Consider the following 129,513-nt stretch of genomic DNA (forward strand, 5'->3'; position numbering starts at 1 on the left):
CGTCTGTAACATAGCCTGCGAGAGGGCACCGGCCCCCTTTGTCAGCGCCACAATAGGGAGGCAAGCGGAACCCGGCAGTTACAGAGAGGAGCGGCGAGCCCAACAGGGGGAGGGCGGTAGGAGGAGGGGGGAGAAGACGGAGAGTTTGCATTGTGCAGGACCACTTGGCTGAGTTTGGACCATAACTTGTGGGACATTTTAAACTTGAGTTAACTCAGTTTGTTAAGGTAAACTTGGGTTTAGCTTACATTAACTTATTTTAAGTCATATGCTCAGTATTGTTTATGGTGTAGTGGAGTAGTCCTGTGAGAAACTATTTGCACGTACTGTTGGGTAGTAGACTACTATGAGGTAGTCACTAAAACAGACAGGGCGAGGGAGGTTTAGATACCACAAGATGAATCTTCTGTGTGTGATGGCTGAGAGAGAGAGAGAGAGAGAGAGAGAGAGAGAGAGAGAGAGAGAGAGAGAGAGAGAGAGAGAGAGAGAGAGAGAGAGAGAGAGAGAGAGAGAGGTTATGAGGTGAGCTGTAAGAACAGTGGTTAAAGAGAAAATAAACATTTCCTTGTCGTGATTAACCTTGTTTATTGGCGGGAGAGGGGACAATGTCTGTCTCCTTCAGATGTGACACGTGCTGTGTAGATGTCACATTCTCTCTGTATACTAATGTACCAGACTGTTCAAAAGGGAATAGTCAAGGGGTCAAACCATTTGATTCTTGTGATGGAGAAAAGCAAAGGCACTAAACCTCCCAGAGTTAGGTGGAGAGCATGGAGTCAAGGCCAACTCACAGAGCGAGAGAGAGGAGAGAGAGGAGAGAGGGGTCATTTTTTGAGGTGAAAGAGGTTTGTTTTACAGTGTTTTTGATGTTCTTGTCATGTCGCCTACCAATCCATTAAATTGTGTGACATTGCAGTCTGTCCCAAAGAAAAATAACAAATTCATTGTCAAGCAATGAAGGAAAAGAAGAGGTGATACTGACGTACAGTATATACAGGCCTTTACAAAACATAACTGTACAAACCTAAAATGAGAGTTGTCAAATTGTCCTTGGTTTGGGGGGAATTAGTCTGTGAGGTGAACATTTTATTTCATGGCAATGCTATTTTTCCATCAATTTTTTTTTGCCTTGATCACATTGATGCCTGCACAGGAAGAAGAACAATATGTAATCTTAACTTTTAGTCCTTGCTTCAATCCCTTTTATACTGGGATTCTATCATTTGGAAGGCAGGTAGCCTAGTGGTTAGAGCGTTGGACAAGTAACCAAAAGGTTGCTGGATCAAATCCCTGAGCTGACAAGGTAGAACTCTGTTGTTCTTCCCCTGAACAAGATGAATAAGGCAGTGTTCCCTGGTAGGCTTTCATTGTATATAAGAAATTGTTCTTAACTGACTTGCCAAGTTAAATAAAGGTTAAGTTAAAATACTAACTGACACTCATTTTGAGATTGAAAATAGTGGGAGAGGAAGAGGGGAGTTACTGTGGACACTGGTACAGTAGGTGACCTGTACGCTTCCATGATTTCTCTGTACGCTTTTGATTAATAAGCAAAGAAGAAGTCACGAAAGTGTTGGAGTGACACAACATCTACGCTGGACTTATCGGAATAATTACAGAGAAACAACAACACCACAAAGTGTGGCCCAACACCATGAACATGTTGTAATGTATATACTGTATAAGGACTCTAGGAGAGACGGAGACCCGAAAACTGTCGATAAAGCGGACAAATCCACCACTGAGGCTTGAATTCAAAAATAGACTGGATTTATTGGGGCATCATGATGCCCAAAAAGTGCATTGTGCAGAAAAGTGAATAAATCAAAAGGTGGAAATAAACAAAAGACAATGTTTATACAGAAACGTAACACATTAATGACACAATTAGCTTCCATATATACATTGTGAGTCTACATATCATTCATTATGTATCATATGTTATATATACCATGATACCTCTGGATGGGATGCCCCGACACAGTTCTAAATAAGATGTCCAACAGATTGTGCGTTGGATTAGGGTCAGATGAAACACATCAAATAAACATCACCGAGCGAAGAGGCACGAGCCTGTACAACATGTGAGTCAGCTCAGTGGACAGGGTTAGTCAATGAGCAGACCTGTACAACATGTGAGTCAGCTCAGTGGACTGGGTTAGCCAATGAGCAGACCTGTACAACATGTGAGTCAGCTCAGTGGACTGGGTTAGTCAATGAGCAGACCTGTACAACATGTGAGTCAGCTCAGTGGACTGGGTTAGTCAATGAGCAGACCTGTACAACATGTGAGTCAGCTCAGTGGACTGGGTTAGTCAATGAGCAGACCTGTACAACATGTGAGTCAGCTCAGTGGACTGGGTTAGTCAATGAGCAGACCTGTACAACATGTGAGTCAGCTCAGTGGACTGGGTTAGTCAATGAGCAGACCTGTACAACATGTGAGTCAGCTCAGTGGACTGGGTTAGTCAATGAGCAGACCTGTACAACATGTGAGTCAGCTCAGTGGACTGGGTTAGTCAATGAGCAGACCTGTACAACATGTGAGTCAGATCAGTGGACTGGGTTAGCCAATGAGCAGACCTGCACAACATGTGAGTCAGCTCAGTGGACTGGGTTAGCCAATGAGCAGACCTGTACAACATGTGAGTCAGCTCAGTGGACAGGGTTAGCCAATGAGCAGACCTGCATGACATGTGAGTCAGCTCAGTGGACTGGGTTAGTCAATGAGCAGACCTGCACGACATGTGAGTCAGCTCAGTGGACTGGGTTAGTCAATGAGCAGACCTGTACAACATGTGAGTCAGCTCAGTGGACTGGGTTAGTCAATGAGCAGACCTGCACGACATGTGAGTCAGCTCAGTGGACTGGGTTAGTCAATGAGCAGACCTGCACGACATGTGAGTCAGCTCAGTGGACTGGGTTAGTCAATGAGCAGACCTGCACAACATGTGAGTCAGCTCAGTGGACTGGGTTAGCCAATGAGCAGACCTGCACAACATGTGAGTCAGCTCAGTGGACTGGGTTAGCCAATGAGCAGACCTGCACGACATGTGAGTCAGCTCAGTGGACTGGGTTAGCCAATGAGCAGACCTGTACAACATGTGAGTCAGCTCAGTGGACTGGGTTAGTCAATGAGCAGACCTGTACAACATGTGAGTCAGCTCAGTGGACTGGGTTAGTCAATGAGCAGACCTGTACAACATGTGAGTCAGCTCAGTGGACTGGGTTAGCCAATGAGCAGACCTGCACAACAAAAGTTTTTCAAACGTGAAAATGCAATTCCACCTGTGAGAGTTCGAATTAGATTGTATTCTCCTCACATGTGTAAAGGTGGTGTTAACATGTCAACTCTATATGGAATACATGTGGAAAAACTGACATCACGTCTCTTTTGTTTTCACGTGTGAACAATTCAGCTCAACATGTGAAAACAGTTATTTCACATGATTATTTTTGTTGGAATGGAAGTAATGAAATGAAATGGGGTTTTAAGGTAAGTGGTACAATGTTCAGCTAAAATAGTGTCAAAGTTGAACATAAACATTTGACATTGTCACTGACTTTTCAACATATCTGGGAATAGAACTCACAGCCTCAGGATTTGAGATACCTGAGCTTTCTGCTGCGCCACAAATGCTATAGCTTTCTCATACACATTCAATACCTATAATACATCTCTGCATGTAGCAAAATAATGCCATCTACACTGCTATTTTAGTTATCAGTTAATCTCACTATTCTGTCATCATTGATTTCATTTACTGGATTCAGCTATTTTAGTGCTTTCTGTATAGTTGTCTAATGTTGTTGGGGCATATTATTCTGTTTTAATGTTACTCCTGAATAACTATGATAAATATAATAGGTTTTAATGTTACTCCTGAATAACTATGATAAATATAATAGGTTTTAATGTTACTCCTGAATAACTATGATAAATATAATAGGTTTTAATGTTACTCCTGAATATAATATTTTTTCTTGAGCGTATGCAAAGTTTACTTTGAAGTCAAAAGTGTAGGAATACAGATGAAATCAGTTACTGACACAGACATGGTGGCATTGCAGGAAGTTTGGTATGCTGTGAACTAAGAGGTTGTGAGTTCAAATCCCAGGAGAGGATGTGTTGAATAATGACTGTGTAAATCCTGTGTCAAATATATATTAGTTGAAAACATTGCGGGTACTTCGTAATGTTCTGGGGACATCCTAACAACTCATTTTTGTTTGCAGGACATTAATGTGTAACTTCATGTGAAATATAATCTCATATGAAGTGTTCCATTTCATATGAGTAAGGTTCTGATCATGTGAAAATCCACGTGACGATATTTCACATGAAGTATTCCAAAACCACATTGTTTCACATGATTTCACATGGGAAATAAAATGTGCAAAATGTGACAATTTTACTTGAAATCATGTGTTTTTTCCCAATAAGTACGCTTTCAACAATCTGATTTATAATATGAAACACATTGACATAAATAAATGCTATGCAACCATGGACACGGTCAGTGTTGTATCTCAAAACATGTTTAGTTATTCTTTCTTCTAAATGTTTCCATAACAACTGAAATTGAATGCAACTGTTCTGAATGACATACTAAAGCCCATTGACCACTTCGCCCCATCAAACCATTATCAAGCACGATGCTGTCGTCTTTTCTCGCCCTTTGACCATGTCCCTCTATTGCTTCCCTATGCACTTCCTTGTTTACGCATCATCAAAAGGCGCCGAAGAAAGACAAGGGGCAAAGACTGTGCACTGCACACCAATGGGGACTAAAAACTAAACCTACACGCCTTTCACACTTTTCCTTCCAACCCTTTTGTAGCAGTGTTAGCTTGTTTGAACAGGAAGAATAGAACACAGGGTGGGAGGTGTGTGTATGTGTGTGTATGCGAGAGAGAGAGAGAGAGAGAGAGAGAGAGAGAGAGAGAGAGAGAGAGAGAATCACTAATGGTCCCCCCATCCCCTCCCGCCCCGTCCTGTCTGCCTGTTGAGGACCCTGGTCGGTCGACTGGTCTCAGGAATGCAGCCGGGCTCTTTCTTTCCTAGGGCTAAGTCAGTCAGCCTCTTGTGTGAAGCATGTCAAAACAAGCAGCCATCATTCCACCCTAGGCTGAGAAAAGCAGGCAGGCTAAGGAAGAGGTGAGGAGGGGTGAGGAGAGGTGAGGGCCTTCCAGTCCACTAAGGTCACCCAGCAATTAACCTCAAGAGGTGCCCCACCCCTCCCAATGTCTCTCTCTCTCTCGCTGTCCTTACACACACACACACACACACACACACACACACACACACACACACACACACATTTCCCCAAGTCTCTCTCTCTAATCCAGAGGACCTCCACAGCTGATCGCCTCTCTCCCCCTCATCTGACCTCTGACCTTGCGCACCTCTTTGAATTTCACATGACTGTGCAGGTGTGGAGAAGTCCCTGGCACTGGATGGGCCCCAATTAGTGACCCTAATTAGTGCAGGGGCCCCCTGATGGGTTAAGGGAGGGGTGAGAGAAGGGGAGCAGGCAGGACGGTGATGCGTGGCTAAAGGCCTGGGAGGCCAGGGTTCTACACACACACTAATTCTACACACACTAATTCTACACACACTAATTCTACACACACTCAATTCCACACACACTAAATTCCACACACACTAAATTCCACACACACTAATTCTACACACACTAATTTCACACACACACGTAGCACTAAGATGTGGCACAGGACTAGGTGATGGCTCCGGAGGGGATGGCTACCATCTTATTGGCTCTTAACCAACCATACTCTTATATAAAAAAAAATCACATTGTTCGTAACTTCTTTTGTACATAATGTTGCTGCTATCGTATCTTATGAACGAAAAGAGCTTCTGGACATCAGAACAGAGTTTTTCTTCAATGAGTCGGGTGGAAAGGATATACTACAGACACCCATGACGGGCCCAGATCCCCGTCATTCGCTGGAGAAGGAAACCAAAACTTTCCGGAAAAAGATCAGGGTGCCTTGTGAGGATCCGGCAACGAGTGGCTAATCTGCCTTTGCCTTCCGTCCAGCAAGTTAAAGTTCAATTGCAGGAAATTAAATGGGACAAACTGAAAGCATGTATATCGTACCAACGGGACATTAAAAACTGTAATATCTTATGTTTCACTGAGTCGTGGCTGAACGACGACATTAAGAACATACAGCTGGCGGGTTATACACTCTATCGGCAGGATAGACTAGCAGCCTCTGGTAAGACACTGGGCGGGGGGCTATGCATATATGTAAACAACAGCTGGTGCACGATATCTAAGGAAGTCTCAAGGTTTTGCTCGCCTGAGGTAGAGTATCTCATGATAAGTTGTAGACCACACTATCTACCTAGAGAGTTTTCATCTGTATATTTTGGAGCTGTCTACATACCACCACAGACCGATTCTGGCACTAAAACCGCACTCAATGAGCTGTATTCCGCCATAATCAAACAGGAAAACGCTCATCCAGAGGCATTGCTCCTAGTGGCCGGAGACTTTAATGCAGGGAAACTTAAATCTGTTTAACCTAATTTCTATCACCATGTTAAATGTGCAACCAGAGGGAAAGAAATTCAAGACCACCTTTACTCCACACACAGAGATGCATACAAAGGTCTCCCTCGCCCTCCATTTGGCAAATCTGACCATAATTCTATCCTCCTGATTCCTGCTTACAAGCAAAAATTAGAGCAGGAAGCACCAGTGACTCGGTCTATAAAAAAGTGGTCAGATGAAGCAGATGCTAAACTACAGGACTGTTTTGCTAGCACAGACTGGAACATGTTCCGGGATTCTTCCGATGGCATTGAGGAGTATACCACATCAGTCACTAGCTTTATCAATAAGTGCATCGAGGACATCATTGCCACAGTGACTGTACGTACATACCCCAACCAGAAGCCAAGGATTATAGGCAACATTTGCACTGAGCTAAAGGGTAGAGCTGCCACTAACCCAGAAGCTTATAAGAAATCCCGCTATGCCCTCTGACGAACCATCAAACAGGCAAAGCATCAAAACAGGACTAAGTGTCACGCCCTGACCTGAGTATTCTTTGTTTTCTTTATATATTTTGGTTAGGTCAGGGTGTGACATGGGTGATGTACAGTATGTGTTTTTGTACTGTCTAGGGTTTTTTGTAGGTTTATGGGGTTGTTTACCATCTAGGTGTTTATGTATGTCTATGGTTGCCTAGATTGGTTCTCAATTAGAGGCAGCTGTTTATCGTTGTCTCTGATTGGGAACCATATTTAGGCAGCCATCTCCTTTGGGTATTTGGTGGGTTATCGTACTACACCGGATTCGACGCTCGTCAGATGTGGCAGGGCTTGCAAACCAGTACAGACTACAAAGTGAAGAACAGCCAAGAGCTGCCCAGTGACACGAGCCTACCAGACAAGCTACATAACTGCTATGCTCGCTCCGAGGCAAGTAACACTGAAACATGCATGAGAGCATCAGCTGTTCCGGAAGACTGTGTGATCACGCTCTCCACAGCCGATGTGAGCAAGATCTTTAAACAGGTCAACATTCACAAGGACGCAGGGCCAGACGGTTACCAGGACGTGTACTCAAAGCATGTGTGGACCAACTGGCAAGTGTCTTCACTGACATTTTCAACCTTTCCCTGACCGAGTCTGTAATACCTACATGTTTCAAACAGATCACCATAGTCCCTGTGCCCAAGAAAGTGAAGGTAACCTGCCTAAATGACTACCGCCCCGTAGCACTCACGTCGGTAGCTTTGAAGTGCTTTGAAAGGTTGGTCATGCTTAACATCAACACAGTCATCCTGGGAAACCCTAGACTCACTTCAATTTGCATACCGCCCCAACAGATCCACAGAAGACGTAATCTCAATCGCACTCCACACTGCCCTTCCCCACCTGGACAAAAGGAACACCTATGTGAGAATGCTGTTCATTGACTACAGCTCAGCCTTCAACACCGTAGTACCCACAAAGCTCATCACTAAACTAAGCCCTGGGACTAAACACCACCCTCTGCAACTGGATCCTGGACTTTCAGACTGGCCGGGCAACAACACATCTGCCACGCTGATCCTCAACATTGGGGCTCCTCAGGGGTGAGTGCTTAGTCCCCTCCTGTACTCCCCGTTCACCCACAACTGCGTGGCCAAACATGACTCCAACACCTTCATTAAGTTTGCTGATGACACAACAGTGGAAGGCCTGATCACAGACAATGATGAGACAGCCTATAGGGAGGAAGTCAGAGACCTGGCTCATCAGGGTTTACCTTCTCTACTTCTGTCCACTGCCCCTACAACTCATCAGGGTTTACCTTCTCTACTTCTGTCCACTGGCCCTACAACTCATCAGGGTTTACCTTCTCTACTCCTGTTACACTGGCCCTACAACTCATGAGGGTTTACCTTCTCTACTTCTGTCCACTGGCCCTACAACTCATCAGGGTTCACCTTCTCTACTTCTGTCCACTGGCCCTACAACTCATCAGGGTTTACCTTCTCTACTTCTGTCCACTGACCCCACAACTCATCAGGGTTTACTTTCTCTACTTCTGTCCACTGGCCCTACAACTCATCAGGGTTTACCTTCTCTACTTCTGTCCACTGGCCCTACAACTCATCAGGGTTTACCTTCTCTACTTCTGTCCACTGACCCCACAACTCATCAGGGTTTACTTTCTCTACTTCTGTCCACTGGCCCTACAACTCATCAGAGTTTACCTTCTCTACTTCTGTCCACTGGCCCTACAACTCATCAGGGTTTACCTTCTCTACTTCTGTCCACTGCTACAGGGAGTGCTACCCGGCTCCCCACCTTCCCTGACTCCCTTTCTACCTTTCCTCCTTCCTTTCATTCCATAATAAAGGGGGGTTCCCTTCCTTCCTACCTCCCCACCTTCCCTGCCTCTCTTTCTATCTTCCGGCCTTCCTTCCATCCCTCCTTCCTTCCGTCACTGTGAAACGGGCCACCCATCTTGTCTCCTGTCTCCGGGCCCTCTCGCGCTCTCAAATAAAGGTGCCAATCATTTTAATTGGCACCCTGGAGTCAATTGTCCCTGTGTTGTTGGAAAAGGAGGAGAGGAGAGGAGAGGAGAGGAGAGGAGAGGAGAGGAGAGGAGAGGAGAGGAGAGGAGAGGAGAGGAGAGGAGAGGAGAGGAGAGGAGAGGAGAGGAGAGGTATATAATTGTTTGTCATCCAGAGAGGGTATAGTTAGTGGCTAACTTATGAATCAGCATAAGATTAAATATATTTCCCCTAGAGCAAATGCTACAGTTCACGTGCAGCCATTATTGGATCATAGTCTTGGTTTTGAACAGGATGTTGTCTATAAGAATGAAGTAAAGTCAGTTACGTGAAGTGTTGTGGTGAATAGAAGAGACAGACAGACCAAGTTACATAGACATATATTTATATGCATAAAAATACATATTATACAATATTTTGTCCTTTCGAGCCAGAGAGCTTGAAAACCACTTTTTCAAACCAGAACACAAAGAAAGTCTCTTTAAATAAGTGCAATTTGTTAATGAGACAAAGAATTGTAAAGCATATATCACGTTTTTAATTTTTTCTGTCTTTTTTTGTTGTTTTTTGTTGTTGCTGTTTCTTGATGTTGTTGTTTTTTGTTGTTGTAAACATCACATGGTACTGAGATGGAGATACTTGTGCTAATATCCATATATTTACATTGTAGTTGTTCTTCACTGTGAGTAGTAGAACGGTGCCGATTAACTTGACATGGTCGAACACAACTTTTACTTAGCCTGATCACAGATCAGTTTGTACTTTTATCCAACAGCATGACAAATTATAGTTGGCTTAAGCACACACAGATTGGGAATCAGGCTTCAACTTTACTGCCAAAAGGAAACAATGTACTGAATGGCCTTATATACTGTACCCTCACATAACCTTACTGTGCATAAGAACAAAACACTGCCTCTGTACTTTTATTATTATTATTTATTTTTTAAATAAACAAACATTGCCACACAATCGCATAAAACCATCAAAGTAATGATACAGTAGCACCACGTATAGAGAGAGAGAGAGAGAGGAACTGGGCCCATATTTACAACGTGTTTCAGATACTTTGGGAATATGGGCCCTGGAGAGCCTGAAGGAGGAGAGGAAACAGTGTTCTCCAGGTTTGGGGTCAATTCAATTTCAATTCCATTCAATTCATAAAGTAAACCAAATTCCAAATCCAATCCCAAATGTTCCTTATTAAAAAGCATTGAATAGAATCAGAATTGAAATGTCAGTGTACTGCCTGAATTGCCTGGAACTTAAATGGTATTGACCCCAACCCTGGTATGTTCTACCCCCAGTCACATCTCTCTGACATGGGTTTATTTGTATATGAAGGTGAATTTTCAGTGTTGCACGGTGTCAGGAGAAAACGCGTAACAAAAGTCAGCGAGAGCAGAGAGAGAGAGAAAAAGAGAGAGAAAGAGAGAGAGAGATAAAGAGAGAAACTGTTTGATGCTGAGCTATTTGCTATGAAAGCACTATCATCTTCAACCCAGGAAGGGCAAAGGTTAGATTTCCTTCTGTGGTGCCTTTGAATGTTATTTTTTGAAAATGAGAATGGCCTCTCCTTAAATGAAACACACGTACTAGCTTTTTAGCGCTGCTTTTCCATGTGGTTCCAACACCGTGCACAAGAACAGAGTCGGCTGAACGTACAACACAAACACAGGACTTTACAGCCGCAGGAAAAGGAGTTGTTATTGAAAGAGATGGTCAGACGAGAGAGAGAGAGGGATCACATGACCGTTACTTCTCTACTCGTCTAGTTGTTTACTGGTCGAAGTCTTGAAGGGATTGAAGCTGGGTGAATATCTGAGTTTGACACAGATACTGAGAACTGCCCAAAAAATACCACTGACTTTACAGGAGGAAATAATTGTTTTCTAGGAATACTGTTAAAAATGTTAAAATAAATACAGTGTGAGAAGAGAATGACTTTGACAAAGGGGCAGGGGAAAAGCAAAGTTCTGGACCAAAATAAAAGAAAGATGAAAGAAGACAAAAAAGGACGTGAAGTAGAAGTGGGAAGCTAGGTAAGTTGCTTCCTGCCTACCTGCTTTTCTGGCTGCCTGTCTGTCTCTCTGCCTCCCTCCCTGTCTATCTCCCTCCCTCCCTGTCTCTCTGCCTCCCTCCCTGTCTATCTCCCTCCCTCCCTGCCTCTCTGCCTCCCTCCCTGTCTATCTCCCTCCCTCCCTGTCTATCCCCCTCCCTCCCTGCCTCTCTGCCTCCCTCCCTGTCTATCTCCCTCCCTCCCTGCCTCTCTGCCTCCCTCCCTGCCTCTCTGCCTCCCTCCCTGTCTATCTCCCTCCCTCCCTGCCTCTCTGCCTCCCTCCCTGTCTATCTCCCTCCCTCTCTGCCTCTCTGCCTCCCTCCCTGTCTATCTCCCTCCCTCCCTGCCTCTCTGCCTCCCTCCCTGTCTATCTCCCTCCCTCTCTGCCTCTCTGCCTCCCTCCCTGTCTATCTCCCTCCCTCTCTGCCTCTCTGCCTCCCTCCCTGTCTATCTCCCTCCCTCCCTGCCTCTCTGCCTCCCTCCCTGTCTATCTCCCTCCCTCCCTGCCTCTCTGCCTCCCTCCCTGTCTATCTCCCTCGCTCCCTGCCTCTCTGCCTCCCTCCCTGTCTATCTCCCTCCCTCCCTGCCCCTCTGCCTCCCTCCCTGTCTATCTCCCTCCCTCCCTGCCTCTCTGCCTCCCTCCCTGTCTATCTCCCTCCCTCCCTGCCTCTCTGCCTCCCTCCCTGTCTATCTCCCTCCCTCCCTGCCTCTCTGCCTCCCTCCCTGTCTATCTCCCTCCCTCCCTGCCTCTCTGCCTCCCTCCCTGTCTATCTCCCTCCCTCCCTGCCTCTCTGCCTCCCTCCCTGTCTATCTCCCTACCTCTCTGCCTCTCAGGTCTGCCTCTCCCTTCAATATTTGATGGAGGACGGCGTGAATTATGGATGCTGCTTATTGAAAATAACATGATGTTCAACAACAGCCCCGGTAGAACCACAGCAACAACACACAAACAGAGAGGATTCCATGACTACAAGACCCACAGCGGTGCTTCACTATGACAACGTGAAGGTGAGACTGGCAGACAAAGGTCAGAAGGTCAGAGAGACACCGTAGTAGAGCAAATCTGTTGTTTTACTATCAGAATCTTTTTTTCCACACTCTTTTCTCACAGAAGGGGATTTTTTCAGGCTTTGGAACAATTTAGGTAGATGACCTTGGCGATGATTTGTGAAGGTCGGCGATAAGGTCGGCCCTTTTTTATTGATGTCATCACATAGCAAACCAGGACCTTCACGAGAGCAAGAAATAGGGGGCCCAAAATGTGATCCATATACACCGAGTGTACAAAACATTAAGAACACCTGCTCTTTCCATGACATAGACTGACCAGGTGAATCCAGGGGGAAGCTATGATCCCTTATTGATGTTACTAGTTAAATCCACTTCAATCAGTGTAGATGAAGGGGAGGGGACAAGTTAAAGAAGGATTTTTAAGCCTTGAGACAATTGAGACATGGATTGTGTATGTGTTCCTTTCAGAGGGTGAATGGGCAAGACAAAATATATGACTGCACTTTGAATGGGGTATGGTAGTAGGCACCAGGCGCACCGGTTTGTGTCAAGAACTGCAACGCTGCTGGGTTTTTCATGTTCAACAGTTTCCCATGTGTATCAAGAATGGTCTACCACCCAAAGGACATCCAGCCAACTTGACACAACTGTGGGAAGCATTGGAGTCAACATGGGCCAGAATTCCTGTGGAATGCTTTCGACACCTTGTGGAGTCCATGCCCCGATGAATAGGAAAACCACCAAGCTAGAGGTGAGAAATAGAAAGTTGTGAAAAAACCCAGTGGAGATAACTCTAGTTAACATTGACAAACTGAGGTCGAACTACAGTGACCAGGGCTTGGAGCTTCGAGTCTCTTTGAGAAAATAATCGAAACGTGTCTGAACTGAATCCAGAATCTCTGACTAACCCTTAATCTGTCTTCTTAATAGATAGTCTGCGTACACTGCGTTTAGAACTGTACCTATAGGTGATACAACCTGTGAATATCTGATACCTCAAGATCTCAAATAACTTTCACGGTCTAGCACATGACAACAAACTATATTAAAAAAGAGGGAGATGGGAGATCATGTAAAAATCTTCAAGGAAAATAAAGTGCTTTAGATCAAAGTGAATGAGCGAGTCTTGAGCGCGGGAGAGGGTCTAGGAAGGAATAGCCAAATATAATTGTTAGATAATAAAAAGGGAAAGGGGAAAAAGAAGCCATTGAACGTACCAATCTGAGAAAACATATACATAAAAAAAAGCTTATTATGACTTGAGAGAAGAAACCAGTTTAAAAGAGACGATGCCTACTGCATCCTACAGTATTCTGTCTGTGTGTGTGTGTTTGTGTATGTGTGTGTGTGTGTGTGTGTGTGTGTATGTGTATGTGTGTGCACCAAACCTACGTGAACAACATTCAAACACAAGATTTGGGATAAGGAGTGTTTGGCCAGACCAAGCACAGGGGGCGATATGTACGGGACAGATGGGTCGCTTTTTATGTACACTAAGACAAATTCACCCCCCACCCCGCCCCCCAACGAGGATGAGCCCTTTTTGTTTGCATACATTCAGAGATGATCTAAACCGGGGGTTGTTGTGGCAACCTGCGGGTGGGTGGCTTTAAACCAGAGAGTAGTCTCTGTAGCTGTCACGCCCTGACCATAGTTTACTTTGTATTTTCTATGTTTTGATTGGTCAGGGTGTGATCTGAGTGGGCATTCTATGTTACATGTCTAGTTTGTCTAGTTCTATGTTCGGCCTGATATGGTTCTCAATCAGAGGCAGGTGTTTGTCATTGTCTCTGATTGGGAACCATATTTAGGTAGCCTGGGTTTCACTGTGTGTTTGTGGGTGATTGTTCCTGTCTATGTGTTTTCACCAGATAGGCTGTTTAGGTTTTCGTTACGTTTATTGTTTTTGTAGTGTTTGTGTTTAGTGTGTTTTTTTCATTAAACATGAATCGCAATCGACACGCTGCATTTTGGTCCGACTCTCCTTCGTCTCACGAAGAAAACCGTTACAGAATCACCCACCACCAACGGACCAAGCAGCGTGTCAACAGGCAGCAACAGCAGCGTAAAGAGGAATGGACATGGGAGGACGTTTTAGATGGCAAGGGCTGTTACACTTGGGAGGAGATACTGGCTGGAAGAGATCGCCTCCCATGGGAACAGGTGGAGGCACTTAGGAGAGCAGAGGCAGCCGGAGAGAGGAGCCGGCAATATGAGGGAACACGGCTGGCAAGGAAGCCCGAGAGGCAGCCCCAAAAATTTCTTGGGGGGGGGCTAACAGGGAGTATGGCTACGCCAGGTAGGAGACCTGGGCAGACTCCCTGTGCTTACCGGGGGGCTAGAGAGACCGGACAGGCACCGTGTTATGCAGTGGTGCGCACGGTGTCTCCAGTGCGGGTGCATAGCCCGGTGCGGTATATTCCAGCTCCGCGTGTCTGCCGGGCTAGATTGAGCGTCGAGCCTAATGCCATGAAGCCGGCTCTACGCAGCTGGTCCCCAGTGCGTCTCCTTGGGCCGGTTTACATGGCACCAGCCTTGCGCTCGGTGTCTCCGGTTCGCCTGCATAGTCCAGTGCGGGCTATTCCACCTCGCCGCACTGGCAGGGCGACCGTGAGCATTCAACCAGGGAAGGTTGGGCAGGCTCGGTGCTCAAGAGCTCCAGTGCGCCTGCACGGTCCGGTTTTTCCAGTACCACCTCCACACCCCAGCCCTCCGGTAGCAGCTCCCCGCACCAGGCTTCCTGTGCGCGTCCTCGGCCCAGTACCACCAGTGCCAGCACCACGCATCAGGCCTACAGTGCGCCTCGCCTGTCCAGCGCTGTCGGAGCCCTCCTCCTCTTCAGCGTTGTCGGAGTCTCCCGCCTGTTTAGCGCTGTTAGAGCCTTCCTTCTCTACAGCGCTGCCGGAGTCTCCCGCCTGTTCAGAACTGCCAGTTTGCAAAGAGCTGCCAGTTAGCATAGAGCTGCCAGTTAGCTTAGAGCTGCCAGTTAGCTTAGAGCTGCCAGTTAGCAAGGAGCTGCCAGTCTGCAAGGAGCTGCCAGTCTGCATAGAGCTGCCAGTCTGCATGGAGCTGCCAGTCTGCAAGGAGCCGCCAGAGCTGCCAGTCTGCAGGATGCCGCCAAAGCTGCCAGTCTGCAAGGAGCTGCCAGAGCTGCCAGTCTGCATGGAGCCGCCAGAGCTGCCAGTTAGCATGGAGCAGCCAGGGCCGCCAGTCAGCATGGAGCAGCCAGGGCCGCCAGTCAGCATGGAGCAGCCAGGGCCGCCAGTCAGCATGGAGCAGCCAGGGCCGCCAGTCAGCATGGAGCAGCCAGTCAGCATGGAGCAGCCAGTCAGCATGGAGCAGCCAGAGCAGCCAGTCAGCATGGAGCAGCCAGAGCTGCCAGTCAGCATGGAGCAGCCAGTCAGCATGGAGCAGCCAGAGCTGCCAGTCAGCATGGAGCAGCCAGTCAGCATGGAGCAGCCAGAGCTACCAGTCATCATGGAGCAGCCAGAGCAGTCTGCCAGCATGGAGCAGCCAGAGCTGTCAGTCAGCATAGAGCAGCCAGTCTGTGTCGACCAGTCTCTTCCAGATCTGCCAGTCGTCCAGACTCTTCCAGATCTGCCAGTCGTCCAGACTCTTCCAGATCTGCCAGTCGTCCAGACTCTTCCAGATCTGCCAATCGTCCAGACTCTTCCAGATCTGCCAATCGTCCAGACTCTTCCAGATCTGCCAATCGTCCAGACTCTTCCAGATCTGCCAGTCGTCCAGACTCTTCCAGATCTGCCAGTCGACCAGACTCTTCCAGATCTGCCAGTCGACCAGATTCTCCCAGATCTGCCAGTCGTCCAGATTCTCCCAGATCTGCCAGTCGTCCAGATTCTCCCGGATCCGCCAGTCAGCCAGGATCTTCCGGATCCGCCAGTCAGCCAGGATCTTCCAGAACCGCCAGCCAGCCAGGATCTGCCGGATCTAACCACCTGCCTGAGCTTCTTCTCAGTGCTGAGCTTCTTCTCAGTGCTGAGCTTCCTCTCAGGGCTGAGCTACCCATCTGTCCCGAGTTACCTCTGTCCCGAGCTGTCCCTCTGTCCCATGTTATCATTGTGGTGGGTAACCTATTTAGGGACGTTTAGGAGGGGGATTAAAACTGTCATGGAGTGGGGTCCACGTCCAGCGCCAGAGCCGCCACCGCGGACAGATGCCCACCCAGACCCTCCCCTATAGGTTCAGGTTTTGCGGCCGGAGTCCGCACCTTGGGGGGGGGGTACTGTCACGCCCTGACCATAGTTTACTTTGTATTTTCTATGTTTTGATTGGTCAGGGTGTGATCTGAGTGGGCATTCTATGTTACATGTCTAGTTTGTCTAGTTCTATGTTCGGCCTGATATGGTTCTCAATCAGAGGCAGGTGTTTGTCATTGTCTCTGATTGGGAACCATATTTAGGTAGCCTGGGTTTCACTGTGTGTTTGTGGGTGATTGTTCCTGTCTATGTGTTTTCACCAGATAGGCTGTTTAGGTTTTCGTTACGTTTATTGTTTTTGTAGTGTTTGTGTTTAGTGTGTTTTTTTCATTAAACATGAATCGCAATCGACACGCTGCATTTTGGTCCGACTCTCCTTCGTCTCACGAAGAAAACCGTTACAGTAGCCAATGGTAAAGCATACGGAGTGATACTGTCACCGGTGAATTACACATCAAGAGTTAATCTCATGGGAGTGGATAAAAGGTCAGGGGGTTAGAGGTCAGAGGTCAAGCTCCTCAGGTTGACCTGGATTTCCTCCAGTTGATTGGACGACACGACGACGTGAGGACGTAGCGCAGAGCAGGGGCCAGGATAACGGCGCTATTGCTAACCCGTTACTTTGGCAAGGCCATACTGTAACCCCCAGTACCTTTTCTCAACTGCTTTTTCTTCTTCATAGCATGGATTTGACCTAGGACTAGCTTTAGTTCACATATTACTTGTCCACATTTTTTTTAAATACACACACAACCAACAAAATACAGAATTTACAGGAATCAGTGTTGGACACTATACAGTGCAAATTAACATTAGAAACTGCTAACGAGTATGATTATTTTACTTGGAACGCTCTGGCAGAAAACTGCCACATGATGGGAAACCTGGTAATTTTGCTGGAAGGTATGTAATATGCTAAAGGGGTAACTGGTTGCACTCCTTTGTATTGTAATGTAATCTACAGACGACATCACGCTTATTCACTTACACTGACTCAGTTTTCTACAATGTCAGGCTTTTAAAAAACATACTATGGGAAAGAAAGAAAGAAAGAAAGAAAGAAAGAAAGAAAGAAAGAAAGAAAGAAAGAAAGAAAGAAAGAAAGAAAGAAAGAAAGAAAGAAAGAAGAGAACGATCACACAAACACACTGACTGGACAAAGTGAACAAAGGAGGAGAAGCGTTAAGAAAAAAAGGTCTGTTCTCCGTATGAATCACACACACATTTCATTTCTCCCAAATAATTCACAAGCAACGTTTTTGTGTGTGACGGGCTTCATCATCACCCCTGTCTGTCACACCACAAGGTCCTGTTCCGTAACCCCCCCACCGTGGCAGGCAGTAGCTGAGCAATGATGTTGATGTGCCAACCAATGATGGACAGCAATGTTGGTGGGTGGATAGGTGGGAGACCAGAGGCAGGGGGGGGGGGGGTCATCCCAACCCCTTAATGGCCGCTTTTTAGGAAACTCTCTTCTTCCCACTTAGATCTCCATCCTTGGAGATCCTGTCCAGCCGCATGTATGGCTCAAACGCCGAGGACCCGCACCCGTACCCAGACGCCAGTTCATGATGAGCGCCCCCTAGCAGCGGCATTGAGAAGCACAGTGAGTGCGGTGGCGGCATGCCCAGACGTGGCGAAGGTGAAGTTCCTCCCAGGGAAGGCAATGACAGCCCGAAAGTTCCACCCATGCCATGAATGCCATTTCCTGGTGGCGTGCTCCTACTCACGCCTGGCGAGGAGGAGCCTCCTCCGGAGCTGACCAATAGGGAGCCATTTCCTGGGTGGTGGCCCAATGGGGGATTGGGGGGCGGGGCAGAGAGGAGGCGGCCCTGTTCGAGGAGACGCAAAATGTTACAGGTGGCCAGTGACTCCGAGGTGGAGGAGGAGTGCTTGTCAGAGTCCTTGGTCGTGTCCTTCTTCTGCTTGGTGCGGCGGTTCTGGAACCACACTTTAACCTATAAAGACAGAAGAAGTGAGACAGACTAAAGAGTTAAAACATGGCTTTATTCATTGAACGGTTCACTAAATCAGCAGACAATAGGAGAAATAATAACTCTTACTTATGTCTAGTTCAAACCACACAAACACAGATTCTGTCTCAACAATCATCTTAGCCATCATTGGATTCCGGTTAATTCTGTTGCATGAAACTTTTATGGAAATGAAACCTTTATTTAATTCAGCAAGTCATTGTCAAGAAGGCATCTCCAAGTTGAGAGTTACAATACGTAACTATATTCTTTCAGTGGAGGCTACAGTAAAGTATATGATATTATATGATATTTCCACAAGTTGGTGACACGTGATACCTAGCTAAGTGCCTGGCCATCCATGCACGCACAGACACAAGCAGTATACATACAGAGACAGCCCCCAGTACACCTCATTGGATCAACACTGTTGTATTTCCCACTGGGTTCAACCATGATTGGTTGTTTTTTACCCTCATCTCTCTACACTCAAATCAAATCAACGTTTAGCAGATGTTAAAGCAAAATGCTTGTGTTTCCAGCTCCAGCAGTCCAGTAAATGTCTAACAGTACAATACTAATACACAAATAATTCCTGGAGAAAAAATACTTTGAAAAAAAAAAGAAATAAAAAAATATCAGAATGAGTAATGTCAGAGTACAGAATATAAATATGTGGTGCGCACAGACAGTATAGACAATATATAAGTAGGAAAAAAGCATGTGCAGCAGTCATTATATAGGATGAGCTATGTGGAGAATACAGTATGTGCAGCAGTTGTTATATAGGTTGAGCTATGTGGAGAATACAGTATGTACAGCAGTCGTTATATAGGATGAGCTATGTGGAGAATACAGTATGTACAGCAGTCGTTATATAGGATGAGCTATGTGGAGAATACAGTATGTACAGCAGTCGTTATATAGGATGAGCTATGTGGAGAATACAGTATGTACAGCAGTAGTTATATAGGATGAGCTATGTGGAGAATACAGTATGTACGGCAGTAGTCATATAGGATGGGCTATGTGGAGAATACAGTATGTACAGCAGTAGTTATATAGGATGGGCTATGTGGAGAATACAGTATGTACGGCAGTAGTTATATAGGATGGGCTATGTGGAGAATACAGTATGTACGGCAGTAGTTATATAGGATGGGCTATGTGGAGAATACAGTATGTACGGCAGTAGTCATATAGGATGAGCTATGTGGAGAATAAAGTATGTACAGCAGTCGTTATATAGGATGAGCTATGTGGAGAATACAGTATGTACAGCAGTCGTTATATAGGATGAGCTATGTGGAGAATACAGTATGTACAGCAGTAGTTATATAGGATGAGCTATGTGGAGAATACAGTATGTACAGCAGTCGTTATATAGGATGAGCTATGTGGAGAATACAGTATGTACAGCAGTCGTTATATAGGATGAGCTATGTGGAGAATAAAGTATGTACAGCAGTCGTTATATAGGATGAGCTATGTGGAGAATACAGTATGTACAGCAGTCGTTATATAGGATGAGCTATGTGGAGAATACAGTATGTGCAGCAGTCGTTATATAGGATGAGCTATGTGGAGAATACAGTATGTACAGCAGTCGTTATATAGGATGAGCTATGTGGAGAATAAAGTATGTACAGCAGTCGTTATATAGGATGAGCTATGTGGAGAATACAGTATGTGCAGCAGTCATTATATAGGATGAGCTATGTGGAGAAAAAAGCATGTGCAGCAGTCGTTATATAGGATGAGCTATGTGGAGAATACAGTATGTACAGCAGTCGTTATATAGGATGAGCTATGTGGAGAATACAGTATGTACAGCAGTCGTTATATAGGATGAGCTATGTGGAGAATACAGTATGTGCAGCAGTCGTTATATAGGATGAGCTATGTGGAGAATACAGTATGTACAGCAGTCGTTATATAGGATGAGCTATGTGGAGAATACAGTATGTACAGCAGTCGTTATATAGGATGAGCTATGTGGAGAATACAGTATGTGCAGCAGTAGTTATATAGGATGAGCTATGTGGAGAATACAGTATGTACAGCAGTCGTTATATAGGATGAGCTATGTGGAGAATACAGTATGTACAGCAGTCGTTATATAGGATGAGCTATGTGGAGAATAAAGTATGTACAGCAGTCGTTATATAGGATGAGCTATGTGGAGAATACAGTATGTACGGCAGTAGTTATAAAGCATAAGCTACAGTGGGGAGAACAAGTATTTGGATACACTGCCGGTTTTGCAGGTTTTCCTACTTACAAAGCATGTAGAGGTCTGTAATTTTTATCATAGGTACACTTCAACTGTGAGAGATGGAATCTAAAACAAAAATCCAGATAATCACATTGTATGATTTTTAAGTAATTAATTTGCATTTTATTGCATGACATAAGTATTTGATCACCTACCAACCAGTAAGAACTCCGGCTCTCACAGACATGTTAGTTTTTCTTTAAGAATCCCTCCTGTTCTCCTCTCATTACCTGTATTAACTGCACCTGTTTGAACTCGTTACCTGTATAAAAGACACCTGTCCACACACTCAATCAAACAGACTCCAACCTCTCCACAATGGCCAAGACCAGAGAGCTGTGTAAGGACATCAGGGATAAAATTGTAGACCTGCACAGGGCTGGGATGGGCTACAGGACAATAGGCAAGCAGCTTTGTGAGAAGGCAACAACTGTTGGTGCAATTATTAGAAATTGGAAGAAGTTCAAGATGACGGTCAATCACCCTCGATCTGGGGCTCCATGCAAGATCCCCACCTCGTGGGGCATCAATGATCATGAGGAAGGTGAGGGATCAGCCCAGAACTACACGGCAGGACCTGGTCAATGACCTGAAGAGAGCTGGGACCACAGTCTCAAAGAAAACCATTAGTAACACACTACGCCGTCATGGATTAAAATCCTGCAGCGCACGCAAGGTCCCCCTGCTCAAGCCATCGCATGTCCAGGCCTGTCTGAAGTTTGCCAATGACCATGTGGATGATCCAGAGGGGGAATGGGAGGTCGTGTGATCTGATGAGACAAAAATAGAGCTTTTTGGTCTAAACTCCACTCGCTATGTTTGGAGGAAGAAGAAGGATGAGTACAACCCCAAGAACATCATCCCAACCGTGAAGCATGGAGGTGGAATCATCATTCTTTGGGGATGCTTTTCTGCAAAGGGGACAGGACGACTGCACTGTATTGAGGGGAGGATGGATGGGGCCACGTATCGCGAGATCTTGGCCAACAACCTCCTTCCCTCAGTAAGAGCATTGAAGATGGGTCGTGGCTGGGTCTTCCAGCATGACAACGACCCGAAACACACAGCCAGGGCAACTAAGGAGTGGCTCCGTAAGAAGCATCTCAAGGTCCTGGAGTGGCCTAGCCAGTCTCCAGACCTGAACCCAATAGAAAATCTTTGGAGGGAGCTGAAAGTCCGTATTGCCCAGCGACAGCCCCGAAACCTGAAGGATCTGGAGAAGGTCTGTATGGAGGAGTGGGCCAAAATCCCTGCTGCAGTGTGTGCAAACCTGGTCAAGAACTACAGGAAACGTATGATCTCTGTAATTGCAAACAAAGGTTTCTGTACCAAATATTAAGTTCTGCTTTTCTGATGTATCAAATACTTATGTCATGCAATAAAATGCTAATTAATTACTTAAAAATCATACAATGTGATTTTCTAGATTTTTGTTTTAGATTCCGTCTCTCACAGTTGAAGTGTACCTATGATAACAATTACAGACTTCTACATGCTTTGTAAATAGGAAAACCTGCAAAATCGTCAGTGTATCAAATACTTGTTCTCCCCACTGTATGTGGAGAATACAGTATGTACGGCAGTAGTTATATAGGATGGGCTATGTGGAAAATACAGTATGTACGGCAGTAGTTATATAGGATGGGCTATGTGGAGAATACAGTATGTACGGCAGTAGTTATATAGGATGGGCTATGTGGAGAATACAGTATGTACGGCAGTAGTTATATAGGATGGGCTATGTGGAGAATACAGTATGTACGGCAGTAGTCATATAGGATGAGCTATGTGGAGAATACAGTATGTACGGCAGTAGTTATATAGGATGGGCTATGTGGAGAATACAGTATGTACGGCAGTAGTTATATAGGATGGGCTATGTGGAGAATACAGTATGTACGGCAGTAGTCATATAGGATGAGCTATGTGGAGAATACAGTATGTACGGCAGTAGTTATATAGGATGGGCTATGTGGAGAATACAGTATGTACGGCAGTAGTTATATAGGATGGGCTATGTGGAGAATACAGTATGTACGGCAGTAGTCATATAGGATGGGCTATGTGGAGAATACAGTATGTACGGCAGTAGTCATATAGGATGAGCTATGTGGAGAATACAGTATGTACAGCAGTAGTTATATAGGATGGGCTATGTGGAAAATACAGTATGTACGGCAGTAGTTATATAGGATGGGCTATGTGGAGAATACAGTATGTACGGCAGTAGTCATATAGGATGGGCTATGTGGAGAATACAGTATGTACGGCAGTAGTCATATAGGATGGGCTATGTGGAGAATACAGTATGTACGGCAGTAGTTATATAGGATGGGCTATGTGGAGAATACAGTATGTACGGCAGTAGTTATATAGGATGGGCTATGTGGAGAATACAGTATGTACGGCAGTAGTCATATAGGATGGGCTATGTGGAGAATACAGTATGTACGGCAGTAGTTATATAGGATGGGCTATGTGGAGAATACAGTATGTACGGCAGTAGTTATATAGGATGGGCTATGTGGAGAATACAGTATGTACGGCAGTAGTTATATAGGATGGGCTATGTGGAGAATACAGTATGTACGGCAGTAGTTATATAGGATGGGCTATGTGGAGAATACAGTATGTACGGCAGTAGTTATATAGGATGGGCTATGTGGAGAATACAGTATGTACGGCAGTAGTTATATAGGATGGGCTATGTGGAGAATACAGTATGTACGGCAGTAGTTATATAGGATGGGCTATGTGGAGAATACAGTATGTACGGCAGTAGTTATATAGGATGGGCTATGTGGAGAATACAGTATGTACGGCAGTAGTTATATAGGATGGGCTATGTGGAGAATACAGTATGTACGGCAGTAGTTATATAGGATGGGCTATGTGGAGAATACAGTATGTACGGCAGTCGTTATATAGGATGGGCTATGTGGAGAATACAGTATGTACGGCAGTCGTTATATAGGATGGGCTATGTGGAGAATACAGTATGTACGGCAGTAGTTATATAGGATGGGCTATGTGGAGAATACAGTATGTACATGTAAAGTGAATAATAAATTAACTTCTCAGAGATGAAATTATATTTGATTGCCCCTATAGGTTGACGCAGACAAGGGGGAGGGATTAGAATGAGATGGGAGTGGAATGGGGACCTCGTCAGTCAGTGGGTGTGAGAGTGGAATCGATTCTGGTGCCACCAATGACAACAGAGACTAAAGTATCTAATACGCTGGCCCAAGTAAGTAAAAGCTATAACCACAGGGATAGGTTTCAATGGTATCTAGGATGCTGGTGTTGCCTAAACCGGTTTCAACTGAGAGACAAAGAAAGGGCAAAGCAAGTTCTCATCTCTCACTGCACTATTATGCACTGTATTGCACAGTACTGTACTGTTCTGCAGTGTACTGCACTGCACTGTACGGCACTGTTCTGCTGTCACTGTACTTTACTGTACTGCACTGGACTTTACTGCACTGTACTGTACTGCACTGCATGGTATTCTACTGTACTGCAGTGTACCACAGTGTACTGCACTTCACTGCTCTGTACTGCAGTGTACTGTAGTGTACTAGCCTGCACTGTACTGTTCTGCACTTTACTGCACGGTTCTGCTCTGTACTGCACTGCACTGTACTGTAGTGTAGTGTACTACACTGTACTGCACTGCACTGTACTGTACAGCACTGTAGTGTACTGTACTGTACTGCACTGTTCTGCACTGTAGTGTAGTGTTATGCACTGTACTGAACTGCACTGTTCTGCACTGTACTGTACTGTACTATAGTGTACTGTACTGTACTGTACTGCACTGTTCTGCATTGTACTATACTGCACTGTTCTGCACTGTACTGTACTGCACTGCATGGTATTCTACTGTACTGCAGTGTACCACAGTGTACTGCACTTCACTGCTCTGTACTGCAGTGTACTGTAGTGTACTAGACTGCACTGTACTGTTCTGCACTTTACTGCACTGTTCTGCTCTGTACTGCACTGCACTGTAGTATACTGCATGGTACTGTAGTGTACTGCACTGTTCTGCACTGTACTGTAGTGTACTACACTGTACTGCACTGTACTGTACTGTACAGCACTGTAGTGTACTGTACTGTACTGCACTGTTCTGCACTGTAGTGTAGTGTTATGCACTGTACTGAACTGCACTGTTCTGCACTGTACTGTAGTGTACTGCACTGTACTATAGTGTACTGTACTGCACTGTTCTGCATTGTACTATACTGCACTGTTCTGCACTGTACTGCATTGTACTGTACTACACTGTACTGTACTGCACTGTACTGTACTGCACTGTACTGTACTGTAGTATACTGTACTGCACTGTTCTGCACTGTACTGCATTATTCTGCACTGTACTGTACTGTAGTGTACTGCACTATACTGCACTGCACTGTGCTGCACTGTATTGTACTGTAGTGTACTGCACTGTACTGGACTGTAGGCCTGCACAGTGAGCTTCTCTACACAGCACACAGCAGCACACAACAGCACACAATGTGAAAAGCTCACTGAATTCTGACTGTGCTTGTTTCTGGATGTTTAATTGATGCACAGGTGCTTTAATGTATAGCGTGTGGTTTGAGGAGGGCTACACGCACACACAGGGTAATGGGGGTCAGGGGAGATCAGATGTCTTTGCTCACACACACAGGGTACTGGGGGTCAGGGGAGATCAGATGTGTTTGCTCACACACACCCAGGGTAATGGGGGTCAGGGGGGATCAGATGTCTTTGCTCACACACACACACAGGGTAATGGGGGTCAGGGGAGATCAGATCCGTTTGCTCACACACACACAGGCTAATGGGGGTCAGGGGAGATCAGATGCGTTTGCTCACACACACCCAGGGTAATGGGGGTCAGGGGGGATCAGATGTCTTTGCTCACACACACACAGGGTAATGGGGGTCAGGGGAGATCAGATCCGTTTGCTCACACACACACAGGCTAATGGGGGTCAGGGGAGATCAGATGTGTTTTCTCACACACACCCAGGGTAATGGGGGTCAGGGGGGATCAGATGTCTTTGCTCACACACACACAGGGTAATGGGGGTCAGGGGAGATCAGATCCGTTTGCTCACACACACACAGGCTAATGGGGGTCAGGGGAGATCAGATGTGTTTGCTCACACACACACAGGGTGATGAGGGTCAGGGGAGATCAGATGTGTTTGCTCACACACACACAGGCTAATGGGGGTCAGGGGAGATCAGATGTGTTTGCTCACACACACACACAGGGTGATGAGGGTCAGGGGAGATCAGATGCGTTTGCACACACAGAGAAATCATACCCATGAAAAATGTATACAATCTTCACTAACTTACTGCTCTTTTCCTCACCTCTCGGGTGTGAGTGTGTGCATGTGTACATTTGTGTGTGTGTCATGGCATTCGATCCGGGCAAGGCAATCACCACACATGACCCATTGATGTGAGCTGATTGGAAGAATGCGATCGCTGCATTTTCATATCGAGAATAAACCCTCTGTCAGATTCTCCTTCGTATTCTTCTCTCTCAACCACTCTATACATTCACCATGAGACAAACACATCTCTTGGCACAGATCATGTAGTGTAGTGTTCACACTAACACGCAGCCTACACGTCCACACTCACATGCTCATAATGTACATATATACATGTATATATATATACAATATACATGTATAGGACCGTCACAGACCACATAGTGTACACGCTACCAGCGTCAACTCATCCACTCTTTATCTGGAGAACACAGCCATCTAATTAAGCTAAAGAGGGGATTGGTGGATTGGTAGAGTGAGTTCCAGTTACATTGACGGCCTACACCGGCCAAACGACGCTGGGCCAACTGTCCACCGGCCAAACCCAGACGACGCTGGGCCAACTGTCCAGCCCGGATTTGAACCAGGGTGTCTGTAGTGACACCTCTAGCACTGAGATGCAGCGCCTTAGACCACTGGGAGCCCAGGGTAGGGCTGGGCAGGGCTGGGAAGAGCATGGCTGGGCTGGGAAGGGCAGGGCTGGGCAGGCAGGGTACTCTTGACCCAGGCCCATGCACTATAGAGTGAATATTGTGCCATTTGAAACACATCCATGATGAGTACCTAACCTATATGACTAGCAGCAGTGTGGCAAGGACAGGGCACACACAACGCTGCCGTGAGCTGCTGCATTCACATCACACACAGCAGTCATAGAGAGCTCATATGTCTGTAAAGCACGCGACCGCCGCTCAACCACAGAACAGAAACCAATGCTTTTCAATGTAGAAACATTTGGAATTGGAAGTGGAATTTGGTTTACATTCTAAATGGACAATTTCAGGGAATTGTCCCCAACCCTGGATAGAACTGTTGGTTAGTTGAGTCCCTTTCAGGGCACCATGGTCTCAGCAGACCATTAGTATGTGTATAATAAGATTGGGGAGGGATCCTCCCCAGCTGAGAAGGATACTGACGCCACATCTTAGACTTAGAGTAGTAAAGACCTGGGCCCCTATCCACAGTCTCAGTCTTGTCTTAATCCTCTTTATGTATACAGTATATACTATACAAGCCTAAGTTAAAAATAACACTTCCCAAATCAGGGTTTTTCAAGCAAAGCCTCTGACTGATTCCTGTGTGTTTCTAATTCCTCCCAATTGGGTGAAAACCCACACACCTTCAGGTAATCACCTCTCTGCGCTTCCTCGATGGGGCACGGCTTAGCCAGGGGCTGAGGTGAGAGGGAGCTGGAGGAGGTGGGCCGTTCATTTCACAGTCGTCCGCTTGAGGAAAAACCCTAAGGTTTACAGGGGACTTTACTATGGGGGAAATTATAAAAAGAGAAAGAGAGCAAATCTCTACCCTCTCCATACATCTACACTATTGGAAATAAATCCGTCCTAATGGGATCCAGGGTTCAGAGATGGGCAGAGATAATGAGAGAGAGCTGGGCAGGCATGACCAGGATTTGCCCTCAAGCCATCACCCTCCCCACCGCTTCTGCTAGGGCATGGCCGGGTCAGAGCAGGGCTGGGCAGGGCATGGCCGTGTCAGAGCTGGGTAGGGCAGGGATGGGCAGGGCTGGGCAAGACTGGACACAGCAGAGTATTGGTATGTTGTTATTTTATTAGGGTCCCCATTCGCTGTTGCAAAAGCAGCCTACACATCAATGCATACACACAAACGATCTAGGTTAAATAGGGGAGAGGCGTTGTGCCTCGAGGTGTTGGTTTATCTGTTTTTATAAACCAGGGTTGCTGTTTATTTGAGCAATATGAGATGGAAGGAAGTTCCATGCAATAAGGGCTCTATATAATACTGTATGTTTTCTTGAATTTGTTCTGGATTTGGGGACTATGAAAAGACCCCTAGTGGCATGTCTGGTGGGATAAGTGTGTGTCAGAGCTGTGTGTAACAATTTGGGATTTTCAACACATTAATGTTTCTTATAAAAAGAAGAAGTGATGCAGTCAGTCTCTCAACTCATAGCCAAGAGAGACTGGCATGTGTAGTATATATATTAGCCCTCTGATTACAATTAAGAGCAAAATGTCCCGCTCTGTTCCGGGCCAGCTACAGGTTAACTAGGTCTTTCCTTGCAGCACTGGACCACACAACTGAACAATAATCAAGATTAAACAAAACAGAACTTGCTTTTTGGAGTGTGGTGTCAAAAAAGCAGAGCATCACTATTACTGCTAGACCTCTCCCCATCTTTGCAACCATTGAATCTATATGTTTTGACCATGACAGTTTACAATCTAATGTGTAACGCCAAGTAATTTAGTCTCCTCAACTTGTTCAACAGCCACACCATTCATTGCCAGATTCAGCTGAGGTCTAGCACTTAAGGAATGATTTGCACCAAATACAATGCTCTTAGTTTTAGAGATGTTCAGGACCAGTTTATTACTGGCCACCCATTCCAAAACAGACTGCAACTCTCTTTGTTAAGGGTTTCACTGACTTCATTAGCTGTGGTTGCTGATGCGTATATGGTTGAATCATCAGCATACATGGACACACATACTTTGTTTAATGCCAGTGACAGGTCATTGGTAAAAATAGAAAAGAGTAGAGGGCCTAGAGAGCTGCCCTGCGGTACACCACACTTTACATGTTTGACATTAGAGACACTTCCATTAAAGGAAACCCTTTGAGTTCTATTAGATAGATAGCTCTGAATCCACGATATGGCAGAGGTTGAAAAGCCATAGCACTTAAGTTTTTTCAACAACAGGTTATGGTCACTAATATCAAAGGCTGCACTGAAAGTTAACAGTACAGCTCCCACAATCTTCTTATTATCAATTTATTTCAACCAATCATCACGTGTACATGTTGAGTGCCCTTCTCTATAAGCAAAGAAATAGCATTGTAATTGGTCAAACACAATTTTTTCCAACAGTTTGCTAAGAGTTGGCAGCAAGCTTATTTATAGGTCTCTTGTTAGAACCAGTAAAGTCCGCTTTACCACTCTTGGGTAGGGGAATTACTTTGGCTTCCCTCCAGGCCTGAGGACAAAGACTTTCCTCTAGGCTCAGGTTAAAAAATATGACAGATAGGAGTGGCTATAGAGTCAGCTATCATCCTCATTAGCTTTCCATCTAAGTTGTCAATGCCAGGAGGTTTGTCATTATTGATAGTTAACAATCATTTTCCACTTCTCCCACACTAAGTTTACAAAATTCAAAATTGCCCTGCTTTTCTTTCATTATTCATTTTTTTATACATTAATATAATTGCTCACTGTTTGTCGTGGGCATTTCTTTGCCAATTTTGCCAATGAAATAATCATTAAAATAATTGGCAACATCAAACGGTTTTGTGATGAATAAGATGGAGTTGAATTGGTCATTCTGCCCATAATTTAATTTAAAGTACTCCAAACTTGTTTTCCATCATCCCTTGTCATTGATTTTGGCTTCATAATAAAGTTTATTCTTCTTTTTGTTGAGTTTAGTCACATCATGTCTCAATTTGCAATAAGTCAGCCAGTCAGATGTACAGTAAGTCAGCCAGTCAGATGTACAGTAAGTCAGCCAGTCAGATGTGCAGTAAGTCAGCCAGTCAGATGTGCAGTAAGTCAGCCAGTCAGATGTGCAGCCAGACTTATTAGCCACTCCTTTTGCCCCATCTCTTTCAACCATAGAGTTTTTCAATTCCTCATCAATCCATGGCGCCGTAACAGGTCTAACAGTCTGTTTCTTAACAGGTGCATGTTTATCAATAATTGGAAGAAGCAATTTCATAAATTCATCAAGTGCACCGTCTGGATGCTCCTTACTAATCACATCAGACCAACAAATATTTTAAACATCATCCATATAAGAGTCACAGCAAAGTATTTTGTATGATCTCTTATACACTATTTTAGGCCCAGCTGTTGGAACTTTGTCTTTCCTGGATATAGCCACTATACTGTGATCGCTGCAGCCAATGGGTACGGATACAGCTTTAGAACAAAGTTCTACAGTATTAGTAAAGATGTGATCGATACATGTGGATGATCTTGTTCCTGTAGTGTTTGTAAACACCCTGGTAGGTTGATTAATAACCTAAACCAGATTACAGGCACTGGTTACAGTAAGAAGCTTCCTCTTGAGCGAACAGCTTGATGAAAACCAGTCAATATTCAGGTCCCCAAGAAAGTAGACCTCTCTGTTTACATCACATACACTTTCAAGCATTTCACACATATTATTTAGATACCTACTGTTAGCACATTAAGGCCTATAGCAACACCCCAAAATAATAGGCTATAGATGTGCCAAGAGGGCGGGGCAGGGCTAGGCAGAGCAGGGCTGGGCAGGGCTAGGCAGAACAGGGCTGGGCAGGGCTAGGCAGAGCAGGGCGGGGCAGGGCTAGGCAGAGCAGGGCTGGGCAGGGCTAGGCAGAGCAGGGCTGGGCAGGGCTAGGCAGAGCAGGGCTAGGCAGAGCAGGGCTGGGCAGGGCTAGGCAGAGCAGGGCTGGGCAGGGCAAAACAGATGTAGGATAGCAGAGGAAATTAAATCAAATGTATTGGTCACATACACATGGTTAGCAGATGTTAATGCGAGTGTAGTGAAATGCTTGTGCTTCTAGTTCCGACAATGCAGTAATAACCAACGAGTAATCTAACCTAACAATTCCAAAACTACTACCTTATACCTGGGGTACCAATGTAAGAAACAACACGTAAAAAAGAACAAAATACTGCATCGTTTCCTAGGAACACGAAGCGAGGCGGTCATCTCTGTCGGCGCCCGGAAGTATCGAGGATAGACCAAGAGTGCAACATGCAGGATAGCTGGACTGCTACAGGGTAGGCCTGTGTCCACTACTACACAAGCTGAAGACAGGACAGGTCTGGGCCGGGTTGGATTAGGTGTTAAGACAACTGTTTGGGCTAACTCAGGGCATTGCTCATCTGGGGCTGTGTTAACAGTGCCTTAGGAAAGTATTCAGACCTCTTGACTTTTTCCACCTTTTTTTTACGTTACATACTTTTGTTTTTTCATCAATCTACACACAATACCCCATAATGACAAAGCAAAACCAGGTTTTTAGAAATGTTTGCTAATTGATTAAAAATAAATAACCAAAATATTACATTTACATAAGTATTCAGACCCTTTACTCAGGACTTTGTTGTAAGCTGTAGTTGTACAAGTGAGAGCTAGTTAATCTCTCTAAGAGAAGCCTAGCTCTATTACGCAGGGCACCTGCTGACAATCTTTCTAACACTTTCTGTGACCCTGTGAAAGGCTCAGCGGTCCCCTCCGCGACTTCCCCCGTGACTCCTCCCATGACCCCACTGATCCTACACGTGATGAACATCAGATTGCCTCACTTCGGTCTAAGAGAACAATGAATTACTTTTCTAGAGGGAAACTGTATGGTAACACTGACTTAGTTTTCAGTATGGAAACTGTATGGTAACAATAACCTAGTTTTCTGTATGGAAACTGTATGGTAACATTGTACATGGATGTATATGACTACTTTTCTATATGGCGAGTGTATGTACAGAGCTCCACGCTGTCCTGTTCCTCCACAGCCTTTCTCTCTCTCTCCAATAGCCACATGCTGTATTAACACCAGGCCCCTCTGACTGTCCCCATCCGAATCCCTACCTCCTACCTCCTAGCTTCTACCACTCCCTGCCTCCTAGACCTCTTACATCCTGCCTTTCTCCTATATCTGTTCTGATACCTCTTGCCCTCGTGCCCAAGCTCATCCCTCCTTCCCTTTCTCCTGCCATCCCTCCCTTGCATTACTGAAACACATGTCCAAGCAGGTTCAGCCAAGGGTCAACCCAGTCTTAGCGAATCGCTGATAGATGTGGCTCCCTAATCCTTCTTAGTGCAAAAGCACTTGGGACTATTATTAGGCCCTCTGCTTCGCGCTCCGTCACCCTCCCTGTCCCGCCCCCTGCCCCGCCCCGAGGTGGACCAGGCCCATCTTCCTATGGTTCTATGATGTCGAGGTTTAGATTTTCCTACGAAAATGTAATGCTATATTAAAAGGATTAGGTGAGCCAAAATGTTGTAGCATTTTTATCAGCATTTACATTGGTTGACTTTGTTAATAAATTAATTGTTATTAAGCCTCTATGTATAGTGCTTATGATGGCTTTTGATGGCCCTATAAAGCCTTATGAATGCCCTATAAGGCCTTGTGAATGACCTTTATAAGCTGTAGTTGTACTAGTGAGAGCTAGTTAATCTCTCTAAGAGAGGCTATGTGGGAGAAATGCCTAGCTCCATTACGCAGGGAACCTGCTGACAATCTTTCTAACACTTTCTGTGACCCTGTGAAAGGCTCAGCGGTCCCCTCCGCGACTTCCCCCGTGACTCCTCCCATGACCCCACTGATCCTACACGTGATGAACATCATATTGCCTCACTTCGGTCTAAGAGAACAATGAATTACTTTTCTAAAGGGAAACTGTATGGTAAAAATGACTTAGTTTTCTATAGGGAAACTGTATGGTAACAATGACCTAGTTTTCTAAAGGGAAACTGTATGGTAACAATGACTTAGTTTTCTATAGGGAAACTGTATGGTAACAATGACTTAGTTTTCTATAGGGAAACTGTATTGTAACAATGACTTTGTTTTCTGTATGGAAACTGTATGGTAACAATGACTTAGTTTTCTGTACGGAAACTGTATGGTAACAATGACTTAGTTTTCTGTACGGAAACTGTATGGTAACAATGACTTAGTTTTCAGTACAGGAACTGTATGGTAAGGAAACTGTATGGTAACAATAACCTAGTTTTCTGTATGGAAACTGTATGGTAACATTGTACATGGATGAATATGACTACTTTTCTATATGGCGAGTGTATGTACAGAGCTCCACACTGTCCTTTTCCTCCACAGCCTTTCTCTCTCTCTCCAATAGCCACATGCTGTATTAACACCAGGCCCCTCTGACTGTCCCCATCCGAATCCCTACCTCCTACCTCCTAGCTTCTACCACTCCCTGCCTCCTAGACCTCTTACATCCTGCCTTTCTCCTATATCTGTTCTGATACCTCTTGCCCTCGTGCCCAAGCTCATCCCTCCTTCCCTCTCTCCTGCCATCCCTCCCTTGCATTACTGAAACACATGTCCAAGCAGGTTCAGCCAAGGGTCAACCCAGTCTTAGCGAATCGCTGATAGATGTGGCTCCCTAATCCTTCTTAGTGCAAAAGCACTTGGGACTATTATTAGGCCCTCTGCTTCGCGCTCCGTCACCCTCCCTGTCCCGCCCCCTGCCCCGCCCCGAGGTGGACCAGGCCCTTCTTCCGACAGTTCTGTGACGTCGAGGTTTGGATAAGGGAATTAGGCTCACAGTGTGTGTGTGTGTGTGTGTGTGTGTGTGTGTGTGTGTGTGTGTGTGTGTGTGTGTGTGTTGCGTTTACAGGGACAGCACAATTAATTAGTATTTTGACCAATCAGATCAGCTCTGAAAAAGATCTGATGTTATTGGTCAAAGGACCAATTAGTGGGAGAAAAAAAATATCAGATTTGGTCTGCCTGTGTAAACACAGCCTAAGAGGATACCCCTAACTTCTTCACCACTCCCTTGTTCCTTCCTACCGCGCCACAGCACTCTGTGTGGTGGAGTCCAAGCACTGCAGCCTGACATAGTTAATCTACAGAGCCGCTGTGGCTACAGATGGTGGAATATACCACACATCTCAATGTGCTACAGACAACTACTCAATAAAATGGACTCTTGAACAGGGCTTAACACTAGGGATATGCAGTTCATGTGACAACCCTCGATGATTACCACTCGGCTACAAATGTGTGTGGGTGTGTCAGACGCATTTGCGTGTGTATAAGTGTGTGTCTGTATAGCCTACGTGTGTGGGTGTGTTATCTGGACACGGGGGCAGGGATTCCAGGCAGTGTTCTAAGGAAAACTCTATCCATATGGATGTTGCAGGTTTCTGTTCTTGCTAATCCAATGAGATAACAGCATTACGGCATTGCCTGGCGAATAACAGGAAGGCCTTAAACGCATGCACACACACACACATCCTTCAGCGTGTCATCGCTGGGTCCAATGTATCGTCCTTAGCAATGAATTGTCATGCACCTGTATGTATTGACAAGTGCCCTAATTTACTTAATTGCCTTATCATGTCCACATCCCTCTCAGATCAATAAAGAAATATAATTTTATTGATTCATATGAGCAGACAGATGAATAGAATTTGATTGATTAGCTAAGCTGATGAGGGGCAATGAGCTCCTCCTGAGCCAGCGTCTTAACTTTGTACTGTTTACACTGGCATACTACACACCCGCCTGGCCCCTGCAAGGACCTGGAGGTCACCCCTATGGAATTAGGAATTATAATACCAGAATGGACATGATCCTTCTTATGATGTTCCAAAGGTCAGCCATTTTTGTCAGAGAGTTGGTCAACCGTGGTTTGCAAATGCCATGATAAGATATTGTGTAAAAAAAATTAATTTTAAGAATTTATTTGTACTCAGCGTTTGTTAGCTAGCTAGCCAGTTTTAGAGGAATGATTCCATTATTTTTTCAAATTAACTGTCAATATGTCAACATTTCATTCAAACAACAAAGTCAATCCACCCACTGGCTGAAATCAGTAGTTGACAGGACTTAGACAAGTTGTGAGAGGGCATTTTCTGTTAAACCTTACTAAGGCTTGTGTACTCAAATATCCTTCTTTAAGCCTCGGCATTGGGCTAGAGAAATCAAATAAGACAGAAACGTGTGTGTGTATTAAGATAGGCCTGTTCTAACTGTTCTGTGTGTAGAATGACCCCATGATGTCTGGGCACTCAGCCAAGACCTGACAGAAACTGGTTCCTCAGAGCAGAGTGTTATATCCTGAACACCAGGGATAAGGCTGTGGTTCTGTTAGGAGCCTGTTTCTGGGTGAAAAGGTTCCTGCTTGTGTGTATGTGTGTAGGGGTAGGACCATACATCCTCTGGGCCGACAGTCAAAGGCGCTTGCTCGCCCAACTTGGGGGAACCGTTGAGCTACTGTTAGACGAAGTATGTCTGGAGTGACTTCCTGTCACATTGGCACCAATTGTCCTCACTCAGTTGCGACAGAATGAGACAACCTTTTCATTGTAGCCTGTAACCCAGTTTTGTCTCTCTCCACACACACACACATAAGATCATGTGTTTTGCAGATGCTTGCATAAGATAGCGTGACTATATAATGCTTCCGGACTCTTTGTGCAGGGGACTCTCACTTCATTCACTGTGTGTGTGTGGTGTGACCACCTCCCATACTGCAATAATTGTATTAATAAAAGTAGTCCCTTGACTGATTATTGACTTTGCCTCTCCTCATTATTAGTTAAAGGTAGAATTTCCACCACAGTGTTTCCACACTCCAGTGTTAATCTGCATAATTGTAATTATTTGCCTACCTTCTCATGCCTTTTGCACACAATGTATATATAGACTCCCCTTTTTTCTACTGTGTTATTGACTTGTTAATTGTTTACTCCATGTGTAACTCTGTGTTGTCTGTTCACACTGCTATGCCTTATCTTGGCCAGGTCGCAGTTGCAAATGAGAACTTGTTCTCAACTAGCCTACCTGGTTAAATAAAGGTGAAATAAAAAAATAAAAAATAAATAAATAAATAAATAAAACCAGTAATAGCACTCAGCTTTCCAAGAAAACAACAATTAAGACATTTATGGTCTGTTCACGTTTATTTTGGAGGCTGTTTATACAGAAAAATTGGTTTTAAAAAAACAAACATGTAAATTGTATTTATGATTATATTACAATACTTTAGGTTGACAATAATTCTATTACACAATGTCTGATACATCACATGCCTTAGTTTTATTTTCCTGCATAAGTAAAATCAGGATTATGCCTCTTCTGCCATTCATCCCAATTAGACTGATTTGGATTTCTTCCTGACCAATATGACCAATATGTAACCATTCTGGAACTTTGAGGGTTTATGACACAGCCCCTCTTGGAATTTAATAGGATCTCTATGGTCGCCCCCTCCTCCGTTCCCCAGATAGGATATGAACATGTCATGAAATTTGAATTACAGGAAATTAGCTGTAAAACTGCAACATTTTCTCTCTGACCCATGGCAATGTGTAGAATTGCAGGACATTTTCTTTAAAAAGGCTAAATGCTAAATGTGTAGAATTGTATGAAGTTAGTTGCTTCCCTCCCTATACGTTTCGGCTTTTACATGATCTCTGTCTTTGTCTCTGTCTCTGTCTCTCTCAGACATCTGTGGGACTATGTAATGCTCCAGACGACTGGCCAGACACTGTGTGTCTAGGAGTTACTGGGAACAATGCACAGTGAAATACATTCACACACACAGAAACAGAGAGAGAAAAACACACACACACCTACACACACACACACTCAGACCCCTGCTATCTGCAACCTTGGTGAAAGACATTAACAAAGACCAAGACAACAAATTCAATTGTACGCTGTAGTCAGTGCAAGACCCCACAGCAAAGCAATTACTGAGTGACAACAGATAAGTAGATGGGAGATGCTCAGGTGTTAAATCACCTGGGAGGAAAACAAGAGAACAGCATCCAAACACATTCAGATACAGAATGAGGAAAATGTAGTATTAATTATGGCAGGCCTAGCAACCGTCTACACCAGCAATCTGTTAGGAAACCAGCTGGGAAGTTGTACAATAGCACCTCTGACTGAAGTTTCCTGCGGGGAAACACAAAGCTATTTTATTTTTATGTTATTCTATTCTTGTGCTGTTCTGAACAGCGTGGTTTTTCCTGGTCCGGTCATTAAATGTGGCCAGGAAAAACTCCTGGCCCCTACATACAAATTCCGTGGAGCACTAAGACCGTTAATGTCAGTCTAGAGAGAGGAGCTCGCCAGAAGGAGAGGGACAGAGGGATGTCACATACACACAGAGGAATGTCACACACACACAGGGACAGAGGGATGTCACATACACACAGGGACAGAGGGATGTCACATACACACAGAGGGATGTCACACACACACAGGGACAGAGGGATGTCACATACACACAGGGACAGAGGGATGTCACATACACACAGAGGAATGTCACACACACACAGGGACAGAGGGATGTCACATACAGGGATAGAGGGATGTCACATACACACAGAGGGATGCCACACACACAGGGATAGAGGGATGTCACACACACAGGGATAGAGGGATGTCACACACACAGGGATAGGGGGATGTCACACACACAGGGATAGGGGGATGTCACACACACACAGGGACAGAGGGATGTCACATACACACAGAGGGATGTCACACACACAGGGATAGAGGGATGTCACATACACACAGAGGGATGCCACACACACAGGGATAGAGGGATGTCACACACACAGGGAGAGGGATGTCACACACACAGGGATAGAGGGATGTCACATACACACAGAGAAATGTCACACACACACAGGGACAGAGGGATGCCACACACACAGGGATAGAGGGATGTCACACACACAGGGATAGAGGGATGTCACACACACAGGGATAGGGGGATGTCACACACACAGGGATAGAGGGATGTCACACACACACAGGGATAGGGGGATGTCACACACACACAGGGATAGGGGGATGTCACACACACACAGGGATAGGGGGATGTCACATACACACAGAGGGATGTCACACACACAGGGATAGAGGGATGTCACATACACACAGAGGGATGCCACACACACAGGGATAGAGGGATGTCACACACACAGGGAGAGGGATGTCACACACACAGGGATAGAGGGATGTCACATACACACAGAGAAATGTCACACACACACAGGGACAGAGGGATGTCACATACACAGCGATAGGGGGATGTCACACACACACACAGGGATAGAGGGATGTCACACACACAGAGGGATGTCACACACGCACAGGGATAGAGGGATGCCACACACACAGGGATAGGGGGATGTCACACACACAGGGATAGAGGGATGTCACACACACACAGAGAGAGGGATAGAGGGATGTCACACACACACAGAGGGATAGAGGGATGTCACACACACAGAGAGAGGGATAGAGGGATATCACACACACACACAGAGAGGGATAGAGGGATGTCGCACACACAGAGAGGGATAGAGGGATGTCACACACACAGAGAGGGATAGAGGGATGTCACACACACAGAGAGGGATAGAGGGATGTCACACACACACAGAGAGGGATAGAGGGATGTCACACACACACAGAGGGATAGCACACACACAGAGAGGGATAGAGGGATGTCACACACACAGAGAGGGATAGCACACACACAGAGAGGGATAGAGGGATGTCACACACACAGAGAGGGATAGAGGGATGTCACACACACAGAGAGGGATAGAGGGATGTCACACACACAGAGAGGGATAGAGGGATGTCACACACACACAGAAATGGATACAGGGATGTCACACACACAGAGAGAGAGAGGGATAGAGGGATGTCACACACACAGAGAGAGGGATAGAGGGATGCCACACACACAGAGGGATAGAGGGATGTCACACACAGAAGGTAATAGTAGAGCTATGTGTGTAAAGGATTCTGACAAGTTGATGTTTGAAAACAGGAGTTATGTATCTCTTTAATACGTCCTCAGTGCTCCTCCCTCCCCCCAGGGTTTTACTAAAATAAGGATCAGATCCGCTCTCTAAGTCTCTGCTCTCTCTCTGTCATCTGTCTGTCTGTCTCTTTCTCTCTCTCTCTGTCATCTGTCTGTCTGTCTCTTTCTCTCTCTCTCTGTCATCTGTCTGTCTGTCTCTTTCTCTCTCTCTCTGTCATCTGTCTGTCTGTCTCTTTCTCTCTCTCTCTGTCATCTGTCTGTCTGTCTCTTTCTCTCTCTCTCTGTCATCTGTCTGTCTGTCTCTTTCTCTCTCTCTCTCTGTCATCTGTCTGTCTGTCTCTTTCTCTCTCTCTCTGTCATCTGTCTGTCTGTCTCTTTCTCTCTCTCTCTGTCATCTGTCTGTCTGTCTCTTTCTCTCTCTCTCTGTCATCTGTCTGTCTGCCGGTCAGTCTGTCTCTTTCATCTGTCTGTCTGTCTCTTTCTCTCTCTCTGTCATCTGTCTGTCTGCCGATCAGTCTGTCTCTTTCATCTGTCTGTCTGTCTCTTTCTCTCTCTCTGTCATCTGTCTGTCTGCCGGTCAGTCTGTCTCTTTCATCTGTCTGTCTGTCTCTTTCTCTCTCTCTGTCATCTGTCTGTCTGCCGGTCAGTCTGTCTCTTTCATCTGTCTGTCTGTCTCTTTCTCTCTCTCTGTCATCTGTCTGTCTGCCGGTCAGTCTGTCTCTTTCATCTGTCTGTCTGTCTCTTTCTCGGTCATCTGTCTGTCTGCCGGTCAGTCTGTCTCTTTCATCTGTCTGTCTGTCTCTTTCTCTCTCTCTGTCATCTGTCTGTCTGCCGGTCAGTCTGTCTCTTTCATCTGTCTGTCTGTCTCTTTCTCTCTCTCTGTCATCTGTCTGTCTGCCGGTCAGTCTGTCTCTTTCATCTGTCTGTCTGTCTCTTTCTCTCTCTCTGTCATCTGTCTGTCTGCCGGTCAGTCTGTCTCTTTCATCTGTCTGTCTGTCTCTTTCTCTCTCTCTGTCTGCCGGTCGGTCTGTCTCTTTTTCGGTCATCTGTCTGTCTGTCGGTCAGTCTGTCTTTTTATTGTTCTGTCTGTCTCTTTCTCTCTCTCTCGTGCAAATCCATGGTCAGTACAGCACAGATTAGAATAGATTACCTCTTGTTTCTGTTAGTATTTAACCTGGTATTTATCTTGCATTAAGTTCTGCAAAACCACTGTGCTGGAAGGTTAGACACAGGCATGGCAGACCTGCATGTCACTACAGCCATTATCAACACAACACACATGCACACATTTACTGTCCTTCACTTATTGTATTTTACTTACTGTACCACACTTACTGTACCACACTTACTGTACCACACTTACTGTCCCTCACTTACTGTCCTTCACTTACTATACTTCACTTACTATACTTCACTTACTGTACTTCACTTACTGTACTTCACTTACTGTACTTCACTTACTGTACTTCACTTACTGTACTTCACTTACTGTACTTCACACACAAGTCTCTAAAACAAACATGGTTGTGGGTGTTTTCCAGCAGCTCATCAGCCTATCTAACTGTGCATGTTTAGCAAGCTTTTCTGCCTTGAAAGATCAAAATACATCAAAATATTTGGTCACTCACAGCTGCTAGCTCTGACCAGCTTGTGTCCAAAGCTCCACATGAACTAGTGGGATTCCATTCATTCTGTAACTTAGCCCTCTACTATTTGTCCCAGGGCCGGAATAAACCAGTTTTAAACAGCCCCTTCCACCATTAAATCATGTTTTTCCCTGGATGGGCATTAGAGAACAATAGAGTGATACAATGCAATAATTCAATAAAATAAGTCCTGGTCATGGTGGACCCATGGTTGGTACCAGGTGGGTTGGTACCAGGTGGGTTGGTACCAAGTAATTTCCGTAAAAGTCCATTCCGTTAAAAGTAATTTCAGTAAAAGTATTTTCACTAAACGTGGTTTCAGTAAAGGTCATTTCAGTTCTGGTCATCGAAGCGTTGTACTCCAGGGTAGCCCTCACCTAGAAGACATTCCTTACTCGCATTGTGGAATGTAGCTTATCTACAACCAAATTCAAATGAAAAGGTAACACAATGAAAGGTGCTAACGAAGACAGTCTCGATGTGAAAGACAGTCATTAGACCCCGTTTGCGGTGCATCTGAAATGGCACCCTATTTCTAATATAGTGCAATAATTTAAATCAATCAATCAATCAATCAAATGTATTTTATATAGCCCTTCGTACATCGGCTGATATCTCAAAGTGCTGTACAGAAACCCAGCCTAAAACCCCAAACAGCAAGCAATGCAGGTGTAGAAGCACGAGCCCTGTGCATGAGTAGGGTCCTGCTATATAGGGAGAAACATTAAGGAACACCTGCTCTTTCCATGACATAGACTGACCAGGTGAATCCAGGTGAAAGCTATGATTCCTTATTGATGTGACCAGTTAAATCCACTCCAATCAGTGTAGATGAAGGTGAGGAGACAGGTTGAAGAAGGATTTTTAGGCCTTGAGACAATTGAGACATGTGTGCCATTCAGAGGGTGATTGAGCAAGAGTGCCTTTGAACCGGGTATGGTAGTAGGTGCCAGGCGCACAGGTTTGAGTGTGTCAAGAACTGCAAAGCTGCTGGGTTTTTCATGCTCAACAGTTTCCTTTGTGTATCAACAATGACCCACCACCCAAAGGACATCCAGCCAAATTGACAAAACTGTGGGAAGCATTGGAGTCAACATGGGCCAGTATCCCTGTGGAACGTTTTTCGACACCTTGTAGAGTAGATGCAGCAACGACATTAGGCTGTTCCGAGGGCAAACGGGTGTGCAACTCAATATTAGGAAGGTGTTCCTAATGTTTTGTACACTCAGCGTAGGTTGCCATTTCTGCGCATTCCCAGACTACGGCGTTTCTCAAGCAAACTGAAAATGTAGCTTACTCTGTGGACTGATAGACAGAATAACGGAATTGAAAATGTATTAATATTGTAAGAGATTACGAGTGCATGGGATGAAAGTGCTCCAAATTGTATGGAGGTATTAACCGAGGGTCAATCCAAAATGTACTTTTAAGCTTTTATGTAAAACAAGGAGTCCGAGAAACCAATTGGAGAAAACACAAGCAAGAACAATTGGGGTGCACAGTCAAAGAACCATCCCGAAATGCAATTTGAGTGTTTCCTCTATAGCTGAGTAAATCATTTTAGCAGTGAACAGAAAGAGAAGTTAGTGACAGAGACAATAGTAACACAATTATGCTGCCTTTAGGGATGTATTTCCTGATATAATATGAACATTATCCCTCCTTGGAGCAGTTAAGCCTGCTAGAACAGACATCCCCAAGAAAACTCCATAGCGTGCCAAGGGTGCGAGGCTCCCCGCCGCGTTACATGGGAAGGGGGAGCCACCTGCTGGGCTCTGGGGAGAGGCGAGATGTTGCCTGAATGAGGGAGGGGTTTGACTTTACAGGTTATTCACCCGACTCAAATAGTTTATATGTTCGCGTTTTCGTCATGGATCGTGTTCTGGAGGCAGCTCTGCAGTGGTCACTAGCTGGCACAGCCACAAAGTTATAACTGATTTTAATAATATCTGATTTTAAACCTAACCCTAACCACACTGATAAGCCTAATGCCTAACCCTAAACTTAAATGTAAAAAAATAACAAAAAAAACTTTTTTTTTTAAAGAATTTTTACAATATAGACCATTTTGACTTTGCAGCTGGTCCATCTAGCAGAAATCGCTCACTTCTGCCTCAAGGACAAGACTTCTCCCAATAAACGTCAACCTGCAAATAGTTTGCTTTCATGTAGCTCTTGGTGAACTCAAGGCTTTTACGCACAACTGGCCTGGAAACTTTGTTTTAACTGGAAAACGGTTTAGGTAGCCCGAAGCATATTCAGACACCTCATTGAATAATTTGTCTTAGTACAAGTTGAACAGCAAAACACGCACACTATTTTATATATTTTCTGTCTTTTTTGATTAAATGAAACTGTTAAAAAGTATTTCCCGTATGTATTTTGTTGAGCAAATGTAGCCTATGCCTCATTTGCCTGGGCAATTTTGATACGTGACCAAACTAATTCGAGTTACACCTGGGTCAACGACCATATCCTCAAACACATGGTGCTTAGGATTCCGCGCAAATGTCTTAACGAACTTCGGAACAATAAACTGTTTACATGACTGACGTCATATTATAAGAGCGCAATATCACAACTTAGGCTATATCTGTTTGTGTGCATACGCCCCCCCCCCCCCCCCCCCCCCCCCCTTTTTAATAAATACTAAACTTATTGTAAAATATAGATATTTTTAGGCCCAATATTGTCGCGACTTCGATATTTCGTGTTAGTCAACTATAATAGGCTAGTGGATATAAATGGGCTTACAATGTCAAAATGTAGCAATATCTTACAGCATGGAAGGATTTGGGGCTAAATGACGCGTTATTAGGTGTTATTATGACGTTATTGGATGCACTAAGGTTTAAGCTACGAGCCTATTCCATGTATTGAATTGAATTCGTATTAGGCTTGATCTCTTTAAATGATCAAATGAAGTATAGCATATGATGAATTCAATCACTTCTTTTTGAATCGAAAGAAATCGACAAGAGATGTCATAGCATGGAATGGGCATTTAAAAATATCAGTAAGTGCTGTAAGTTGATGTAAACATTATTCACAGTGGCCAAAACATCCATGACATAGTCCCACCTCTTCTTTTGTTTTGGCCTAACAGCAAAAAGATGATTTGTGATGCCCTTGGTTTGAAGTTTACTGGTATATTGTGATAAAATTAGATATAAGATTGCCATAGTTGTCTTTTTAATTAACTTGATGTGTCTTTTCGTCGCATGATTGTTTGTGTGGCTATAGCAAATGGGACATGGTCGACAATGGTGGTAGGTGAACCTTCTTCCCTTCAATATGAGGCTGCATGGAGATAGACTATAAAACAAAATGTTGTAGATAGAATGTAGGCCTCTAGATATTTCATATTGTGAAATAAACTTGACTTTGAATGGAAATATTTGAACGAGGGCGTCACTGGATGAATACGAATGAGTTTGGCTAAACGTACTCAGAAATCAGAGTACATTTTTTCCCAACGTGCATTTCGGTTATCACCGCCTCCTTGAAATTGAAAATGCTAATTAAATCGTGTTTCTGACCATCAAAGTTAAATCTAGCCTTGAGTTAAGATGAGTTCGTATTGTATTCATAAAAGCTATTATTTCCACGCTAAATCCTGCATTTCACGAAAGCTCTCTCACAACGAAAAAGCAATGGGAATGGTTTCAAACCACACATAATGGTTTCAAACCACACATAATGGTTTCAAACCACACATTTACGTTGCGGAAGTGGACCTGGAAATCAAATAACCTCAGAAAGATACTCATAATAATGTGTTAAACTTCTATAGCGCTGTTCATAGAATCTCAAAAGCACTTTAAGAGCAGAGGTCAACCAATAGAGGCCACGTCTTTGAATGATACAGCTAATAGCTGTGGCTGCATCTCAAAAGTATTGGCTTGCTTTCCTCGTCTCGTCTCCTTTCCCTCATTGTCATTGATCTATCTGTATAAGGGCAGTACAAATGCGCTGGAGAATTGTATGTAGATATGTGTAATAGTACACCTAAGTGTAGGCTAATTGTTCTGTTGTTGCTGTATCTATATAGTGTAGGCCTACATACTGTATGTGGATCATGTATACATTCTTTGTTTATATATTCTGTCTGTATGTTCTGCTTATTGTGGTCAGCACTATTTCACCAGGTCAAGTTCCTGGTTGCATACAGGTAAATGTACATGGTGAATAAAGTTGATTCTGATTCTCATTGGTCCTAAATCGACGGAGATGCCGTTGAACTAGAAATACTTGGTCTTGAATGGCCCTTTCGACAAATAGGCTGGGGCCTATAGCGTCTCTAACAAGTGTTTTCATTCACACCAACCATTTGACGATAATCAACCCTGTCACTCTCTCATTTTCAGGAATTAACGTACAGGCTACACATAGGTCTAGCCTACTAAATGTGTTGCGGAAAGTATAACTAGGCATGTAACTAGTTTAGTTATATAGGCATAACTCGTATAATTACACCAGCGGCATGGTAATGAATTAGTTGACAGAAAACATATGAGGTTCTGGATCCTCCATGTTATCTATCATATTTTAGTTGCCAATCGTTGTTTTCTGTCACACCATGGTGTGGTTCTAAATGGAGGGAGATGGAGTCTTGGACAGACAAGTGGGGCCTATAGCATCTCTAGCAAGTGTTTTCATTCACACCAACCATTTGACGGTAATGAACCCTGTCACTCTCTCATTATCAGGAATAAACGTATAGGCTGCACATTACGTTAGGTCTACTAAATATATTGCGGAAATGATAACTTACCGTGTAAATAGTTCAGCTCCTATAGGCACAACTCGCTTCAGAGACATAGTAAGGCATCAGTTGACAATTGAGGCCATGGATGTTTTCCTTCATATTTTAGTTGCCATTTTTTCCGATTCTTTCACACCATGTTTTCTGTCATTCGCTATCATTGCTTTATCCTTCATTTGGAGGACACAGGCTATAGTATAGCCTTACAACCATCCATCTTTCCCTTGTTACTGTTGTCTAGAGAAGTTTGTTTTATACAACACACTGTATCGTTGCAAAAAAAAGTTTAAATAATATAAATATATTAACATTATCCTTATTATTATAGAATACTTAGTGTAAAGCGCCGAGGGCGTGATGGTGTTTGGCTGATGGGGCTACTATAAATTCCCGCAAAGAAACGTCAGCACTGACAATAGGTTATGACTCGTAGATAGGCCCCAAGAATGGAGCCATGGCGCAAATGCAAGGCTATATGATGATGATGACTGCATGGAGTTTCCAAATAAGACATTGGTCGTGTCTTAGATGTAATAGGTATACATCTCGTGCTTCTCCTCAGTAGATACATTTAGTCTACATGACAAAAGTTAGGTCTAAAATAATTCAGAGACATTAAACAATAGAATCCCACTGAGCACACCACGTCATTCCAACTTGGATAATAGCGCAATATTTGTTTGAGAAGTTGATCAATGAGATTACCACCTATATTCAGCCACTCAAAGTAACAGCCAAACGTTAGGAAATTATACTATGTGCTATCACTAAAAGCAAATTCTACCATCTAAATTCTAAAACCACAACCAAATTCCAGTGGAAAAAACTATGTCTGAATTTTTGGTTTAGTTGACACCCAAATGTCCATCAATGAGCTTTCAACCATTTAAAAAGGCACAGCAAAGTTCAAATGGGAATACCATGTCAGATATTTTATTTATACAACAGATGCATGTGTTTTCACTCTGCTTCATCTAATAACAGCGCCAAATGACCTGGATTGCAGTTGAGATTACATTAAAAGTACATGGTGCAAGTGATCAATACCGTTCGAGATTTGCCTCAGATTATTACAGCAATTTTGAAGATCTCTCCACAAACCTGCGATGACCTATGCTAGCTATCTTGAACCTGCACGCGTTATATGATTACATAATAAGACATTTATAGTTACAGTAACCTCAAAATGTGGCCATGGATGTGTTCCTCATTTTAAGGTTGAATGTTATATTAGTTTGTTAAATAACCTTAATTTTGGGCTACTTACTCTATTGCAAAAGTAATATTGAATAGTTTTTGGTTGACGACGCAACCAAATATCAACATTTGCCACTGATTTAATTTGGCTTTAATTCCAGTTTAATTCCAATCCACAAATTAATAATTGATATGTTGGAATCACATCGCTACCAAAAAACAAAGTAGAACTAAATCAAATCAAACTTTAAATATCTCCTTCAAACTTTAAATATCTCCTTCAAATGTTGATATTTTGTTGCGCTGAAAACCGAAAAATTAAATATTCAACTAGTCAGTTAAGAACAAATTCTTATTTACAATGACGGCCTAGATACAGTGAGTTAACTTGCCTTGTTCAGGGGCAGAACGAAAGATTTTTACCTTGTCGTCTCAGGGATTCGATCCAGCAACATTTCGGTTACTGGCCCAACGCTCTAACTACTAGGCTACCTGCCGCACCAATATCACTAAATATCATTACATTTTAAATCAACCAGAGCTTGAAACCCAAGGCCTATTGTATTGTCTATTCTTGTTGAATTATGGATTGATTTAAAGCATGATAAAGTATGGTCACATTTAATTTGCTCTGTTAAACCTACTCTTTGGAATAACTTGGATAAAAACTAAATAGATTCACGGTTGCTAAGTGGAGATCTTTTGACAATCATTCTCATGCCAGCACATTGGTAATAGTCAGTGACACATGTCATAGTGGGGCTTGTTTAAAAACCCTGGATGGGACACCAGAAGGTAGCTGTAGATAGATAAATTCAGTAGGAGGTGCTGCCCAGACTATTGTTTTTCTTCCTTCGGACATACCAAGATATGACATTGGTTTAAAAGTACAAATTCAAACATATGTTATACAAGGTTGTATGTTACAATTTGGTTTCCATGATGACAAAATCCTGTGGTTGAAATTTTACCCTTAAAAAAACTGTTTATGTTGATTACTTTTTTCAACTCCAATGCATTTTCCACGAAGATTCCACTTCACAATATGTTAACAAATTACATTAAAACAACGTTGATCCAACATGTTTGTGTCCAGTTAGATGTGACTGCACTGCACAGCGATTAGTTATAATGTATGATATAACCTCAGCCTAATAAGTTACCTTTATCAAACCAATAAGCACACCACCGCAGGGATAACAAAAAACATGTTATTTGAACTGGTAAAGAAACTATTTAAACATGAAACTCAAACTGTCTTTGGGTAAAATAAATGTAATCTAATATTTGAATATTTAGGCCTATACAAATTGGGACTCCTGAATGTACTTCCTATTTGTCTCCATTGTTAAAACAGGATATCAATCTATTATCCCCACGACAGAGGAAATACTCTGTCAAATGATGTCTGTTTCTTACCTGTGTCTCAGACAGGTTCAGCTGCCTCGCCAGCTCAGTGCGCTCTCGGCCGACTACATACTGGCAGCGCTGGAACTCGAGCTCGAGCCGGTAGAGCTGCTCTGCAGTGAAGGAGGTCCGCGTGCGTTTTGGCCTGTCGAGGTCGAGACCCTTTGGCAACACGATCTCCCGGATGGTACCCTTAGCATCTGTGGATATTGCAGCCGGACAATGTGAAATGTCACAATTACAAATAATAGTCTTAGGCTACTTTGCTTAACATTACAATTGCATATACTGTTGTACCAATGTCATAATTATTTGGACAGACCAAGAAAATATAGTTAAACATTGTGCTCCTTTATGGCACAAATATGTGCTTTCATAGAAGTAGGGCCCACGCTATTTTAGAATAACTAAATTGACGTGTAGTTTGCATGCTTGGGAATTATAGTGTAGGCTAGTCAAGTTACTAGGGAAAGAAATACAGAAAGGGCGTAAAATAGTATATATTGTAAGAATGACAATATCCGTAAATACAACTCAATGCACCAGATAACACCAGATAACCCGTTATGTTAAGGTTCTGATAACTTAGAATAGTTTTCCCATACTTCCAACTGAGCGTAGGCTACATTAGGCTATCTCATGGAACTGGAAGTAAGGTCAAATAATAAGAATTTAAAAAATCAGAATACCATTGTTGCATTGCAATATGTTTGGGGAATATTCCCAAAAAAGTAATAGCCAGAAGGCCGGAAAATTGGAGCTGAAAGAAACATCCCTATCACATTACTAAACTATACCTAATTTGACTAAATATTACGTGCACTGTCTGCCTCAGCGGGAGCGAATGTTTGGAGAACATTTTTTCAGAGTTCTATTTCAATTGTACTTTTGCATTTGCCATGCGTCCTAGAACCCTGGAGAATGTAGCCTAGGCTAGTTGATGCATCAATACACGTTTAATATATTAATATAATTTATGGGACAATATTAAATTGTTTGGTTCAATACATACAACATCAGGAAATGCGTGTTTTTATATCAAATTAGGTCATATGCCAAGTCTTGCTATGGGGAATATGCTATTAAACCAATACCAAATAGCCGTTGAGTGCAAACCTAATTGTGCAACTTTATCTTGACAAGTTTAAAGTTGCTATAAGTCCAAACTGACTGTCAATGTAGAAGGAATAGAAAAATCGATATTTTGAAACAAAAATGTAAACACTTTTTACGTAGTCACAATGGTCCCATGCATATCCTACAATCCGCCCTAAACAAGAGATGTCTGTAATACTTATCAGTCAGCCAATACTAGACATGGTTAAAACAACGAAACGCTCCTCAAGTAGGCTAGAAAGAGGGACGTGTTTTGACTGAAAACAATGAAATAATCTAGGTCCACTGTCCAAAAAATGTGACTAATCAAACTAAATATATGAGAATAAAATATATCAACCAAATGTTTTCTAAATCCCTCACCGAAATCGGATGTTAAACAATTTCCAGTATTTTGAAATAATATATTCTTTACAATAGATAGGCCCGCCTATAAGTGATATATACATCTGAAACATACATATAGCCTAACCCAGCTGGTTTCCCACAATAAAATACAACTGTCAAATGAGGTATAGCCCTATAGCATTTCTGTCGTATAATGTTGCGCCTAAATCCATATCAATTCCCCAGCAAAACGTCCATCAAATTCTAGAAGCTTCAGAATTCTGAATTCCTTGACAGAATGGAACATAAGCCTATAACCTAAATACATGGCTCTGGGCCTACTGCTTCGTGCATAACCACCATTGGGTCTACGATCTGTTTCCTTTGTCATTGCAGTCACGTGTGTGGTATATATATTTTGAGGCTACTTATATGGTTGCACCATTGACTACAGCCTATAGATTGCACAATTTATAGATATTTATATTTATGTATGACGTAGACTACCATCAGTGACTCCATATGTGTTGCCTACACTGGAAATAGCATCTAGGCCTATATGCAGCATAGTCTCGGGCACCATAGCCCATCTGCCATGGCATGCAAGCATGGTGTTAGCCAGAGCGACATGCAGAGATTCATTCTAACATTTCGAATATTTATGATTTCCAACTAATACATAATCCATTCATTCATAATACAATAGATTAAAATCATCTCAATGTTAAACGTTACAGCAGGGTCTCTAAAAAAGTTTGCACGCGCATCGAGACGTCGCAGGTCAGACATGCTGACCTTTCGCTGACCCCGGGTTCTCACGAGGTATCCAGCGCATTCAATCGTCAGCTTTAAAAACATATAGTGACACCGGGGACTGCAGATTTAGTTTGGATTCAGCGCTCAGCTCGCCCTCGCCACTTCTAATCTAGCTCGGTCTGCCGCGGAGGTCGCTCCCTGCTACAATTACCGGCTTTCTATTCAGATTCACACCCACCAAGACACCGTTTATAGGCCTGGGCATGAGCATATAACGAAATGATGTAGAACTTTCCAGTAGGCAATGTATGATCATCATTGTTCAAATGAATGGGCCAGTTACACATTTGGTGAAAATCTAATTGTGCACACAAAGGGGGGAAAGTTGAACTTTATTTTGTAAAGAGTGATATTGATATTGTCATGTTAGCCTGATATGCATCCCACATTGGTGTGAAAACTATCCGGGTAAGGGATATGGACATTATATTTTTGAAATTAGTGGTCACTTTGAAATTGTGAATAGCATAAGCTTAAATAAAATTAGTTTTCTGTTCACTATGACTATTATTAAAAATAAAAATAAAACCATTTTAAAACTGTTGATAACAATAGTCTTCCCAAACATGTTTGCTACCTGTATTGTTTGGGGTTTGTTGACATTATAATGCATTTTACAGCCCTGCAAAGACATATGTCTATAAGCACTAAACAAAACTATAGAGATGCATATTCAATTCATTTAATTCTAAGTTAGTCAGTCACATAGCCTAATTACTATCGATTACAAGACATGTAAGTGTAGCAGTGTATATAAGTTTGGTCACACTTTTAACAATGTGACATGTTTTAACAATTCACACTCCTGAAACTATTTTATAACGTTTTAAATATAAACATTTGAAAGGTAACTAGTATACACCAAACCAATACTTTCCTTATAGATTTGCAGTAATATTTTTTTTTAATTCTGAAAGACGAATGGCTCTGTGTTTGTTGTGCTTTGAGACGGGAAGTTTACTGAGGAGGATGATTATTGTCATAATTTACTACAAACTACTGAAGCACTATTGTCATCATGGCTGCATACAATTATAAGATCTGTCGATGTGCCATTGAGCAAGGCACTTACCCCCAATTGCTCCTGTAAGTTGCTTAGGATAAGAGAGTCTATTTAATGACTAAAATGTAAACTATTTTGTTTCCCTGTCAACACGTTTTAAAATAGGTTGTAGGCCTTAAGATCCACAGAAATACATTTGATTCATTCTTAAAAATAACTATTTAGTTTTTAGTATTTTATTAGGATCCCCATCAGCTATTGCTGAAGCAGCAGAACCTCTTCCTGGGCTAAATTTTTTTCCTGGGGTCTATTTAGTGAGTCTACATATTTTGGAGAATTCCATGCAGAGGTGGCGTAGACCAAGAAAGGTGGTTCCCTTTCTTTTAAACAAAGAGGGCGTGGACAATTTAGATTATTTCTTATCCCGTTTTTGATAGCAATACCTTAACTCAAACAAAGGCAACAACATGACCACGAGTAAACACACACTAAGACATACGCATGATGGTTTGTGTTTAAAAAATATTTAGTTTGCCAATGATTACTGAATCATTTGTTGGCTCATATAGTACAAAGCAAGTACTGCTAGTATTATGTGATCCCATAATGTATATTATGGTACTGATTATTATTATATAAATTGGGATTGATATTAGTATTGATGTAAATACATGTGATGAAGTTTGAATAGTTGAGTAGTTTAAAAAAATCTAACCTGTTGTCAGAATATATGGCTATATTTTAATGTTGAATTATATTACACATATATAGTATTATATCTTCATCTGAATATGAGAATACCTTCAGATTTTATTTACAATAAATCAGTTCAACTATTGGTTTATTTGTAAGCGTAAAAATAGTATAGTAGTAGCAGTGTAGTAGTAGTTGATATCGAAGTAAATGTAAATGTATCCTTCTAAAAAAATAATAGCCTAGTAATAAGTTAATTTAATGAAAATTCTCAAATCTTAATCATTGTGAACCTCTGGGTTTGTGCAGAAACCTTTGCGGACAATCTGTGCTCTCTTTCTGCAACTCATCTCTCTAGATGTGCATTTTCTCAACAACAACAAAAAAGAGAATATGTTACTAACCTCGAACTAAAATCCTCTGGCAGTAGTCTGGGTCCACTGGGTCCAGTTTATCATGTCCGTCTTCACTGGAGGAGGTGGGGGTTGACGCCGATGTACCCGCGGTATCGGTTGTACTCTGCACCGGCGACCTGCTCCCAAGTTCGGTATGGCATTTGTCCATCCGGTCACCGTACAGAGAGTTGGATCCACGGTGGTGGTGGTGGTGGTTGCGGTCCTCGGCGATCCCATCGCCCATAGTCGTAGCTTGATCGAACATCGATTCCAATATTGGTGTATAGATCTCCTGTATTCTTCACCTCGTTCTTGGGCAGTTATTTCTATTCTTTAACTTGTTTCCCTCCTTTGCAATAGTTATATTCAGATATGGTGGGGGAGACCACACCACAAAGTAGATCCAGCTAGGCTACAAACCAGAACCAGCCTCGCCGACCTGCGACGGACACGAGCTGCCCTGCAAGTGTCTCGGCATGTTTCAGCACTATCCTGCGGCCCGAAGTAGAGAAGAGAGATGGTGGATGTGGTGAGAAGGAGGGGGCCCTGTGGACAAGCCAGATAGCGAGCCTCCTCAGCTATAGGTACGCGCTAAACCCCAATGCATGTTGTACGTATACAATGAGTGTAGCCTACAAGAGGAGACCAGATCTATGACCAACGAAACTGGGAGGTGCTATACTTGTTCACCCACGTAAAAATGAACTGAAAGACAATCGTGTAACCACCAGCATGATCTATCTTAGTCTCTGCAAAGCCAGTCAGTTCACTCTGCATCCAAGAAAGGAAACTTTTTCTCCAACCATGCACCCCAGAGCATGGGCTTGAAATCAGTTACTTTACCCCCGTTTGACTTGCTGGTTTCGGCGGCGCTGTGGTGGCATGGTCACGGCTATTGGATTGTTGGTGGTCTGCTCGGGGTCTTCTGCATTTGGAGATCGCAATAATGTCTGTGTAGAAAACGTTGAGGAGAGGGTGTTCAAATGGGGGAAAGGGTCACATAAGGTAAAACGAACCATATAAGGCATGGCCATGCCATTCTTATGTATAACTATTGTATGATTTTTTTTTAGATCTTGGTGGCTGTAGTTTTTTTGTCTTGCCGGTTTGACAGTCGTATATCGACAATATTGTAATGACAGGGTGCACTGAAGTGGCTGTCACTAGGAACGTAATATCCGGTTTGCTCAGGCTAGTCTTTGATTGGTGAACAGACTCAGAGCGGTATATGTAGTATATAGTCCAAGGAACCCTTGTTTTTTATTCTCATTTCTAAGTTTAAGACACTATAGATTTTTTTCCCCCGACTAGTTTAAACCGAATTATAGACGCGTGCATATACTATGCATACCTATAGGATATTATAAATTATTTCAACGCTATCGAAAAGAAACTGGCTACTCGAAGCCTGGAATAGTCAATGGATACAATAAACTCAGTCACCACAGTAGGCTATTTTGCCATTATCTTTTTAGAGGGAAATCATGAAATTCTCTTGTACAAAGAAACCCGTAATAGCATATCACGAAAACATTAAAGAAAAGAGAGGATGTTTAGAGTTGAGAGAAGTTTAGAGAACGTAAAATGCACAGTCTAAATCAAATCAAATTGTATTTGTCACATGCACCGAATACAACAGGTGTAGGTAGACCTTACCGTGAAACGCTTATTTACAAGCCCTTAATCAACAATGCAGTTCAAGAAATAGAGTTAAGAAAATATTTGGTAAATAAACTAAAGTAAAAAAATACAGGGGTCTGTACCGAGTCAGTGTGCGGGGATACAGTTTAGTCGAGGTACTTTGTATATGTAGGTAAGGGTAAAGTGACTATGCATAGATTATCAACAGCGAGTAGCAGAAATGTACAAAAAAAATCTAATAAATTGCCCACCAAAAATTGCCAATAGCTAAAACTTCAATGATAAACCCGAAGTGCACTGCAACCACTCATTAGCCTAGGTTACATTTGGAGTTCACTATAGATCTTGTCAATAGGCCAAGATCTATAGCCTACGCAGCCTAATTTCTGCAACAACAAAAAAGACGGTTATTATAGTTGATAGTACAATGCATTTTGTACAACTCATGCACAAGACCTTTGATGGTAAATAAGCTTTTTTCAACTAGAGATGAAATAGTTTTTCCTCGAGCATGCCTAGTTTTATATATTTGTAACATAGTCTTACTTGGAAAATTTGAAATTCAGTCAAAGTTTATATGCCTAGTTTTTTCCTCAAATGTATATATTCAGTTCTTCAGAAACGCATGAACTGTGCTAAATGATTTAGCCTTGTTCCATCGGTCCATTATTAGGCCTAATATTAACGAAAACACGAACAACACTTGGGCTGCTTTGCCCAAATTCACATTTAATAGCGATGGGTTCTATTGTTGTATGTTCTCAACTAAAGCCTTCACTTATTTTGAGTTCATTACATGCCTACCGTTGTTGTGACTGCGCAGTATAGCCTAATTGTGGCTGATGCGAAATGTAACTGGGACCAACCGCAGGTGGTTGTCTGTTGTAGGCCTATACCCATTTACAAGGCACAAAACATCCACATTGGGAATGAATGGGATTACATAATTAGGAAGGTAATAATTATTAAATAGCTGATTATTCGTTTCAGATGTTGTAATCTGTGAATGCGTTGAATGTACCTGTCAATCAAATCCCACACTCAGCAGTAAGATAAGAGAGGACTGATTGCCACAACAGCTCTGTGTGTGTGAGGGTGACGACACCCACCCACACACACACACACACACACACACACTTCAAATGTTTTGCCGTTTCAATAGGCCTACACTTTCCCACACCCGCAGTCCCTCATCCCATATAGGCCTAACGTCATTCATGGCATCATCACACTGGTTGAACTGTTCAACTATTCAAACTTCATCACGTGTTTACATCAATAATATTATTGATCAAAATTGAAATAGTGTATATTATGATACTGATTACTATGCCAATCATATGTTTTTTCTCACTTCAACGCAAATATATTTTGACAACTAAACATCCAATATACAGTACATCACACTGACAATCAAAACAAACCAACGACAACTCATGGGGCCATAATTGTTTCAGTCACATAATGATTAATGTCCGTTGTATACTGTATTTTTATGTGGAATATGGCGTTTGATACTGCCAACTGACTCGCCTTTCTTAGTTGCCCCTGAGGTGATAAAGACATTTGTATTGAATTCAAATAAAATTGAACGGAATGCTTCAGTCTCTTGCCAGGCATCTAAACAGCCATATATCAATACGTCGTTTCCTCCATATGGTTTCACATTTCACACATCTGTTGACGTTTCTACTTATAGCTCAGAGAACACCCCTCTTCACATACCATCCGTATCACCATAGAAAGAAAAGTTGTAGGCCTAAAGCAATACATTTTCCTTACCATGTTTTTCTGACACATAGCATTTAAGGTCCCAATCTTATTTGTCAGACAACACCAACAAATTATATTTCTTTCACCAAACGGCACATATTTGGATAAATGTTGAATTCATATTGTATGACTACAGAATAGGCTACTGTTTTACAAAGTTTAGGCCTACAATGGATAGGCATTTACCCCCCAAAAAGTAAGACGGCATACACAAACGTTACAGGTAATGCGCGTACATTTGAAATCTATATTTAACCGTTGCATAAATGTCATCTTACAGCCAAATGTGTCTCCGAATTGCAACGTGGTCTGTTTGTGTGTCTGATTCAACCCCTAGTGGATATGGATTTTATAGATCACTCCAGATTACTGTAATCCATCGGGTCAATGTTGGGGTACCAGGCCATGCAGAAATCACAGTCAACAGGCTTTTTACGCAGCCAAATCTACTAAAGAAGTTGTGTAGTTGCGTTGCGTTATAGGCTACCTGAGGCCTCAGCCTGGAGGCTGAAGGTATGTAACAGAGGTTCGCCTGGAACAGTTTAAATCAGAGGTAGACGCACATTAAATATAGCTGCTTCTGTTGCATTCTCAGATACTGGTCCCCTGCCTTGGGTTAAGTGTTTTTGAAACTAAAACATTGTTAACTATTACTTGTTATCTTGGTATTTAAAGTAGTTTCATGATTATCATTATTGTTATCAGTATAGCTGTCAATATATTTGTAAATTATTATCGAAATGAGTTCCTCCAGCATGCATTGTAGGTCATGACATTCGTTTTAGACTACATTTTTTTAGGGTTAAACGATGGGCAGCTATTTATTAGTTGTTTTCATACATCTTAATTGTCTTTAGTAAAATAAAAATGTTCTTAGGAAAAAATAAAGTTAGTTATCATGTACAGGTCCTTCAGAAAGTATATCCCTTGACTTATTCCACATTTTGTTGTGTTACAGCCCGAATTCAACATTTATTAAATATATTTTCTCACCCATCTACACACAATACCCTATAATGACAAAGTGAAAACATGTTTAGACATAACAACAACAAAAAATGAAATAGAGAAATATCTAATTTACATAAGTATTCAACCCCTAAGTCAATACATGTTAGTCTTGGGTAAATCCAAAAGCTTTGCACACCTGGATTGTACAATATATGTTTTAAATTCTTCAAGCTGTCAAGTTGGTTGTTGATCAATGCTAGACAGTCATTTTCATGTCTTGCCATAGATTTTCAAGCCAATTTAAGTTAAAACTGTAACTAGGCCACTAAGGAACATTTAATGTTGTCTTGGTAAGCACCTCCAGAGTATATGTGGCCTTGTGTTTTAGGTTATTGTCCTGCTGAAAGTTGAATTTGTCTCCCAACGTCTGTTGGAAAGCAGACTGAACCAGGTTTTCCTCTAGAATTTTGCCTGTGCTAGCTCTATTCTGTTTCTTTTTATCCTAAAAAACTCCTCAGTCCTTGTCGATGACAAGCATACCCATAACATCATGCAGCCACCATGCTTGACAATATGAAGACATTGAATATCCCTTTGAGCATGGTGAAGTTATTAATGACACTTAGGATGGTTTCAATACTCCCAGTCACTTCAAGGATACAGGCGTCCTTCCTGTATCCTTGAAGTGTTGTGTTGGATTTGCCCCAAACATTTGTATTCAGAACATAAAGTTAATTTCTTCGCCAAATGTTTTGCAGTTTTACTTTAGTGCCTTATTGCAAACAGGATGCATGTTTTGGAATATTTGTATTTTGTACAAGAGTCCTTATTTTCACTCTGCCAATAAGGTTAGTATTCTGGAGTAACTACAATGTTGTGGATCCATCCTCAGTTTTCTCCTATCACAGCCATCAATCTCTGTAACTGTTTTAATGTCACTATAGGCCTCATGGCGAAATAGTTGAGCGGTTTCCTTCCTCTCCAGCAACTGAGTTAGGATGAACGCCTGTGTCCTTGAAGTGACTGAGTGTATTGATACACCATCCAGTGTTATTAATGCACCATGCTCAAACGAATATTCAATGTCTGTTTTTTCTCAACCATCTACCAATAGGTTCCATTCTTTGCGATGCATTGGAAAACCTCCCAGGTCTTTGTGGTTGAATCTCTGTTTGAAATTCAATGCTCACCTGAGGTACAGAGATGAGTTAGTCATTCAAAAATAATGTTAAACATTGTTATTGCACATTTGTACTCCTGAACTTATTTAGGCTTGTCATAACAAAGGGGTTGAATACTTATTGACTAAAGATATTACATTTTTTCATAATTTATTAATTTGTAAAACATACTAAAAACAAAATTCAATTTTGACATTATGGGGTATTGTGTGTATGCCACGCAATCACAACGTAATCAATGTTAAATTCAGACTAACACAATAAAAACGTGAAAAAAGTAACGGGGTGTAAATACTTCAGAAGGCACTGTGTGTGTGCATGCCTATTCTCCACAAAACGTTCATGATTCTTGATTGGCATACCATTGATTGTCTCTGCAGTTCTTGTAACGTGTTTGAAACTAAAATGGGTATTTGAACAGAGGCGTTCTTAAGGGGAGGGGGGGGGGGGGGGCGGTGCACGGCAATTAGTAACAACAGGTGTTCATCGTCTGTATAGGCAGAGCCATATATACAGTACATGGCGCTGGGCATTGGCCTATGCACCAAGACCCGCAACAACACCAGTGTTCATTAACATATACAAGCAACAAGTTCATTAACATATACATTGATTGATTTGTTATATTCTTGAGAGTAACTGTTATACTGCACATTGCAGATAAAACTTTTTTTTGTAGCCAACCTCAGCTTGACAGTTTAACCAATTTTTTTAACAGATTCAAAGCACCAGATTATAGACGAACAATTCCGAGAGAAAGCGAGTGTGTAACACCCTAGATACAACCATACCGAAATACTAGGCCTTTCTCTCCCGGTGCAGTGAGACAATGCTCACGGGGCATAGTTCTATTCATTTCAGCAATATTAAAATTAATGAGAGAGAGAGACACAAAGGGTGACAGATGAACATAAAACATATCACCCCATGCTGTCAGGTGTCAAACTATTGGTTTGGGTGATTAGGCTTTAATACCGGCTGCATTAGTCCTGTTTCTGGGGGCAGTCTAGTCTGGTGTTCCAACTGCATGAACACCAACAGCGTCTGAATAGTGAAAATAATTGAGCCCAGCTATACCTTATTTAACCATCTGTTGAATTGTATACGCTATGAAAACCTTATTTAACCAACTGTTGAATTGTATACGCTATGAAAGTTTGCCCCATGGAACGGTAAGAACAATAATTTTGAAATTGTAATGAGAAATGAACTGAATATATATATTTTTGTATTAGATAACGGAATGAATTTTGTATTTCCTAAATTATGCTTGTAGAATGTCTGTGGTGGCATATGTAGAAAATGGACCTATTTGTTTTTACCTAGGCAACTTTATTTTCAACTCAATAAGGCCTATAGGCCTACACCTGCATGACAAAACTTTAATAAAGTAGAATTTTAAGTTTGGTCTCGACTAAAAAACGGTGAGATGTTGGAGCGGTTTCGTAATGAAAGGGGAAATGTTTGGAAAATGTTGAATACATTTTGTAGCCTATTTGATTTCGAAAGATGTATAGGCTAGGTCTACATAAGATTTATGTAAGGTAAGCCTATATTTATTTATTTTATATCTGGTTCTGGTCACACATCTCTTAACGTTATATTCTACATAACTTTTAATTTGTAGCACAAGTCGCAACTTAGAAGTGAAAGTGGGCCTACGAATAAATAATTTAATATGCGTAAAATAACCACTATAGGCGTACCCAACTGTTTAAGTCTTGAAACATTTGCTAATTTGAGGCCGGATTTTGTGTGTAAATAATTTCACCAACAACTGCCCAGAAAACTAATGCGATATTTTTTGTTGTTGAGAGATCTACACGCTTCATGTATCGAAATGGCGGTAGTCTTGTCTTGTGCATTAAAGGCGTATCCCAATAAAGATTAGGGACAGAGTAACGCTAGTCAAAAACAATGCACAAGAAAAAGTAGTTATAAATTAGGCTGCATAGGCGCACATAGTAATGGTACCCAAAAAACTTAAATAATATTTAGATTCCAAAATGTAGATGGATTGTTAGTTCAATCTCAAATAGGCCTTTCTTTAAATGACTTTTAAAGACTTTGATTTAGAAACATGTTTTAATACCCAAATGATTCACGTATGTTCCACTCATCCAACGCAGGAGCCTAATCATCTGGTGAATAGGGGTTTATTTTTGTCAAGGCGGATTGATACTTATTTTTATAGCACCTCTCCTGAAAAAATATTTGAACGTCGCTTCAAATGTTAAAATGTCAACGATGAATGAAAACATTGTATGTACTCAATATTTAATCAATATTTAATCAAAGCAATTGGCTACATATGTGGGTTTGTAGTCTTGAATGTCAATGTTTGCACTTATAGGTTAGAGCAGTGCATGCATTAAAGAGAGACGTAGGCTACGATCACTAAATCAAAAATCAAATCGTATTTGTCACGAGCCAAATACAACAGGTGTAGAAATGCTGTGAAATGCTTAGTTACTTTAGAGGTCTTTTCCCAACAATGCAGGGTTAAAAAGAACATGAGCTTATAAAAATAGAGAGACAAATATAACAATAACAAGGCCTATTGAATAGTAATGATAGACTAATCAGATGTAAAGAAGGCAAACGATGATTGGTTTACTGTTGAACAATCAAAAGTCTAATACAAATGTAATATGCTTGTGATAATCCCGATAACATTTCTACAACCTAAACACTTTCATTTACTTGAATGACAAATGCTTTGTTCCTAGGTCCTTCGTTTGATTTGCATATGTTATCACGAGAGTCCAGAGGTGGGTCCTGTTTTATTTCACCTTTATTTAACCAGGTTCTCATTCACAACTGTGACCTGGCCAAGATAAAGCAAAGCAGTGAGACAAAAACAACAGAGTTAACAAACATACAGTCTATAATTCACTATGCAGCATATTTTTATCAATAATTTTTTTTAACCTTTATTTAACTAGGCAAGTCAGTTAAGAACAAATTCTTATTTTCAATGACGGCCTAGGAACAGTGGGTTAACTGCCTGTTCAGGGGCAGAACGACTGATTTGTACCTTGTCAGCTCGGGGATTTGAACCTAACCTTTTGGTTACTAGTCCAACGCTCTAACCACTAGGCTACCCTGCCGCCCCAGTGGTGGGGGGGATAAAGATACCTACCGGAGGCCTATACCTTAGTTCAGCGATGTACTGCTGTTGAAGCAGTGACTCACATGGTTTTTGAAGCATACTGTCCTTTATGATCAGTAGCAATGTGATATATCTATAGAGAAGGGGGAATGGTTTATAACCTACTATGTGTAATGCTATTATGTCTGTTGAGTGGCTCATTAGTACATTGTCAGTCATTTTGGCCAATTTATCATTTTTTAAAAGCACTCTTTAAAATGTTGAGAGCTAATGAATTGCTCAGTGCCCACTGACAACTAGTGCACACAACAGTGCGAGGGAGAGAAAGGTTCATCCCAATTCTCCACCCTCCTCACAAAGTGTACACCTGCACACTAGCCCTTGTGGATTTAAACACTTTTAAATTGGTGTAAGAATTGTTGAGGTAGTTTCCATCATTGTTAAATTACATCCATGATGGGAGTGTGCAAGTGCGCACTTTGGGAGAAGGGTGAAGAATCAGGACAAAGCTTCTAGAGATCTTTTGGTCCCCTCCCAATGGGGGAAGTTACGAGTTCCGTCCTGGAATTCCGTCCTGGTTTCCTATCACACTGGCCTCGTCTGTTCCACGGCGGCTGGGTGGGGAGATGGAACCGGAACAAGGAACTGGAACAAGGAACTAGAACCGTTATAAAAAAACAAACAGCGCACAGCCATGGGGACACAAACAATGGACTCTCTGTGGCCATGTCAACTAAGGGGACTGACTTAACTGTGTGTGTGTGTGTGTGCACACGTGCTAAGGGAACAGTAGCCCCATGTCACCTGAAGGTACGTAGATTATGTTTTACAATCCCTTGTCCCATATGTTGTCCCATAATGCATTTAAAACATTTACCTCTGACATTGGAAGTCAAGTTGGTCATTCAACCATAACATAAAAGGAGACTGTCATCTCCAGGGGATGGAATCAGTCGCGTCTCGGGTCCAGCTGCTAGTTATGGTTGAGTCGGAAACAGAACATAAGCAGCCATGAAGCACTGGCCAGTCTTTTATAGTAGAGGAACAACGAGTTCTCTCTCTCTCACACACAGGCTTTTCATCTGTGGTTTCCAGCAGCAGTGCAGGTTGTGTTGTGATTAGGACTTAGCCAGGGACACAAGAAGAAACGGAGGTGAAAAAAAGAGATGAAGGGTCTAAGAGAAAGGGTCAGTCGGAATCGACTTTACACCTAATTGGTTTCTGTTACAATATTACACACTATAGCATACCCACTAGAGCCCATGTGAGACACCATAAACCGCAGAGCATCGTTGTGTCCTGTAGTTCCATTCAACAGAACACAGCGATGTAACAGCAAGGACTGCCTTCTAGCAGAAAATCACCTTGAGTGAGTTGAGTTACGCAATGGTAAAACAAAAAGCACAATTAAAAACAAACTTTATTAGTTCAGGTGGGCGTTCACACTTCAGCAGACAAAGGTGCTCAACAACAATAACAACAATTCATGAGAAGCGCTTAAACTTCCAAAAGGACTCATTTGAAGTCGAATGAAGTTGGAGCACTAAACAATTTTATTTTATTTTAAAATCTGACATTGATTTATTGTCAGCTTGACATCCACCTGTTCACATCACATAGAATGGATTAAAGTGAGCTAAAATAAATACATCCCTGCTTTTTTGTTGTTGAGTGCTCCAACTTCTTTCTACCTCAAATCAGTCCTTTTGGGAGTTTTTCTTGATAAGCACTTAAAACAAAGTTTATGGCATAAGAAAAGAACAGAGACAATAGTAGCAAACACCAATGAAGGAACATGTATTGTATATCGACTGACAAAATGCCACACCCCCCTAGTACCGTAACCCCTCAGTACAATTACCCAACAACCAGAGCTGGGGTCAACTCCATTTGAATTTCAGTCAATTCAGAAAGTACACTGACATTTCAATTCAGACAATTTGGATGTTGGTTTACTTTCTGAATTGACTGGAATTTAAATGGAATTGACCCCAAACCTGCTATGATGCCCATCACAATATGGGCTAAGGATATTATTTTGATAAGTCTGACTGCATGAACAATAGTGCCCTCTCTTTTCTATTCAAAAGGACAAGATCGCCTTGTATCCAAACTGAATCCACACTCGGTCTCACTAGCTTTTGAAGCATGGCAGGGTTCAGGACATTTCCATTCCAGTCAACTCAGAAAGTAAACAGAATTCCAATTCCACATTTTCCTAATTGAAAAGAACTGGCATTTCAAATGTACTTCCTGAATTGAAATGGAATTGACCCCTACCCTGGAGCATGGATTTAGTATGGACACCATAACAACAAGGTATAACTTTAAGACATTAGAGCCTATTATACAAACAAACGATATACAGGTTCTCCTCAATTAAGGCCGAACACAGTTAACACATGAAGATTGTCTGATATAAAACAATTATATTTAAAACAGGGCTTTGTCCATTTAGCTATGTGAAATTAGGATATGTTTTATGCTAGATACTTGACATTCTTATTTGATCGGAATATACATTTACAATGACTAGCTATTGACAGTAAACAGTGACTACTAAACTATTAGGTTGCAATGAGAGTATGAGTACTCAGAGAGGATGGTGAGGGCTTTGGGGGTAGATAAAGGGTAAGAGTTACTAGTTGTTGGCTGATTCATGGTGGGCTAACAACCAAAATGTTTGTCTTTTATTTCTTCTTGTTGCCTCAAATATATTAAAAGAGCAAAAAACAACTGGCAATCTAATTTGAGTGTGGATTTACTACCAATGGTACTGATGGCACCAATCTTTAATATTTTATAAATATACTTGAAATGTTTTGTAGATATAAAAATGATCTTGGAAGGCTGAGCTATCGTTGATCCACTAAAGTCCAAAATCTTTTAACTCCTGAAGGGGAGATACTTGATAGATAGGATAGTACGGGACAGAAGGCAGTTGTTGATGGTAAAAGCTGTACAGCACCGTAGGCACTTGCGACTGATTAATAGCGTATCATTCTTTCATTTAAAAAAGTCCTTTTGAATCCCTCTACACCTTTGGATTCAGATGAGAGGGATAATTTTAGTGTTTTTTGTCGCCCCCTATTGGTACAGTTGAATTTAGGCTGGGTGAAATGGTCTGGATTGATTACGTGAACTTTGTTGCCCCCTAAAGGTTTACTCAGAACACATTCTAAACAACATAGGGGCAGGCAGGCAGTGGAATGGCATGGGCAGTTGGATAGCGTGTTATCACAGTACTAACAACAGTACTTCGTACATATGCATTTCAGATATGTTAACTATACTGAACAAAAATATAAACGCAACATTTAAAGTGCTGGTCCCATGGTTCATGAGCTAAAATATAAAGATCCCAGAATTTTTCCAGATGCAAAAAAAGCATCTCTTACATTTTGTGCACAAACTTGTTTACATCCATAGTGAGCATTTCTCCTTTGCCAAAATAATCCATCCACCTACAGGTGTGGCATAACAAGAAGCTGATTAAACCGCATGATCATTATCTTTTTTATTTAAGGTATCTGTGACCAACATATCGGTATTTCTAGTCGTGAAATCCATAGATTAGGGCCTAATGAATTTATTTGATTTCCTTATATGAACTGTAACTGAAATTGTTAAATGTTACGTTTATATTTGTGTTCAGTATAGTTGAGGGAAGCTCAATAGTGATCGGATCACATTGGACTTGCTTTAAAAAAAAAAAGGTTTTGATGCTTGTTTGTTTTACTTTTGAAGCAAGGTAAGATTTGATTTGTTTACTTGTATGCGTTGTGTGCTGCAATTCAGCTTTTAGCGGCCAAGTACGGCCTGAATGTAAAATTAAAAACCCAGACTACTACTTAAAATAACTTCTATCCATTTCCTAATTTAATCCTCCTTTAGAACCATAACATCTTGAAATGGTCAGGGATCGTTTGAAGTACAGTGGATGTTGAATTTGAACACGTGGCATGGTCTTTTGTGTGTCTGTGTCACATTGTCTGGTTTAGTCAAATCCTTGCCAGTCACTCTGTTCAGAGTCATACTCCAGCTCCACTCCCACACAACGCACTCCTTCCAACAACATGGGTGTACCATGGTGACGGTCTGAAAAACAGGGAGAGAGAAAGAAAGAGGAAGAGATAGCAACAGAAAATGAAAGAGAGAGCAAGAAAAAAAAAAACATTAGGCTGTCTCTCAGAAATGGTTTAGTCCACAACATCCAACCAGTGCCAGTGCGCTCTATTACAGTGTGGTAAAGTAGAGTGAGAGAATGTAAAGCCTTAGGGATTAAGCTGTAGGTTGATCCTTTTCCCAGCCTCTCCACGAACCCTTTCATACAACTATATCCCCTCCAGTCCTCTGCCTGCCTACAGATGTTCAAGTTCGGATCACCACTGTGGTTTTTGTCCCTAGTTGACACGAATGGCCTGTCTATCAGTACTTTTTTTTGTTGCACTATTCTAATTTAAAATACAGAAATGAATGAAATCAGATAGATAAATATACAATCATTTTCTGTCGAAAGGAAATTAATTACAGGGTTTGTGTTAGGTTCCAAAGTGAATCATCATGACATAATTTATTCAAAGCTTCCAGACAGTGAATGCAGTCGGTGTCCAAGTACAGTGTGTTACAGACAGAAAATGGCTCCAACTCAAGAGCCAGGAAGAAAGAACGGGATGCAGTGATTATAATCAGTCAGCCATGTTCAATACAGTACAAGTATTTTACCAAATCATAAGCTCTCCACTAATGCGTGACTCATTCCGTTTTACTCAGGTGATCACAGCATCGCAGTGATCAGTGATGCTCTTAATTTAAACCATGCTGTTCACACTCACCAGCAGGTGGTAGCAGCACACTACTACATATGTTCTCACAACCAGTCTCCTATGTGCTAGACTGTTTGTTACTCAAGTGAACAACACTACAGCGTTGCATTGTTGTGCTTTCGGAAGACAATGACAAGATGGCTACAATCGAACTAAACTGATACTTTAGAAATTCTATTAGAAGAGGCAGTTGGTTTTCAGTACCGTTGTGAATTAATAATGAGGGAACTGCATGTAACTGCCAAAATACCGTTAACACGAGTAAATGAGGGATACAAAGTGTATTGAAAGCAAGTGCTTCCACATAGGTGTGGTTCCTGAGTTAACTAAGCAATTAACATCCCATCATGCTTAGGACCATGTATAAAATGCTGGGCAGGCGATTATTTTGGCCATAACGACAATGGGACGACAATGGGACGACAATGGGGCACTAGTGGCCACTGAATTGTTGCATGAAAACGATGTAAATCATATGCCATGGCCGTCTCAGTCACCAACTGAACACTTATGGGAGATTCTGGAGCGGTGCCTGAGACAGCGTTTTCACCACCATCAACAAAACACCAAATTCTGGAATTCTGGAATTTCTCGTGTAATAACTCCAATAGAGTTCCAGACACTTGTAGAATCTATGCCAAGGCACATTGAAGCTGTTCCGTCTCGTGGTTGCCCAACACCCTATTAAGACAGTATGTTCCTGTTTCCTTTATCCTTTACCTCCACAGAGCATATACTGCATGATACCACAACACAATCTGTTTTGATCAGAAAATATCAATTTTAGGAACGGTACATTGCATCACACTGGAAAGGAGGTTAAGTGATGCAATGGTTTCATATTGATCAATCTTATTTTTTATTTATTACCCTGTTTACTCCCCAATTTTGTGGTATCCAATTGGTAGTTGCAGTCTTGTCTCATCGCTGCAACTCCCATACGGACTCGGGAGAGGCGAATGTCAAGCCGTGCGTCCTCCGAAACACGACCCAACCAAGCCCCACTGCTTCTTGACACAATGCCCGCTTAAACCGGAAGCCAGCCGCACCAACGTGTCGGAGGAAACACTAACCTGGCAACCGGTGTCAGCGTGCACTACACCCGGCCAGCCACAGGAGTCGCTAGTGCGCGATGGGACAAGGACACCCCTGCCGGCCAAACCTATCCCTAACCCGGACGACGCTAGGCCAATTGTGCACCACCCCATGGGTTTCCCCAGTCGCAGCGAAAGAGCCTGGACTCGAACCCAGAATCTCCATATTGATCAATCTACACTTCTCCAAGCGTTGGGAGATCTGGGGTGTATTCACTAGGAACCAAACAGAGGGGGGGCTACCCGAATTTGTCCAATAGACTTGTTTTTGTTGGACTAATGATTGAATTAAATACGACCTGGAATGCCCCCACTGGTTTTGTTATGGGTGTAACACTAGATCTACCCTAGGGCACACAGTATACAGTAGGTCTCATTTAAAACCCCATAGGAGCGCATCATCATCAAAGCCAAGGCTCGCTTTTTCAAGCAGAAATTTGCTTCCTGCAACACTAACTCAAAAAAGTTCTGGGACACTGTAAAGTCCATGGAGAATAAGAACACCTCCTCCCAGCTGCCCACTGCACTGAATATAGGAAACACTGTCACCACTGATAAATCCACCATAATTGAGAATTTCAATAAGCATTTTTCTACGGCTGGCCATGCTTTCCACCTGGCTACTCCTACCCCGGTCAACAGCACTGCACTCCCCACAACAACTCGCCCAAGCCTTCCCCATTTCTCCTTCTCCCAAATCTGCTCAGCTGATGTTCTGAATGAGCTGCAAAATCTGGACCCCTACAAATCAGCCGGGCTAGACAATCTGGACCCTTTCTTTCTAAAATTATCTGCCAAAATTGTTGCCACCCCTATTACTAGCCTGTTCAACCTCTCTTTCGTGTCGTCTGAGATTCTCAAAGATTGGAAAGCAGCTGCGGTCATCCCCCTCTTCAAAGGGGGTGACACTCTTGACCCAAACTGCTACAGACCTATATCTATCCTACCATGCCTTTCTAAGGTCTTCGAAAGCCAAGTCAACAAACAGATTACCGACCATTTCGAATCTCACCATACCTTCTCTGCTATGCAATCTGGTTTCAGAGCTGGTCATGGGTGCAGCTCAGCCACGCTCAAGGTCCTAAATGATATCTTAACCGCCATCGATAAGAAACATTACTGTGCAGCCGTATTCAGTGATCTGGCCAAGGCTTTCGACTCTGTCAATCACCACATCCTCATCGGCAGACTCGACAGCCTTGGTTTCTCAAATGATTGCCTCGCCTGGTTCACCAACTACTTCTCTGATAGAGTTCAGTGTGTCAAATCGGAGGGTCTGCTGTCCGGACCTCTGGCAGTCTCTATGGGGGTGCCACAGGGTTCAATTCTTGGACCGACTATCTTCTCTGTATACATCAATGAGGTCGCTCTTGCTGCTGGTGAGTCTCTGATCCACCTCTACGCAGATGACACCATTCTGTATACTTCTGGCCCTTCTTTGGACACTGTGTTAACAACCCTCCAGGCAAGCTTCAATGCCATACAACTCTCTTTCCGTGGCCTCCAATTGCTCTTAAATACAAGTAAAACTAAATGCATGCTCTTCAACCGATCGCTACCTGTACCTACCCGCCTGTCCAACATTACTACTCTGGACGGCTCTGACTTAAAATACGTGGACAACTACAAATACTTAGGTGTCTGGTTAGACTGTAAACTCTCCTTCCAGACCCATATCAAACATCTCCAATCCAAAGTTAAATCTAGAATTGGCTTCCTATTTCGCAACAAAGCATCCTTCACTCATGCTGCCAAACATACCCTTGTAAAACTGACCATCCTACCAATCCTCGACTTTGGCGATGTCATTTACAAAATAGCCTCCAATACCCTACTCAACAAATTGGATGCAGTCTATCACAGTGCAATCCGTTTTGTCACCAAAGCCCCATATACTACCCACCATTGCGACCTGTAAGCTCTCGTTGGCTGGCCCTCGCTTCATACTCGTCGCCAAACCCACTGGCTCCATGTCATCTACAAGACCCTGCTAGGTAAAGTCCCCCCTTATCTCAGCTCGCTGGTCACCATTGCATCTCCCACCTGTAGCACACGCTCCAGCAGGTATATCTCTCTAGTCACCCCCAAAACCAATTATTTATTTGGCCGCCTCTCCTTCCAGTTCTCTGCTGCCAATGACTGGAACGAACTACAAAAATCTCTGAAACTGGAAACACTTATCTCCCTCACTAGCTTTAAGCACCAACTGTCAGAGCAGCTCACAGATTACTGCACCTGTACATAGCCCACCTATAATTTAGCCCAAACAACTACCTCTTTCCCTACTGTATTTTATTTATTTATTTATTTTGCTCCTTTGCACCCCATTATTTTTATTTCTACTTTGCACATTCTCCCATTGCAAATCTACCATTCCAGTGTTTTACTTGCTATATTGTATTTACTTTGCCACCATGGCCTTTTTGCCTTTACCTCCCTTATCTCACCTCATTTGCTCACATCGTATATAGACTTGTTTATACTGTATTATTGACTGTATGTTTGTTTTACTCCATGTGTAACTCTGTGTCGTTGTATGTGTCGAACTGCTTTGCTTTATCTTGGCCAGGTCGCAATTGTAAATGAGAACTTGTTCTCAACTTGTCTACCTGGTTAAATAAAGGTGAAATAAAAAATAAAATAAAATCATGCTCTTCCAGCGTTATGATGAGGCTGGCCTCTGTGGTCTTACCCATGACGCGGGCGTGCACCTTGACCCCCACGCAGACGTCCTCCTGGCTCTCACTGACCAGCATCACCTCCTCACACAGCACCCCCTCCTGGTGGGCCATGTACTCACATGTCACTCTCAGACCACCTGAGGAGAGGGAGGGGGGGGGTAAGAAGGGCAAAAAGGCAGAAGGATAGGGAACACGTATACAGAGAACACACACATACACGGGGGAGCAAAATGTCAACCAGAGTGGAAAAACTCTGGGGTCAAACACATTAACACAACTGGCAAACACTACAAATAACACACACACAGTCCAAGTGGTCACAGAAAGGTCACAGGGATGAAAGTAAAAGGTCATGGTTTTCCAGCAGACGGTGTAATGGAATGGAGCAACTCACTCAGCTCAACGCTAAAACAAACTACTGAAGTGTTGAAGTGAGTGGTGATAACCCTCATTACGAAATCCAGACACTTCCTGAGGGATGTTAGCAAAACGGTTCAACATTTCCTTATTCGGATTCTGTCATGGACCGACACACTTTCAGTCTCTCCTGCACATTTGAGATGTACAGCTACTATAAAACATGACTGACATGAAGGTCTGGCCAACCGGAGACTGGGCAAAGATCAGTGGAACTTAAAAAGGGTTAGGATTACACTACCGTTCAAATGTTTGGGATCACTTAGAAATGTCCTTGTTTTTGGAAAAAGTTAAATAACATTTATCAGAAATACAGTGTAGACATTGTTAAATGTTGTAAATTACTATTGTAGTTGGAAACGTCTGATTTGTTATGGAAAATCTACATAGGCCCATTATCAGCAACTATTACCCCTGTGTTCCAATGGCACGTTGTGTTACCTAATCCACATTTATAATTTTAAAAGACTAATTGATCATTACAAAACTCTTGTGCAATTATGTTAGCACAGCTGAAAACTGTTGCCCTGATTAAATAAGCAATAAAACCGGCCTTTGACTAGTTGAGTATCTGGCGCATCAGCATTTGTGGGTTTGATTACAGGCTCATAATGGCTAGAAACATAACTTTCTTGTGAAACTCGTCAGTGTATTCTTGATCTGAGAAATTAAGGCTATTCTATGCGAGAGTTGCCAAGAAACTGAAGATCTCGTACAACGCTGTGTACTACTCCCTTCACAGAACAGCGCAAACTGGCTCTAACCAGAATAGAAAGAGGAGGAGTGGGCGGCCCCGGTGCACAACTGAGCAAGAGGACAAGTACATTAGAGTGTCTAGTTTGAGAAAAAAGTTGCCTCACAAGTCCTCAACTGGCAGCTTCATTAAATAGTACCCGCAAAACACCAGTCTCAACGTCAACAGTGAAAGGCGACTCCGGGATGCTGGCCTTCTAGGCAGAGTTGCAAAGAAAAAGCCATATCTTAGACTGGCCAATAAAAATAAAAGATTAAGATGGGCAAAAGAACAGAGGAACTCTGCCTAGAAGGCCAGCATCCCAGAGTCGTTATTTTAAATGGACAAAACATTTGCTTTCCTTTCAAAAACAAGGACATTTCTAAGTGACTCCTTTTGAACTTTTGAACGGTAGTGTAGGTCTGGGCATAGGGCAAAGGCTGTATCCGAGGACCTAGAACTGGGGCTGATGGCTATGGCAAGGCTGAACCATGGGCTGGGGTGAGGTAGCTGGGACTGAGGTTAGGTCAAAGGACAGGACAGGGAATAGGGCTGAGGTTGAGTTGAGCAAGACTCGGACATACCCTCTGGTACAGGAGTGATATCAGTGATGCGGATATGGGGGTTGGGTACTGGAGCTGGAGACGCGTCCTTCCCCAGTGATGGAAGCTCCGGGAGGGTGAAGACAATCTCATACTTGTGCTGGGTCTTCAGGAAACCAACCTGACAGATATATAAATAAAAGAGGGAGTGAATATGAAAAAGGGCATGATGGGGTGGGGTGGGGAGCAAGTGAAAAAGCTGCAAGAGAAGAGAGAGAGAAAGTAAGAGCGGGAGAGAGAGTGAGCTCAAGAAAAAGATTCAGAGAGAAAACGAGAGAGAGGGAGAGCGAGCGAAAGGGACCAAAGGATAACCCTCTGGCCGCGTCAAACAAGCCTCACGTGACCCTCTGGCCGCGTCAAACAAGCCTCACGTGACCCTCTGGCCGCGTCAAACAAGCCTCACGTGACCCTCTGGCCGTGTCAAACAAGCCTCACGTGACCCTCTGGCCGTGTCAAACAAGCCTCACGTGACCCTCTGGCCGTGTCAAACAAACAAAAACAAGTGAGGGAGAAAAGAGTGAAAGAAACACAAAAACCCAGTGCTTTGATTAAATAGCTCTGCAGCATACCGTCTGTCTCCAGCCATCCCACACACTGACTACATCCCACCACATCTGATTTAAACAAGCCCGTTGGTTAGGTTACACCCCCCTCCCCCCATCCGTTTCCATGGCAACCCAGTGGTTCCAAGGAGGCAGCAGAGAACTTCAGACACACGGCACATTCACCGCTGTCGTCTGTCTGGTGGACCTCACTTCCCACACCGGGGAAGCAGAATCAAAGGGCCGTCTGAACCGCAGCACAGTCACACTACACGCCCACGACTACAGTGCTATGCTGCAAAGAGTTCTCTGATCCACAGTCATCCTCGGTAAACAGGAGGGGAGAGGACTGGCATAGTTGGAACTGAATCTTCAGAACAGATACAGAAGATTAGCAGAGATGAGAGAGAAACTCGCCTCCTCCCCTTTGTTGTCATACAGGTTTAGGGTTGCAAAATTCAGGAACTTTTAATAAATTCCCTGGTTATCCCGAAATCCCGGTTGGAGGAATAAGGAGAGAATAAGCAGGAAATCCAGAATCCTCTAACAAAGATTTCTGGTAAATCAGGGAATTTATTGAAAGCTGCTGGAATTTTGCAACCCTATAAAAAAGGTTCACCTCAGTTGAAAATGGCAAGAAAAGAAGGATGGCTGGGAGACCACTGGAGATTGAGGGGAACATTTTTGGATAATCCTAGCTCTCTGGGTGTGCCGTTTTGATAACTCTTACACGGAACCCAAACCGACTGCGTGCATACATGTATTCTGTCCCCCAACACCAAACACAATCACGACACGCAGGTTAAAATATCAAACTCTGAACCAATGACATTCATTTGGGGACAGGTCAAAAAGCATTAAACATTTATGGCAATTTAGCTAGCTAGCTTGAACTTGCTAGCTAATTGGTCCTATTTAGCTAGCTTGCTGTTGCTAGCTAATTTGTCCTGGGATATAAACATTGAGTTGTTATTTTACCTGAAATGCACAAGGTCCTCTACTCCGACAATTAATCCACACATAAAATGGTCAACCGAATCGTTTCTAGTCATCTCTCTTCCAGGCCCTTTCTTCTATTGACTTTATATTGCGATTGGCAACTTTCATAAATTAGATGCATTACTGCCACTGAACTCGTTTGTCTATCATTCACCCACATGGGTATAACCAATGAGGAGATGGCACGTGGGTACCTGCTTCTATAAACCAATGAGGAGATGGGAGAGGCGGGACTTGCACTGCGTTCAGCGTCACAATTAGAACTGACTTCTATTTTAGCCCTTGGCAACGCAGACACTCGTTGGCGCGCGCGAGCAGTGTGGGTGCAATAGTTGAATAATATAGATTTCTAATTTTATTTTGCAGCACATGCGATGCAAGCGGTGTAGTCAGGGTATTATGATCATTTTCACATCAGACATGTTAAATTATTTAATCCAAAACCCAAACCCACCTTGACCATAAAGTTCCCGTCAGGCTGAGGGATCACCATGACGACAGAGTCGTGGAGCTTCTCATCAAAGTGGACATGGGACGGCGTGCCGGCGGCTGGCTCTTCTGAGAAACCAACACCTCCCGCCTTTCCTGCGGAGCCTGAAGAGGGAGAGACCAACTAACTTAAATTGTTACACACACAAATGGTAAAGGACTCTGGTACAACAGTTTCCAATGGGAACAACATTCTTATGCCAGTGACACCCAGCAATGAGTGGCTATAAAAAAAATATTCTAAGAAAATCACAAAAAATAAGCTGGAAAGAAATCAAAGGGAGAAGAACATGGCATCTTGAACTTTGAGTGTAAATCGACTTCATTTCAGTCGTTTGAATGCCTCTTCAAAATGTCTGTGATCACTCTTAAAAGCAATAGTAACTAAATATATTTGTAATCATGGAAGGAAAACACATTATTCAGGAAGAAGATTGAGGATTTGATATGAGGTAAAGAGTAATAAAGAAAAGATATCTTATCTAATACTGTAGAATGCCCTGCAGTCATAAGATAAACGTTATTGTCCATTAAACGTTCATAAAATGGACATTTAAAGGAAACCACCTGTCACAGCATTTGGAGAGGGAACAGACAAAATTGTATTATAGAAGATACTGATTTAATAGATCTCTACCACTGTCTCTCGTGGCTCTGGTCAAAACTAGTGCACTATATAAGGAATATTGTGCCATTTGGGACACAGACCAGGTTTGTTTGAATGCCTTGTGGAACACATTAGATCACTGATCTTTTGAAATGCTGTACCTTGACGGTCCCTCTGGGATACATTGTCACAGAATCATCATATTCATCAACATTTGTATCTCCTTATTTCATTTCCCTTTAAAAAAAGAGTGATGTGTATCTACAGCATTTATTCCCATTGCCTTGCTTGGGTTAATCCTATCTGGGTCAAGAAGATAAGAGTTTAGGAGTTACAGGCACTGTGATTGTATTTCTTTAATAACATTGTGAGTCAGAATTTCATTAGGCAGCGAGCGGGTGGCTGTTTAGATTAAAATGATATAAAAAAAAATAAAGAAAGATATGAGGAGGAAATATAAACCTTGAACTTAATCAACTTTACAGTTGCATGGTTTCATACCAGTGCCTTCAGAAAGTATTCACACCCCTTTTTTCCCCCACACTTTGTTGTGTTACAAAGTGGGATTTAAATGGATTTAATTGCAATTCTGTCAACAATCTACACAAAATACTAATGTCAAAGTGGAAGAAAAATGTGAACTTTTTTAAAAATGGAAATGAAAATACTAATAGATCTTGATTAGATTAGTATTCAAACCCCTCAGTACATGTTAGAATCACTATTCGTAGCGATTACAGCTGTGAGTCTTTCTGGGTAAGTCTAAGAGCTCTGTAAACCGGGAGTGTACAATATTTGCCCATTACTCAAAAAAAATTGAAGCTTTTTCGAGTTGGTTGTTGATCATTGCTAGACAGCCATTTTCAAGTCTTGCCATAGATTTTCAAGCCAGAATGTCTTCGCATTCTAGAAATCGCCGGAGAGGGAGGCAAATCCAGACTCATCGTGGAGAAGAAAAGTCGGTTGGCCTGAGCGATATGGATGGCTAGCCAGGCAATATTCTCAGTTTACTCAGACAACTAATGTACAGTATATAAAGTAAATTCATTTTGCCGACCCCACCGACACTGACTTTGAATACCAAAAGATCTGGCTCATATGGCGTCGGTAATATGGGTCAGAGCATTTGACCTGGTTGGTCTAGAAGCAAGCCGTTTTCATTGTAAATGGTGAAACCATGACGCTAACACATCTGCACTCGCTTGTTTCACTAGGGCACTCGGAAACAACGGTAGAGCGCCTAGGAGATGTTTTTTTTTTTTTCATAGCCGCACACCGCTGCCAAAATAAAACTCCTTGTCGCACAGCAAAATATTTTTGTTGATTATGCAATCAATTTACACTTTAGAGCCCTGAGGTGAGTCAGAGTATATCGGTGTCCACTCCAGTCTGAAGACTACCTACCTACACTAGTTGAAAGGATTTGTGGATTCAGACAATGCTGAGAGAGATCCACAGGCTTTCAAACAAGACCATTCGTTAATACACATTCTCTGGACACTAGCCCAGACAGTGAACTGGACTGGACACTGTGCTGGCTGTGCACTGTGCTCGCACAGCAAAATATTTTTGTTGATTATGCAATCAATTTACACTTTAGAGCCCTGAGGTGAGTCAGAGTATATCGGTGTCCACTCCAGTCTGAAGACTACCTACCTACACTAGTTGAAAGGATTTGTGGATTCAGACAATGCTGAGAGAGATCCACAGGCTTTCAAACAAGACCATTCGTTAATACACATTCTCTGGACACTAGCCCAGACAGTGAACTGGACTGGACACTGTGCTGGCTAGATACCAGGCTTGGGTTCAAATAGTATTGGTTTTCTTTCAAATACTTGGAAGCATTAGATTGAGCCTGTTTTTTTAGAGTCAGGTGGGCAGCGGTTTGTACTTTTGAGACCATTTCATTGATTCCATAGTGCCAGGCAAACTCAGTCAAGTGCGGCTGAAGTGTTTTGAAAAAAAATAAAACATTATACACACTATTTGAACCCAGGTCTCTTAGCTGCTGAACACCCAAGGCCTGTTACATCTACTACAGTGCAGTCTACAGTACAGGAGCTGGCTTCTCTGTCTGGTAGTCATAATATTGCTATCTTTTTCCCCTCTCTCTCACTCTACATCTGTTGGTCTGGGTTTGGATCATCGTTTCTCTCCTAGCCTCTGTTGTAGATTAGATGACTGTGTGTCTACCTCGTCCTCTCCCTCTCTAACTTGTCCTTTCACTATCCCCTCCATCTTTGTCTCGTGTCTATTGTCTGCGTCTCTTTCTCTGCATGTCCCGTCCCCCCCAGGCGGGTCAGTGCTCGGCACAACACTTTAAACAAAGATCGATCACTAACTTTGTCTGATGACCATGGTAACAGACTCCATTAGGCTTGTATCTCCAAGTTCAGTTCCCTCTTCCACCCCTTGCTATTTCTTTCTCTCCAAGGACCAAATTAAACTGACACACACACACACACCCCACGCATTCGCTCTCTCGCTCCCTGTGAAAGCAGCTACATCCCAGACACATGAAAAATACATTGAAGCGAAAACAAATAAGATGTAAATCTACACTCTCATTCAGCAGCCTAATTAAAGTGAGAACAAAGACCCAGGGAGAGGAGAGTGCTTTGTGTGCAGAAACAAAGCCTCCAATCTCCACTGGGGGGGAAAGAGACGTATTAATGACAGTGAAAAGAGTGTTGCCACTTTTAGTCCGTCTCCCAGGTGCTGTTCTCTTGCTGTGTTTCTATGAGGATCCCTGAACACTTCCTGCCTATCTGTCATGTGCAACATATTTGTTCACACTGAGTCACACACACTTCAGACTCGATTCAAACAAGTCCACATTGTGTTTTTCCCCATGTTTCCCCTAAAAATGCATTCTTCCAAAGACTGTAAATTGATGCTTCTAGTTCAGGAGAATAAGCTGTAGTATGTGTGCATTGTAAACAAAGACATTTCATACATAAACATTGCCATGTCGGGGTTGGATTGCCAGGTCTTATTCTCATCTTGCTAGGGGGTTTCCTGTACCCTTCCCACCCATCTCTTCTTTAAATTACACACACTAAGTAAGCATTTGTATACTGTAGTGATGTTAAAACATAGTGAGGAGGGGGAGAAAGGTGGGGAAGAGAGAAAGAAAGAGTGGGGGAGAGAGAAAGGAAGAGAGGATTTTTGGAGGCTCCCTGTTTGATAGCGAACTTGAGAAGTGAAAAAAAAAATATTTTTAGCATATCCCACTCTCCCTGAAACACCCTCAGAGAGTGGGGTCCCAGCCCAGGGTCTGCCATTATCAACAGCAACCCTGGAGGAATTAGGGTCAAGTGCCTTGGACTCGGGCAGACAGATTTGACACCTTTCGGTTACTGGACCAACACTCTAACCGCTAGGCTACCTGCGTGTGAAAGTAGGAGGGAGAGGCTGGAGAGTTCTATGAAGACTGGTGGAAGCCTGATCTAGAAATCAACAATGTCTGCCAACCCTTGGGAGGCTATGGGGCAGGGTTCATCAACTAGATTCAGCCGTGGAACGATTTTTTCTTGAGCGGATGGTCAGGGGGCCGAAACATAATTACAAATAATTTGTAGAATGCAAATGGACCGCAAGAAACCCAAATAGATATAATATTTCACTAAAACAGAATAATTTCAAACTTTGCTTACATTTGTATACCATTACGTGTCTCTCTATTACGCGTGGGAATAAAATCACTTGAAGCTGCTTTCCTGGTGTTAACAGTATTATGTCCAACAATGAAAATAAAATGTAAAAACCATCCACGGGACAAATTCGAGCAGCAGGCTTCCAGTTTGGGACCCTGCTATTGGAGTGGTTTCTGGACAGGGTTCATGTGGAGGAAGAAGAAGCTTAGGTAATAAAGCATGATATACTACAGTACCCATAATGCTCTGTAACCATATGCGTTTTTATCCACCTAAAGACGTTGTCAAGAGTAGGCAACTAGATTCAGCAGCGGGACAATTTTTGGTCGGAGCGGATGGTCGGGGGGCCAGAACATAGTTATAAGAATCTGTCAACTGAAAAATTGGCCAGAACTATGCCCAAAAATAAATTGCATTTGAAAATAACTAATTTCATACCTTGAACACATTGAGACATAGAGCTGCACTGTGTTTTGAATTGAAAGACATAGAAATACCCATTATTGCATTTAAAACCACATAACAGGGGAGAAGGGACAAGAGTCTATACAACAATATAATAGAAAAGGGGTACTTACTCTTCCTAGCAGTAGCCATGCCAGGGTTGGTCCACAGACAGAGAGAGAACCCAACCGTCACAGCCTGGTCATCTCTATGGCCCAGCCACAAAATGACCCTGAGACATGAGAGAAGGAGAGAAACAAGAGAATAAAGAAGAGGTTTTGATGATAAAGGATTAACAGAAGAAGGGGAGGGCAACTAGGAAAGAGCTTAAAGCTAAAGAAAGGAGAAAGTCACAACTGTAATGAAATCAGGAAATAAATACTTCTGAAAGAAGACGAGCTGGTATTTGTCTTTAATAAATCCTAGCCCCAGGTTACTAACTCTGTTCAAACGACGGCACCCAGCTGTGTGTGCCAGACTATCACCAAGGGAGAGGGGAGGCTCCCGACTGAGTTAAATTAAAGATAAACAAACATTCAAAAGAGGATTAAATTCAAACCAAGGTGTCAGATGTTTATTTTAACATTTTTCAGAGAAACTCACAGGTTTCTGTGAAAGAAAGGACAAAATATAACCTTAACAAAAATCAAGGGAGGCATCTTAAAAAGGTTGTTGAAAGATGCAGCACTCCTAGTCAGGTGAGGGTCATACTAAGAAAAATGACAAGTTCCTCTGACTGACTGAAACCACTGGCCTGAAAAGAATGGACTGGTGACCAGTTGCAAGTTGGGTGTTTCACCATATTGCTATTGCCTGTAGTAGCTAAAGAGAGAGGCTGTTGGATTGTACCTTGGACGTTGCCACAATTGGAAGACTACCAAGCCAAGAGATGTGCTTATTTACGATTCACCTTCAAAAAAAATACAAAATAACTGTGCCGGGGCCTCCCGAGTGGCGCATCAGTCTAAGGCACTGACTTGGCAACCGGAGTGCTGCTGCACTGTAAATTTGTTTTATCTGTCTGTAAATCACATAATAGTATTATACATAACAGAACTGAATAGCATATTATAACGTTACTGTAAGATAAAAAACACCACTGCATTGTCATCTTATGTAGCCAAAAGCCAAATATGCATAGGCTTTGCTGCAGTTTAATACCATCCGCTCTAAAAAAAATCATTCACTGTTAGGAATGTAAAGATTAACCGATCATATCAGTCCCTGGTCCAAATGTTTAAGATGTGAGTGCATCTTGTGGCAGGAGACCAAACCAATCCAATAGCTTGCATCAGTCAGAAAATATATTCAAATGTTCTGAAATGCCGGGTTCACAATTTTGTTGTTGCTCATATTCCTTTCTTGTTACCTTGTGAAAATACCTTATCTTTTGTCGAACTAAACATGTAGACCCCGGTCCGATCCCAGGCTGTATCACAACCGGCCGTGATCGGGAGTCCCATAGGGCGGCGCACAATTGGCCCTGCGTTGTCCGCATTAAGGGAGGGTTTGGCCGGGGGGGCTTTACTTGGCTCATCGCGCTCTAGCAACCTTGTGGTGGGCTGGGGGCCTGCAGGCTGTCCTCGCTCATCAGGTGAACGGTGTTTCCTCCGACACATTGTTGCGGCTGGCTTCCGGGATAAGCGGGCGGGTGTTAAGAAGCGCCGCTTGGCGGGTCATGCTTCGGAGGACGCATGACTCAACCTTCGCTTCCCAAGCTTATTGGGGAGTTGCAGCGATGAGACAAGATCGAAGTTGGGTAGAAGGGGGAAAAAATACATATCTTTTATACCATGCCTTCGGAAAGTATTCAGAACACTTGACTTTTTCCACATTGTTAGGTTCTAAAATTGATTCAATTGTCCCCCCCCTTTTAAACCCAATACCCCATAATGACAAAGCAAAAACAGATTTAGAAATGTTTGCTAATTTATTAAACATAAACTGAAATATCACATTTACATAATTATTCAGACCCTTTACTCAGTACTTTGTTGAAGCACCTCTGGCAACGATTACAGCCTCGAGTGTTCTTGGGTATGATGTTATAAGCTTGGCACACCTGTATTTGGGGAGTTTCTCCCATTCTTCTCGGCAGAACCTCTAAAGCTCTGTCAGGTTGGATGGGGAGCGTTGCTGCACAGCTATTTTCAGGTCTCTCTAGAAAAGTTAGATCGGGTTCAAGTCCGAGCTGTGGCTGGGCCACTCAAGAACATTCAGAAACTTGTCCCGAAGCCACTCCTGCCTTGTCTTGGCTGTGTGCTTCGTTGTCGTGTTGGAAGGTGAACCTTTGCCCCAGTCTGGGTTCCTGAGAGCTCTGGAGCAGGTTTTCATCAAGGATCTATGTACTTTGCTCTGTTCATCTTTCCCTCGATCCTAACTAGTCTCCCAGTCTCTACCCCTGAAAAACATCCCCACAGCGTGATGCTGGCACCACCATGCTTCACCGTAGCGATGGTGCCAGCTTTTGCTTGGCATTCAGGCCAATCCTATCTTGGTTTTATTAGACCAGAGGGGCCTTTTGGCAAACTCCAAGCGGGCTCGTGCCTTTTACTGAGGAGTGGCTTCCATCTGGCCACTCTACCATAAAGGCCTGATTGGTGGAGTGCTGCAGAGATGGTTGTCCTTCTGGAAGGTTCTCCCATCTACACAGAGGAACTCCGGAGCTCTGACCATTGGGATCTTGGTCACCTCCCTGACCAAGGCCCTTCTCCCCCGATTGCTCAGTTTGGCCAGGCAGCCAGCTCTAGGAAGAGTATTGGTGGTTCCAAACTTCTTCCATTTAAAAATGGAGGTCACTGTGCTTGGGGACCTTCAATGCTGCAGACATTTATTGGTACCCTTCCCCAGATCTGCGCCTCAACACAATACTGTCTCGGATCTCTACGGACAATTCTTCAACCATATGGCTTGGTTTTTGCTCTGAAATGCACTGTCAACTGTGGGACCTCATATACCACAGGTTAATTTCAAGTTGTAGAAACATCTCAAGGATAATCAATGGAAACAGGATGCACCGGAGCTTAATTGAGTCTCATAGCAAAGGGTATGAATACTTACGCAAATAAGTATTATCAACATTTTCTAAAAACCTGTTTCTGCTTTGTCATTATGGGGTATTGTGTGTAGATTGCAGAGGACATTTTTACTTAATCCATTTTAGAACAATGCCATAGTGTAACAAAATGTGGAAAAAGTTAAAGGGTATGAATCATTTCTGAAGGCACTGTAAAGAAGAATTGAATAATGGTAAGTGATCTACTACAGCAAACATTTTGTTTGCTATAGACAGACAGGCGTTTACCATGTCTTGTAGCCAAGTTATATTACCACAGCAACAGAGGCCTGATACATTCCAAGATGACTTCTGCTCCCTGACACATTTAAACATTTGGAACAGTGAGTAAGAACAACTCCCTCGCAGGAGATCAAGGACCCCTAGAACCGCTTTAGGTTTGAACCCAGTTGTCTATAGGTTCAAAAAGTCTGGGAAAGAAACACTACCTCCTTTTCTACTGCAAAGAAGGAAGAAGCATCCTAGAGGGAGGTGATTAAAAATATGACATGTCCATTAACAGAAACGCTTGCACACATAGATTGCCTTGTATCTTAACTCATGCCTGATTTGCACTATAGGGCTGAACGAAGCTATACTGGGCTGGCCTGGTTACGCATCCACCAAAGCTGCTGGAAGCGTGCAAGGAAAACAGAGCCAGCATGGTGAGGTTCAGGTCAGCTTAATATTTTATTTATATATATATATATATATATATATATATATATATATATATATATATATATATATATATATATATATATATATATATATATATATATATATATATATATATATATATATAAACCCAACATGTAACAAAGATTTTACAGTGTATTCATTAGACCCTAATCAATGAATTTCACATGACTGGGTATACAGATACGTATCGGTTGGTCACAGATACCTTAAAACAAAACGTAGGGGCGTGGATCAGAAAACCAGTCAGTATGTGGTGTGACCAGCATTTTCATCATGCAGCGCAACACATCTTCGCATAGAGTTGATCAGGCTGTTGACTATGGCCTGTGGAATGTAAAGGAATGGTTTCAGATTGTCTGGGATATTGGTGTTGATGTGAGCCATGACCAGCCTTTCAAAGCATTTCATGGCTACAGATGTGCGTGCTACGGGGCGATAGTCATTTAGACAGGTTACCTTGGCATTCTTGGGCACAGGGACTATGGTGGTCTGCTTGAAACATGTAGGTATTAGAGACTGGGTCAGGGAGAGGTTGAAAATGTCAGTGAAGACACTTGCCAGCTGGTCAGCTCATACTCTGAGGATGCATCCTGGTAATCTGTCTGGCGAATATTCACCTGTTTAAAGGTCTTACTGAAATCGGCTACGGATAGAGTCATCACACAGTCATCCGGAACATTTGGTGATCTCAGGCATGGTTCAGTGTTGCTTGACTCAAAGCAAGCATAGAAGGTATTTAGCTCGTCTGATAGGCTTGCGTCACTGGACAGCTCGTGACTGGGTTTCCCCTTTGTAATCAGTGAAAGTTTACAAGCCCCGCCATGTCCGCTGAGCAGCAGAGCCAGTGTAGTAGGATTCGATCTTGGTCCTGTATTGACGCTTTGTCTGTTTGATGGTTCGTCCGAGGGCTTAGCAGGATTTCTTATAAGCGTCCGGATTAGTACCTGCGGCACTCCAGGAACAGGGATATCTACCTACCCCTGGGCTTGGCTGATGTAAAAGGTTTTGAGGAAAAAAACAACACTTACACGGTAGCCTATAGATTTATGTAAAAATGTGAATGCGTTGTAGTTCATCCTATGAACTACTAATACTGTATTCTATTCAAACCAATATCACAATGGGAGAGATACAGTGCAAGCTGCTCTCAATATCACATTCTGCAGTGGACATAGCATGACACCAAGAGTGCCATATGCCAACCGAGACAGCTTACTGTAGACCCCCTAGGTTCAAGCAGATTTACGTTGCTAAATTACGTTAAATGTAAATTGAGTTAAGTGTAACAGTAAAAACCTCGCATTTCTGCAAAGTTTAGCCTATAGTCTAATATTTTGAGAATATACGGCTACGTCCTGTAAAGAGTTTGAACCTGCTTGTCTCGAAACTTGCTGCCCTCGCAGTACAATAACACAAAGTTAAAACTGTGCTCCGGCAACTGCAGCAAACAGCATGGAAATATTTCTCACCTTTTTCGCTCACCAAGAACTCACCTTTCTTGCAATTGAGGCTATATGCACACGCTGCAACCAGGTAGTGTCCTATTGTCGGTTGTATCCAAATTAAGGATAGGCAAAGGAATATGGGTCCACAGAAAATGAATAAACAGTAGAATGAACACCCACCGTAGATACGCATCCACTCCCCCTTGGTCGTCACTAGTTAGCACAGCCACAAAGTCGTTACTCGCCTATTTCTAGGATTTATCTTCTTAAAATCAGATTTTGATTATAACCGTAACCTTAATCGCACTGCTAATTGTATGTCTAACTTTAAAATAAGACCAAAAATCTAATTTTTGTAACCAATTTTGAGTTTGTGGCTGAGGAATTTCACTTTGTGGCTGGGTTATTTAGTGGAAACCACTCCCCCTTTCGTTGGATTAATTTCTACCTCCAACTTCCGCATTGGTTACGTGATTTACTATCCAATTCTGGAGATATCTGGATCTAAATTACAGCGTTTGGCAATGTTGTTTATGTTCGTGTAAACAATCAAATGTTAAACTCACATAAGGCATATCTACAGTAAGAAATGTCACAGACGGTTGGGTCGAGTACATTTCAGGGGTTTTTCTCCTTCCACTCACCACTAAAATACATTCATGTTATGATGTCGCCACATTGTGGCCACTTTAAGTGTAGCTGAAGTGAGGAGGAGAATCAGCTACTTTTGGAGGACAGCGGAAGTTAATAATTATTATTGTTATTATTATAATATATTTTTTAACAACGCGTCTCTGCTCTTGGTCTTTAACAGATGTCAGAGATAGAAAAAAGGTTGAGGCTTTTATATATTTCAAAATGACATCCTATGGGCCCAGGGACCAATCACAATGAATAACCTACAAAATAAAACATGATGTGAATGGTTAAATCAGTTGCAGAAATCTGATCAATATTTGACATCGGCGGATCAGATTTAGGATTACGTGTAGTGTTAACTAATGGGATATGTAAACACAAACTGTAGCTGCACTTACCTGACAGCCAGGTGTCATTTGGCTAAATAAATGTAACAGAACTTTCAATCATCATGAGAGAAAGCGCATTTAATTTCAAGTAGTAATAGGCTACAAAAAGGACAATTGTAATTTTAGGTGGGATAGGTTAAATAATAGTTTTATTGCGGATATTTACATGTAATGAATAGGACTTAATAGCCTAATCAAAATGCTACAATTTCCCACAAACTCATCTTGTAAAGGCTTTATTCGTGCTAATTACATTAATACAAGAGCTACCTTATATCATAGAAACTGTGTAAATGAACTATTAGTGGTGTAAAGTACTTAAGTAAATCTACTTTAAACTTCTACCTAAGTGTTTTTGGGGGTATTTGTATTTAACTTTTCTAATTATATTTTTCACAACTTTTAATATTACTTTACTACATTCCTAAAGAAAATGTTGTACTTTTTACTCCATACATTTTCGGTGACACGTAATTACTCCATACATTTCCCGTGACACCCAGGACAGGAAAATTGTCCAATTAACGCCCTTATCAAGATAAGTTGGAGAGAAGTAATTGTTGAAGAGTAGGCCTCAGATCTACATAGAAGGTATGACAATTAGATGAAGTTGGCAAATATGGCAAAAGTAAATAAATAACCCAGACACATTTTGAACAATGAACATAATTGTATTCGTGTTAACATGTGCTGGTCAAATAATATATATTTTGTGTCTTATGACGCACTTGAAATTTATGAGTAGGCCACAGGCTTTTCCATTCGCCATTTCAAAGCGTGGTAGGTAACATGAAGTTCAGAAGCAATTGTCAAAAATATTTAAATAGCAGACAAAAAAAATTGAAATAGAAACAGTCAAACCATTGTATAGCATAATTGCATTAGTGTTTTAATGTGCTTTTTGTCACCGAAGTAAAGTTGGTTTTCTACTCACACATTCCGACATTCAAGAGACATTCAATCAACAGACAATCGCCAAAAGCCATTTAAAATTGTAAAATCCATAACTAATTCATTGATTGTCACAGAAACATAAAAATATATATGGTTTATTCTATAAATGTCTAGCATACTTTTACTACCTTTGTTTTGAATAAAAAATCCAGTTTTGATTTGATGGAAATACATACAATCTATAAGATGCCATTTAAAGAAGTATACATCAATAACTAATTCACCGTTTGTCACAGATTCATCAAACTAGGTATGATTTATTCTCTAAATATCTAGTATACTTTTACAACCTTTGAGTAAACGTTCCAGTTCTGATTTGATAGACATCTATAAAATGCCATTTAAAGCTATATAAATCAATAACGTTTTCACTGATTATGACAGAATCATCAAGCAATGTATGATTTATTGTATAAATGTCTAGCATACTTTTACAACCTTTTGTTTTGAGTAAACATTCCAGTTCTGATTTGATAGAAATACATCAAATCTATAAGTGGTATAAGTGGTATAAATCAATAACTAATTCACCCTTTGTCACAGAAACATCAAACTAGGTATTCTATAAATGTCTAGCATTTTCAACTTTTGTTTTTAGTAAAAATTCCGTTTTGATTTGATAGAGGGCATGTAGTGCATCTAGAGGGCGTGTGGTCAAAGTTCTAACGAGTCTGTTATACCGAATTCGAACGTCAACAGTGAAGAGGCGACTCCGGGATGCTGGCCGTAAAAACAAATTCAACTACATCTTGATTTACCCAGATAATCAATAGAGATTTACCATTCAAATAAATTATTATCATTATGTTGTTATGTAGTTAGATTGGTAAAACAAAGTCAAATTGAATGTATGTATAATGTGAATGTATAATTGACTCATTAATGCATACATGGCTGTCTTTAAAAAAAAAAAAAAATAACGATAAGAAGCCCAACGATTGAACAGAGCAGTAGCTGAGTTGATCTGTCTGGATTAAGTGCCATTTTGTGACTTTGGTTAACATGCTTTCCTTTGTATCATTTTGGTATTAAGTATCGTGATGGTATAGAGATACTTAACCGGGTATCAAAGTCATAATTATGGTATGGTGCCAAACAGCTTATATACTGATAGTTCAGTGATGCCACTATATAATATAGATGGTGTCGCGTATTTTCTATTACTTAGTGTTAACACAAAGGTAAATATGTATAACATATACAGTAACAATAAGTAATGTGTTGACTTATTCTACATGTCAACCTGCACGAATGAGGTTGACTGAGCTTCCTCTTCGTAGTTTGTTTTGTTTCACTTTTTTGCTCTTATTCAGAATTTCCCCAGCAAACAAGACATCACCAAGTCAACATCCAGCGTCACACCAAACGTCAACAAAATCCATATCACATATAGATAATTGGCGTACGGCTTTGAAGCATAAAGGATGTGTAATATGATTCGATACTGAGCGTTGTGGTGATGTATCTATGTGGTTCCATAGTGTAGTGGTTATCACGTCTGCTTTACACGCAGAAGGTCCTGGGTTCGAGCCCCAGTAGAACCATTCTTTTTGCGGCAGGCCGCCTAGCGGTTTGAGAGGTGAGCCAGCAACCGGAGGGTTGCCAGGTCACATCTCTCGTGTCTGACAGGAAAAATCTGTCTGGAAGTGAGCTGGCAACCGGAGTGCTGCTGCACTGTAAAAAAAAAAATCTGTCTGTAAATCACATAATAATAGTATTGTACATAACAGAACTGAATAGCATATTATAACATTACTGTAAGATAAAAAACACCACTGCATTGTTCTCTTATGTAGCCAAAAGCCAAATATACATAGGCTTTGCTGCAGTTTAATACCATCCGCTCTAAAAAATCATTCACTGTTAGGAATGTAAAGATTAACCGATCATATCAGTCCCTGGTCCAAATGTTTAAGATGTAAGTGCATCTTGTGGCAGGAGACCAAACCAATCCAATAGCTTGCATCAGTCAGAAAATATATTCAAACGTTCCGAATTGCCGGGTTCACAATTTTGTTGTTGCTCATATTACTTTCTTGTTACCTTGTGAAAATACCTCATCTTTTGTCGAACTAAACATGTAACTGTAACAGTCATTGATCAACAAGCCATTTTTCATGCCAAACAACCCTGGCAATATCAGTAGCCTAGTCAAACCACTGCTTTGCGCGCCTGTCCAACAACAGGTAGGCTGCGTGTCACCTTTAGCATTCAAATGTTTGTAAAATAGCTTGCTCAATATCAGGCTTTATTAGTTAGGTTGTTAGGTTATTGTTTTTACTTTGTGGCAGGCTGACTACCTGTTATGCGAGTGCAGCAAGGAGCCAAGGTAAGTTGCTAGCTAGCATTAAACTTATCTTAGAGAAAATAATCAATCTTAACATAATCACTAGTTAACTACACATGGTTGATGATATTACTAGTTTATCTAGCTTGTCCTGCGTTGCATATAATCAATGCGGTGCCTGTTCATTAATTTATCATTGAATCACATCCTACTTTGCCAAACCGGCGATGATTTAACAAGCGCATTCGCGAAAAAAGCACTGTCGTTGCACCAATGTGTAACCATAAACATCAATGCCTTTCTTAAAATCAATACACAAGTATATATTTTTAAACCTGCATATTTAGTTAATATTGCCTGCTAACATGAATTTATTTTAACTAGGGAAATTGTGTCACTTCTCTTGCCTTCTGTGCAAGCAGAGTCAGGGTATATGCAGCAGCACCTGGCTCATTGCGAACTGTGTGAAGACCATTTCTTCCTAACAAAGACCGTAATTAATTTGCCAGAATTGTACATAATTATGACATAACATTGAAGGTTGTGCAATGTAACAGTAATATTTAGACTTAAGGATGCCACCCATTAGATAAAATATGGAACGGTTCCATATTTCACTGAAAGAATAAACTTTTGTTTTCGAATTTATAGTTTCTGGATTTGACCATATTAATGACCTAAGTCTCGTATTTCTGTGTTTATTATATTAAAATTAAGTCTATGATTTGATAGAGCAGTCTGACTGAGCGGTGGTAGGCAGCAGGCTCGTAAGCATTCATTCAAACAGCACTTTCCTGCATTTGCCAGCAGCTCTTCGCTGTGCTTCAGGCATTGTGCTGTTTATGACTTCAAACCTATCAACTCCTGAGATTAGGCTGGCAATACTAAAGTACCTATTAGAACATCCAATAGTCAAAGGTATATGAAATGCAAATGGTATAGAGAGAAATAGTCCTTTAATAACTACAACCTAAAACTTCTTACCTGGGAATATTGAAAACTCATGTTAAAAGGAACCACCAGCTTTCATATGTTCTGAGCAAGGAACTTAAAGTTAGTTTTTTTTACATTGCACATATTGCACTTTTACTCTCCAACACTTTGTTTTTGCATTATTTAAACCAAATTGAACATGTTTCATTATTTATCTGAAACTAAATTGATTTTATTTATGTATTATATTAAGTTAAAGTAAGTGTTCATTCAGTATTGTTGTAATTGTCATTATTACAAATATATATATAAAAATCGGCTAATTAATGGTATCGGCTTTTTTTGGTCCTCCAATAATGGTATCGGCGTTGAAAAATCATAATCGGTCGACCTCTAGTTGTAAATGGTTTCACCAGTATAAAGAAGACTAAGCAACCGCCTGAGACACAACTCTCACGCTTTTTGCCTGCCACTCATCTCTCTCTCTCCCTCTGCTGGCCTGGCTGCTCTGTCTCTTTGCTAATGATTCAAGTGTGTGTTCAGTCTTCGGTCTGTTCAATCAATCAAAGTGATTTATAAAGCCTTTTTACATCAGCTGATGTCGCAAAGTGCTGTACAGAAACCCAGCCTAAAACCCCAAACAGCAAGCAATGCAGATGTAGAAGCGCAGTGGCTAGGAAAAACTCGCTAGAAAGGACTAACATCCATCACTCGGCAACCAGAACTGCCAATAAAATACTCTTGAGTTGCTGCTCTGCGCAGCCTGCCTGCCTGTTGCCTGCGCGCATACCAATCTCTTAAAGTACTTTAAAGTTTGTTAAAAACCATGACTTACCAAGACATTTAGTATAAATAAAACGCATCTATTTACCATACCATAAAAAAGCATACAAATTAACACAGCAGCACATCATTCAGCGATTCAGTTTATTGTTGTCAGGGAAAAAGCATAATTCTACTGTCACTTTTTTTAATGGTCTGAAAAGTTACCAATTGTCGCTATTGACATGTTTCGGTAGCTGCGTTTCATGTCTGTAAAGGCTTGAGTAAGATATAATTTAACTGCCCGGCCCTAGCAGTCAGACATGCGTAATAGGACAATTATTCTGCATTGTGAATTGATGTGGAATTGTAAGATTTTTTTCTTATCGTATTAATGAAAAAATTATACAAAACATGTCTGTTTATATCCATTTGTCACATCCCTGCTATATAGCCTACCTGCTGATCGTTCATATCGATTGTTCAGATTCCCCAGTAGCAATAATTTAGGTAGTTTGCTTTAAACAATCGGTGTATATGCATATTTTTTTATATAGTCAAAGTGGGAGGAAAAGAAAAGTTCACTCTGTAAAAACTTCCAAACTGTCTAAACCTTTCGATTTTGAAACAGGGTTGAAATCCAAAGTTGAGCTATATATTCATTGGCTATGTCATAACACATTTTTAAAGATAAATATTTATATATTACTCGCTCAAACACTTTGAATTGCCCAAATTACTTAGTGGGTGATGGTGATTTCCGATCCAAAGTGTGCGGACAAAAAGCAAACGTTTCCCCCCTTATCTGATAGGGGGTGGTAGATACCCAGTTTCCCTTATGGCTCAGCTCAGGTGCCTACATACACCATAGACATATACACTGAGTATACCAAACATTAGGAACACCTAATAATGAGTTGCAACCCCCCCACCCCATTTTGCCTACGGAACAGCCTCAATTATTCAGGGCATGGACTCAACATTTTTAAAAGTGTATTTTTCCATATAGGGAGATACTTGGTCAGTTGTACAACTGAATGCATTCAACTGAAATGTGTCTTCCGCATTTAACCCAACCCCTCTGCATCAGAGAGGTGCAGGGGGCTGCCATAATCAACTTCCACATCGTCAGCACCCAGGGAACAGTGGGTTAACTGCCTGGCTCAGGGGCAGAACAACAGATTTTTACCTTGTCGGCTCAGGGATTCAATCCAGCAACCTTTCGGTTACTGGCCCAACGCTCTAACCACTAGATATAGACACACCCTGTGTGTTTTCATGAAATCATCTATATGCATTGAACTTGTTTGATGTTTAAAGCTTATATTTTGATGAAATAAGACAAATGCCTCAAGAGGGCGCCAGAGATCTAGATAACAGAAGAGAGAAAAAACTTCACCTGACCCAACTCCCGCTTTCGCTGATTCTGCCATTTCTCTCCTGAAATGTCCGGTAATAGGCTACACAAGGAGTCGGCAACCTTATATAGAATGCCAATTTATCTTACAATTTCTACCGCTCTACATACCAGTTATGGTTTTCATATGCACATTTTTTGTGAAACCGTTTAATATAATTCATATTTAAAAAAAATTGTAATGTGGTTAATCAAAATTCTATGCAAATGAAAATTATACAAACCTAAAAACTAACTTCCATTGCCTAACTATGTAAAAATAGATAAAGCCAACAAATCAAAACATTGTGGCCTGAAGGTAGAAACTATCCTTATTAAAACGAAATATCTTATAAATCACATTGGCCTGTCTGCAAGAAGCTTGATACATTGCATCAACTATGTAGCACTTGTTACTTGGTCTGGTGCAAAGCTCATGCTAGCAAACTTGCAACATTGTAGAAAATATTCTGGGCCCTCAGATTCCAGTGTCAGTGAGCGCTGGACAGACAGACACTGCTTTAGGCTATTTTGCGCAAGGGATAAGAAGTTGACCTGTTTTATGAAGTTTCCACCGGATCAGATGATTGAGTATTTATCCCCTTTCATGCTGAGTGGCAATCAAAAGGGAGAGAGCTGGAAAGTTTTTCAAATAGGCTATGTTGAGGAACTATTTAATTCTCAATGGATGTAAAAACAGACTTTGTTTACTTGCTGTTTCAGGCGAAGAAAAAAGTACTTTGAGGAGCTCTACAGTGATTGTGAGTTATGACAATCAGAAATCGTATCAGATCCCCAAATGGACACATTTATAGGCCTATGTTTGCGCACAGACCAGGTAGACTAGTCCTACTTCTATGCGTAATTAGGTGCATGTCCTTACTCAAGATTGACAGGAGCTCTCCAAACAAAAGGCAAGTGTGCCATCCCCACTGCCGCAGCAATGGATTAGTGTACTCAGACAGGTGTGAATCAGACAGGTGTCTCGTGTGCCATAATTCTTTTTGAAATATATTTGCCACTGCTCCTTTACAAAAATCTTGGTCGACCAGCCTATGACCAAACAATCGAACAGTTGACTAAATGTGGTCAGCCCTAAAATATAGACATGTGCAGAACGTGATCCGCACATGCGCAGAAGCTTCAGGATCTTTAGCCCGGTGAACTAAAGATCCCGGAATAGTAGTAACTCAGTGTTAAACATTAAGACATGGCCATGCAAAATCACTAATCAGAACTACTTACACTTTAATTTTTTTCCTAATGATGGTTAATAATAAACTAGAAGGGATCCTACATTTCTATGCTCCCAAGAACAAAATATTTTTTTATGCATGTCAGTTAGGAACAAATTCTTATTTACAATGACTGCCTAGGAGCAGTGGGTTAACTGCTTTGTTCAGGGGCAGAATTACAGATTATTAATTTGTCAGGAATTAAATCTGGCCCAACACTCTAACCACTAGGCTACCTGCCGCCCAAATGTTCAAGTAACTTCAGTCGTTATAGTTCAGAATATTTAATGCAATGTGGGGTCAAAAATGTCATAAAACACAAAACCGTTAAAGCTGCAATATGTACCTTTTTGGGCGACTTGACCAAATTCACATTGAAATGGGATTTATAAATCTGTCACTCTCATTCAAAGCAAGTCTAAGAAGCTGTAGATCTGTTTGTGCTCTATTTCTATGCTTCCGTTCTAAGGTTTCTGCGTCTTTTACTTTCGGTTTTGTACACCACCTTAAAACAGCTGAAAATACTATATATTTGTTTGTAATTGATAACATATTTCACATCGGTTTAGATGGTACAATGATTCTCTACACTCTGAGTGCTTATTTTGTCACAAACTGAAATTAGGCGAATTATTCGAATTTTAGCAAACAGGAAATGGAGGAGCGATTTCTGCACATTGGACCTTTAAGTTACACAGAACAAAAATATAAACGGTACATGTTTCATGAGCTGAAATGAAATAGTCCAGAAAGTTTCCAGATGCACAAAAAGCTTGTTTCTCTCAAAGTTTGTGCACATCTGTTTAGTGAGCATTTCCCCTTTGCCAAGAAAGTCCTTCCACCTGACAGGTGTGGCTTATCAAGAAGCAGAAAACAGCATGATCATTGCATAGGTGCACGTTGTGCTGGAGACAATAAAAGGCCACGCTAAAATGTGATGTCACAAATGTCTCAAGTTTGGAGGGAGCCCACAATTGGCATGCTGACTGCAGGAATGCCCACCAGAGCTGTTGCCAGATAATTGAATGTTCATTTCTCTACCATAAGCGGCCTCCAACATCGTTTTAGAGAATTTGGCAGTACTTCCAACCGGCCTCATGATCCTGGTTTCAACTGTACCAGGCACCTGGCAGACAGCATGTATGGTGTCGTGTAGGCGAGCGGTTTGCTGATGTCATTGTTGTGAACAGAGTGCCCCGTGGTGTTGGGGCACTGCAGACAATGAACACGATTGCATTTTATCGATGGCATCTGTGAACAACAGATGTATATCTGTATTCCCAGGCATGAAATCAATAGATTAGGGCCTAATGAATTCATTTCAATTCACTAATTTCCTTATATGAACTGTAACTAAGAAAAACTGTTGAAATTGTTGCATTTTGTGTTTTATTTGTTCAGTATATTTACAACATAAAACTTGCCTAGGTAAATACCTTTTTTTTTATAACCATATGGGTGGTAATGTCACTTCATTACTGTAGGTATTGAACACAGCAATACTTTGTGTTAGGTTAATTGAATGGGTCTAGGCAACAAGTTTCCACAAAAACATTTTAGTTAGTGTGGTATCAAATCCTAGATTCCATTGCCTGCTTTCTGCACTTGAGCAATGTACTTTACCCCCCACAACAACTGCTCCACTGGCACCCAGTGTGGCAGCCCCCTGCTCCAACCTTGCCAACCTGTGTATTGATGTGTGTCTTTCAGAGGGGTTGGATTCATGTGGAAGTCAGATTTCGTTGGCCCTTGTGTGAAATTGCAGAACAAAGTAATCTTAATGTTAAAAGATAAATACCATCGTAAACAAGCTGCATTGTGCAGGGGTTCTTCCCTGCCTTTTGACATCCATTTTCCAGCAGAACTGTGATTTTCTCCAGAGGGAACACCTCCATATCCAGGGTCTTTCCTGCACATTTCACATAGACATTGAACTTGTCCACATCCTCAATGTTATCATGAGCCTAATACGTGAATATTTAATACAATTGTGTGGCATTATTTTAGATTTATAGTATGAAGAATATGTGGCTATTCTGTGTTGAGCAGTTAATAAATAGTTACTCCTATATACTTAATTTAGAGTTATTAATGTAACTTTAGTTATTTCACAAATGTTGGGCTAGATGTTTAGATTTGTAATACATTGTAAGGCTCCTTGATGTGACTTTTGATAATTTAAAAAAGTAACTTGAAAGGCATGAGCTCTGCTTTGTTATTTGCGCAGGCTGTACACACTCCAATAGTCTCTCATTCACAATTTGACAAGCACTTGATAATGCCTTGAATTCCATGGCAGCATCCCCTTTGTGGCTGTATTGCACCCTAAAAAAATCCTTGCCTTTTGCGGTCTGGAATGCTGTGTTTTGCCATTCTTCCTGACTGTGCTGCGCAATCCAAAGCGCCTCTCACTCACATGGCTCTCTGTCACATGATCGGCTCTTTCCACAGGCTACAAGTCAGACACATCAGGGACGCAACTACGCTTGTCCATATCCAATTCCGAGGTGCATATTGAAGATATTGAAAGAACTGTCCACAATTACTTTTCGTCAGCCAACAAGATGAGTAGGCCTAACGAACAGCAAAAGCACTAGCCTATATCAATCTACTATCCCCATAGTAATTTGTGAGGTAAGACATATAATTTGCCCTAGGTCATAGATTTTAGCTGATTAATTATGAAGTACGTTTCACAGTTTCGCTGCACAGGTTTTAGTGGACATTGGAAGTCTGAACTAGGCCTACAGCTAGGGGACCATTGTAGGCCCATAAGCCCAATGTTTGACTTTAGCCTAGTTTGCAGTTAGAATCTGAATGTTTTTTTTGCTTTTATTTACCTTCCAGCTTTATACGAGTTAAACTAATGACGATCTTGTAGAATAAGTACCCTACAATTGTCCCAAGTCAGCATATATACCCGTTTTATTTTTAAAAGCAAATTGACATTCATAAAATGACACAAAATATTACATGAAAAGTTATTTGTGTGTTTGTTACAACTCTGTGGTAATGGCTTGTAGTGTTTAATGTTTTTTTTTCAGCACTGAGGCAGTTTTCAGGTCTGCTGAGCGCAAACTTGAATGCTGTGAAAGTTCTGTACAAACTTCTGGTGTGCATTTACTGTGAACACTGAGGCAGTACCCACTTTATCTTGTTTTTAACAGTGGCTATTTGACCATAATGTAGGCCTACCAGAGTGGCCTACCATCAAAAACAATGGAGAAAATGCATCCATAAAATTTTAACATGGAAAATAGCTGTTCTATCTTTCAGCCTACTGTAGCAGCCAATGTGTGGTGTTTAATGTAGGCCTACGTTTAATGCAGGGCTTGACATTAACCTGTTTATCCATTTGTCCTTCAGACAAGGTCATGGCTGAAAATGTTGTTTAATGCAAAACCAATTTACCCCTGGTTGGGACCCACTATTATACATAATTGGTTATGATCAAGTAGAAGCTTATATACTGTTAGGTCAGTGATGCCGCTATAAAATAATGATGGTGTCTTGTATCTTATCTCACTTAGTGTTGACATAAAGATAAATATGAATGTTATATATTCTGCTTTCTTCAGCCATGATAGCATATACAGTAACAATAAGTAACGTGTTGACTTATTCTTCACAGGCACGACGAATAAGGTTGACTGAGCTTCCTCTTCGTAGTTTGTAGTGTTGCACTGTTTTGCTCTTATTCAGAATTTCCCCTGCAGACAAGACATCACCAAGTCAACATCAGCATCACACCAAACAACAACAAAATCCATATCACATATTGATAATCGGCGCACTGTTTTGAAGCATAAAGGATGTGTAATATGATTCAATACTGTGCGTGGTGGAGTTAAATCTATGTGGTTCCATAGTGTAGTGGTTATCACGTCTGCTTTACACGCAGAAGGTCCTGGGTTCGAGCCCCAGTAGAACCATGCTTTTGGCGGCAGTAGCCTAGCAGTTATAGAGGTGAGCCAACAACCTGAGGGTTGCCAGTTTTTATCTGGGATCTGACAGGAAATATCTGTCTAACACCATGCCCAAACCGGACACACGTGTGCGCGGAAGATTTTGTTTGCTAGTTTGCAGTTCCCAGCTAATTTGCCTATTTAGCTAGCATGCGTGCTGTTGCTAGCTAATTTGTCCAAGGATATAAACGTTGAGTTGTTATTTTACAAGAAATGCACAAGGTCTTCTACTCTGACAATTGATCCACACATAAATGCTCAACCAAATCTTTTCTAGTCATCTCTTCTCCTTCCAGGACTTTTCATCTTTGGACTTTATATGGCGATTGCCATCTAACTTTCATAATATGGTGTATTACCACAACCGACCGACCTCAGTTCATCTTTCAATCACCCACGTGGGTATAACCAATGAGGAGCTGGCACGTGGGTTATAAAGGCCATTGAGAAAATGGGAGAGGCAGGACTTGCAGCGCGTTCTGCACCACAAATAGAAGCAACTTCTATTTTAGGGCTAGGCAATGCAGATGCTCGTTAGCGCACAGTGTGTGTGCAATGGTTGAATAACATGTATGTGTACATGTATTTTGCGACGCGAGCAGTGTGGTCAGCATGTAAGTGAGCTGGCAACACTTTTTTTGTAAAACATCTGTCTGCAAGATCACATAATAGTAGTATTCTACGTAACAGAAGTGAATATAATGACATAGTATAACTTTACTGTAAGACAAAAACACTGCATTTTTCTCTTATGTGGTCATAACTCAACATTGTGTATTTTGCCCAGAGGCGCACAGAGGCTATGCTGCAGTTTAACACCATTTGCCAAAAAATTCTAAGCAACACAGTAAGCTACTTATCAACAACACTGTAGGCTACTTCTAAACAACACTGTAGGCTACTTCTAAACAACACTAGACAACTTCTAATCAACACTGTAGGCTACTTCTAAACAACACTGTAGGCTACTTCTAAACAACACTGTAGGCTACTTCTAAACAACACTGTAGGCTACTTCTAAACAACACTGTAGGCTACTTCTCAACAACACTGTAGGCTACTTCTAAACAACACTAGACAACTTCTAATCAACACTGTAGGCTACTTCTAAACAACACTGTAGGCTACTTCTAAACAACACTGTAGGCTACTTCTAAACAACACTGTAGGCTACTTCTAAACAACACTGTAAGCTACTTCTAAACAACACTGTATAACTCAAGAAAATCTAAATGCATATCCCCATGAAACTGATTGAGATCAAATAGTTGGTATGCAGATGCTGGATGGGTGTTTCACCGGTAAAACTTGAATTATCATTCACGATGGAATGCAATGCTGTTTTTGTCATAGAGTAAGGTTATACTATGCTATTATACTGAACAAACATATAAACATGCAACAATTTCCAAGATTTTAGTGAGTTACAGGAATTTAAATAAATAAATTAGGCCATAATCAAATCAAATGTTATTGTTCACATGTGCCGAATACAACAGACCTTACAGTGGAATTCTTACGTACAAGCCCTTAACCAACAATTCAGATTTAAGAAAAATAAGGGGTAAGATATTTACTAAAATAAAAAATGAAAAATGGATACCTATTTAAAAAAAGGCATCAAAATGGGCCTCAGGACCTCATCACAGTATCTCTGTGCACTCAAATTGCCATCGATAAAATACAATAGCTTATGCCTGCCCATATTATAACCCCACTACCACTATAGGGCAATCTGTTCTCAACATTGGCATCAGCAAACCCATCGTCCACACGACGCCATACACGTATGTGGTCTGGTGTTGCGAGGCCTGTTGGACGTACTGCCAAATTCTCTAAAACGACGTTGGAGGCCGCTTAAGTTAGAGAAATGAAGTCAATTATCTGGCAACAGCATGCCAATTGTGCGTTCCCCCAAAACTTGAGACATCTGTGACAATGTGTTGTGTGACAAACTGCACATTTTAGAGTGACTGTTTTCATCAGCTTCTTGATAAGCCACACCTGTCAGGTGAAAGGATTATCTTGGCAAAGGAGAAATACCCACTGAAAGGGATGTGCACAAAATTTGAGAGAAATAAGCTTTTTGTGCATCTGGAACATTTCTGGGATCTTTTTTATTTCAGCTCATGAAACATTGGACCAACACTACATGTTGCGTTTATATTTTTGTTCAGTGTATATTCTGTTATTTAATGTAGAATACTATCACGATGTGATCTTGCAGACATTGATTTAGCTTTGATGAACGTCATTAAATGAGCACCATTGGCCTGAGTAGCCTGTTCTCTTTGCGTAAAGTGGACCCTAAATTCTGATGTTCCCTAGAACTAAATTCATGTTCAAGTAACTGCAATCGCTATAGTTCAGAATACATAATGCGATTTAGTATCAAGTTCATGAAACACGAAACAGTTAAAGTATTTACAACTTAATAAGATAACCAAATGGGTGGTGATGTCACCTCATTACTGTAAATATTGAACACATCAATTATTTTGTGTTAGGTTAATTGAATGGGTCTAGGCAATGAGTTTCCACAAAAAACATTTTAGTTAGTGTGGTATCAAATCCTAGATTCCATTGCCTGCTTTCTGCACTTGAGCAATGCACTTTACCCCCCACAACAACTGCTCCACTGGCACCCAGTGTGGCAGCCCCCTGCTCCAACCTCGCCAACCTGTGTGTCTTTCAGAGGGGTTGGATTCATGTGGAAGTCAGATTTCGTTGGCCCTTGTGTGAAATTGCAGAACAAAGTAATCTTAATGTTAAAAGATAAATACCATCGTAAACAAGCTGCATTGTGCAGGGGTTCTTCCCTGCCTTTTGACATCCATTTTCCAGCAGAACTGTGATTTTCTCCAGAGGGAACACCTCCATATCCAGGGTCTTTCCTGCACATTTCACATAGACATTGAACTTGTCCACATCCTCAATGTTATCATGAGCCTAAATGAAAAGGGCATACGTGAATATTTAATAACCAGAATTTGTTTTAGGACTGAATCATTTTTAAAAGGTAAAATGTTAATACAATTTGGGGATAGCCACCCGCTGTTTAGTAATATAAAAATAATAAAACCATAACAACATTTTTTGTACAAATATTTATCCAACCAGCTACTTTGGTCAGGGGGGGAAAACCCCACTCCCATCAACACCATTTCCATGAGTTGGTCTTTGTTTCAGTCAAGTAAAAGTTAGAGGTACTTACACCAAAGGCACTTGGGGATCCCCCCAGGATATTCCCTGTGTTAGTCTTATCACCTCGTGGCCCTGGTGACCTGGGTGGACAGTGTGAGGGAAAAATGATGGATTTGTTGGATATGTAAAAATGATTTACTTAACGAACAGTAAGATATTTCTGTCCTGCTAATGCTGTGTTTTATGGTCTCCACTCTACCACCCTGCAGCTAGTCTGGGTGTTGAGGACATGGGTTCTACTAGAGATAGCTTGAAGCTGACAATTGACTTGTGTTGGTGATAAAAACTTAAAAGCTAGCATTCTATAGACATGATGTGGTGTATGTGACTCGAGATAGAGAGAGTCTGGAAGAGTTAAGAACAATGCCTCATTGTCTCATCTTCTTAGCATCTGGGAAACTAAGTCAAATACCACCCTGTGTAGATATCCAAGGTGGCTTATGGGAAGGTTAGAAGTGACTGACTAAGCAATCTTGGTATCAGCTACATAAAAACTGTGCATCGTCTGTAAAGGCTAAACTCTCAGCCTAACAGTCAGTCAAGACTTGTGGGCTGACGGTCTCATTATTGCAATAATTAATCAATATTAAATAAAGATGATTGTTTGAAGAAATGACTAAGACCAAGTCTGTCTCAGTACTGAATTTGCATGACAACAGAAACTAATGTTGAAAGTGAACGTAAAAGAGTCTATAAGGCTTAAACCAGAGTATTTCAGTCACACGCAGGTCAAATCTAATCTCATTTTATTGGTCACATACACATGGTTAGTAGATGTTAATGCGAGTGTAGTGAAATGCTTATGCTTCTAGTTCCGACTATGCAGTAATATCTAACAAGTAATCTAACAATTTCACAACAACTACCTTATACACACTACCTTGTAAAGGGATACATATATATATAGATAGATGAGCAATGGCATGCGGCATAGGCAAGATGCAGTAGATGGTATAGAACAGTATATACATTTGAGATGAGTAATGTAGGATATGTAAACATTATTAAAGTGGCGTTATTTAAAGTGACTAATGATACCTTTATTAAGTCCATTTATTTAAGTGGCCAGAGATGTGATTCTGTATGTTGGCAGCAGCCTCTCCATGTCAGTGATGACTGTTTAACAGTCTGATGGCCTTGAGATAGAAGCTGTTTTTCGGTCTCGGATATTAATGATTGCCCTCACCTGTTTGTAACCTGTGTTGCAGACTTTGTGTTTTGATTGGATTGTCCCGCCTCGCTGTCTGAACTCTCAGATTGAGGTTCAACATCGAAATCACCTGTCTTTGCCTTATCACATTGTTGCCATGGTGACCTGGGTGGAGATAAGGGAAGTTTAATTGTTGTGACAAATAAAGCTAGACAGACAGACAAGGTCGCTTATACTTTGGCGTTTAGGCAAGGAAACCGTATGTACTGTAGAGTCATTTGATTGACTAGAGAGAGAGAGACTAGGCTCACCTGTCCGTAACCAATGTGTCCTGAGTGATCTCACTTCGAGGGACAACTGTGGTTTCCTCTGAATACTGGGACAAAACAGACAATAGTTACTTCACTAATTGGTGACAAGTTAGTCATATTTCCTGATCATGTATCTCTTCATGAAAAGCAACAAATCATTAATTTCAATGTAAATCTTTATACATTTTCAGATTCAATCCTACAGCCTAGTTAACTCCAGAAATGATCTAAGAGCAGAATAAACAAGGTAAGAATAGTGAAATGTAAATTACTTACTTACCTCTGGGTAGAAATAACTATAGATTGCTCCCATCTTGTAAATGTAAGTTTGTCTATCTACAGCTTCTTCTGAGTTGAGAGTTGTGTGCTGCCTCTACCTATTATATAGTTGAGCCCTTCCCCTCTTTCAGTTTACAGTATAGTTTACTTTCACTTTGTATCTGGAGATCAAACAAGTGAACTCGGTGGGGGACTCAACTAGGGCTGTGGTGGTCACGAAATTTCATCAGCCGGTGATTGTCAAGCAAATAACTTTCGGTCTCACACTAATTGACCGTAATTAACAAACACATTTAGCATCTCCTGGCTCCCACACACAGCCTACAAGCCATTTTAAAAAGTTTAATAAATAAATCCATGTAATATATCCTACACCTTCACAATAAATCCATGATTTATTCTAGACAGGTCTAAAGAAGCATGAAGTTAAGAAAATGTACTCTTTCAGAAGAAAAGTATAGCATGCTTTTAGGATAGCATTACACGGAACCCAAACCGGCTGCTATCGTGCATATATTTATTTTGCCCCCCCCCCCCTTAATCCACACATAAAACGGCCAACCGAATCGTTTCTAGTCATCTCTCCTCCTTCCAGGCCTTTTCATTGTTTAATTTATATGGTGATCGCATCTAAACTTTCATTGTATTACCACGACTACAGGCAAAACAGTTCGTCTTTCAATCACCCACATGGGTATAACTAATGAGGAGATGGCACGTGGGTACCTGCTTCTATTAACCAATGAGCAGATGGGAGAGGCAGGACTTGCAGCGTGATCTGCGTCAGATATAGGAATGAGATCTATTTTAGCCCTTGGCGTCGCAGACGCTCTTTGGCTCGCGCGAGCAGTGTGGGTGCAATAATTGAAAAACATGGATTTCTATATTTAATTTGCGGCGCACGCGGCGTGTCCGGTCTGGTCAGCATGTTAGTTGTCCTTATGTGGCTACGCCAATGGCTTTGGGCCACACTAGTTCATTTAGCTGACAATAGAACAAAGCTGAATAAAATATAATATTTTCTAGAGTTAATAATGTAACTAGTTGTTTTACAAATGTTGGGCTAGATGTTTAGATTTTTAATAGATTGTAAGGCTGCTTGATGCGACTAATGACAATTTGAAAAAAGTAACTTGAAAGGCATGAGCTCTGCTTTGTTATTTGCGCAGGCTGTACACACTCCAATAGTCTCTCATTCACAATTTGACAAGCACTTGATAATGCCTTGAATTCCATGGCAGCATCCCCTTTGTGGCCGTATTGCACCCTAAAAAAATCCTTGCCTTTTGCGGTCTGGAATGCTGTGTTTTGCCCTTCTTCCTGATTGTGCTGCGCAATCCAAAGCGCCTCACACTCACATGGCTCTCTGTCACATGATCAGATGGGGCCACAGTGTCTCCTGACCCCTCCTGTCTCAGCCTCCAGTATTTATGCTGCAGTAGTTTATGTGTCGGGGGGCTAGGGTCAGTTTGTTATATCTAGAGTTCTTCTCCTGTCCTATTCGGTGTCCTGTGTGAATTTAAGTGTGCTCTCTCTAATTCTCTCTGTCTCTCTTTCTTTGCAGCTGGAACGACCCTTCGGGAAGAATGAAACTTGGTTAAGTTTCTCTGGTGTCCGTGAGTTATTTACTCTGAAAAATTAGAACCTAACAAGGCCTACAGCTAGGGGACCATTGTAGACCCATAAGCCCAATGTTTGACTTTAGCCTAGTTTGCAGTTAAAATCTTAATGATTTTTTTTGCATTTATTTACCTTCCAGCTTTATACGAGTTAGACTAATGATAATCTTGTAGAATAAGTACTCTACAATTGTCCCAAGTCAGCATATATACCCGTTTTATTTTTAAAAGCAAATTGACATGCAAAGAGTGGCACAAAATTTTGTGTTTGTGTGTTTGTTACAACTCTGTGGTAATGGTATGTAGTGTGTAATGGGTTTTTTCAGCACTGAGCAATTTTCAGGTCTTCTGAGCACAAACTTGAATGCTGTGAAAGTTGAATGCTTGAATGCTGTTCTATCTTTCAGCCTACCGTAGCAGCTAATGTGTGTTGTTCAATCTAGGCCTACATTCCATGCAGGGCTTGACATTAACCTGTTTATCCATTTGTCCTTCAGACAAGGTCATGGCTGAAAATGTTGTTTAATGCAAAACCAGTTTACCCCTGGTTGGGACCCACTATTATACATCATTGGTTATGATCAAGTAGAAGCTTATATACTGTTAGGTCAGTGATGCCGCTATAAAATAATGATGGTGTCGTGTATCTTATCTCACTTAGTGTTGACATAAAGATAAATATGAATGTTATATATTCTGCTTTCTTCAGCCATGATAGAATATACAGTAACAATAAGTAACGTGTTGACTTATTCTTCACAGGAACGACGAATAAGGTTGACTGAGCTTCCTCTTCGTAGTTTGTAGTGTTGCACTGTTTTGCTCTTATTCAGAATTTCCCCTGCAGACAAGACATCACCAAGTCAACATCAGCATCACACCAAACAACAACAAAATCCATATCACATATTGATAATTGGCGTACGGCTTTGAAGCATAAAGGATGTGTAATATGATTCAATACTGTGCGTGGTGGAGTTAAATCTATGTGGTTCCATAGTGTAGTGGTTATCACGTCTGCTTTACACGCAGAAGGTCCTGGGTTCGAGCCCCAGTAGAACCATTCTATTGGTGGCACGTAGCCTAGTGGTTAGAGAGGTGAGCCAGCAACCAGAGGATTGCCAGTTTTTATCTTGGATCTGACAGGAAATATCTGTCTAACACCATGCCCAAACCGGGCACGCTTGTGTGCAAATAGATTTTGCCCCCCCCACATCAAATGCGATCACGACACACAGGTTGAAATATCAAAATAAACTATGAACCAATGATATTAATTTGGGGACCGGTCGAAAAGCATTAAACATGTATGGCAATTTAGCTAGCTAGTTTGTCCTCTTTAGCTAGCCTGCTTGCTGTTGCTAGCTAATTTTTCCTGGGATATAAAGGTTGAGTTGTTATTTTACCTGAAATGCACAAGGTCCTCTACTCCGACAATTAATCCACACATAAAATGGTCAACTGAATAGTTTCTAGTCATCTCTCCTCCTTCCAGTCTTTTCCTTCTTTGGTCTTTATATGGCGATTGGCATCAAATATTCATAATAAGGTGTATAACCAAAACGGACCGACCTCAGTTCATCTTTCAATCACCCACGTGGGTATAACCCATGAGGAGCTGGCACTTGGGTATATGCTTCCAAAGGCCATTGAGAAAATGGGAGAGGCAGGACTTGCAGCGCATTCTGCACCACAAATAGAAGCAACTTCTATTTTAGCATTTGGCAATGCAGAAGCTCATTGGCGCACAGTGTGTGTGCAATGATTGAATAACATGTATGTGTACATATATTTTGCGACGCGAGCAGTGTGGTCAGCATGTAAGTGAGCTGGCAACACTTATTTTGTAAAACATCTGTCTGCAAGATCACATAATAGTAGTATTCTACGTAACAGAAGTGAATATAATGACATAGTATAACTTTACTGTAAGACAAAAACACCGCATTTTTCTCTTATGTGGTCATAACTCAACATTGTGCGCCTCTGGGCAAAATACACAGAGGCTATGCTGCAGTTTAACACCAAAAATTCTAAACAAAACTGTAGACAACTTCTAGACAACACTGTAGACAACTTCTAAACAACACTAGACCATTTCTAAACAACACTGTAGGCTACTTCTAAACAACACTGTAGACAACTTCTAAACAACACTAGACAACTTCTAAACAACACTGTAGGCTACTTCTAAACAACACTGTAGACAACCTCTAAACAACACTAGACAACTTCTAAACAACACTGTAGGCTACTTCTAAACAACACTGTAGGCTACTTCTAAACAACACTGTAGTCTACTTCTAAACAACACTGTATAACTCAAGAAAATCTAAATGCATATCCCCATGAAACTGATTGAGATCAAATGGTTGGTATGCAGATGCTGGATGGGTGTTTCACCGGTAAAACTTGAAGAATTTTTCATTCACGATTGAATGCAATGCTGTTTTTGTCATAGAGTAAGGTTATACTATGCTATTATACTGAACAAGAATATAAACATGCAACAATTTCCAAGATTTTACTGAGTGACAGGAATTTAAATAAATAAATTAGGCCATAATCAAATCAAATGTTATTGTTCACATGCGCCGAATACAACAGTGAAATGCTTACTTACAAGCCCAACAATGCAGTTTTAAGAAAAATAAGTGATAAGTATGTTCTAAAATAAAAAATAAAAAAATGGATACCTATATAAAACAAGGGAATCAAAATGGGCCTCAGGATATCACAGTATTTCTGTGCATTCATATTGCCATCGATAAAATACAATTGCTTTCATTGGCCCATACTATAACCCCACTACCACCATAGGGCAATCTGTTCACAACATTGACATCAGCAAACCCATCGTCCACACAACACGATACACGTGGTCTGCGGTTGCGCGGCCGGTTGGACATACTGCCACATGTTTTAAACGTTGTTGGAGGCGACTTAAGGTAGAGACATACAGTCAATTATCTGGCAACAGCTCTGGTGGGCATTCCTGCAGTCAGCATGCCAATTTAGCGCTCCCTTAAAACTTGAGACATCTGTGACATTGTGTTGTGTGACAAAACTGCACATTTTAGAGTGACATTTTATTGTCTCCAGCACAACGTGCACCTATGTAATGATCATGCTGTTTTCATCAGCTTCTTGATAAGCCACACCTGTCAGGTGAAAGGATTATCTTGGCAAAGGAGAAATACCCACTGAAAGGGATGTGCACAAAATTTGAGAGAAATAAGCTTTTTGTGCATCTGGAACATTTCTGGGATCTTATTTCAGCTCATGAAACATGGGACCAACACTACATGTTGCGTTTATATTTTTGTTCAAAGCATATTCGGTTATTTAATGTAGAATTAGGTCAACCAATTATGATTTTTCAACGCTGATACCGATTATTGGATGACCAAAAAAAGCAGATACCGATTAATCGGCTGATGTTTATATATATAATGACAATTACAACAATACTGAATGAACAATGAACACTTTTATTTTAACTTAATATAATACATAAATAAAATCTATTTAATCTCAAATAAATAATGAAACTTGTTCAATTTGGTTTAAATAATGCAAAAACACAGTGTTGGAGAAGAAAGTAAAAGTGCAATATCTGCCATCTAAATAAGCTAATGTTTAAGTTCCTTACTCAGAACATGAGAACATATGAAAGCTGGTGGTTCAATATTCCCAGTTAAGAAGTTTTAGGTTGTAGTTATTATAGGAATTATGACGCGTTGACTAATTCTCTCTATACTATTTGTATTTCATATACCTTTGACTATTGGATGTTCTTATAGGCACTTTAGTATTGCCAGCCTAATCTCGGGAGTTGATAGTCTTATAAACTGTGTCCACTCCGACAATGACAACGGAAATACTGGAATAATAATATTGAATACATTACAATTATTTTGCCATGGCAAATGCCTTGTTCTTATGCTATGCTGAGTGACTGAAGCATTATGAAAACTGTAACATTTTGGAAGTTTTAGATGTATTTGTTGTCGTGCTCTTCTTAGGCTCTTCCTTCTATTATATAAATTGCCCGGCTAGCTCAGTCGGTAGAGCATGAGACTCTTAATCTCAGGGTCGTGGGTTCGAGCCCCACGTTGGGCGTTATTTTTTTTAACGTTTCTAACCTCACTGTGCTCATCGACGAAGATTGTAGCTCCCTTGTGTTCAGTATTTGATTTGATATCTTAATGAAATTATATGAATTCAATTCCATAGCTGCAAAATGTTGCGATTATTGCTGGGAGGTTGGAAGCCAGTTTCTGATTAAAAGTGAGCGCCCAACGTGGGGCTCGAACCCACGACCCTGAGATTAAGAGTCTCATGCTCTACCGACTGAGCTAGCCGGGCTCTGTATTATCCGTTTAGGGCCCACCCAGGGATGCAATATTTTCAGTAAGTATTCATAAAACAGTTGTTTTGAAGTCAGGAAATTATCCTCAGAAATACTAATTAAAATCAGAATGAATCTGTGCTGAGATTGTGGTAATATTCTCCTCTCTGTTGTAGGATTAATTATGTTTTCATTGCAAAAAAAAAAAACATTTTTCAACAGTATTCTATGTTTGGTTATTCTTGATGCAACCACCCCTCCTGCTATGTTCTTATCTGCGATTTTTCTTTTCAGTCAACAGTGGGGGAAAAACGTGGTTTTATGGTTTACTAACACAAACTAGGTAACACTTCAATAGTAGAGTACTTATACATGAACAAATATGTCTGAGGATCATTTCCTTACTTGTTGAATGAAACCCTTTTGATAAAAAAACGAAACACGTCCCTGGGTGGGCTCGAACCACCAACCTTTAGATTAACAGTCTAACGCGCTAGCCGATTGCGCCACAGAGACACAGCACAATGGGAAAAGGAAGGTTTTATATTCTTTGATGATTGAAGATGTTGCAGGTGAGGGGAGCATGACATTTTTATGTTATTAATTTCATTTTTCTTTTGGAAAAATGTCATATTCACAAATGTAAATTTAGCGAGTATTCAGACCCTTCCAGCGTCTTTTATTGGTAAGAGGCTAACGAAAAACTCTGCTACTGTTCAGCCTGCCTTGGGGAGTTTTGCCACGGGGAGTTTTGGGGTTTTGATAGCATTTAAAGATAAAATATATCTTTAAGATAAACCATGTAGTATATACGTCTGTTCAGATCTGGAAACAAACAAAACCTAAATATTTACAAACAAAAAACAACAACCTCTTGTAAATGACACCTGGGCCCATGGCATTGACAGGCTCCACCATTTCAATCAAACACACTCGTAGAGGAAGACTTTAGAGAAACTAGCAGCTAATGTCAAGAACTCTCAAAACTCTGTTTTGCCATACAATTATGACTGAAAGCTGAATATTTCTCTGTCTGGATAAGATGATAGAATTCTTGCAACCATGTAAAGGGGAGTGATTGCCATGAAATGAACGTGATCGTTACTCCACGTGTGTCCTCCTCCTAGTAGCTTAGTCTCTGTGGCGCAATTGGTTAGCGCGTTAGACTGTTAATCTAAAGGTTGGTGGTTCAAGCCCACCCAGGGACGAGTGTTTTCCATTCGTTGAGCTCTGTGATGTCAGAAGACTTTCCTCTAGTGTAAATTTGACTCCGTGTGTGACTGTATTCCTGTATTCTGTTTTTAGACGTGATGGGTGAGCTGTTAAATGTAAAAGAGGAGGAGTATGATATTTTCCATCCTAGTAAAATGGGTGTCAGTGGCCTTCACCATATATCTAAACTCCATATAGAATGAGATCACAGACAGCCAGGGGTCAAAGGTCAGCTTTCTACCAACTCCATGTTTGTGGCGCTATTGCTTTGAGCCTTAGACTGTTAATCTAAAGATTTGATTGATGTGTTTGAACATACAACATGAGAACAGTTGCATTGAAACCACTGGTAAAAATGGGAGACGGTGGCCCAATTGGGTATATAAATAACTACAGAGGGTAGGTAGTGCGTACGGCCCAGTACATCACTGGGGCTCAGCTGCCTGCCATCCAGGACCTCTATTGGTAAGAGGCTAACGAAAAACTCTGCTACTTTTCAGGCTGCCTTGGGGAGTTTTGCCACGGGGAGTTTTTTGGTTTTGATAGCATTTAAAGATAACATATATCTTTAAGTTAAACCATGTAGTATATACGTCTGTTCAGATCTGGATGTTACCCCTCTGTTTTGCTATACAATCATGACCGAAAGCTGAATATTTCTCTGTCTGGATAAGATGATAGAATTCTTGCAACCATGTAACGGCGGAGTGATTGCCATGAAATGAACGTGATCCTTGTTCCACGTGTGTCCTCCTCCTAGCAGCTTAGTCTCTGTGGCGCAATTGGTTAGCGCGTTAGACTGTTAATCTAAAGGTTGGTGGTTCAAGCCCACCCAGGGACGAGTGTTTTCCATTCGTTGAGCTCTGTGATGTCAGAAGACTTTCCTCTAGTGTAAATTTGACTCCGTGTGTGACTGACTTGTCCTGTATTCTGTTTTTAGACGTGATTGCTGTTAAATGTAAAAGAGGAGGAGTATGATATTTTCCATCCTAGTAAAATGGGTGTCAGTGGCCTTCACCATATATCTAAAATCCATATAGAATGAGATCACAGACAGCCAGGGGTCAAAGGTCAGCTTTCTACCAACTCCATGTTTGTGGCGCTATTGCTTTGAGCCTTAGACTGTTAATCTAAAGATTTGATTGATGTGTTTGAACATACAACATGAGAACAGTTGCATTGAAACCACTGGTAAAAATGGGAGACGGTGGCCCGATTGGGTATATAAATAACTACAGAGGGTAGGTAGTGCGTACGGCCCAGTACATCACTGGGGCTCAGCTGCCTGCCATCCAGGACCTCTACACCAGGTAGTGTCAGAGGAAGACCCTAAAAATGGTCAAAGACCCCAGCCACCCCAGTCAAAGACTGTTCTCTCTACTACCGCATGGCAAGCGGTACTGGAGTGCCAAGTCTAGGACAAAAAGGCTTCTACCTTGTTTTTACCCACAAGCCATAAGACTCATGAACAATTGTTTCTAGCCTGTCTTTTTACTGTTGTTTTATTTCTTTATTTACCTATTGTTAACCTAATACCTTTTTTGCACTATTGGTTAAGAGCCTGTAAGTAAGCATTTCACTGTAAGGTCTACTAGATCTGTTGTATTCGGCGCACGTGACAAATAAACGTTGATTTGATTTGATTTGAAAGCAAAGGCCTGTGGTTTTATTACTGTATATCTTGACCGTTCTGTATGGAAAATCTGGCTCAAAGAAACATATTTTTGTATATAGATAAGCATCCTGCTCCAAGGACCATATCATCATTATATATTACCAGTGGTGGAAGAAGTACCCAATTGTCATACTTGAGTAAAAGTATAAATAACAGTAGTAGAAAAAGTACCCAATTTTCATACTTTAAAGTATTTTTACTTAAGTACTTTACACCACTGTATATTAATCTGGCTCGACAGACTATATCATTTAGTTATACATTTAGTTATATACATATATATATATATATAAATTAATAACTAAATGTATTGTATATATATATATATTTATATATATATATATATGGACACACCTCCTCATTCGAGGGTTTTTCTTTATTTTGACAATTTTCATCATTTTAGAATAACAGTGAAGACATAAAAAACATGAAATAACACATATGGAATCATGTAGTAACCAAAAAAGTGTTAAACAAATTAAAATATATTGATGTTTGAGATTCTTCAAAGTAGCCACCCTTTGCCTTGATGACAGCTTTGCACACTCTTTGCATTCTCTCAACCTGCTTTATGAGGCAGTCACCTGGAATGCATTTCAATTAACAGGTGTGCCTTGTTAAAAGTTAATTTGTGTAATTTCTTTCCTTCGTAATGCGTTTCAGCCAATCAGTTGTGTTGTGACAGGGTAGGGCTGGAATACAGAAGATAGCCCTATTTGGTAAAAGACCAAGTCAATATTATGGCAAGAACAGCTCAAATAAGCAAAGAGAAACGACGGTACATCATTACTTTAAGACACAAAGGTCAGTCAATCCAGAAAATTACAACAACTTTGAAAGTTTCTTCAAGCGCAGTCGCAAAAACCATCAAGCGCTATGATGAAACTGGCTCTCGTGAGGACCGCCACAGGAAAGGAAGACCCAGAGTTACCTCTGCTGTGGAGGATAAGTTCATGAGAATTACCAGCCTCAGAAATTGCAGCCCAAATAAATGCTTCACAGAGTTCAAGTAACAGACACATCTCAACATCAACTGTTCAGAGGAGACTATGTGAATCAGGCCTTCAATGTCAAACTGCTGTAAAAACAAAAACACTACTAAAGGACACCAATAATAAGAAGAGACTTGCTTGGGCCAAGAAACACAAGCAATGGCCATTAGACCGGTTGAAATCTGTCCTTTGGCCTGACTCCAAATTTGAGATTTTTGGTTCCAACCGCTCTGTCTTTGTGAGACGAGGAGTAGGTGAACGCATGATCTCCGCGTGTGTGTGGTTCCCACCGTGAAGCAAGGACAAGGTGTGATGGTGTGGGGATGCTTTGCTGGTGACACTGTTGGCGATTTATTTAGAATTCAAGGTACACTTAACCAGCATGGCTACGACAGCATTCTGCAGCGATACGCCATCCCATCTGGTGTGCGCTTAGTGGGACTATCATTTGTTTTTCAACAGGACAATGACCCACACACCTCCAGGCTGTGTAAGGGCTATTTGACCAAGAAGCAAAGTGATGGGAGTGCTGCATCAGATGACCTGGCCTCCACAATCACCCGACCTCAACTCAATTGAGAGAGTTTGGGATGAGTTAGACCGCAGAGGGAAGGAAAAGCAGCCAACAAGTGCTCAGCATTTGTGGGAACTCCTTCAAGACCGTTGGAAAGCATTCCAGGTGCAGCTGGTGGAGAGAATGCCAAGAGTGTGCAAAGCTGTCATCAAGGCAAAGGGTGGCTACTTTGAAGAATATAAAATATCTTTTGATTTGTTTAAGACTTTTTTGGTTACTACAAGATTCCATGTGTTTTTTCATAGTTTTGATGTCTTCACTTTTATTCTACAATGTAGAAAATAGTAAAACAAATGTAGAAAAACCCTTGAATGAGGAGGTGTGTCCCAACTTTTAAATGGTACTGTATATGTGTATGTATGTATATATTAATCTGGTTTGAGGAACAATAAATTCAGAATCTATTGTCTACTCTTGTTACTGCTAGAGCTTATTTTCATTTTCAGAAACCCCATTGTGATAAATCACTGTATATCATTATGTATAACTTTGAGAAAATTAAAATGAATATATTTTGTCTCGTTGTTTAAAGTGTGCGCAGGACTTGTTTGTCGACACATGTTGGTATCGTGTTTGTTAGGGATGGGCATTTGAAATTATTTCACTCTTCGGATAATATGACATTATTTCTGCTATCAGGATAGTCGACATTGAAAAACGCAGTTAAAAAAAACACTTGACAAGTCAGAATGACACAAACGTCAAAGGCAGGCTACCACAACGGACAGGCTGCAATTCTCCAGTAGTTTTTGGCTAACAGCAACGGTGAAAGAGAAGTCTGATTTTCGCCATGATTGATGAATTCTGTTTGAAATTACCTTTCTGGTGAGTGTTTTGCATTGCTCTGGGTCAGGTTTTGTGGAACCGTGGCTATGTACGCGACAGTAATTTCTATTTGAAGTGGAGAAAATAGGTTGTCAGAGTTTACTGGAGGACTAAATGCGCTAGCTCCAAAAAATCAACAGTTCAACTGTTGTTTTATTAAATAAAGAATTTCAATTGTCACGGTGTATCCCTGTATGTAATAATGTCTCAATGATCATTTAATTTAGAAAAAAAAGGTCAAATGAACACGCACACAAGTAAAGGAATACTGAGGTTTGTTCGGATTTTTGAATATTCAAATAACCGTGATAGTCTGTTGTGTGTGTATGCGTGTCTAAATGTGTACTTTTACTGACAACGAAGGGGATGCTGTTGCTTTAGACTCTTAACTCTATTGGTTAAGAGCCTGTAAGTAAGCATTTCACTGTAAGGTCTACTAGATCTGTTGTATTCGGCGCACGTGACAAATAAACGTTGATTTGATTTGATTTGAAAGCAAAGGCCTGTGGTTTTATTACTGTATATCTTGACCGTTCTGTATGGAAAATCTGGCTCAAAGAAACATATTTTTGTATATAGATAAGCATCCTGCTCCAAGGACCATATCATCATTATATATTACCAGTGGTGGAAGAAGTACCCAATTGTCATACTTGAGTAAAAGTATAAATAACAGTAGTAGAAAAAGTACCCAATTTTCATACTTTAAAGTATTTTTACTTAAGTACTTTACACCACTGTATATTAATCTGGCTCGACAGACTATATCATTTAGTTATACATTTAGTTATATACATATATATATATATATAAATTAATAACTAAATGTATTGTATATATATATATATTTATATATATATATATATGGACACACCTCCTCATTCAAGGGTTTTTCTTTATTTTGACAATTTTCATCATTTTAGAATAACAGTGAAGACATAAAAAACATGAAATAACACATATGGAATCATGTAGTAACCAAAAAAGTGTTAAACAAATTAAAATATATTGATGTTTGAGATTCTTCAAAGTAGCCACCCTTTGCCTTGATGACAGCTTTGCACACTCTTTGCATTCTCTCAACCAGCTTTATGAGGCAGTCACCTGGAATGCCTTTCAATTAACAGGTGTGCCTTGTTAAAAGTTAATTTGTGTAATTTCTTTCCTTCGTAATGCGTTTCAGCCAATCAGTTGTGTTGTGACAGGGTAGGGCTGGAATACAGAAGATAGCCCTATTTGGTAAAAGACCAAGTCAATATTATGGCAAGAACAGCTCAAATAAGCAAAGAGAAACGACGGTACATCATTACTTTAAGACACAAAGGTCAGTCAATCCAGAAAATTACAACAACTTTGAAAGTTTCTTCAAGCGCAGTCGCAAAAACCATCAAGCGCTATGATGAAACTGGCTCTCGTGAGGACCGCCACAGGAAAGGAAGACCCAGAGTTACCTCTGCTGTGGAGGATAAGTTCATGAGAATTACCAGCCTCAGAAATTGCAGCCCAAATAAATGCTTCACAGAGTTCAAGTAACAGACACATCTCAACATCAACTGTTCAGAGGAGACTATTTGAATCAGGCCTTCAATGTCAAACTGCTGTAAAAACAAAAACACTACTAAAGGACACCAATAATAAGAAGAGACTTGCTTGGGCCAAGAAACACAAGCAATGGCCATTAGACCGGTTGAAATCTGTCCTTTGGCCTGACTCCAAATTTGAGATTTTTGGTTCCAACCGCTCTGTCTTTGTGAGACGAGGAGTAGGTGAACGCATGATCTCCGCGTGTGTGTGGTTCCCACCGTGAAGCAAGGACAAGGTGTGATGGTGTGGGGATGCTTTGCTGGTGACACTGTTGGCGATTTATTTAGAATTCAAGGTACACTTAACCAGCATGGCTACGACAGCATTCTGCAGCGATACGCCATCCCATCTGGTGTGCGCTTAGTGGGACTATCATTTGTTTTTCAACAGGACAATGACCCACACACCTCCAGGCTGTGTAAGGGCTATTTGACCAAGAAGCAAAGTGATGGGAGTGCTGCATCAGATGACCTGGCCTCCACAATCACCCGACCTCAACTCAATTGAGAGAGTTTGGGATGAGTTAGACCGCAGAGGGAAGGAAAAGCAGCCAACAAGTGCTCAGCATTTGTGGGAACTCCTTCAAGACCGTTGGAAAGCATTCCAGGTGCAGCTGGTGGAGAGAATGCCAAGAGTGTGCAAAGCTGTCATCAAGGCAAAGGGTGGCTACTTTGAAGAATATAAAATATCTTTTGATTTGTTTAAGACTTTTTTGGTTACTACAAGATTCCATGTGTTTTTTCATAGTTTTGATGTCTTCACTTTTATTCTACAATGTAGAAAATAGTAAAACAAATGTAGAAAAACCCTTGAATGAGGAGGTGTGTCCCAACTTTTAAATGGTACTGTATATGTGTATGTATGTATATATTAATCTGGTTTGAGGAACAATAAATTCAGAATCTATTGTCTACTCTTGTTACTGCTAGAGCTTATTTTCATTTTCAGAAACCCCATTGTGATAAATCACTGTATATCATTATGTATAACTTTGAGAAAATTAAAATGAATATATTTTGTCTCGTTGTTTAAAGTGTGCGCAGGACTTGTTTGTCGACACATGTTGGTATCGTGTTTGTTAGGGATGGGCATTTGAAATTATTTCACTCTTCGGATAATATGACATTATTTCTGCTATCAGGATAGTCGACATTGAAAAACGCAGTTAAAAAAAAACACTTGACAAGTCAGAATGACACAAACGTCAAAGGCAGGCTACCACAACGGACAGGCTGCAATTCTCCAGTAGTTTTTGGCTAACAGCAACGGTGAAAGAGAAGTCTGATTTTCGCCATGATTGATGAATTCTGTTTGAAATTACCTTTCTGGTGAGTGTTTTGCATTGCTCTGGGTCAGGTTTTGTGGAACCGTGGCTATGTACGCGACAGTAATTTCTATTTGAAGTGGAGAAAATAGGTTGTCAGAGTTTACTGGAGGACTAAATGCGCTAGCTCCAAAAAATCAACAGTTCAACTGTTGTTTTATTAAATAAAGAATTTCAATTGTCACGGTGTATCCCTGTATGTAATAATGTCTCAATGATCATTTAATTTAGAAAAAAAAGGTCAAATGAACACGCACACAAGTAAAGGAATACTGAGGTTTGTTCGGATTTTTGAATATTCAAATAACCGTGATAGTCTGTTGTGTGTGTATGCGTGTCTAAATGTGTACTTTTACTGACAACGAAGGGGATGCTGTTGCTTTAACTGAAGTGATCTGTATAGGTAGGAATCCAGCATAGACTCAGTCCTCGTTAGTATAGTGGTCAGTATCCCCGCCTGTCACGCGGGAGACCGGGGTTCAATTCCCCGACGGGGAGGTAAGATTTTTATTTTCGTTTTACTTCTGCTTGTGAGAGAAGCCTCATTGTAAAATGACCTTCAGTACTTGTCTTTACTCCACTATAGCTACTCTACAGTGTCGTTTAACCCACTTGTAAAATGGATGGTGGTGGCAAAGGTCTGTTGTTTTATTACTGTAGATCTTGACCGTTCTGTTTTGAAAATATAAATCTCACTCAAAGGACCATGTCATTGTTATCGATCTGGCTAACGGACCTTCAATTAAGAATCTATAATAGATGACCACAGTATGAGTCATAATACCCATAAAACCTAGCAGTCAAACATGAAAATGGTTACAATTGTTTTTCGACCATACATTTTTCCCAATGGGGATTTTGGTAACACTTCAAATGAGGTGAGTGTTTTGCGTAAGCTTACCCCGGCGTGACATTTTTATAACCGTGTAAATTTCTCCCAGACAAGGTGACTTTCATGAATATATTCACTTGTATTTACCCATCCCAAAATGAAATAGAGGCGACACTACAGACACCCTGGTTTGAATCCAGGCTCTATCACAACTGGCTGTGATTTGTGAGTCCCATAGGGTGGCGCACAATTGGCCCAGCGTCGTCCGGGTTTGGCCCGTGTAGGCCTTCATTGTAAATAACAACTTGTTCTTAAGTGACTTGCCTAGTGTAATTTAAAAAATGAATATGGATGAGATACAACCAAGAGTGGTGCGGTCTGCACTAGCAATGGTCACAGCAAATTAACGCTCTTATTTCATCAACACATTACTATTAAGGTTATAATATTATAGAGAACAATCTAGATTCATTATATGTGATTTATAATGTAATAGGGCAAAGAAAACAACGTTTTGGCATTGCTTTCTTAGCACCCCTCTTGAATTGCCATGTTTTTCCCTAGATTCTAGAGTGGATAGCCGTATACTGTATAACTTTGTGAAATTTTGAATTAGTGTATAGAGTCAATTTATCGACTTTGACGCTGAGTATTCAGACCCTTCCAGCGTCCGTCTTTTATTGGTAAGAGGCTAACGAAAAACTCTGCTACTTTTCAGGCTGCCTTGGGGAGTTTTGCCACGGGGAGTTTTTTGGTTTTGATAGCATTTAAAGATAACATATATCTTTAAGTTAAACCATGTAGTATATACGTCTGTTCAGATCTGGATGTTACCCCTCTGTTTTGCTATACAATTATGACCGAAAGCTGAATATTTCTCTGTCTGGATAAGATGATAGAATTCTTGCAACCATGTAACGGCGGAGTGATTGCCATGAAATGAACGTGATCCTTGTTCCACGTGTGTCCTCCTCCTAGCAGCTTAGTCTCTGTGGCGCAATTGGTTAGCGCGTTAGACTGTTAATCTAAAGGTTGGTGGTTCAAGCCCACCCAGGGACGAGTGTTTTCCATTCGTTGAGCTCTGTGATGTCAGAAGACTTTCCTCTAGTGTAAATTTGACTCCGTGTGTGACTGACTTGTCCTGTATTCTGTTTTTAGACGTGATTGGTGAGCTGTTAAATGTAAAAGAGGAGGAGTATGATATTTTCCATCCTAGTAAAATGGGTGTCAGTGGCCTTCACCATATATCTAAAATCCATATAGAATGAGATCACAGACAGCCAGGGGTCAAAGGTCAGCTTTCTACCAACTCCATGTTTGTGGCGCTATTGCTTTGAGCCTTAGACTGTTAATCTAAAGATTTGATTGATGTGTTAGAACATACAACATGAGAACAGTTGCATTGAAACCACTGGTAAAAATGGGAGACGGTGGCCCGATTGGGTATATAAATAACTACAGAGGGTAGGTAGTGCGTACGGCCCAGTACATCACTGGGGCTCAGCTGCCTGCCATCCAGGACCTCTACACCAGGTAGTGTCAGAGGAAGACCCTAAAAATGGTCAAAGACCCCAGCCACCCCAGTCAAAGACTGTTCTCTCTACTACCGCATGGCAAGCGGTACTGGAGTGCCAAGTCTAGGACAAAAAGGCTTCTACCTTGTTTTTACCCACAAGCCATAAGACTCCTGAACAATTGTTTCTAGCCTGTCTTTTTACTGTTGTTTTATTTCTTTATTTACCTATTGTTAACCTAATACCTTTTTTGCACTATTGGTTAAGAGCCTGTAAGTAAGCATTTCACTGTAAGGTCTACTAGATCTGTTGTATTCGGCGCACGTGACAAATAAACGTTGATTTGATTTGATTTGAAAGCAAAGGCCTGTGGTTTTATTACTGTATATCTTGACCGTTCTGTATGGAAAATCTGGCTCAAAGAAACATATTTTTGTATATAGATAAGCATCCTGCTCCAAGGACCATATCATCATTATATATTACCAGTGGTGGAAGAAGTACCCAATTGTCATACTTGAGTAAAAGTATAAATAACAGTAGTAGAAAAAGTACCCAATTTTCATACTTTAAAGTATTTTTACTTAAGTACTTTACACCACTGTATATTAATCTGGCTCGACAGACTATATCATTTAGTTATACATTTAGTTATATACATATATATATATATATATAAATTAATAACTAAATCTATTGTATATATATATATATTTATATATATATATATATATATATGGACACACCTCCTCATTCAAGGGTTTTTCTTTATTTTGACAATTTTCATCATTTTAGAATAACAGTGAAGACATAAAAAACATGAAATAACACATATGGAATCATGTAGTAACCAAAAAAGTGTTAAACAAATTAAAATATATTGATGTTTGAGATTCTTCAAAGTAGCCACCCTTTGCCTTGATGACAGCTTTGCACACTCTTTGCATTCTCTCAACCAGCTTTATGAGGCAGTCACCTGGAATGCCTTTCAATTAACAGGTGTGCCTTGTTAAAAGTTAATTTGTGTAATTTCTTTCCTTCGTAATGCGTTTCAGCCAATCAGTTGTGTTGTGACAGGGTAGGGCTGGAATACAGAAGATAGCCCTATTTGGTAAAAGACCAAGTCAATATTATGGCAAGAACAGCTCAAATAAGCAAAGAGAAACGACGGTACATCATTACTTTAAGACACAAAGGTCAGTCAATCCAGAAAATTACAACAACTTTGAAAGTTTCTTCAAGCGCAGTCGCAAAAACCATCAAGCGCTATGATGAAACTGGCTCTCGTGAGGACCGCCACAGGAAAGGAAGACCCAGAGTTACCTCTGCTGTGGAGGATAAGTTCATGAGAATTACCAGCCTCAGAAATTGCAGCCCAAATAAATGCTTCACAGAGTTCAAGTAACAGACACATCTCAACATCAACTGTTCAGAGGAGACTATGTGAATCAGGCCTTCAATGTCAAACTGCTGTAAAAACAAAAACACTACTAAAGGACACCAATAATAAGAAGAGACTTGCTTGGGCCAAGAAACACAAGCAATGGCCATTAGACCGGTTGAAATCTGTCCTTTGGCCTGACTCCAAATTTGAGATTTTTGGTTCCAACCGCTCTGTCTTTGTGAGACGAGGAGTAGGTGAACGCATGATCTCCGCGTGTGTGTGGTTCCCACCGTGAAGCAAGGACAAGGTGTGATGGTGTGGGGATGCTTTGCTGGTGACACTGTTGGCGATTTATTTAGAATTCAAGGTACACTTAACCAGCATGGCTACGACAGCATTCTGCAGCGATACGCCATCCCATCTGGTGTGCGCTTAGTGGGACTATCATTTGTTTTTCAACAGGACAATGACCCACACACCTCCAGGCTGTGTAAGGGCTATTTGACCAAGAAGCAAAGTGATGGGAGTGCTGCATCAGATGACCTGGCCTCCACAATCACCCGACCTCAACTCAATTGAGAGAGTTTGGGATGAGTTAGACCGCAGAGGGAAGGAAAAGCAGCCAACAAGTGCTCAGCATTTGTGGGAACTCCTTCAAGACCGTTGGAAAGCATTCCAGGTGCAGCTGGTGGAGAGAATGCCAAGAGTGTGCAAAGCTGTCATCAAGGCAAAGGGTGGCTACTTTGAAGAATATAAAATATCTTTTGATTTGTTTAAGACTTTTTTGGTTACTACAAGATTCCATGTGTTTTTTCATAGTTTTGATGTCTTCACTTTTATTCTACAATGTAGAAAATAGTAAAACAAATGTAGAAAAACCCTTGAATGAGGAGGTGTGTCCCAACTTTTAAATGGTACTGTATATGTGTATGTATGTATATATTAATCTGGTTTGAGGAACAATAAATTCAGAATCTATTGTCTACTCTTGTTACTGCTAGAGCTTATTTTCATTTTCAGAAACCCCATTGTGATAAATCACTGTATATCATTATGTATAACTTTGAGAAAATTAAAATGAATATATTTTGTCTCGTTGTTTAAAGTGTGCGCAGGACTTGTTTGTCGACAAATGTTGGTATCGTGTTTGTTAGGGATGGGCATTTGAAATTATTTCACTCTTCGGATAATATGACATTATTTCTGCTATCAGGATAGTCGACATTGAAAAACGCAGTTAAAAAAAACACTTGACAAGTCAGAATGACACAAACGTCAAAGGCAGGCTACCACAACGGACAGGCTGCAATTCTCCAGTAGTTTTTGGCTAACAGCAACGGTGAAAGAGAAGTCTGATTTTCGCCATGATTGATGAATTCTGTTTGAAATTACCTTTCTGGTCAGTGTTTTGCATTGCTCTGGGTCAGGTTTTGTGGAACCGTGGCTATGTACGCGACAGTAATTTCTATTTGAAGTGGAGAAAATAGGTTGTCAGAGTTTACTGGAGGACTAAATGCGCTAGCTCCAAAAAATCAACAGTTCAACTGTTGTTTTATTAAATAAAGAATTTCAATTGTCACGGTGTATCCCTGTATGTAATAATGTCTCAATGATCATTTAATTTAGAAAAAAAAGGTCAAATGAACACGCACACAAGTAAAGGAATACTGAGGTTTGTTCGGATTTTTGAATATTCAAATAACCGTGATAGTCTGTTGTGTGTGTATGCGTGTCTAAATGTGTACTTTTACTGACAACGAAGGGGATGCTGTTGCTTTAACTGAAGTGATCTGCATAGGTAGGAATCCAGCATAGACTCAGTCCTCGTTAGTATAGTGGTCAGTATCCCCGCCTGTCACGCGGGAGACCGGGGTTCAATTCCCCGACGGGGAGGTAAGATTTTTATTTTCGTTTTACTTCTGCTTGTGAGAGAAGCCTCATTGTAAAATGACCTTCAGTACTTGTCTTTACTCCACTATAGCTACTCTACAGTGTCGTTTAACCCACTTGTAAAATGGATGGTGGTGGCAAAGGTCTGTTGTTTTATTACTGTAGATCTTGACCGTTCTGTTTTGAAAATATAAATCTCACTCAAAGGACCATGTCATTGTTATCGATCTGGCTAACGGACCTTCAATTAAGAATCTATAATAGATGACCACAGTATGAGTCATAATACCCATAAAACCTAGCAGTCAAACATGAAAATGGTTACAATTGTTTTTCGACCATACATTTTTCCCAATGGGGATTTTGGTAACACTTCAAATGAGGTGAGTGTTTTGCGTAAGCTTACCCCGGCGTGACATTTTTATAACCGTGTAAATTTCTCCCAGACAAGGTGACTTTCATGAATATATTCACTTGTATTTACCCATCCCAAAATGAAATAGAGGCGACACTACAGACACCCTGGTTTGAATCCAGGCTCTATCACAACTGGCTGTGATTTGTGAGTCCCATAGGGTGGCGCACAATTGGCCCAGCGTCGTCCGGGTTTGGCCCGTGTAGGCCTTCATTGTAAATAACAACTTGTTCTTAAGTGACTTGCCTAGTGTAATTTAAAAAATGAATATGGATGAGATACAACCAAGAGTGGTGCGGTCTGCACTAGCAATGGTCACAGCAAATTAACGCTCTTATTTCATCAACACATTACTATTAAGGTTATAATATTATAGAGAACAATCTAGATTCATTATATGTGATTTATAATGTAATAGGGCAAAGAAAACAACGTTTTGGCATTGCTTTCTTAGCACCCCTCTTGAATTGCCATGTTTTTCCCTAGATTCTAGAGTGGATAGCTGTATACTGTATAACTTTGTGAAATTTTGAATTAGTGTATAGAGTCAATTTAGCGACTTTGACGCTGAGTATTCAGACCCTTCCAGCGTCCGTCTTTTATTGGTAAGAGGCTAACGAAAAACTCTGCTACTTTTCAGGCTGCCTTGGGGAGTTTTGCCACGGGGAGTTTTTTGGTTTTGATAGCATTTAAAGATAACATATATCTTTAAGTTAAACCATGTAGTATATACGTCTGTTCAGATCTGGATGTTACCTCTCTGTTTTGCTATACAATTATGACCGAAAGCTGAATATTTCTCTGTCTGGATAAGATGATAGAATTCTTGCAACCATGTAACGGCGGAGTGATTGCCATGAAATGAACGTGATCCTTGTTCCACGTGTGTCCTCCTCCTAGCAGCTTAGTCTCTGTGGCGCAATTGGTTAGCGCGTTAGACTGTTAATCTAAAGGTTGGTGGTTCAAGCCCACCCAGGGACGAGTGTTTTCCATTCGTTGAGCTCTGTGATGTCAGAAGACTTTCCTCTAGTGTAAATTTGACTCCGTGTGTGACTGACTTGTCCTGTATTCTGTTTTTAGACGTGATTGGTGAGCTGTTAAATGTAAAAGAGGAGGAGTATGATATTTTCCATCCTAGTAAAATGGGTGTCAGTGGCCTTCACCATATATCTAAAATCCATATAGAATGAGATCACAGACAGCCAGGGGTCAAAGGTCAGCTTTCTACCAACTCCATGTTTGTGGCGCTATTGCTTTGAGCCTTAGACTGTTAATCTAAAGATTTGATTGATGTGTTAGAACATACAACATGAGAACAGTTGCATTGAAACCACTGGTAAAAATGGGAGACGGTGGCCCGATTGGGTATATAAATAACTACAGAGGGTAGGTAGTGCGTACGGCCCAGTACATCACTGGGGCTCAGCTGCCTGCCATCCAGGACCTCTACACCAGGTAGTGTCAGAGGAAGACCCTAAAAATGGTCAAAGACCCCAGCCACCCCAGTCAAAGACTGTTCTCTCTACTACCGCATGGCAAGCGGTACTGGAGTGCCAAGTCTAGGACAAAAAGGCTTCTACCTTGTTTTTACCCACAAGCCATAAGACTCCTGAACAATTGTTTCTAGCCTGTCTTTTTACTGTTGTTTTATTTCTTTATTTACCTATTGTTAACCTAATACCTTTTTTGCACTATTGGTTAAGAGCCTGTAAGTAAGCATTTCTGTCATGTACTGTCATGTTGTGTCTTGTCTCTGTCCTTTCCCTTCACCCTGTCTCCCTCTGCTGGTCGTATTTGGTTACCTTTTCTCCCCCGCTTTCCCCCAGCTGTTCCTTGTCTCCTCCTGACTACCTCGTCACCCCGTTTCCCACCTGTTCCCTTTTTCCCTCTGATTAGTCCCCTATATCTCTCTCTGTTTTTGTTCCTGTCCTTGTCGGATTCTTGTTTGTTGTGTTTCATGCCTGAACCAGACTGTCGTCATGTTTGCTGTAACCTTGTCTTGTCCTGTCGGAATCTGCCGGTCCGTCTGAGCCTACCTATGTTTGGTAATTAAAGAAGCTCTGTTTAAGTTAATTCGCTTTTGGGTCCTCATTCACGCACCGTAACAGAAGAATCCGACCAAGAATGGACCCAGCGACTTCGGATCCTCTCCACTCAGCCGTCGGGATCCAGGGAGCGATGCTAGGCAGACACGAGCAGGAAGTGTCTGCTGCTCGACATGCCGTTGAGACCCTGGCCACCCAAGTCTCCAACCTCACAGAACAGGTTCACCATCTCCGCCTCGATCCACCGGCCACTTCCAGGGCTTTCGAATCTCCGGAGCCCAGAATCAATAACCCGCCGTGTTACTCTGGGGAGCCCACTGAATGCCGCTCGTTCCTCACCCAGTGTGATATTGTGTTTTCTCTCCAGCCCAACACTTACTCCAGGAGCACTGCTCGTGTCGCCTACGTCATATCTCTCCTTATTGGACGGGCTCGTGAGTGGGGCACGGCAATCTGGGAGGCAAGGGCTGAGTGTACTAACCAGTATCAGGACTTTAAGGAGGAGATGATACGGGTTTTTGATCGATCTGTTTTTGGGGAGGAGGCTTCCAGGGCCCTGTCTTCCCTATGTCAAGGCAATCGATCCATAACAGACTACTCTATTGAGTTTCGCACTCTTGCTGTCTCCAGTGGCTGGAACGAGCCGGCCTTGCTGGCTCGTCTTCTGGAGGGTCTCCGCGCAGAGGTAAAGGATGAGATTCTCTCCCGGGAGGTTCCTTCCAGCGTGGATTCCTTGATTGAACTCGCTATTCGCATTGAGCGACGGGTTGATCTTCGTCACCGAGCTCGTGGAAAGGAGCTCGCGCTCTCCGTCGCCCCCCTCTCCGCATCACTACCATCTTCCTCTGCCGGCTCGGGTGCTGAGCCCATGCAGCTGGGAGGTATCCGCATCTCGACTAAGGAGAGGGAACGGAGAATCACCAACCGCCTCTGTCTCTATTGCGGTTCCGCTGGTCATTTTGTCACTTCATGTCCAGTAAAAGGCCAGAGCTCGTCAGTAAGCGGAGGGCTACTGGTGAGCGCTACTACTCCTGTCTCTCCTTCAAGATCCTGCACTACCTTGTCGGTCCATCTACGCTGGACCGGTTCGTCAGCTTCCTGCAGTGCCTTAATAGACTCTGGGGCGGAGGGCTGTTTTATGGACGAGACCTGGGCTCGGGAACATGACATTCCTCTCAGACAGTTAAAGGAGCCCACGGCCTTGTTCGCCCTGGATGGTAGTCCTCTCCCCAGGATTCAGCGTGAGACGCTACCTTTAACCCTCACTGTTTCTGGTAATCATAGTGAAACCATTTCTTTTTTAATTTTTCGTTCACCTTTTACACCTGTTGTTTTGGGCCATCCCTGGCTAGTTTGTCATAATCCTTCCATTAATTGGTCTAGTAATTCTATCCTCTCCTGGAACGTCTCTTGTCATGTGAAATGTTTAATGTCTGCTATCCCTCCTGTTTCCTCTGTCTCTTCTTCACAGGAGGAGCCTGGTGATTTGACAGGGGTGCCGGAGGAATATCACGATCTGCGCACGGTGTTCAGTCGGTCCAGGGCCACCTCTCTTCCTCCACACCGGTCGTATGATTGTAGTATTGATCTCCTTCCGGGAACCACCCCCCCCCCGGGGTAGACTATACTCTCTGTCGGCTCCCGAACGTAAGGCTCTCAAAGATTATTTGTCTGTAGCTCTTGACGCCGGTACCATAGTCCCCTCCTCCTCTCCCGCCGGAGCGGGGGTTTTTTTTGTCAAGAAGAAGGACGGGTCTCTGCGCCCCTGCATAGATTATCGAGGGCTGAATGACATAACAGTGAAGAATCGTTATCCGCTTCCTCTTATGTCTTCAGCCTTCGAGATCCTGCAGGGAGCCAGGTTTTTCACTAAGTTGGACCTTCGTAACGCTTACCATCTCGTGCGCATCAGGGAGGGGGACAAGTGGAAGACGGCGTTTAACACTCCGTTAGGGCACTTTGAATACCGGGTTCTTCCTTTCGGCCTCGCTAACGCTCCAGCTGTCTTTCAGGCATTAGTCAATGATGTCCTGAGAGACATGCTGAACATCTTTGTTTTCGTTTACCTTGACGATATCCTGATTTTTTCACCGTCACTCCAGATTCATGTTCAGCACGTTCGACGTGTCCTCCAGCGCCTTTTAGAGAATTGTCTTTTTGTGAAGGCTGAGAAGTGCACTTTTCATGCCTCCTCCGTCACATTTCTCGGTTCTGTTATTTCCGCTGAAGGCATTAAGATGGATCCCGCTAAGGTCCAAGCTGTCATTGATTGGCCCGTCCCTAAGTCACGCGTCGAGCTGCAGCGCTTTCTCGGCTTCGCGAACTTCTATCGTCGTTTCATCCGTAATTTCGGTCAGGTGGCAGCTCCTCTCACAGCCCTTACTTCTGTCAAGACGTGCTTTAAGTGGTCCATTTCCGCCCAGGGAGCTTTTGATCTCCTCAAGAATCGTTTTACATCCGCTCCTATCCTTGTTACACCTGACGTCTCTAGACAGTTCGTTGTCGAGGTTGACGCGTCAGAGGTGGGCGTGGGAGCCATTCTTTCTCAGCGCTCCCTCTCTGACGACAAGGTCCACCCATGCGCGTATTTTTCTCATCGCCTGTCGCCGTCGGAACGTAACTATGATGTGGGTAACCGCGAACTGCTCGCCATCCGGTTAGCCCTAGGCGAATGGCGACAGTGGTTGGAGGGGGCGACCGTTCCTTTTGTCGTTTGGACTGACCATAGGAACCTTGAGTACATCCGTTCTGCCAAACGACTTAATGCGCGTCAGGCGCGTTGGGCGCTGTTTTTCGCTCGTTTCGAGTTCGTGATTTCTTATCGTCCGGGCTCTAAGAACACCAAGCCTGATGCTTTGTCTCGTCTCTTCAGTTCTTCAGTAGCCTCCACTGACCCCGAGGGGATTCTCCCTGAGGGGCGTGTTGTCGGGTTGACTGTCTGGGGAATTGAGAGGCAGGTAAAACAAGCGCTCACTCACACTCCGTCGCCGCGCGCTTGTCCTAGGAACCTTCTTTTCGTTCCCGTTCCTACTCGTCTGGCCGTTCTTCAGTGGGCTCACTCTGCCAAGTTAGCCGGCCACCCTGGCGTTCGGGGTACGCTTGCTTCCATTCGCCAGCGTTTTTGGTGGCCCACCCGGGAGCATGACACGCGTCGTTTCGTGGCTGCTTGTTCGGTCTGCGCGCAGACTAAGTCCGGTAACTCTCCTCCTGCCGGCCGTCTCAGGCCGCTTCCTATTCCCTCTCGACCGTGGTCTCACATCGCCTTAGATTTTGTCACCGGACTGCCTTCGTCAGCGGGGAAGACTGTTATTCTTACGGTTGTCGATAGGTTCTCTAAGGCGGCTCATTTCATTCCCCTTGCTAAGCTTCCTTCTGCTAAAGAGACGGCACAAATCATCATCGAGAATGTTTTCAGAATTCATGGCCTTCCGTCAGACGTCGTTTCGGACAGAGGTCCGCAATTCACGTCTCAATTTTGGAGGGAGTTTTGCCGTTTGATTGGGGCTTCCGTCAGTCTCTCTTCCGGCTTTCACCCCCAGTCTAACGGTCAAGCAGAACGGGCCAATCAGACTATTGGTCGCATCTTACGCAGTCTTTCTTTTCGTAACCCTGCGTCTTGGTCAGAACAGCTCCCCTGGGCAGAATACGCCCACAACTCGCTTCCTTCGTCTGCGACCGGGCTATCTCCTTTTCAGAGTAGCCTCGGGTACCAGCCTCCGCTGTTCTCATCTCAGTTCGCCGAGTCCAGCGTCCCCTCCGCTCAGGCTTTTGTCCAACGTTGCGAGCGCACCTGGAAGAGGGTCAGGTCTGCACTTTGCCGTTATAGGACGCAGACTGTGAGGGCTGCTAATAAGCGTAGAACTAAGAGTCCTAGATATTGTCGCGGTCAGAGAGTTTGGCTCTCCACTCAGAACCTTCCCCTTAAGACGGCTTCTCGCAAGTTGACCCCGCGGTTCATTGGTCCGTTCCGTATTTCTCGGGTCATTAATCCTGTCGCAGTTCGACTTCTTCTTCCGCGATACCTTCGTCGCGTCCACCCGGTCTTCCATGTCTCCTGCATCAAGCCCGTCCTTCGCGCCCCCGCTCGTCTTCCCCCCCCCCCCCCCATCCTTGTCGAGGGCGCACCCATCTACAGGGTCCGTAGAATTTTGGACATGCGTCCTCGGGGCCGTGGTCACCAGTACCTCGTAGGTTGGGAGGGGTACGGTCCTGAGGAGAGGAGTTGGGTTCCCTCTCGGGACGTGCTGGACCGTGCGCTGATCGAGGATTTCCTCCGTTGCCGCCAGGTTTCCTCCTCGAGTGCGCCAGGAGGCGCTCGGTGAGTGGGGGGGTACTGTCATGTACTGTCATGTTGTGTCTTGTCTCTGTCCTTTCCCTTCACCCTGTCTCCCTCTGCTGGTCGTATTTGGTTACCTTTTCTCCCCCGCTTTCCCCCAGCTGTTCCTTGTCTCCTCCTGACTACCTCGTCACCCCGTTTCCCACCTGTTCCCTTTTTCCCTCTGATTAGTCCCCTATATCTCTCTCTGTTTTTGTTCCTGTCCTTGTCGGATTCTTGTTTGTTGTGTTTCATGCCTGAACCAGACTGTCGTCATGTTTGCTGTAACCTTGTCTTGTCCTGTCGGAATCTGCCGGTCCGTCTGAGCCTACCTATGTTTGGTAATTAAAGAAGCTCTGTTTAAGTTAATTCGCTTTTGGGTCCTCATTCACGCACCGTAACAATTTCACTGTAAGGTCTACTAGATCTGTTGTATTCGGCGCACGTGACAAATAAACGTTGATTTGATTTGATTTGAAAGCAAAGGCCTGTGGTTTTATTACTGTATATCTTGACCGTTCTGTATGGAAAATCTGGCTCAAAGAAACATATTTTTGTATATAGATAAGCATCCTGCTCCAAGGACCATATCATCATTATATATTACCAGTGGTGGAAGAAGTACCCAATTGTCATACTTGAGTAAAAGTATAAATAACAGTAGTAGAAAAAGTACCCAATTTTCATACTTTAAAGTATTTTTACTTAAGTACTTTACACCACTGTATATTAATCTGGCTCGACAGACTATATCATTTAGTTATACATTTAGTTATATACATATATATATATATATATATAAATTAATAACTAAATCTATTGTATATATATATATATATATTTATATATATATATATATATATATATGGACACACCTCCTCATTCAAGGGTTTTTCTTTATTTTGACAATTTTCATCATTTTAGAATAACAGTGAAGACATAAAAAACATGAAATAACACATATGGAATCATGTAGTAACCAAAAAAGTGTTAAACAAATTAAAATATATTGATGTTTGAGATTCTTCAAAGTAGCCACCCTTTGCCTTGATGACAGCTTTGCACACTCTTTGCATTCTCTCAACCAGCTTTATGAGGCAGTCACCTGGAATGCCTTTCAATTAACAGGTGTGCCTTGTTAAAAGTTAATTTGTGTAATTTCTTTCCTTCGTAATGCGTTTCAGCCAATCAGTTGTGTTGTGACAGGGTAGGGCTGGAATACAGAAGATAGCCCTATTTGGTAAAAGACCAAGTCAATATTATGGCAAGAACAGCTCAAATAAGCAAAGAGAAACGACGGTACATCATTACTTTAAGACACAAAGGTCAGTCAATCCAGAAAATTACAACAACTTTGAAAGTTTCTTCAAGCGCAGTCGCAAAAACCATCAAGCGCTATGATGAAACTGGCTCTCGTGAGGACCGCCACAGGAAAGGAAGACCCAGAGTTACCTCTGCTGTGGAGGATAAGTTCATGAGAATTACCAGCCTCAGAAATTGCAGCCCAAATAAATGCTTCACAGAGTTCAAGTAACAGACACATCTCAACATCAACTGTTCAGAGGAGACTATGTGAATCAGGCCTTCAATGTCAAACTGCTGTAAAAACAAAAACACTACTAAAGGACACCAATAATAAGAAGAGACTTGCTTGGGCCAAGAAACACAAGCAATGGCCATTAGACCGGTTGAAATCTGTCCTTTGGCCTGACTCCAAATTTGAGATTTTTGGTTCCAACCGCTCTGTCTTTGTGAGACGAGGAGTAGGTGAACGCATGATCTCCGCGTGTGTGTGGTTCCCACCGTGAAGCAAGGACAAGGTGTGATGGTGTGGGGATGCTTTGCTGGTGACACTGTTGGCGATTTATTTAGAATTCAAGGTACACTTAACCAGCATGGCTACGACAGCATTCTGCAGCGATACGCCATCCCATCTGGTGTGCGCTTAGTGGGACTATCATTTGTTTTTCAACAGGACAATGACCCACACACCTCCAGGCTGTGTAAGGGCTATTTGACCAAGAAGCAAAGTGATGGGAGTGCTGCATCAGATGACCTGGCCTCCACAATCACCCGACCTCAACTCAATTGAGAGAGTTTGGGATGAGTTAGACCGCAGAGGGAAGGAAAAGCAGCCAACAAGTGCTCAGCATTTGTGGGAACTCCTTCAAGACCGTTGGAAAGCATTCCAGGTGCAGCTGGTGGAGAGAATGCCAAGAGTGTGCAAAGCTGTCATCAAGGCAAAGGGTGGCTACTTTGAAGAATATAAAATATCTTTTGATTTGTTTAAGACTTTTTTGGTTACTACAAGATTCCATGTGTTTTTTCATAGTTTTGATGTCTTCACTTTTATTCTACAATGTAGAAAATAGTAAAACAAATGTAGAAAAACCCTTGAATGAGGAGGTGTGTCCCAACTTTTAAATGGTACTGTATATGTGTATGTATGTATATATTAATCTGGTTTGAGGAACAA

At 41.9% G+C, this 129,513-nt stretch overlaps 3 protein-coding genes and 5 non-coding genes across 11 annotated transcripts; 4 read left to right on the forward strand and 4 right to left on the reverse strand.

Annotated features, from left to right (window-relative positions):
• Positions 1–16,731: 16,731 nt before the first annotated feature.
• LOC110531611 (ventral anterior homeobox 2-like) lies at positions 16,732–52,969 on the reverse strand. Its single transcript, XM_021614900.3, has 3 exons — positions 52,039–52,969; positions 47,692–47,879; positions 16,732–18,287 (listed from the first exon to the last, which is right to left on the reverse strand). Exons 1-3 carry the CDS (start codon positions 52,292–52,294, stop codon positions 17,790–17,792), a joined length of 942 nt encoding a protein of 313 aa, XP_021470575.3. The 5' UTR covers positions 52,295–52,969; the 3' UTR covers positions 16,732–17,789.
• Positions 52,970–62,089: 9,120 nt separating this feature from the next.
• Positions 62,090–83,421, reverse strand: LOC110531612 (adipose-secreted signaling protein). 4 transcript variants are annotated; one of them, XM_021614901.3, is made up of 6 exons: positions 83,031–83,421; positions 77,915–78,012; positions 73,036–73,175; positions 71,023–71,161; positions 69,300–69,425; positions 62,090–64,785 (listed from the first exon to the last, which is right to left on the reverse strand). In XM_021614901.3, exons 2-6 carry the CDS (start codon positions 77,931–77,933, stop codon positions 64,685–64,687), a joined length of 525 nt encoding a protein of 174 aa, XP_021470576.2. In that variant the 5' UTR covers positions 77,934–78,012; positions 83,031–83,421; the 3' UTR covers positions 62,090–64,684. The 4 variants fall into 4 exon arrangements, with proteins under 4 accessions (XP_021470576.2, XP_021470577.2, XP_021470578.2 ...); XM_021614902.3 differs by having other exon boundaries at positions 83,163–83,394; XM_021614903.3 differs by having other exon boundaries at positions 83,007–83,152.
• Positions 83,422–86,435: 3,014 nt separating this feature from the next.
• trnav-uac (transfer RNA valine (anticodon UAC)) lies at positions 86,436–86,508 on the forward strand. The gene has a single exon. It is a non-coding gene; the product is annotated as a tRNA-Val (tRNA).
• A 7,976-nt stretch (positions 86,509–94,484) lies between these two features.
• LOC149980806 (uncharacterized) lies at positions 94,485–100,656 on the reverse strand. Its single transcript, XM_090185729.1, has 6 exons — positions 100,488–100,656; positions 100,208–100,272; positions 99,933–100,061; positions 98,757–98,826; positions 98,326–98,491; positions 94,485–95,287 (listed from the first exon to the last, which is right to left on the reverse strand). The coding sequence occupies exons 1-6, from the start codon at positions 100,518–100,520 to the stop codon at positions 95,196–95,198; spliced, it is 555 nt and encodes a 184-aa protein (XP_090041855.1). The 5' UTR covers positions 100,521–100,656; the 3' UTR covers positions 94,485–95,195.
• Positions 95,437–95,509, forward strand: trnav-uac (transfer RNA valine (anticodon UAC)). Its single transcript has one exon. It is a non-coding gene; the product is annotated as a tRNA-Val (tRNA).
• A 2,439-nt stretch (positions 100,657–103,095) lies between the features above and the next one.
• On the forward strand, positions 103,096–103,168 carry trnav-uac (transfer RNA valine (anticodon UAC)). The gene has a single exon. It is a non-coding gene; the product is annotated as a tRNA-Val (tRNA).
• A 2,986-nt stretch (positions 103,169–106,154) lies between these two features.
• On the forward strand, positions 106,155–106,227 carry trnak-cuu (transfer RNA lysine (anticodon CUU)). Its single transcript has one exon. It is a non-coding gene; the product is annotated as a tRNA-Lys (tRNA).
• Positions 106,228–106,400: 173 nt separating this feature from the next.
• trnak-cuu (transfer RNA lysine (anticodon CUU)) lies at positions 106,401–106,473 on the reverse strand. The gene has a single exon. It is a non-coding gene; the product is annotated as a tRNA-Lys (tRNA).
• Between the last annotated feature and the right edge of the window lie 23,040 nt (positions 106,474–129,513).

This window comes from Oncorhynchus mykiss, chromosome 9 (assembly GCF_057628025.1).
Source record: "Oncorhynchus mykiss isolate SJ-2025 chromosome 9, ASM5762802v1, whole genome shotgun sequence".
NCBI lineage: Eukaryota > Metazoa > Chordata > Actinopteri > Salmoniformes > Salmonidae > Oncorhynchus > Oncorhynchus mykiss.

What these genes read in the sequence shown, in the direction of transcription:
- LOC110531611 (XM_021614900.3), bottom strand. Translation starts at nt 52,294, where the DNA reads ATGTTCGATCAAGCTACGACTATGGGCGATGGGATCGCCGAGGACCGC. An exon ending in CCAGAGGATTTTAGTTCGAG is followed by an intron (nt 47,880 to 52,038) that starts GTTAGTAACATA and finishes CAATATCCACAG; the next exon opens with ATGCTAAGGGTACCATCCGG. An exon ending in TGAACCTGTCTGAGACACAG is followed by an intron (nt 18,288 to 47,691) that starts GTAAGAAACAGA and finishes CTGTCTTTATAG; the next exon opens with GTTAAAGTGTGGTTCCAGAA.
- LOC110531612 (XM_021614901.3), bottom strand. An exon ending in ACGGGAACTTTATGGTCAAG is followed by an intron (nt 71,162 to 73,035) that starts GTGGGTTTGGGT and finishes TATATCTGTCAG; the next exon opens with GTTGGTTTCCTGAAGACCCA. An exon ending in TATCACTCCTGTACCAGAGG is followed by an intron (nt 69,426 to 71,022) that starts GTATGTCCGAGT and finishes CCCTCTCCTCAG; the next exon opens with GTGGTCTGAGAGTGACATGT.
- LOC149980806 (XM_090185729.1), bottom strand. Translation starts at nt 100,520, where the DNA reads ATGGGAGCAATCTATAGTTATTTCTACCCAGAG. An exon ending in ATAGTTATTTCTACCCAGAG is followed by an intron (nt 100,273 to 100,487) that starts GTAAGTAAGTAA and finishes GTTTTGTCCCAG; the next exon opens with TATTCAGAGGAAACCACAGT. An exon ending in GATCCCCAAGTGCCTTTGGT is followed by an intron (nt 98,492 to 98,756) that starts GTAAGTACCTCT and finishes CTTTTCATTTAG; the next exon opens with GCTCATGATAACATTGAGGA.